Below are 144,179 nucleotides of genomic sequence, written 5' to 3' on the forward strand. Positions count from 1 at the left end.
TCCCAAAGTACGTAAATACAGAACAGAGACACACTGAGTTGAGAGTTGATGGTCTTCAAAGGTCCTGTTCATCAGCCCTGCACACAGATTAAAAAATGTGCAGTAGTGCTGTCCTTAAATAAAGCAATATTAAATTGATCAACCCTCTAATTTAATTTGAGGCAACTACTGCATATTGATCTTGTTGTCAAGCTGATTCCACAGAACAAGCTTTACACAGAATCCATATGAATAACCTTTCTGTTAACTGTAGTTTAAATTAATGGAGTAGCAATTACAGGTGTTTGAATTATGCATTGTTTTTAAATCTGTGTATACAGGCCAATAACTTCTGCTGAAATATTTGTTCACGCTCCTCTTTCTAGCAACACATGGACATTTCTTAAAGGGGCACTGTCAGCAAAAATCACATGCTAATTTTGTTTTGTACAACAGGGCTTTGCAAAACCTAAGATTATTATTTCTTTATTTTTGTGGTAGCACTCAAAGGTCCCAGTCAGGTCAGGGGCCCATCATGCCAGGGGGTAGGCAATTCTCAGTTAGAGTCAGTTCCTGCTCCAAAAACTTAATATAAAATTTTCCACTCATTTCATAATTTTTTGTGTTTGAACTTAAACATTCCCCTGCAATGTTAGCAACCCAAACATTTCACGTTGTCGCAGTGCATAACAGTCAGAAAGTGAAAGGGACAAGTAGGAATGAAATTGTCTGTTTTTCTTGTTCAAAAGTTTAATGAACATTGCAAAACAGACTGTTTACAATTTTCAGCTGTAATCATCTGAAATGGTCTTAAAACATAAGTATTACTTTTTTTAGTGGTTTTGGTGCTAAAAAGTGCTGAAATTGCAAGAGTTGACAGACATATGCAAGCTACTATATTTTACTACGTATTAAAAGACACCTTGAAGCCCAAGTCCTTGACTTTGAATATGGCTGGTTTTGTCCACGGTTGTCTTTCCACTAAAAATTAGTGTCCAAGTTCTGCAATAACTTTAAACAGGTTAGGGTTACCCTAACCCTAACCTGCAACAACTTTAAACCCTAAGCTCTGCTCAGCTTTAAACAGGTGACATTTTGATGAGAGAAACTGGGAATGTGACTTAAGCATATTATATATGTGTGTGTGTGTGTGTGTGTGTGTGTGTATATATATATATATATATATATATATATGGATATACCGGATCAGGACCTAGCTGGGGATATACCAGCAACTTGCTTAAATCACATTCCCTGTGTGTGTGTGTGTGTGTGTGTGTGTGTGTGTGTGTGTGTGTGTGTGTGTGTGTGTGTGTGTGTGTGTGTGTGTGTGTGTGTGTGTGTGTGTGTGTGTGTGTGTGTACATACACACACACACACACTGGGAATAATACCAGGAAAGCTCATTACCTAACCAAGAAAACTGTTAATCTTTAAGATGCTGCAGGACTGCTTGTTTGTGAGCACAATTAGAATTCACCACTCTTTATAATCTCTTGTGAACTTTTCTGTTGACCTGCGTGGGTCAAGAAAAAATTACAGTACTTTTTAGCAAAACAAACCTTCGGACAAGTAGCAGTGTAAAGGTTAACAAAATAATGTATTAGGTGATGCGCTCTTGTGGGACAGACCCACTGCTGCAGAGCTGGAGATGAGATCTTCACTTCTTGATAGATCTGAAGTGGGTCTGTCCCAGGAAAGCTCATCACCTAATAAGTCATTCTCTTAGTCTTTAGCGTGCTGCATGACTGCTGGTTTGTTTTGTTAGAATACAGACTAACCCGGCTACCTCTCGGTTACTCTTCAGTAGTTTTTAGATAGTTCTTAAAACATCACCCTGCTATTTGAAGAGCCATCGGCTTCCAGCACTGAAGGGGAGAGGCGCTCGCCTCGGAAGATTCCTTCGGTGCCGCTTCTAAAGGAGGATTCGCTCCCTGCTCCTTTATTTGTGCCACTTGGAGGCGTTTTGGGCCGAACTGCTCCAGAGAAAGCCACGCTCGGAGCATCTACGGGGGAAGCGTCTGCAGTTCAACCTTGCCTTGGAGCGCTGCGATTGGCAGAGGGCAGGAGAACTGTCCAGGAAACGGCTCGGGTTTCAGCCAGGGGGCGTGGGCAGGGCGGGCGGCAGAGGAGTGCGCAGGGGGAGAGAAAAGGTTGCTGTGGGCTTGACAAAGCTGCAGAGATTCCCCCAGCGATGCTGCATGGAGGGAATGTGCCCGGGGGACTCTGAGAAAGCCCAGCGCTGCCGCCTGGGTGGATGGAAGTGCCTCCCCCCTGGCCCCGCGGCCGGGTCTCCTCTCTCGGCCCCTCGCTGGAGCAGTGGAGGGAAGAAAAAGTTTCCCGAGCCAGGCTCATTTCTCGCCCATCGCTGGCTGTGAGCTCCCCCTCTCTGCCCGGCCCCTGGGGTGAGCCCTGCGCCCGCTCCGCAGCGCGGCCCCCGCGGCGGTGAGCGCCTGGATGTGGAATCACCGAGGGACGATTGTTTGGCTTCGGAGAAGTTTCCCCCCCAAGGGAGCCCGGCTCCGTCCCTTTGATTCATCCTGCGCGCCCGCCTGCTGCCGGGGGGACGCCGCTGGCTCCCGCGGAGCCCTCTCCGCCAAGGTAACCGGCCCGGGCACGGGGAGCCAGAGCCTGCGCGGAGGGACTGTGGGGGGGCCAACAGCCGACACGCGGCACTCGGGGTCCCGTCCCCGTCGCGGCCGGCCCCCTGCGCCTAGCGCCGCGCTGCTGGGCCGGTGCCCAGCTCTGCCCCGGGCTGGCGGAACCTGCCTGGGCTTCCCGAGACGCCCGCTGTCAGCTCTCACCGAGCCCGGCCCGGCGCTTTCGGGGGGTGCCCTTTGTTTGGGATGGAGGGGCCGGATGCCAAGCACCTTAAAAAAACTCCAGTGGGTACCCGCCCCCCGCAGCAGCCTTGGCGCTGGCTGGATTGAGCCCTGGGGTCCAGTGGCCTATGGATGGGAGCATCAGTGGAAATGACCCTCCCTTCTGGGTCATTTCATAGACCCCTACGGCTGGAAGAGACCTCAGGAGACCATCAAGTCCAGCCCCCGGGCTAGTGTTGCTAGTGGTATCTCTACCCCTACACCTAGATTGAAAGGTACGATGAGCTCACTGCACTTTTTGCCTCATTGGCCCTGGACTTGGTCATCTTTGCTGTTAATTACTTTGAAGCCTGACAGACATTAACCCTTCTTTTCCCCCTTGTGCAAGGTCTGTTCCTGGGAATTCAATGCCATCTTACCAGATTTCTTAGGAAACTCACAGAAATTCGCTTATGAAGTGTCTGTGGCTCTAAATTGGCAGGCCTCCCAGTAAACAATGAGCAGCAGCCTGTTGATTGAGCTAAACTTCTGGGCCAAACAAATGTGGAGTACTCACTGCCCAGCCCTTCAGACACTTAGTAAGTTAAAACAAGTGAGTTAAAAGTCTATGGCAGTTTTTAAACCTATAGGGCGGTACAGGGCCACGGTATAAAATCAACACATGGAATCTTTTAGCAGTAGTTGCAACAACTCTGTCAGTGGAGAGAGAGATTTTTACATGGAACTGACTGAAAAGTAAAAGTACCAGACATTCCTTATCTAGCCATGTATTCTTGACACTTTTTTTTTTAAAAAAGGGATACATAATTTTGCCTTCTTAATGAAAAAGATAGTTAAATGTAAAACTGCCCTTTCAAACAGAGACCTATTATGAGTTTGGTGTGAAATGCTATCAACATTTAAAATCTCATTGTCTCTTTTGTACCAAATCCCTGTAAATCTTCCACTAGCCTTTACTCATTTTAATCTGAAAAGCCTGTTTGTGTTGAATAGATAGCAATCAGTAGCCTCTGTAGCACTCTCCCTCTCTGGAATGTCAATTAAAATGCAGATTTTCCCCCCTCCCCACTCCCCCTCCCCTTGGTGGCAAAAGTCTAGAGGAAAAACAGGGTAGTCCAGGGAAGTAAATTAAAGAAGTTCAAACAATGAAGTGCCACTGAAACTGCTGGCCAGTTTGCATTAGTCCTCTAGACTGTTAGTTGTGATACTCAGGTTGAATTGAGATGAGTCTTATTTTTATATAATGTATATGACATTAGCTCAATTATATGGTCACTTTTTAACTGTTATGCAGCTCATTCCCTGAATGGCAGCTGATTTTTAGACTCCTGATTCGGATTTTGGTATCCCCGATTCCTAAGAGTTATGTCGTGTGAGATATATTGATTTGGATAACATGCTCTCTGTAAATTGCAAGCTCTCTGGGGAGTGATAAACATCATATAAACAACAATGGGACTTGATTAAAAAGAGCTCTGAGAATTGAATTTAATTAAAGGCACTGCTGAACAAGTAGGGAGAGTGTGTGTTTAAAGTTGAGCTGCAGCTAGGAGGAATTTGGTTGGGCTCCCAACCCAGGTTGTTTTCCCATGCTTGTCAGTTTGGCAAAGAAGTTTGGGCAGGTATGTGAGGAGGTGAAAATTGACTTGATGAGCCAGTGGCAGGGCGAGCGATCAATCATTGGAGGCTGACAACTCCTCCCCAAAGTGTAGGCTGAGAAGAGAGACGGAGTTCCCTTTCAAGGGGGAAAAATAAACACTACGTGTGGCTTTCACTGAGTCTGAGACTCCAGGAGGGATTATGGTATTGTAGTCAGGAAGCCAGAATTGTGGAGGCCAAAAGCATGCTGGGGCTGTTTTCCAAACATTGAGATAGAGGTACATAATTATCCAGGGTAGGGGGTCTTTCCAAATTCCAAAGAATTGTCCCTCAGCAACAGTGGCAATTAAAAATGAAAAGAATTGGGTTTCATTTTGGGGGGTGGGTGGGAGAACAGCTTGGAGAGAGATGGAGGGTTTGTGAACTGCTTAACATTTTTTGGGTACCTGATGCTGCAGTGCAAATCGCCCAATGCCTGCCGTATGCAAATCTCTGATTTCAGTTTTGCTATTAAAATGCAAGTGAGCTCTGCTGCATCTGAGCCTGCCTTTGCATCATGGATTAAGAGTGTCTGTTCTTTCCTGGCAAGTGTTCAGATGCAGAAACTGTGGTAATACTCAGGTGTGAAGGAGTCTCGACAGCAGCCTAATGTTACTGGACTGAAGAAAGCTTATGATGAGAGCAGGAATACTTTATACACTTTTAAACCCTTTTTAGAGATTTAATGTAGCCTAAAAGTCATTAATGTTTAAAATGTGACCAGAATTAAATTATATTCCAGACTTGTTTTAAATATGTTTAACATTTTAATGTGAAATGTTTTCTGTATTGCAAGGATAGTTTCTTTGTCTGTGATTGTAGTTTACATTTGTGTGCACTTTAAATCAAGTTCAAACAAGGCTTTATAGAAATGTATTATATTAGCTTCACAGCCATCCTCTTAAGTTATTAAATATTACACCCATTTTACATATAGGTAAACTGACCAAGTAGTGAGTCACATGTCAGCATTAGGAAAAGAGCCCAGATATTCAGATTCTTCTGTGCTAATTGCTGTATGGTCAGAGACAAAAGTTACTTAAACTAGTTGCAAATTCATTCCTGCTTAGTCCTCATTTAAACATATTTTCAGACTCTCTTTAAAATCATTCCTTGCAGTGATCTAGTGTTTGTTTCACTGAAGTTTTAATATCAGAGAGGCAGCAGAGTTAGTCTGTATCTTCAAAAACAAGAAGTCCTGTGGCGCCTTATAGACTGACAGATATTTTGGAACGTAAGCTTTTGTGGGCAAAGACCCACTTTGCCCACGAAAGTTTATGCTCCAAAATATCCGTTAGTCTATAAGATGCCACAGGACTTCTTATTGTTTTTGAAGGTTTAATGATGGTGGTTACAGGATACATTCTGAAAGCCCATGCAGTATTTAAATTTAATTTCACAAAATATGGATGCACGTGATATAGAGAAAAAGCTGTGCTTTGAAACATGTACTAATTAGAAAAAAGTATCTTGCAATTAAATTTTTAAAATGTTTACTACATTTAGTACATTTCTGTGTCTCAAATCTGAGTTACCCAGTAAAGGGATAGAAAATATGACATCAATATTTTCCCTCTTTAAGGCAGGATAAGTTGGGTTTATGCACTATATAGCTTCCACAGGATATTTGAAGACAGACAGACTCTGAATAAGCTCCATCATCCTTATTTAAAGGATGAATCTGTGTGTCAAATTGTTAAAATGTGGAGGAATCGTGATGCTGAGTATTTTATGGCTAGATGATCCATTAACAAAAAAGAGAGTTGGAGGGTGGGAATGGGGAGAAGAGCAAGAGGGACAATGAAAAATGAATTTTAGATTTTTTTTTTTTTCTTTTCCTTCACATTTAACACCTCTGAAGTTTCAGTTAGGACTTAATACAACTAGGATTAGTCATTACCCGGGTGAGACAGATCAGAATTAATCATGCAGGTACTTGATTTAATATGTTCCCTGGGGAACAGTGTTTTGTTTTTGTGTGTGAGTGTTCAGAGGCTGGGTATGGATGGGGAAGATGAAAATTTGTGTCTTGTCCAGTTGTTAAGCCACTCTGCATTGGTGCTGGCATTTTGATCCATAGCTGACGTGTCATTGTGGTGGTTATTACCAGGGCCAAGGTGGGGCTGCAGGTTTCGTTGGCAGCATGGTTTTTTTCCAGTACTTTGCTGTTTCATGGGTTGTCTTCACCCTTTTAAGTGTATATATATTTTTTTTTAAAAAAAGGTGAAATAAGCATTTTTTTCAAGCCTGGGTAATGTCTATTGATACACGTCTGTATTCTGTCTCAGGGACACCTCTTTAGATAAGTGTGTGTATGTATGTATAGTCTGTGTAGCTATGTGTTTATACTTTATGTGTAAGCAAATAGAAATGTCAAATCTTGTGTAATCTCTAGCAGAAGTGTAATAATTTTGTGGCAAATGTAATTCAGTTTTTCATTTTCCAAAAAAAAAAAAAAAAAAGTGAAGTTTGCAAGTGCCACTGCAAAAACGGACCATTTTTATTGTCCTAAAAATGCAGATATTTGCACTGACTGTTAAGCTAAAGCAGAGGAATGTAAATATACAGGAGACTTGGAATCCCACATATAAAATAAAATCTCAGGGAAGAGCTATGGTGACATTTAGTATTTTTTAACTTTTTGACCAAGCAGAATATTATTGGCTTATTTTAACATGTAGCTGACCCCAGAGAGCTACCTAAGTGAGGGCCCGAAAAGCCATGTAAACTCAAACATATGTTCAAACAATAGCTAGAACAGAATTGTATAATTGTGGTAATTTTGTAGCATTCAGGGTTACATGTCTGCACATGTGAGTCTTTGTATTTCTGAACAGGCTGTAGATTTTTCTGTGATTAAAATAGTTCTTTAAATATGTGCTGAGAAACAATTTCATGAAATCGAGGAGGGCTTGGTTATGCCTGAGGTGGTGATGGAAACTGTTAACAGAAAATGAAAAATCACTCACTTTTCACATGCTTTCAAAGCTGTAAAACTACTTCGTTCTTCCCTTCATCCCTGGGGTTTTTGGGAGGATTTTCAAGTGACATTCAAGATGATTTCACTGACACTATGAAATTTTTGTCTTCCCACAGCAACAGTTTGAAGTGAGAAGCTTTTTATCAAGGCTGAAGGTACTGCTTCCAGTCCATGCTTGTGTAGAAGCGTGCAGATGGGATTAAAGTCCACATGGATATATTTGAAAGGACCAGAAACTGGTGTTAAAAAAATGGTCAGCTGCAATTCAGTTTGCCTTATATGCCTGGTGATGGTCACCATGGCTGGACTTTCCTTGGCTCGGCCATCGTACAGTTTAGTTGTTCAAGACACCACTTTGGAACCTGAAGGTGAGTTACTCTAGAATATTTCAGCTTCAAAATAAGTTCATTTGAAATGGGCTTGGAATAAATTAAATTAATTTAATTTATTTATAAACATAGAGAAAGCGTCAGGTCGTCAAAAAATAGTTTCATGTCATCTTCCAAATATGGGTTCTGATCTGGCAAATATGCATGTACTTAACTTCATGCAGGTGAGTTGAGTCAATTACTTCACAGGGACTTATACTTGTGTGTAGTGTGAAGCACCTGATACTATTGCACACATGGGTCTGTGGTTTCCTTTGAGCGAATTCATCTCTTAGCTGAATGGAACCACTGTGTTTGTACACAAGTTGCACATGGTGGTTGAAAAATGTATATATTTTAGAAACATATATGTTTTAGCCATGTCTATAAATTGAGATCATTACTGTGGAATTTTTTAAAAGCCCCATTTATTTTTCATAATTTGTGCAGATTATGCAATTTTGTAGTCCACTCTGCTGGGAGAATGAAAAGTGATAAGTCAGTTTTATTTTTGTTTAAGGTCAGTTTCTATTTTCCCAGCACCAGCCATGGAGTGTGTGGTTTGCAAATCCTACAGGCCAGTGCTTAAATTCAAAGTATGTACACAAATCCATGTTTATTAATTCCAGTGAAAAGAAGGAGTAATGGGAACATTGTTATTGAGAGCATGTGTTATACAAACTAGTTCTTATAAAATTTAGTATTTTTAGCCTAAAGTGTCAGATACTTTAGGGACTTCCTTGCACCATAATGCTTTGTTTGTTGAATTTTAATGTTTTTTATTGTAACATGCTTAGTATATTTTAAGAATACTTTTGTTAGGCTGTATAGCACCCTCAGTGCCTCACTAAGCATCTCAGTGCAGATTTGTCTTTGTTAAGAAAGTTAATTTGTAATACAATGTCCTGATAGATATATTTCTAGTAACTGGGCTGTCAAAACAGTCTTCTCAGAATAATTGTGTACAGACCATTTCCTATTCCACAAACATTGTTTATAGAATGTGGCCTCTCTTTGTTATTTTGCATACATACAGCTTTATTTTTCTTCTATGTATTTTAATTCTGAACTTACTTGTTTCAACCCATCGTGCCAAAAAGTAGGCTTTTCCAGTTAGCTAATTTTTAAAATAAATTCCTAGTACATTCTTATTGATGAGTGAGGTTCAGTTATTTAGATATGTTGAGAGCTCTCCCCAGTGAGCGTTCATAAAAATATTACCTAAGTATTATAATATTCAAGTCTGTCATCAATTGAGATTATTGGTAGCAAAGCAATTTTGCTCATGGTAATAGGAAAAAAAGTTAATGGTAATGGTAATATGGAAAAATTCAAAAAAAAAAAAGAAAAAAGAAATAAAAGAAAGACTCTCATCACTGCTTAATGAACCTGCTTGTTGAATAGTCCACACCAGGTGCTTGCTTGACATTTTGGGAGCATGAGAAAATTATGAATGATCCTGATTTACTGTCAGCTATTTATGGCAAGGCCTCATGGTTTTAGGGTTAATGGATCAGGAATGTGATTTCATTGCAGGGCAGTACAGGAAGAAGTTTTAAGTTTATGGTCACCCTCATTTTTCAGTTATTTAGGGAAGAAACAACCGTTATTTTTATTTTAAACTTACAATATTTAAAATCTGCTTCCTGCAAAATGAGTATCCTCTGGATGAAGTTGGGATCTTATCAGAATGTAAATTATTGAAAAACAGTTAAAACTTTTTTTCCCTGGGCAGAATGTCACTCCCATAAAACAATTTCAGATGTGGGAACACTGAATTATTACCAGCAAAGAGAAAACAGGCTTTTGAATTAGTGGCATAATAGCTTTCATGTTGGAATAAAGAAAATTGTGTGGGATTATATTGCAAATTTGGGAAATCTCCTTTTTGCTGATTTCCAGTACCTCTTGGCACTTTGATTAGGAACTCATCTTGTTCTGTTTATATAGCAACTGCCTCAGTGGGGCCTTGATTTGATTGTGGTCTCTAGAAAGTACTGAAATAAATAATAATTACATAGAAGACAATCTCTGTCGAAAGCAAGACATTTTATCTTGTATTGTCATGCATATTCACTAAGCGCCTGATCCTGCCAACAGGGGTGCTAGAACAATTTCTATAGTGAAGGTATAGAGAGCTAATGAACTGAACTATAAACCCTGCATTTGATGGAAATCACTTCAGGATGGGGATATTGCAGCATTCCCAGCACTGGTAATTTCAGCGTCTATCTTGGCCATCCCTTGCTGCTGAATGCAGTGCATCCTACCAGTAGTTCTATTAAGAACTTAGATTAATAGTATTTGCAGCAGCAGAATATTGGGTAGTTCCATTTTCGACTTGCTTGCATGTCTGTAGAATTGTGCCTAGCATCAAATATTATGCCTTTGTCTGCAGGGAGTAGTTCTGAATGGAAGAAGTAATATAGTCTCCACTTTCAAATTATCCTGATGTTTAAAAATAAGAATATTTACCACCTTATGATGGAGTTCTGTCATTGCACACACATGGTGCAGTCTGTTGATTGTAGTGAGCACGTAAAAGGATGGGGACGAGGCAGAGTTGACTGCACACATAGGAACTGAATAATTAGTTTAGACACATATTTGATAAGGGGCAACCTAACCCTTGACCTTCCTTCACTGGAGTTGTCTATTATGAAGCCCGCTGGCTAGCTCATTTAGTCCCCTCTGTGTCGGACTTTGACACTGTGCTCTGTATACCCATACTTATGATGCAGCTTTCCCTTCCAAATTCAGGAACAATTGTTTTTTAATTTAGCTCTCTTTTTAAAGCCCTGCTTTAAACTCCCCTTAAGGCATAGTCTAATTCCAAGCCCTGTGAAAAATTTCGGTAGTTTAAAATTAGTTTTAAATGTGTACTCGAGAGAGTCAAAAGAGTAGCAGGGTCTGCAGTCTCTTTAGATGGGTGTCACTCTGGGTAATGTATGCTTGTGGCAAACACACAAGTGGCTAATAGTTTGTCATTTGATACTCAACTGAGTAACAGGTATTCATTGATAGTAAATGAACGTAAATACCAGCTGGTGCAATTCAATATCCAAAGCAGTTTATTAATAGCTGTAAGTGTGTCATAATCTTCCAGAAAAGAACTGTGCTTAATGTTAATGTCACTTGATTAATACAGTCCAGTTACAATTAAATCAAATAACACAATCCAGTCCAAGAATTCTTTTCAGCATTGCTAACCAGGTTTGGTTTATGTGTGGTGGAGCAGATACATAAAATGAAAAAAAATAGAAAACAAAAATAAAAAAAATTGTGCAAACCCCTGTTATGCAGGTTGTGAAGGGCATCCTACAGAAGAACATATTTTAATATAGTAACAGAGAGGAAGCCGTGCTAGTCTATACACTATCAAAACAAAAAGCAGTCAAGTAGCACTTAAAAGACTAGCAATGTAGTTTATTAGGTGAGCTTTCGTGGGACAGACCCACTTCTTCAGACCATAGCCAGACCAGAACAGACTCAATACTTAAGACACAGAGAACCAAAAACAGTAATCAAGGAGGACAAATCAGAAAAATATAATCAAGGTGAGCAAATCAGAGAGTGGAGGGGTGGGGGGCAAGGTCAAGAATTATATTGAGCCAAGTATGCAGACGAGCCCCTATAGTGACTCAGAAAGTTCCCATCACGATTTAAACCATGTGTTAATGTGCCGAATTTGAGTATAAAAGCCAGCTTGGCTGTTTCCCTTTCCAGAACGGTGCGATAATTCTTCTTCAGTAACACACATACCTTTAGGTCAGTGACAGAATGCCCCATTCCATTAAAATGTTGACTAACTGGTTTGTGGATCTGGAGTGTTTTGATGTCTGTTTTGTGCCCATTGACCCTTTGTCTAAGGGAGTTAGAAGTCTGTCCAATATACAAAGCATCTGGGCATTGTTGGCACATGATGGCATATATGATGTTAGTAGAGGAGCATGAGAATTGGACAGACTTCTAATTCCTAAAGCACTGTATTTTTTCGTTGGTTATGGTTGTGTGGTTCCTGTTCCCAATCTAATGGCATTGTTGGATAGTATGAAGCATCTGAATCCTCCTTCTTACCCCCGCCCATGTCCCGGAAGAGAATGGGGAGATGCTATATGATGCACAGATGTTCCCTGTTTGTGCAGTAGTTAAGTAATAGTCCTGGGGGATTGATTCTTTCATGCCCATGTGCTAGGGATTATGGGATGACCTGTTGTCTTCATTAAAGGTTATCTTATTTCACTGCAAACTTTGGACATTTAAAAAGCCAGATTTTGTTTGTTTTAATCTATGGCTTTGTCTGCACTTTTCGTTGGTGGACCAAACTTGTGGTGTTCAGAGGTGCTTAATATACCCCTCCCCCCAGGACAAAACTTTGGTGTGGCAAGTGCAAGTGTGAACTCTAATTTTTTGGCAGAGGTTTGTGGATGAAATGAAAGCCGGTTGGTGAGGGACTCCAAGCATTTTATCTGCAAAATTCCCAAGAAACAGCATTTGCGTGCGACAGGACTATGTCCGTTCAACCTTGTCACTCAAAGCTGCATAGTATAGACATAGCCTAAATCTCTGAGTTCAAAGAACAGTGGTTAAAATTAATTAAAATAATTAAAATTACACTTCAGCAGGGTTACAAAGATTTTGTATAAACCAGCAAATTTAGATGGATGGTCACTATGTGTTAGGATTTTACAAAATACTTCAATTTGGTCTTTGTGCTTTGTAAAAGGCCGGGCACTAGAGATATATAAATGAAAAAAAAGTTTGACTCAATGAAACTTTGAGTCATTTATGATGAAAGTCGTGGACATCAACGTTGGGCCCACTAAATGGTGAAATTGTAGTTCATTGAAGTTCTTTTTTAGCATGTCTTCTAGAAAATCCAGGGTCTGGAAACTGAGCTCAGAAGAAAATCAAACTGAAGTTAATATGCAAATTTTTTATCTATGGTAATTAACCACGGGAAAAGAATTATCAAGGGATGTGGTAAATTCTCGGAGAGATTCCTGGAATCAGTCTGCTTCAGCTGAACAGCAAGTTTGAACCAAGGATTACTGAGTGAAGTTCTGTGACCTATACTGTGTGAGAGATCACATGAGATGACCATCGACATCCCCTCTGGACTTAAATTTATGAACCGTTAGTAGGGACAAAGCCTAAGTCTACAGGTGTGTGTATTAAACTGCTGTACTGATCAAACACTAGTATGTGTTAAAACTAGCGCATTGGCTATATTTGCTTTTTCCTCTGCCGCAGTATAAGAAACAATTGCACATTGCAGGCAAATTTGCTACCTTTGAAATGCCCTTTTTATTAGTCTTGGTTTTTATTTTTTAAGTTTTGCTTAGCCAAAAATACATTAGAATGGTTGACTTTTTTTTCTTTAACACATGGATAAAAAACAAAATAAAACAATGTATATGTATTAAAATAGTTACTCCTGAGTGGAGAACTTATAAGTAAATTTTAGTCCATAGTAAATGTTTATAGGTAACAGTTTACAATAAAAATGGTGACACAACTGCAACTATGTGAAACTGTAATATACACAAAAGGCTGTTAGACCACTGCCACAAAAAAGGCATAATTCATGATGAATATTTTCTACGTGTAGCTTTCATCTTCAGTAAAAATGGTTGAACTACCTTCCTTTTATACAAATAAATGAAGATGAGTATTTGCTTAAAATGAGTGTTTAATTTGGAAACAGATGGAAATATAAAGAAAATACTTAACTGTACTTATTCTTTATTGTCAATAGAGTAAAATCCCATTTGAGAAGTCACTGATTTTAAATTCTTAGATTTTGAAAGGCCTCATGCTTCATTTTGTAATTGGCAATGGGAAATACTCTTTCTTGGAAGTAGCAAATCTCTTATGCATCGTGAGACCAGATTTCCAAAATTGCTCTTCACCAGCACCTAACTGGGCAATCTAGGCGTTATCTATATTCAGAACTACAACTGGTGTAACTGAGTGTGATGTTAAACTAGCACAAAATATGTATGTGGACACTCAATTCAGTTTAGTGTGTGACACACACACATACACCTCCACACAAATAACATTTATTGCTTTAGTTGAACATGAGTCCTTACTGCTTTTGGGCCTGATCTAAAGCTAATTTAGTTAGCAGAAAGACTTCTATTAAACTCACTGTGCTTTTGATCAGGCCGTAGTTCAGGGGTTGGCAACCAAAATAGCAGGAAAAGCCATTTTTTTCCAATTTGGTAAAAAAAAAAACACCTCAGTAATTCAAGAGCCCCAACACATGTAAATACGAGACAGTCCTTAATAAAGATAATCAAACCATACTGTTTGTAACCGCTATTTTAAGACCAGCACTGACAACAATTTGTAATGTGATACATGTTTACTGCAGGACACTCACAAACTTTTTACATATTCTGTTCCCTCGCAGTTTACATGTGTGTGTTTGTACCACTGTCTTCACTGAACCTTCCCTCTCTCTCTGGAGGACGCTAGGGGGAGTTATCTAATGTTTCAATATCACATATCGTTTGCGGTTTAGATATGAGTTCTTCATTTTTGGGCTTTTAGGTGTTCATCATTTATCGAAAAGAATCAGGAGTTGTTTTTTTTTTTTTTTTTTTTTAAACTTTGTAATTATAGCATCAGCAACCAGAGAGTTCTCCTAAAAGAGATGCATGTGGCTCCAGGGCCACAGGTTACAGGCCCCTGCCCTAGTTACTTGTTTCACATTCGAATTAGTTTCCATGCCAAATTTCATACCACTTTAATTGAACTGGTATTCAGTCTGATGTAAGTTGAACTGATGCAACTTTGAATATGGACCATGCCTAAATAAAGGCCAGATTTTCAAGTGTTCAGCACCCAGCAGCTCCCATTATGACATCTGTGGGCACCTAATAATTCTGAGTTCTATTCAAAACATGGCCCTTAAGATTTCAATCCAAATATATACAGTTCACATGCCTTACTGTCACATGTGTAAGTGCTTGCAGGATGGGGCAGCAGTTTGAAAAGTGAGACTTAGAAAATTAAATACTGCATAACAGTACAAGTTATATGTGCTTTCAGTTTTTCATTCCTAAAATCAGATAAACATTGCAGTTGGATGTAAATAGAAAAAGAAACAACTTTATGGCTTGATCTTTACTGAGATTAGTGGTTACCCTGAGGAGTCATTCACTCACTTTTTTCAAAATCAGGTCTTTCTTTTGTATTGCATTTCATGCTATGACAAATGTATGAAAGAGTATGAGAAAGGAGCATACTGAGAGGAGCACACAATTCAATGTATATTTAACTGAGTGCTGTCCTTTGGCTGTCAAACAAATTTTCTTTTCAATATTTTTTAAAAGTATTATTGCAAAGTATGTAGAAAATCTGTAAGAAGCTCTGAAGACGGAAAGAGTTCTGAAACTCCATCCTTTTGAATTGCCCTCATCGTGTGTGTGAAAATCCCTTGTCATTATTTGTTTTGCTTTCTTCCCTAAACAAATGGTCCATTGCAGATTTTTCTATTAAGAGTTTTCTAGCAGCCCAGCTTAGCGTTTATAAGTGGAACTCTACAATAATCAGGTCTGCTGGTGAAGTGGGGTGTGGAGGGGCAAGAGGCAGCTACCTTAGAGCCAGGCGATTCAAAAGAGCCTGGGGCTCCCACCAGCCACTGCTGTTACTGTGGCAGCTGGTCTCCAGGCCCTTTAAGTCACCATCTGAGTCCCAGGGGTGTGTGGTCTGGGGGCATTGTGGACTAGCTGCCCCCACTTCATCACTTCTATCCATGACTCCTCCCCTTTCAGGAGAGCAGGGTCAGTTCCACCACCTTGCCCAGGGGCCTGGCGAGTCTGTCGACTTTACTGTCAACAATAAATTAGTACGTGCATCTAATAAACACAATATATGTTGGCAATGACACTGATTTGATTTGTAGGGAGTGTTAACAGGGCCGGTGGAAAACAAAGTGTGTATTTGAGGGTAGAGCATGGCTGGGAGAATTACGAAATGTGTGGACGTTTTCGTTAGTGTTGCATGGGAATCTTTTTTTTCTAGAGTCCTTTTGCTACCCCGTATAATGCTCCCCACATGCTTGCTCAAGTGGGCTTGTGTGCATTAAAAAAAAAGTTTTTATTTGACTATGATTGTGAGCTGCCCTGTTAGGTGACATGGTGCTGGCCATTCATATTGACTCACACAAATCCCTAGGGGTTTAATTATGTTTAGTCAGTGCTTTTCTTATGCCAGTAGTGAGTACTGGCACCTCGGCAGCTCCAGGTGTGGGAACCCTGGCCAGGTGGCGGAGAGCCAGCTGGGTTGCGGAGCCCCGCTAGCAGCCCCAGCAGCGGGAACCCTGGCTTGGTGGTGAGGAACCCCCACCAGTCCTGCAGCTGGGAGTCGTCTGGGTTGTGGAGCCCCGCTGGTAGCTCCAGCTGTGGGAAACCCAGCCAGTGGGCAGGAGGGACCCTCAGCAGCTTCGTGGGGGAGTACCGGCTCCTCCTCTTTTCACCAGAAAACCCCACTGTGTTTAGCTGATACAAAGCTTACCACAATTTGTCCTGGTTGACCCTACATGTTCTACGCTGCTGAGACATTGTGCCTTGTAACTTAGTGGTTTATGTGATAAAAGTTAGCAACACAGAGAAGCTGCGATTATTCTAAATCAGATTAGTTATACAGTCTCTTTAAATTGGCAAATTAGATGCATACAGGCATCTCATATGCTCTTGCAAGTAATAGTCAGGCTGCACATTGAAAATGTGAGCTTTTGCTCATATGGGACTTGTTTCACTCATTGGTTCATTATGCACCTTGCAATGTTTTGAGGAAAGTAGTTTGATTTATAGAAGCTAAGATTTGTTGAGGCCAGACTACTCTTGACAACTATGTTTAGACTTTGAGTAGCTCTTGAATACAGTTCCATTCAAAAAAAAAAATCAGTTGGCAAAAATAACCTTTTGTGGGCTGTGGCTTTATTGCATATGCATCTCCTTCTGGTCAGCCTGAGCCTTGCACTATGTCAGCTCAGCCCTTCTGGGCGGTCAGTCAGCCCTTCAGGTTTGACCCTATAGTAGTACATCCTTGGCTTAAGGATGTTAACTTCTATCTCTCTATGCACGGGCCTCCCCTTACATATATATGGTTCTTGTCTTCAAGGGTTTTGGAGGCCACCTTTGATCCTCCCTGTTGAACTGTAATTGAAGAAACCCAGGCCAATCCACTGCACTGTCTGGATTCCAGCCAGTGTTCCCTCTAATTTTTTCCATCTGGGGCAGAATAATTTTTGTTATGTGCACCAAGGCAGGTGCAGATGTGCATCACCAGTAGATACACGTGCTACTGGCTGTGGGTGCTCTGCTAATCATCTGGGTGATACCTAAATCTGTCCTGGGCAGCTGCCCAAGCACTCAGCTTACAGGGAACATAGGTTCCAGCTCAGGTCCCTTAATCAGACAGGCGGAATGAATCCTCAGAAACTCTCCGCTTACCTCTTTTAGTTTTCGAGGCTTCTTCAGCTTGTGGCTGCAGGTGTCTCTTCTCTGGCATGCTGTCGCTCTGGGTAGCTTCTTACCATTTACTGGCAGGGCCTTCTCTCTCTCTGGTCAACTTTGTCTGCTGAAAGCCACCCACCTCTCTGCTTTTTAGTTTCCTATTTTCTCAGCCCTTGTGAGGCCTCAAATCAGCACTGACTGGTAGTTTCTGCATTAACCCCTTGATTGCCATATTGCTTAGGTTACACAGTGTTGTGCCAGGACAAGGAAAGCAACAGCTGTACTCAATACTCTCCATCACATATGGAGTTCAAAATAATATCTGCAAAGACAAAACTGCAGATCTTCAACACAAATGTGAAGAGTGGGCTCTTGTTTGGATGCGAGACCTGGCACACTAAAAAGTCTTCAAATCACAAGCTACAGACATTCATAAGCAGATACCTGAGGTACAGCCATCACATCAAATGGCAAGACTTCATCACAAATTAGGAGCTTTGGAACAGAACAGGACAAGAACCAATTGACATTGAAGTCAAGAGGAGAATGTGGGGATGGCCAGGCCACATTCTCAGATGACCATCATCCAGCATAGTCCGTCAAGCTCTCACATGGAACTCACAAGGAAAACGCAATAGAGGAAGACCTCAGACAATATGGAGAAGGTCTACTGACATTGAAGGACAACAATTGGGGTACTCTTGGAGCCAGCTAGAAGTTTTGTTCCAAGACGGAGTGAAGTGAAGGAGACTTGTAGGTGACCTATGCTCCACGCGGAGTGCAAGGGTTAAGTAGTAGTAGTACACATTGTTGAAGAACTACAAAGACTAGTATTACAGAGGACTTGCCAAAGTACTCAGCCACTTGCATAATAAAATTCAGATTTAACATGCAGGCCTTGACTGTCTGTAGTACATCACTGCTAAGTGGTACATACAGCCTCTTAAAGTTATCAATTTTAGAAAAAATTGACCTACTGGAAAATCTAGCACAAATATTGCCAACTGCCAAGGAGCGAGTGGTCATACCAGGAATCACTTTCATATTTATTTATATTAAAAATTCTCATGCTCTTTTAAGTGATTCTGGGACCATCAAGTTGTGCAGATCTCAAGGCTGTTATACCTGGTCCTCCCCATCCCTGAGTACTGTTTTTTGTTACTGTCCCTGGTTGCATCTTGTTTTAAATGAGGTCCTAATCCTGCCTTGAGAGCTGCAAAGATGGCACTGTATGCTCAGAGCCCTGTGGAAGCCAGTGGGGGCTTTGCACACGTACAAGTGTCTGAACAGCTGCAGTACACTGCAGAGTCAGAACGGTGAACTATAGTTGCTTAGGACCCATGTTTTCCTGTGTGCTAATATGGTTCATAACATATTTCATGGCTGGGACCTTTGAATGGTACAGCAATATGAATAGTTTAAGTCTCTGCAACCTCCACAGCCTAGGGGAGGGCACTAATTCCTGAGGCACAGAGTCAGTCCCTCCGTCTCAATGAATACAGAATTATTTCTATACAGTGGAACAGCTCCAGAGGAGAGAAGGGAGAGACCCACCTCTCAATAGCCTGTGTTGGTTGTAGCACTCACCTGGGGTGCAGGCGTGCTTCCTGATTTGGAGAAGGGACTTGAATTTTCCTGGTCCCTAGGCAAGGGATCCAAAGCTTGTGTGGGCCCCTGGGCAAGGTGTCTGTGTGGCTTCACGCTCCCAGAAAGGTCAGGGCCTTGGATGGAAGGGGCGGGGCTGAGGTTGCCCACACTCTGCACTGCCCAGAGCATGGTGTGCGTCTGCCACCAGCCCTGAGAGCCCCTTGGTGTGTGCAGCATGGCACTCTGGTAACGATTAAAAAGCCTGGAGCTCCAGCCATCAACACTGCCACAGTGGTGGTGGCGGCTAGGAGCCTCAGGCCCCTTTGAATTGCAGTGTCCCAGGGCAACTGCCTTTTACCTTCCCTGTTGATGGGCCTGTCCTTAAGTGATTGTCTAAAAAGCTACAGTTTGGGGTGAGTCTGGTGGTAGTTGGTGTAAGATACTTAATAGTTTCCTCTGGATGCTTAATCAAATAGACCCTTCCTTTCCCCAGGGCTGTATCTCCTATGCATAGCCAGTTAAGCTGACCGCAGCAGGTATGGAAAAGAAAACAGCTCAGCTCCTCAGATGCTGTATCATCATGAAGTAAGCGCTCTGTGCAGGAGCAGCAAAGATCTGATGATACTGTGCTCATTTTGGAGGATGAGGAGAAACTCATCCCTCAAAGTGTGCCTGTTAGCTGTTAAACAAAATGCTGCATGCAAGATGCCAGAGAAGGCTGATGGTTTTTTTTCTTTTTTTACATATTGCATGAAAGACCCCATGGTAATTAGCTGCAATATTAACTTCAGTTTTTTATGAAATTGAATAACTGTGTGAAGGAAATGTGACATTTTGCGATAGCATCTTGTTTGCATAGAGGGTAACAATTTACTACTATATTCAGCTAATGAAGTTATTACTTTAACTCCAGTGAGAGGGGTCTGAACTTTGGAGCTGATGATTGTAGGTTCAAACCCTGCTGATGACAAGTGTTTGGTCATAATAACAGCAGTATAATTAAAGGAAGCTTAACAGTGTAACTGGTGTGGCTGGGTAGGTGAGTTTCTATGGAAACTGCAGCCCTTGTGGGGCAGACATCACAGCGCTGTGTCTCTGCTTCCCCGCTTTGTGCCTAGTTTCATGCAAGAATATTATATACAGGTTGAACCTCTCTAATCTGGAACTTTCTCTAATCCGGCAACATCTGTAATCCTGCGTGATTAAAATCACGGACAACCACTTATTATAGGTGTAGCCAAGTTTCCCACATCCCATAAAGTTTGTTTACAGCCACCACTCCTGGCTCTCAGTTTTCTGTGCTGTTATTTAGCTGTAATTCACCCCTAAATGTCTTCTAAGAGCCCAGTAAGCAGTAGAAGTCTTGGTAATGCGCTAGAAAATATTGACCTCCCATTGTCTGCCAAATTCTCTTGTCCAGCACCAGTCAGGTCCCAAGGGTGCTGGATGAGAGAAGTTCAACCTGTAGTTGTTTTGGGGGCTCTGTCCTATAAAGGAGCTACATTTCTCTGTGGAACAGGGAATGAAGTGAAAGTGAAATAGAACCAGCCCTGTCTCCTGCTGGATAGCTGTGAAGATAGAGGGAGAAACCCCAGGGAGTCCCAGAAGCAGCTGGTGGCCTTCCTGGGCTGACTGATGCTTGCTTTGAGTTTGGCACATTCTGGGACTTCGCTGGCAGTGTCTGCCAAGAGCACACAGTGCACACCTAAGCACAAGACCACGCAAGAGTTGGCACTTCCCATGTGCATTGTGTACTCTCACAGCCATAACTCCAAGTTCATTACTGTGGTGTGTGGTAAGGCTCTTTCTGCTGAAGAAGGGTAGACTGGGGATGCTGCATGAAATTCTCACTCTCTGTGCAAAACCTGAACAAAAAACATTAGTCACAGGGAACAAAGACAGAGTTTCTTGTGAAATGCAACCCTCCCCCTCCCACCTGGAGGCAGGACACATGTCCCTGAGGCAGTCTCTTTGCAATTACCAATACAGTGCCTGAAATAGTTTGTGTCCCACCATGCAGCTCCCTTTCCATGCAGGGTTTGTAGCTAGAGGATCTGTCTAACCTGAGGATCAGCTGATTACTTCCTTGCCTCCCCAAGAACCTGCTGGGACAGCCTGTGCAATGCCCTCCTGGACTGTAATGCCATCGCCTGAAAAGAGCTGTGGAGTTCCCGTGCAGTACATTTCATGTTGTCCTGAGCAGTGGAACACTGTCAATTCTGTCCTGCCCCTTAGTCACATTGGGGGGAAATGTGACTTTCAGGCATGGTTAAGGAGAATCCTTGGTAATCAGTTCTTTTAAAGAAACTGAAGTTATTTTAAATGCTTTATTCTGCCATGCATGATCTACATCCTGGTATTCTCTGCCAGGACTAAATGGGGCTGAAGTAGTTCCCTGCAGGAGTTTGCAGCATTTCTTCTCTCATATTGATAATCAGCCAGTTTCCAGATACTATTACTTGAAATAGAAGTAATCACACAGGGAGTTATTTTAGGGGTTTTTCTGAGGCATCTCTCTTTGTTAATACACTGTTTAAATATTGTAACTCTGTTTTTTCCTCAGCATTGTTTATTTTTTTTTGTTTAAATAGTGATCAGTGCTTAAGAAAACAAGTCAGCACCGGGTAATATTTTCCTCTTACCATGATGATGTTGGGAAACATTTCTAACTGGAGGAGATTCATTTTTTTTCCTCCCTGTATTAGTCTGAGTAGCATGAGAGAGAAGTGATCATGGTCCTTTGTACTTATACTGTTCTCACTGTTGCTGTAAAGCAGTGTTTCTCAACCTTTTTTTTTTTTTTTAACATACCCCTTTAAAAAAATTAACTACCCCATTACCTACAATATTCAGACACACAAAATTAGGTGAATGTAAAATAAGTCTACTTGTTTATTAATAAAAACGTTTGAGAAACACTGAGTTAATGTACCCTCTAGAAGAGCTCTGAGTAACCCCAGGGGTACACATACCTCTGGTTGAGAATCACTGCTGTAAAGCATACACTCTTTGGAGTATGAGGCGTAAAGAATATGGCATAATAACTTGTTTTGCAAGTTTCTTCTTCCAGAGCAGAGTGACTCTCTTTTTTTAAAATGGCTTTCTAATGTATATTTTTCATCTCAAAACTACACCTTTTTTTCATCCAATTTCGTTGGCAATGCAGCCAAGCACACCTCAGTGGACTAGCTGAGAAGTCCACTTTCTTTGCCAATCGCATGGTTAAAGGATGCCAGAGAAAAAGTCTATCACCTTATTTGGGAATCTTCCTCTTAACATTTTTTGTAAATGGGGTTGATTTGAAATACAGTAACACAAGTCATTCTGTAGAAGCTTCTTTGAAAGAACCAAACAAGAACTAGCATTCGTTACCATTTTCTCTCTGTAAGGATCAGAATGACCGCCAGTTCCCACTCCTTGATGCTTTTTATTTTACAGAGAGTCTTGCTTCTGATTGTATTGACATTTTTATTTCTTTTTTGAGGGATACCCTGTTTTTGTAGGCCTACACTTGACAGCAGAAGCGTGTGTTGTGAGAATATGTTTTTAGTGGGCTGTTGTGTGTAAAGTATTGCAAAAGAACAGCTGGAGAATTTATAGTTATGACTAGCCTAAGGTTTTTAGGAAAGCTGGGACACGGATGAGAGCTAGCTAGCTGATGCTCCATCCAGATAAAACTGAAGGGATTCTGCTATGTTGTGGAAAGCAAGGGGAAGATATAACAAGGATGACTTCCACACTATTAAATGAGGGGGTGTGCCCATCCTTTGTGAACTGTGCTCTTTGATCCTGTACCTGCTGCTTGTTGGTTGCTGGATAGTGCAAAAGGTTTTGGTTTTGATCGACCGAGCCTCAATGGCTCAGAAATTTCAATGCCGTATTAAAGTCATAGACTCCAAGGCCAGGAAGGATCACCGTGGTAATAGATTGACCTCCACAGAGCCTAGACAGTTCCTAAAACGTGGTTTTTAGAAAGCATCTAGCCTTGGTTTAAAAGTGGCCAGTGATGGCGAATCCACTGGAAAGTTCTCCAGATGCTTGCTTACTTACTCTCACTTTAAACGTGTGCATGTTACCTCCGGTCTGAATTCACCTAGCTTCCAGGTCTGGCCCTTGGCTCATGTTATACCTTTCTCTGTTAGATTAGCCTTATGATAGCCACTCTTCCATCCTATAGTGATGCAGACCTCTTCCATTTAAAAGAGAGGGGGCTGGCAGCAGAATGTTCTTTGTGAGAGGCTGTCAATTTTGCAACCAGCCTTTCTGATTCAGTATAGGCTGTGTCTTTGTGCTGCAGGGGGTGTTTAGTTATTTACTAAGGCTTTTGAAGTGGAAGAGACTTGGCTAGGGCCAGAGCAGATGAGACTTTTGTGACGTTGGAGACTTTTTGAGGAATCTTTGATGGGACTTTTTTCTTTGGTGGGGTTTGCTGGTAGCTGATTGTTCTATTGTTTGACTCTAACTACAGTGTACACATTCTTAGAGTTTTGCTAATATTTAGTGAATTTTTAAAAAAAAAACTAATAAAATACATGAATCTCATGTTTGTAGTGGTCATGCCTTAAATGGAAAAAATCTGTTTGAAATATAATTGAATTTGTAATAATATGAAAATGATCCTTAGGAATTTTCACAGTCCTCTCTTCTGGCCACTTGGCTCTTAAGCAAACAGTATTCACCCCATTTGTTCAGGATGGTTGACTGGCATAAACCATGTGGAGAGACTGGCTGCTTGGGGTAGGAAAAAGATACCCAACCCTGTTTGTCGACCGTTCATCCCAGATATGCTCAGTTTTGCTAGGGAGTATTGTACTGTAACTCCACCTGCACTGTCATGGGTAAGTTCATGCACAGATACTTCTTTTCATGTCTGGCATTAAAATAATGGTGTAACTGTCAGCAGATTTTTGACACTATTCTCATTTTCTTTTACATTTATGAATTGAACTGTATTTTTACACTTTTTTATGTTTGTATTTGAGGGTGGAAGGACAGGAGTTACTTTGCTTAATACACTGCTGGAGGTGCTCAGATACCACAGTGATGGGGGCTGAGTACAGTAAGATACAAATACTGTCTGCCTGCATTTGTTATCCACATCTGATTTATTAAATTGGCAACCTGCCAACTCACCCTCTGGGGCCCAATTGGGCGACCATGCTATGGTGCTGTGTAGCAGAGAGGTGCCAGCTGCTCCAGTTGGGAAGCTCTGCTTGATGGTGAAAAGGCTGTGTCTGAGGCAAACCCCAGGATGCAGGTGTTCTCGAGCCCATACGCCTGCTTGTGCACCCATATGAGGTTGGAGTGCAGGAACAGCCCCAGTTTGGACAGTGAAAAGGGTCAGCATTAAATTAGTTACACAGTGTGTGAGTGGAGAAATTGGCCCTTGCTGTAAAGCTCATCTGAGTATAAGAATATTTATTAAGCAGAATACTCACTGAGGAGGGTAATTTTGTAGAGTGCTGGAGTTGGTGGAAATAGTTAACAGCTGAAACCTTGTTGACCTTTCACTATGAAACTATTGGACAGGGTAGTGCTTCAGTGTCCCACCTGTTCCCTGTTTGCATTTGGGCACCAATTCAACACCCACACTGGAAAAGTTTTATAGGCAAACCTTATAAATAGTGGCGGTCTTAAGTGCTGCTATAAACACAACGCCTTACCTGAGCTCACTCACTTCTTCCAAACATTGGTTGGCTATTTCATGATGATTGGTGCTATGTCTTCTTGCAGATAAGGTTAATATAGAATAATGCACTAGGTCAAGGACTACTAATTTGTACAGCTCAGTATGTCTGTGGCCACACAGCTAAGTTATTTCGAGATAACAGCCGTTATTTCAAAATAACTTTGCAAGTATCTACACACATACTATTTTGAAATAAATTCAAAAGCAAGCTTGGGGTTTACCGGCCCAAACAGAGGTAACCTCAGAGTGTTGTTTTGATTTTTGTAAACCTCATTGCAGGAGGAATAACATGCATTTCAAAATAGCTATTTTGAAATAGGTGCTGCCCGGACATGGAATAATGCTATTTCAGAATAAGCCATAATGTTACCCAATGACACTATTTCGAAATAGGCTCTATGGCCGTGTCTACCCTAGCCCCCCTCCTTTTGGAGGGAATTTGGCAGATGCTAATGAGGTGCCTCCATGAATATGGAGCATCTCATTAGCATAATAGCAATCGCACAAGATTCGAAAGTGCTGCTTTCAAAACACATGCTGTCCTGTAGATGGGGTCCTTTCGAAAGGACCCCCATCTACATGAGTGTTGTGTGTTTCAAAAGTGGCACTTTCCAATTGCCTGCAACTGCCATTATGCTAATGAGATGCAGCATATTCATGGCAGAACCTCATTAGCATCTTCTGAAAATCACTCATTAACATGTCCCCTCCAAAAAGAGGGGGGTAGTGTAGACATGGCCTATGTGTCCGGGCATACTATTTTGAAATAGCAGGCTGCTATTTTGAAATGTATTCCCATGTGTAGCTGTATTATTTTGAAATAAGCTATTTAGGAGAAACTATTCTGTAATGGCTTATTTTGAAATAACACTGCTGTGTAGATGTAGCCTGTATGAGCTGTCCATTCTTTGTTGTATTACTAGTAATTTTTTTTTTAGAGAAGTGGTTAAATATGACTTTTGGCTTGTGCTGAAAAGATTAAATAGGATAGACATTGAAAAAAGAATACATGTAGGGGTGGAGTGTGGATATGGTTTATCTGTCACAGCATGCAGTCACAGTTGGAGTAATCTGTGTGTGGAGACGTTGCAATGGAAACCAGAAAGCCCTGTCTGTTTTCTGGGACTGTTCAACAAAAAGGCCCTTATAACAGAGGGAGAGAAGGCTAAATAATGCTGTCAATACTTATACTGGCTTTTTAAAAATTAAAAAATTTTTTCAAAGATGTCTGTAAATTGTTGGTGCAGAGTAACTCTGCAAAAGATATTTAATGTGAAGGTAGAGCCCACTGTTGAACTACAGAGAAATCTGTCAACTCTTGTACTGTAAAAGTAAACGTGTCATCTTGTTCATTTTGCAATTTCAGGAAACGTAATTTTTTTGTGCTGGGATGTAAGTTATCTAGTTTTCCTGGGTTTAAGCTTCACTGATATGAAATATATGTACAAACCACTTGTTCTCCATCTGGTGATCACTTTTGTAACTGTACTATTGGGTTTTCTATGTTTAGCCTGTAAAATGGATCAATGGAGTTCTTAATATCATATAGAACCATAGAAGATTAGGGATGAAAGAGACCTCAGGAGGTCATCTAGTCCAACCCCAACTAAATTTCCCAATAAGACTAAGGTGGGTGAGGTAAAATGAATTTGTAAAAAGTGTGAAGCTGTATAATGGCTCTTAGGAGATGTCTGCTAAAGAATGTTGCTCCCAGAAGTAAGAGTTGATGTCACCTATTTTAAGATGTTGCTTGGATATGTATATTTAATTTATACAATGACACATAGGCATACTGCACACTTGGTGTGTGCATGCTGAAGGATATTTGGGCATTGTTAGGAGTGGAGAGCAGCTGCACCACATGACATGCTGCTCTCAGTACCCATGATGCTTTCCTTCTTTGCTTTCTCTTGCGCTCTGGAAAAAAGGAAGAGTACATGTAAGGGGTGGGGTGGGATGGGGGAGAGGTACCTGGCTACATAACTGCTGCTTGGAGGAACTCATGAGTATAGAGGGACCAACTTCCTATGCACATTCCTCCATACAATGAAGCCTGGGGCTTTGTCAGTTTCTAGCTCTCACCCTCCATGTTGCACAAGGACAGGAATGTGTCGCACTTGCGGGAGAAATACTGAGGTAACTGTGAAGTGAATTTCCGTGTTCTTTTGGGTTATATCGTGGGGGAGGATGATTGGGCTCATCATAAATACAGAAAAACTTAATTTGCCTATCAAATTTCTTTGAAAAAACAACTACTGAAGTTCTTGTGAATTTCCTGGTGCAATAAAGGGGTAGACGGGTGAACTGTCTCATCTTGGGTCTGAAAGCTTGACTCACATGCCACTAGGTGTTGACATTCTACTCAGGAGAGACCATAAAATAAGAAGTGGAGAGAACCAATTTAATGGAAAAAATGACTGCAAGCTGGAGCAGAGAGTTGGCAGTACAGAAAACAAATATAGAAAAGTTGAAAAAGGAGCAGAAAGGTGCCCGAGAGAGGGAATAAATTAGTCATATAGACTGTGTATAAGCAACGGATTATGCCAGTTTAGATTTTGTTCATGTATTTATTTATCCCTATTTGGAAACTTTCAGGTAGATTTTTTTTTCTAAAATGAATTTCTGTTGGTGTGTGTGTGTCTTTGTGTGTAGAAATATGCATTTATTTTAGTACAGAGGTAAAGTAAATGTTCTCAACTTTGAATTAGTTTTATGAATCATCTTTCCCCCTCATCCCCAAAATTGCCTTGAGATCCTCAGAATCTCGGACTCAGTGACATTCACCTGTATCATAATTAGAATATTTTTAGGGCTTCTTTGAGTTAAAAAGCTGTTACTTATGAGGTACCTCTTAGTAAACACATGTAAAGCGACCCCAATGACGAGAGGATGGACCACAGCTGCTTTGGCAGGGACTTTCTGTGTAAACTCTGCTCTATAACTGCATATATACTTTTAAATTTTATTAAACAAATTGTTGTGAGAATCTGATAAGGAAACTGTTTTTTTAAACATAATTTAATTTCTCAGGATAAAGGCAGCCATCACTGACTTTTGTTGGCAATTCTCTCCTTTCCCTTTTTCTTTTTCCTCCTTCCTTCCACTTTTGCAGAGCCACCCACCAAATACCAAATCTCTCAGCCGGATGTATATTCAGCTCTTCCAGGAGATCCACTTGAGTTGCGCTGTCTGCTGAAAGATGCCATCATGATCAGTTGGACTAAAGATGGGGTCCAATTGGGACCCAATAATAGAACAGTGATTATTGGGGAATATTTACAAATTAAAGATGCTACACCGAGAGATTCAGGCCTCTATGCTTGCACTGCTGTTAGGACTACAGAAAGTGATACACTATACTTCATTGTAAATGTTACAGGTAAGTGACCTTCTCACAGGTCTTGCATGCAGTAGCAATCTTCACTATTAAAAGTGCTGTATAAAACTACATTCTGTTCTAATTTGAAGAAGTCCAGTCACACGTAAAATAGGATACACAAAATAGCCTTTCATATAGCAAAGTTTCTAATATTTTTCCTTTGAGCTGGATCCTGACCAGGTGTAACTGGCATAACACTTTTACTTCAGTTGACCTATGCCAGTTTACACCATCTGAAGATGTGACCCTTTGCTCTTTGTCTAAATTACTGGATTAGATTTATACAGAGTGAGATTACAAAGATAAAAAGGTCTGTATGATATATTTAAATGATCACATTTTCACATGAGAAGTCGAAGTATATCCTAGAACCAACCATACCGTTCTGCATGTTGCTGTGTTACCTGTGTCTTACAGTCTGTCAAGTGACATAATTCCTGAGACAATTAGAGATTTTAAGAAAAAAAGAATCCTAACGGAAAAGAAATAGATTTTTTTTTGTAATTAAGAGCCTTATTATTAGTTCTTTACATCAATTTCAGGATTATTACCCCGTTTTAGCTGGTTTTGTAAGAAGTAATGCACATTTTATGGTTGGAGTTGTGCTCACGAACTTCAGTATATTTAAAAAAAATCTAATTGAGATGCACCTTGTTTAGGTGTGCTAAAGTGTAGGAAATCTTGTGTGCTACAAAATGCATTGTATGAAAAAAGATCTGATTATCTTTAATATGCAGATGCTCTTTCATCTGGAGATGATGAAGAGGACAATGATGGCTCGGAGGATTTTGTGAATGACAGCAACCACATGAGTAAGTAACAGCCAACTGCCGGAGGTGACTGGCGGGATCTGTTGGAAAGTGTGTGATTTCTAACCTTTTGCACTGTTAACAACTTGGTTTCTTTACTGTTAAATGCATGTGATCTCAAATAGCAATAACTTTTTTCCTAACTGTTTTCTTGTGTAATTTATTTCATGACTTTGTAACATGAAAATAAACTAACACTGTTGTATACCCAGTTTGATTTACTGGTTTGTTCTTTCTGTTGTAGTTTATCATTAACTTTTTAGTCATTTTCCTTCTTCCTAAATTAAATTAAAGTTAACCTTTGCCATTTTATGGAGTCCCATTTTATAAACTATTGTTCCTTTTCATTTTCTGCTCTTGTGTCTGATTTGAAATCGAACTAAAGATAAATAATCTGTATTGAGAATGAGTTAGTTAAAAGATGGTTTGGGAATATTTTTAACTCAACTCTACTCAGCCATAAATTCTACTGGAGACAATTGATGGATTTAAAGACAGTGGGATTTATTCTTGGAGTGAAGACTGCAGGATTTGATCACAGGAAAATTTTTTCTCTAATAGCCCAGCTAAACATGAACTGCTGTGACACTCACTTAATGTGAAAGTGGGTTATATGTGGATATTAAACTTTCTTCTCCTTTGGTTATTTAGATAATTATTAATATGTACTCAATAGAGCAATCACTATGAAGAAAAATGTAGTCATATCAATTTCCTATGTGGCATCATGGATTTATTATTCAATCTCTGTGGATTACTGGTAGTGTGCCATTGTGCACACTTTGTAGTGTCACTGACTTAAAGAGCATAGGCTGCTACATTTGATATTTAACTTACTGAGAGATCATACAGTAAGGATGTCATATTGTTACACTTTGTAGCACTCAAGTACAGTAAACTCTTTCATATCCAGCAGCCCTGGAGGTTGCCAGGCACTCAAATATTCTGGATAATAGAGTGGTATACCTAGCAATGCATAAACATCAAAGAAAAACAAGATTAGACATTAAGAAACAAAAATTTATGTAGAGCACTTAATTTACCACCAACAGTAGTGTTGTACACTGTAGCCTTATGTACTTGGTGTATTTATATTCACTATACTGTACTTATGGAAAATGTAACTAAAACATACTTATGATTAAAATGCTGGTTATTTGAGAGTTCTGGATGACAAAATGCTAGATATAAAAGAGTTCATTGCAGTATATTCATTCTTTAGGCTGTTTTGCAATTAGCTGCTGTGTGGCATATATGGAGCTAAAACATACGTTCAAATTAAGTACCATTGTTGGTCAACTGTATTAGAGATATGGAGCGTCACAGAGAAAGCTAGTGAAATATAGCAAACTCACATGAGAATGTAATTTCCTCACGTGTTTTAGGGAACATCTATATTTAAATTATCACTCCAAGTTTGTTTTACACTCGCTGAAAGAAAATTGTGTCGTTTTCTGACAGTGGAGCTTCTGAACCACATGAATAACTGTGGGAGAGATGCTGTAATGGAACAAATTTTGTGAATGACTAAAGTGAGCCAAGAGGAATTGCTGCCTCACAAAAGTTCTTTGTTTGCTTATATAACAAGTTTAATATATAATATTTTTACTTATTTATATTTCCTCCAGTGTATTTTGCCACAGTAGTAATATAAGTCTTTGTCGTAGGGCACTGCTACATCTTAGCTGAGAAGAGGGTGAAAAGACTGAAGAATTTAGCATTTGCAGATTAGCAATGTTCATCTGAATTCTTGCTGCTCAAAATGGCATCGATGATATAATCTTAGATTTTGCTTATGAACTCTTTTTATGTAGCAGAATAAAAGCTCACTCAATTTTTAGGTATAAATGCAAGCAAACAGAATCTATGATAAGGCAGACAATCCACTGGTAAGAATTCTCTTCAATAAGGTTTTCATGAATTGCTCTGCCTGCCTGCAGATGAAAGCCCTGCAGAGACATATTTCCTAGTTCTTCTTCCTGGTTCTTGCAAAAGGTGGGGAAGCATATGGCTAAATTGCCTTCCATGGGAAACCAAGTCCTGGCATTCTGAATCCTGGAAGCTTAAAAATAAAACAAACATTTTTGGTCGTTTCATTTACTACTCTTTTAAAATACTATTTCTGCATTTCTTTGGGTACAAATATACTTTGTATGGCCAGAGTTTCCAAGGGAAGGCCTGTAATTTTGTCAACAAAGACAGCTTTATTTCCAAAGGTGCCAAGAACACAGCCATCCAGTTGGAGCTCATGGGAGCTGCAAGTGCTCAGCAGCTTTGAAACCATGTAGCTTTTATTTAGGGGACTAAATGTGGAATTTGGGGCCTAAATGTAAACAATTAAGTTTGACCCTTTTGGCCTATGTGCATTTTTTATATGAGGGCGTCAAGTTCAACATATATCATTCTTTGCATATTGACAGATACTTGAACTGTCAGACAAGGAAGGTAGATTTGTCTCCAGCACTAGCCTCAGTGTTTTTTTTATTACTTCCAGGTTTTGTTTAAGTGAGTAGTGGTGCTGCGCTAACTGTACTAGCAAGTAAAATCCTTTCTCCATGGAATAACTGATGGCAGTTCAAATTTCCCCATCACTAACCTGACAGTCTGCCTCACTCTTTGTTTTGAGGGGACCTCTAGTGTCTACAAGGTTATTGGTCCCAAATGCTGTTTCAGGGCCCAATCTTGTTGAGCACCATTTAGCTTTTCTTAGCCTTAGTGGGAGAATGCACTGCCATTTCGTGCTTTGTTGCATCACAATTAATACACCATGGACATCAGTGGGAGTTGAGTTGAGCAGTCAGCAAATTGAAGGATTGTCTTAGCTCTTTGTTCTCATTGCTGAGAATGCTGACATGAGTATCAGTTGTGATAAGTGTCATATGGACACTTGTCTATGAAGAAATGGACAGAGGTCACCATATGTCTTTTCACATGGGCCACTGACCGCCTATCCAGGAGGTCCCTTCTAACTTGGACTGAATTCTAGTACATGAAAGGCAACATATCCCAACTCAGTCCTGTGAGCATACAGTTCCTTGGTCTCCATCTCATTTTATATCACTTCCTTTCAGCTTAATAATAGTATATTGGCATTATGAGGATTTGGTTTGAAAAACCTGTTTTTAAACCTTGAGTCTTCCTTTTGAAATGTAAAGAATATCCAAAAAGATAAGCTATATATTTAGACCTATAGATGTCTGCCTTTTAAAAAATGTACAAATGAATCAAACTTCAGAGAGCAGAAACCTTCTGAAGGGAGCATCAAAATTTGGATGTTTAGTAAGAGTGGTCTTTAATTAAAGGTCCAATTCAATTGTACTGGAAACTTCAGGGATACTTTGACGTGGTTGCTTAAAGTAGGGTGACGTCTGCTGGGGGTGATTCTTAGTCAAGCTTCAGTGTAGTTGACATCTTTTATGTTTGTCTTTGTTGGACACTTTTTGTGGAACTCCATAGATCCTGAAGCATTTGTCTACATGTGCAGGATTTGCCTGACTAGCTTTAACATGTATGTAATCAATGCTGATCGAGTCAGCAGAACATTTTCTTAGCTAACAAGACTTCTAAAAGTAATCCGTAATACACACCAGTTCATCTAGTATGTATACTGTTACTTTACTGTGAACTTTAAACTTTATGTACTGTAACTATCAGTATACAGTAAACTCTTTCATATCCAGAAGTCTATTATCCAGAACTCTCAAATAACTGACATTTTTACCATAAGTAAATTTTGTTATGTTTTCAATATGTACAGTATAGTGAAAGTAAATGCAAATAAATACAGTATAAGTTTATCATTGGTAAGTAAAGTACTCTGCATAAATTCTGTTGTTTCTTAATATCTAATCTTGTTTTTTCTTTAGTGTTATGCGTTTGCTAGGTAGAATTCTGTTATCCATAATATTTGAATATCTGTCAATCTCCTGATCCTGGAGCTGCTGGATATGAAAGAGTTTACTGTACATTCAAGTGTCTGGTCAGTCAACAAAGAGAGCATGTATTTAATATTGCTCATAAAAAGCTCCTGTAGATGATTTAACTTATATTGATTCTTGGATTTAGTAGATCTGGTAAAAATTATTTTTTCCAAAGTCAGTTAAAAGCACTTTTGGTCAAAAGTTAATATAGAACAAAAGGGAAACTACCTTGCTTTTCTTTGATTTCTTCTCCTTAAGAAACCAAAACAAAATCTCAGTGGCTATTACATGTCTGTAAAGGCTGGTGTGTCTTTGTTTTATTTCTGTTTTTTTTTTAATGGTACGTTGCTAAATAGCTCTCAATGATTGTCTAAGGAAATACCACAAAGCACTTTGAAGGATTGATTATTAACATGAAATAATCTGTTTTAGTTCAGTAGAAGTATATTAATTAACTAGTAATCTCATTGCACAAACAGGCATTGTTTTGGGGGTCATCCTTCCAACTAAGGTCTTGATCTTGATTGCCTTGGTTCCATTATGCTGGGAGGAATATTCTGCAAAGAAGGTTCCCGGGAGGACTCAGTCCAGCCCTGTAAATTGTGGTGCAGGGCACCCCTGCAGTTTCCTTCCTGACAGTGTGGAAGAGGGGAGGTTCTGCAATTCTGGGGTAGCTGCAAACTTAGTGAATACACATGCACTCTCCCACGTTCAGAGCTTGAGTCAGTGTATGAAGGGGACATGACTACAACCCCTGTGTTATCATTGGGCCTGGCAGAATTTGAATTTGATTTTTGGTATTTTGGATTGGTCCTATCAGTGTTTATTTTGAAGCTTTTTCCTTTTTATATATTTTTAAATTTTCGCCATTGCAGAAAATTATGGAGGGTCAGACGTGAATTATTTAATGACAATAGATGCTGCGGTTCAAACACTGAAAGCTTTATACCTGTTAAAGCACAAAGATCAGGTCTGCACTATCCCTCCCTTTCGGAAGGGGTATGTAAATACAGCAGTTCAAAAAAGCTAATGAGGCTCTGGTATAAATATTCAGTGCTTCATTTGCATAATGATGGTCACCCAGAGCATCCAACAGTGCTGCTTTCCTGTTGCAAACTAGCTGTATAACTGGGGTTCCTTCGAAATGAAACCCATTTTCGAAAGCACCCTTCTTTCCAAGTTTTTTTTGGGAAGAAGGGTGCTTTCCAAATCGGGGGGTTCCCATCTACTTGACTAGTTTGCAATTCGAAAGCAACACTTGCAATACTCCCGGTGGCTACCATTATGCAGATGAGGCACAGAATATTCGTATCAGTGCCTCATTAGCATTTTCAAAGTTCTGCATTTACATACCCCTTCTGAAAGGGAGGGGTAGTGTAGACATGGCCAAACTGTGAACATCTCGTGTCAAAAAATACAAAATAAATATCTTTGAAACAAGCTATAATAAACTCTCAAGCCACATTTTTAAAACTTTGGCTATTTTTAAAAGTTGGCTATTTTCAATCGAAATACATTGGATTTTGTGTGTGAAATCAATCTTTTCTGACATTTACTAATAAAGTTGAATCCTTCCAAGTTGAGGTACAGTGTTGGCTGTGAATCTGCTGGGAAGGTGCTACAATCATAGGAAGGCTTGCATGCACTGAGCTCTTTATTGGTTCTCAGCTATCACTGCAAGGAGCCTGGAATAAATAAATGGCCAGGTAGGTATGTAGACTGTGCAAATCAAGTTTAATCTGACTTCAGAAATCTTGGATTTGGCCCAGTGAGCATATCTGTTTGATCACATTGTACTACCTAGTTGAATAGGTGTAATGGTGCAGAGAAAATATTCTTTTTATGTATTAGTACTTTAATGCAGTTCTCCCTTTGCTTGATGCAGTTTTAATGTAATTCACTTTTTGCAAACTGAAGTAAATTCCTTTGGTCTTACCTCTTCAATTTGTTGAAGGGGTCTTTGGTGTGCTCGGGTAATACTGTTTTTAGCCAGTAACATTAATGCTGCTTTCCTCTGCATCCTTATTCGCTTTGCCTCATTTAGCAATTTCTTTTTTCTGCAGTTTAATTCCAAATGCTTAAAAGTTACCCAATTTTATGTTTCAACTGCAGGTGCAAATTTGCTTTGCTTTTCTAGTACATTAATTTTAACACTAATTGGTTCTTCAGGCTAAACCTCCCCCCGCCCCATCCTATCTAGCATCATTTTAAGACTTGCTTTTGGAATGTTTTTCTTTATAGAGGAGAGGCTGTTAAAGATTTTATTCTTGTATTTCTGTCCAGCTGTATTTTTGTTTTGAGGGGGGTCACAGGATTTCTGTGTTTTTCCCAATCGTAAGAAGTGCCATAAATATTTGAAGAACGGAAGAGTTTATTTATAGTGGAGTTACTAGCCTGCTAATGAAGGAAATGAAACAGAGCTGAGCAAAGTGTGGTTATTTTTTTAGACCCCCTTTGTCCTAAAAATTCCATGCTAATCTGATTGATTTCCGGAAGAAGACATTATAAAATATATTAAAGTTTCCTACTTTAAACAGATTGTGATTTTTTTTGAAATAGGTACCATGGCTTAATGAAAACTGTGTCATGAAACCACCATACAGTTTAGCCCAAGTCATATACACTCCATTTGAGAGAATTCGATCCAATATTGCAGAGATGTTAGAGTAGTTCAAAACTGGGTTGAATTGACAAACTGTGTGTGGAAACCGGTACTGTGCATGCTTATATAGCTGGTGCTAATTGGTGCTCATGAGTCATGGAAATCAGCTATTTATTTATCTGTGTATGCTTTTATGTGTTTTCTTTTTTCCCACAAACTCATCATTAACTTGGTAAAAACAAGCCGATTGTCTTCATTTTTTTTAATGACATTTATGATTTTGGTACCTGACATATTAGAAGTCCAGTTTTTAGACATCAAAAGTGTTCTTGCGTGCGCGCACATGCACGTGTATACACACACACACACAGAGTTACGTTCTGATGAGAGAGCATGAAATACAGTTGTGTCAGCTTGAGTCTGGCTGTCCTCCAAATCCATGTTGAGACCACCATTCTGCAAAGCCTCTAGAGGTGAGCTTGTGCAAAGAGCATCCTTGGGCAGCGTTTGCCTCTTTGTGTTGGTAAACTTGACTTGTTCAGCCACCTGCATCTTTTCAAATATTTCATGTTCCCAACATAGGAAGTACTGTTAACTGAGCTGTGGACATTCAAAATACATAGAAAAAAATGAACTGAGTCCAGATTTGCCCCCGATATGTAATATCACCCACATTTTGGATCTTTGTAACTTTTAAAACTTGGTGAAGTAAATTAAAGGTGAAGGTCTCTTAATTCTAGTGAGTCAGTAGCAGAACTGTGCTTAGAACTCAGAAGCATGTGAGCCCTACTTATGTGCTAACTCTAAACCACATTGTATCCCCCAGACATTTCATGCAAAACCAAGCTGAAAACCTTCTGGCAGTGGGAAGAGAGCTCAGAACAGTTTGTAGAGCTCAGAACAGTTTGTAGATTATTTATTTATTTATTTATTTATTTATTTATTTATGGAAACAGGACCACCCTACTGGACACATACTGACAAAATGGAGAAAAGATTACACGCGGTCCCAGCAGCTAACACTGTCAAATTTCGTTGTCCGGCTATGGGAAACCCAATGCCGACTATGCGATGGTTGAAGAATGGAAAAGAATTTAAACAGGAGCATCGCATTGGTGGATACAAGGTAAGATTGCCTTTTGTTACTTTGCCATTTCTCATTTCAAATAAGCGTCTGATCCAAGGTTTGCAACTTTGTTTTTGTACCATCAATTTTTAAGTGTATCTATGAAAGTGTATAGAAAGGTTGTCAAAGGACTTTGGAGCAGGCTTAGAATCACAATAAGCCCTCTGAAGAAAATTAGTTCATCCTGCCTTTCTTCTGTTATTTAGTTCGTGACCTGAGTTTTTGATGTGTATATTTTTACAAACTCAATCTGAGAGAATATAAACATATTTGAAGATACTTTTTGTGGGCTTATTTGGAAAACTAAGAGAAAAATAACTTTCCAAAACATGCCTTTTTATAGATGAGATCTTAGCAGCCCAAGCTTTCAGCTCTAGTGTTCTGGACTAGAGTGCATTCGACTGCATTGTTAAATAGAACAATCTGCACTGCTGATTACAAAGGTTTTAATGAATGAAGGATTGGAAATCAAAAGTCGTTTTTTTCCTGAGGAGTTTACGGTCTGTGAAACTGAAATGGGAAGCAAAGTTTGAGGGAAAGTAACAGCAATTACTGACTTACTTACAAGGCTTTGTTTGAATTTTAAATAGTTGAAGATTAGAAGTTTCTGTCCTGACCAGTAGTTACTGATTAAAAGGAAGGTTTAGGTGGGGCAGCTAGTGCACTGGCATAGTGTGTAGCCTTTAACCTCTGGAGCAGGTCAGGTCTGAAGTCAGAATTTGGCCTTGTCAAACATGAATTTGTTCATATGCTGGATTGAACATGTTTGAGGAGAAGTATTTGCACAAGAATCATAATTTCCCCATTGAGCACAGTTCTTTGTCTGCAGATGAGAACATAGGGGAAGCCTTCGTTAAGGGTGTATTTGCAGGTAGACTTCTGTTTTAAAAAAAAAAAAATCACTCATCCATGGCAGTTTGCGTGCACTTCATGTCAGCACCTCTAGGAAAGCTCCTGAATATTGCTTTGATAAGGAAATGTCTTCTTGCATGCAAAGACTTTTTTGAGCATCTAATTAGACTGCTTCATATTTCTCGGATTGAGAAGTGAATATATTGGCTTTGAGCCATAAAACTTCTGCATTCAGTATGATTTATGCAATTTCATGTAAATTAGCATACCGTATAATAATATCACGGAATGGGGCAGATACTTCCTCACATGTTTTTCTCCTTTTTCCTCTGGATTCATCATTTAAGGGTTTTCTTTTTACTGTGTGAGAGAGATTAGACTAGCCGTCTGTCCTGGCATTTCATTCGTCTCATACTGAGACTGTAGCACTTTTTATTTGAGAATCCCAAAGCACTTTCACACGCTTGAAATAACTGAGAGAAATTAAGTCACTTACTCCAGGTAACACACTGAGTTAGAGGCAGAGCCAAGACTAGAACACAAGAACCAAGGTGCTTGCTCTAAGGTGGGAGCTGGACTTCTTCCCTCCTCAGATTGATGAAATCTGATATATGTATTTTTGAACATGTGTGTAAAAAGATGTGTAAAAAATGCAAATATACCTGACAGCCACCTGGCCCCGTGCAATATTGCAAACACACATTCCTGAAACTGATGTAAGAACAAATGAATTGTATTCCTATAAGCCTAAATCATAAAATGTCCAACGCACTTTTAAGATTAAGAGATTAAAAAGTGTGGTATCATGATTTCTTAAAGCAAGGATATATCAAATAAATGGCCCCAGGTCATTTCATATTCATCATTTGTCTTCCAATGAGTGATCTTCCTACTTGCGACAGTTATCTTCAGCCAAGATCTCTAACGCTTTTAAGCACAAAATCACTTCTTTGAATTTAACTGCAATCCAGGATTTAACCTCAAACCTTGCCCCGCCTCCTTCCTCACCTCTTCTTTAATGCCCACCCTTGCCCCTCTTTCTCCAAGACCCTGCCATGCTCATCCCCTGCTCCTTCCCTTCCCCATCTTCACTTGCTTTCACCATGTTGAACTGCAGGAGGGTGCGAGTGCTGGTCTTGCTGCCGACAGATTTAGAATGTGGGAGGGGCTTTGGGCTGAGTCTGGGGCAGGGGTTAGGGTGCAAGTTTTGGGATGGAGTTTGGGTTCAGGAGGGGGCTCAGATCTGGGACAGGGTTTCAGGATGGAGGCTCCAGTTGGTCACCATTTACTCAGGTGGCACTTGGGTGGTGGTGGACTGGGGCTGAGGCAGGCTCACCCCCCTCCCTGGCATCCCAAAAGTGTCCAGCATGTCCAACAACAGCTCCAGGTGGGGATGGACAGGGGATTCCATTCAGTGTCTCCTGTTCACAGTCACCACTCTCACATTTGCTTTTGGTCATGGATCTTCATTCCCGGCCGATGGGAACTGCAAAGGGTTGGGGGGTGGGGGGGCGGTGAGGAGGCTGTGCTGGCAGGCAAGGGCATTGTATGGAGACCACGTACCACAGAGACATGCCAGCTTCTTCCAGGAGAATGACGAATTCACATTGCCCTTTAAGTATGCTCAATGCATTTAAAAGTAGGAGCATCTGCCAGCATGCTCCCTCCATCCCAAGTCCTGTTTTGTCTTCCCCGCCGCCCCCACCTTCCATGGAAGTGAGGCACAGGATTGGCAACACTCTGACCTCAGAACCCCTTTCTCCTGCCTCCCCCACCCCGCACAGCAAGTGGGAGGGTCCTGGTGGGGCAGCTCCAAGGTAGAGGTTAGGAGGAGCACTGTAATAAGGGAGGGGCAGCTGACGTCCTGACACTTGATAGCCAAGCCAGTCAGGATTACTTGTCAGAGGCTCTAGGATCTACCAGTTAGGTGGTGACCACTGGCCTGGATTATGACAGTGGTCCTAGTAACTGGAGTAAGTTGTACTCAGTATTACAGACTGATGCTCCAGAAGATTTTTGGGAGGTGTTTTCCATTTATTTAAAATAATTCCTGGAGTCTGAAAAAGTTTTCATCCTGCCATCAACTAAGGGTTAGTATGCTTTTTGCTACCTCAGCATTTTTTTTTAAAATATTGCTGGCTCTCCAACCAGGCACGACAGCATCGTGTGCTGACTTTTTAAATTGCATTGTATGTGAAGCCTTTCTGGGGCTAAAATATGTAAAATCTGCCTGCTGTAGAATTTTATATTCAAGGTATCCAGGAAAGAATAAACTGATCTAGAATGGTTAGAAGACAACTTCTACATCTTGCATTGCTACTTGACATAATAGTCTGCACTTTTTTATTCTGGCAAAGCCAATTATCTGTGGAGATAAAAGAACAAACAAACAGAAGGAAAATGTGAAATTGTTTACTGATCCTCCATTCCTCCCCGCATAGATATATTCCCTCTTGAATTAAGGCTAGGTCTACACTACCGGAGAAAGCTGACCTAAGTTAATGACAATAGCGTAGGGCTGGAGTCAGCGTGCTTTAGGTCACACTTCTGTAGCACCCCTGCTGTGGGAGGTTGATGGGAGAAACTCTCCGGTCAACTTCCTTTACTCCTCATGACCCAATGGAGTGCAAGGTTTAACGGGGCGCCGTCAGCAGTCAGTTTAGTGGGTCCTTACTAGACCAAAATTGAACCATTGGAGATCATTCTACTGAGCCTCAGTTTTTGGGTGAGTGAAGACAGGCCCTAAGGAATCTATTATTTTTTCCTCTTATCACCATCAGATGGCGTAACCCAGTACTTTTTCCCTTTGAGGTGTTTTCAGAGTCAGTTTTCCCACAAGCATGGTAGTAGAATGGGTATTTGTGTGCAGGGAGGCAGGCTCCAGAAGGGAATGCCTCCACAGTGAGTAACTCTGCTTTTCAACACCTGGGAAGGTAACCTTTTATAGTGTTCATGATATACTCAGAGTTCATATGATAGTAATAAGGTCCCCGTCTTGCTTTTCTAAGCCTTTTTGAGCCTCCTCTGCAATGACTATGGCATTCTCTAGGTCCTCTGAAGAGATTTTGTAATTTCTCATTGGGTACTTTGAGAAAATATACGCTTTGTGAGATCACAAGACCCTTTTCTGTATACCACCCAGAAAGCAAATTTACTTCCATCAGTTGTTACTGTTTAACAAGTGTTTGTTGCCACATCCATGTCCAAACTGGACAGTCTCTATGTAAAAGAATAAATGCACACAAATCAGACATCAGAAATGGCAATATACAAAAACCCATAGGAGAGCACTTCAATCTCCCAGGACACACAGTAGCAGATTTAAAAGTAGCTATCCTGCAGCAAAGAAATTTCAAGAACAGACTCCAAAGAGAAATTGCTGAGCTACAATTCATCTGCAAATTCAATACCCTCAGCTCAGGATTAAACAAAGACTGTGAATGGCTGGCTAAATACAAAAGCAGCTTCCCCTCTCTTGGAGTTCACACCTCCAGATCTACTGATGACAATATAACTCAGCCTGCCTGCCTGAGCTAACCTCGTTATCCCCAGCCTTGCTCTGGCCTATTTATACCTGGCCTTGCAGATTTCCAGGACCAGCATCTGAAGAAGTGAGTTAACTCACGAAAGCTCATGCTCTAAACTTTTCTGTTAGTCTATAAGGTGCCACAGGACCTTTCGTTGCTGCTACAGATCCAGACTAACACGGCTACCCCTCTGATCCATGGTTTGATAAACTACATCTCTACAGCCCTTTTCACACATTTAAGTTAAGCTTGGGTAAATACAGGATAATCAAATACTTTTGAATTTGTAAGAACATTAAAAGTAAATGGCTTTTCTGTGTAACTTTTGCCCTAGTTCTGTGGAACTGAATATCCATGGTATGGAAATGGTAAAATATTTTGATTCTGTACTACTTGATACATGACTAAGGCTGGGTCTAGACTTGCTGCGGAAGATCGAAAGCTTAGGTTTGGTCTTTTGGGGTCACGTTTCGTGCATGTGTGAAATAGTGTATTCCGGGGTCAGTGTCGACCCTGGAACTCCTTGCGAGCTGGCAAGTTTAAGGAATGCTGACAGAATGAGTGCTCCCATCATTCTGTAGTGAGGACAGGGACGAATGTCGACAGCTGCAAAATTGATTTTTGGTACACAGTTGGTGTGCGTAAAATTGCATAGCAGCTGTCGATATTCAAGGTAAGCGTAGACCCAGCCTAATTGGTCTGTTTCTGATACGGAGCCATGGGTTTCAGGGGTTTGGTTCAGACTCCCTTTTAGTATTTACATTGTATTTTGCTTTGCATCCCGTGTATCTGAAAACCTCATAAATTTTGGAAGGGTTTAGAATCCCAGTTCAAAATCTAATTTGCTGACTAGACATCATCTTGTAATTGGGGCCAACAGAATCCGCAGATCTGAACAGTGGGAGGGGTAGAGTGCTTTGACATCTGGATCTGAATTTTGGGGTACTAGTCTGAATTCACATCCTGTATGTGGAAATAAGGAAACACAATGTTTCAGCAATTTAGATGACATATCTTAAGCTCACAGCCTATGTCTACACTAGCCCCAGAACTTTGAAAGGGGCATGATAGTGAACCTAATCAAAAGACGCTCATGAGGCACTACCATGAATATGCAGCACCTCGTTAGCATAATGGCAGCCATGGCACTTCAGAAGCGTCACTTTCAATCACGTGCGGCTCATCTATATGGGTTCCTTTTCGAAAGGACCCTGCACACTTCAAAAATCACTTATTCCTATTAAGCATTTGAAAAGGGGATTTGAAAAGGACCCCGTGTATACGAGCCATGCGCGATCAAAAGCAGCACTTTCAAAGTGCCACAGCCACCATTAGGCTAATGAGATGCTGTATATTCATGGCAGTGCCTCATGAGCATCTTTTGATTAGGTTCATTATCATGCCCCTTTTGAAATTCTGGGGCTAATGTAGACATAGCCATACAGGGGCTAAAAATTTTTGTGCTAATGAGTCATCTCAGTTAGGTATCAGCTGGAGCCGTGGAAGGGGTAGTTATTAATGCTTGGTGGCCAAACCTATGTAGTGAACAAATTTTCACTTAAATTAAAACAGAACATTTGCCTGCTTTCTCTGTCTGGCAGGCATAGTGCAAGTGTAATGTCACTGAAGAATATAAGTTTGTCTCTGTGAACAATTTAATTGTGTATTCACCACTATTATCTTTTCTTTCCTCTCTTTAGTTTTTCTCCCCCAATATTTTCAGAGGAAGATAAACAATATGACATTGCCATTGTTTGAGGGCTCTCAATGCTTGTTTTTCTACCCATCTGTTTCACTCTGGCACACAGCAGTCTATTCTCATTGTCGCCAGGTTTCAGCACACATCTTCTTTAATGTTAGGGCTTGTCAAACATTTTCTCTCAGTTCTGTTTTTCATTAGATTGTTGGATTTTTTGACTAACCATTTTTTAAATAACTGATTTCTGCAGAAGATTTTGACTTTTGTTCAAAAACTAAACACCCTCAAAGTAAAAGTCTTTTAATTCTGAAAAGCTGCTGCAGTGCCTCATGGGAGCTGTAGTTCAGTTGGCTCACACCTCCTATTCTGTGTCATGGGTTAGGTTTATTAATCAGACTACATCACTGATAATGCTCTATAACAGTGACCTCTGATGAGGCATCTTAGAAGCATTGCTGTGTAGAAATGATTGATTTTTTCAGTCAAAAGTTTTTTTATTTTAACAATTTTTTCCCTATGTTTCTGAATAATCAATATTTTCTCTGTGTGGGTGAGGTCAGAGGGGTAAGGGAATCCCATTTTCTGACCAGCACTACTAAATGTTATGTTTTGGTTTTATCCACATTGAAGCAGTTTCGGTTACCTATTCGTGTAAAGGTGAATTTGTACAGTTTTGATAGGGTGCCTTGTAAGATTTTATTTTTAAAAATTGAATTAGCTGCAGTAGTGTTACTAGGTCATGAGTCAAAAACCTTCTGACAGACTAAGCAAAAATAGCACTTCACTGATCTGTAGAAGTGTTCATTGAGGGTCATGCAAGGGTCAGTGTTAAATCCTATTTTCATTAATGGTATGGCAGAGACAGTAGAAAAAATTGCAGCTGATGTTACGGTAAGGGTTAGCATAGCAAGAAAATGAATGCAACCTGGAAAAATGCAAGGTGGCATATGGTGGGGAGGGAAGGAAAATTCCAAAGCTTGACTATAAAATGAATAGAAGGTGCTTGGACAGCAAAAATACCAAGATAAAACTAACCTGAGTGCTGGATTATAAATTATACATGTCAGCTCACAATAGGGTATAGCTGTGAAACATTATAGAGCAGGATGTGATAATCCTCTATATGCAGCTGCAATTCAAGCAGGTTTAGAGTATTGCAGCCCCCTTGGGGTGCCCTGATTCAAGAAGAGGCCATGACAAAGTGGATAAAGTGCAGGACAGTAAAGCTGGTTAATCTTGGTGTGAAGAGGGTGTATGTGAAATAACTTGAAGGGACTCAACCTTAAAGAGAGCATTAGGGAGATATCTCTAGAAATAGTAGGGTTAAAATGGGCAAGAAAATGTTGAAGGTGGATGGTATGACAGGTTTCCTAGCTAAAGATTAATAAAGGAATGGAATGTTCTTCCAAAGAGTTACTGAATCTTTGTCACTGGAGTTACTCAGATTCATTGATACAGTTCACCCCCATGAAGGCTAACACCAGACTTATATACTACATAGACCCACACAGGCCTGATTTTGACCTTTTAAACGGCAATTAAGGTCTGTTTAGATCTTGACCTGGCCTTCTGCACGGGGGCCAGTTTCACTCCCAGGCCCTCGTAGCTCACAGATTAAGATAGGTTACCTTAGAACATTGTTTCCCAATTTTATTTGGCCACAGATACTTTTTAAACTTGAAAGAATTTTGTGGAACCCCTAATAACAGTCATATATGGCTTAAACCCTTGCAGCCCCAACCTGCCCCCCATCCCCAGGATTAACTTACTTCAGCCCCAAACTGGTCCCTGGGGACTAACCCATCCACCCAAAGAGGCCCCCAGCCTAAACCCAAACGAGTTAGCTCCACTCGTTATCTCACCCCACATAGTGGATGAACCTACCTTAGCCACCACTGCTTCTCCGACTCTAGTCCCAAGGGCCTGATTTCATTGGCCACCCTATGGAAATGCAAGAGGCCAGTCACAGCAAATGAAAGGCCAGGATGACACAGGAAACACAGGGCCCATCTGGCCCCCATTGTGCACGCACCAGTGCGGGGCCGTCTGCAGCTCCCTGCCCTGCTGCCGCTGATATAATGGAACTAAATTCAGTTTGTTTACTGTCGGGATCACTCCTGCTGGCCTGCCAGCCATTAAACCAATTAAATTTAGTTGTGTAGTTTCAGTGGCGGAAGGGCAGGGAGCTGCAGAGGAGTCAGTGGTGGCAACGTCCAGGGCCGCAAATGACTCCTGAGAGCTGCGTGCAGCTGCAGAGCCATAGGTTGATGATCCTCGATCATTTTCTCACAGAACCCTTATTTTTTCTGAGAAACTCAATTTAGGAGACATTGCCTTAGAATGTTCTGGCTGACCTGCTAGAGTACAGGGATGATTATAATTAACCAGGCAGTAATCTTCATTAGGAGAATTTCCATTGGTGTAGGAAAATAGCTTTCACCATTCCTTTTTTAATGTGGAGGCAATGAGCCAACAAGGTAAATCAAGTCAACAGCCAAAAATCTTGTTCTGGGACACGTCACAAATGCTTTGGGCATCTATAGCAGCTGATTAGTTTATCTTCAAAAGGCTTAAATTGTGTGTCTAATCAGGAGATACACTATTTCTCTCCTCTTGGGTAAAAGATTATATGTTTGCTTTTTCAGACTGAGCTCCATTACATTTGCATATTAGCTATAAGCCATAGTTTCCTATCCAAAATTACACAATTGATTGTATTTTCTTCCCAAATTAAACACTTGAATAGCTGTTTGTTTTGTGGGGCTACAATCTGTCCTGTTTGGAGACTGTGAGCTGAAAGTTTTTGCTGTGTTCAGGGAAGTAATCTGACTATATAATCTGACAAGGCAAAAAGCAGAGAGAACTTTGCATGTTTCTTTCTCCCAGTAGAGGCCAGGAATCAGAAGAGCATCCAAAGTACGTGGGTAAAGCTACCACTATTGATTGGCAATATAACAACAGCATTCTTCCGACCCCAAACTCTAAATGTGAAAAACTGCTTTGCAACGTAAAACATCTAATAGTTATCATATTATTATACTATGTTATATTGTGAACAGTTAGGAGAATGATATTCATGCAGAAAAAATTAACAACTTTTCACAGAGCCCACTCAGACACTCTAAGCCACTTATCACACAGTAAATGGTGCATAGGTGTAGCTGTGTGTCTGCAAAGGTTTGAATTTCACCCTTAGGGACAAATTCTGAACAGGCCTCATTGCCAGGGTAGAAAGCTCGAAGTACTTTTCCACTGCAGTGGCAGATTAAGCCATCGGAGAACCAGTGTGTGGTACTCCATGTTCCCTGAAGACCTGTGGAGCAGAGCTCTAAGGTAATTATGTGCAAAGCGTAGGTGTAGGGGGAAATCTCACCAGGCCCAACACATTATCATTATGTCTATTCTTATTATGAATCCAAAGATCCCAACTCCCTCCCATTTGGCAGCTGCAACGGCTGTCCAGATGAATGAAAGGGCTGAAGATGCTGGTCATGTACTCTGTGGAGATTTTGAGTGGTTTGATCAGTGTTTAGGCCATTCACATAGGCTTGGAGTTTCTTTCTGGATTTGGCCTTATTAAACCACACAGCCCAAGTGGCTATTTCCTGGCGGGTAATAACTAGCTGTGGCGGCACCAGGCAAGGCCAAGAGGCTTGGACAGAGCTGATAGTTCACTCATATAAAATGGCTGAACACTGGAGGGGGCAACAGGATATGTAGAAAAATGTAAAGAAAACAAAATATCTGTTTAGGTGCTTAAAAGAGCAAAGCTCTTTATGAGAGTATAGCACCATAGGTGCAGTATTGACAACCACTAGTCTCTTCCTGACAGATAAAGACCAGTATAATAATTAAAAGAAACGTAGTATTTCATACCTACATATTTTCACCACTAAGCTTCTTTTTGATGTGTAGTAGCTGACACTCTAACCCCTAAACATTGTTCTAGAAGACAAAATTATGAATCGGAGAATTCTTTTTTTTTTTCATTTTTATGATGAAAATGATTCAGAGTCATGTCTACAGCACTTCACTATGGTAAGCATGGCAGTTCATTGATGAGGCAGGGGTAGGGCAAGGCAGATCTTGGGTGTAATCTTTAGGATACATTTATCGTTTATGGAATTGAACAGAAATTTCTTCACTGGATATAAAAGTTGGAAGGTTTGTTTTCATATTATATGTTAAATTTCATAATACCACTGATTTTTTAAAAATTCCAACATACATTTATTTTTAATCTCCCAAAGGCTGTCATTGCAACATTCAGGTGGCCTTATATTTTATGCCCGATACGAATTTTTTAGAACAGTTTTGTTCAAAAGATTCTCTGGTGATACAAAGTAGAATTCTAAAATAATGGAACAACTATGTGATTATTAATGCACTTCTTTTCGAGTTTTGCTCCATATCAACTCTATATATGTAATGGGATAGTTAGTGAGATACAAAGCCATTGAAATCGTTGGAAAAATCCAGCCTGGGTTGCTAGAGGAATATGGCCAATACCATCAGATGTAGGCTGGAGGCAGATGTAAAACATCTTGGTAAGCTAAATTCAGTTTCTCCTGGAATGTTGTCTACAGTATAAAATCATAATTACAAATGGGAATAATTGTGGCATCAGTTAAAACAGAAAGGCTAAGACTGAATGTGCAGTGAAGATTATTTTTTCATCGTGAGGATGAAGTACCTTGGTGAAGGAGGATGTGCCAGCATTCACTGCTGCTGTCTATGCTGTAGCTGCTCTATATGCATATATAAAAGGATTTTGGAACTAGATAAAAGGATCCAGAACTGTCAATCCAGCACTGCAGTGGCTTTTAAAACATTGGTGTAATGAGAAAAAAAGCCTTCCTTTTATGTGGGAAAGATAAGTACAAAATTGTGCTATCAACTTTTTAAAATACTCTTATTGAAATCCTATCAGGTACGAAACCAGCACTGGAGTCTCATTATGGAGAGTGTAGTCCCATCTGACAAGGGAAATTATACTTGTATAGTAGAAAATGAATATGGATCCATCAATCACACATACCATCTAGACGTTGTCGGTGAGTAAACTTCTGTCAGCTACAAGAAGTTTTTTAAATTAATGGCTTAATTTTATTTTTCTGTAAAATTCAATGTAACAGATTTTTTTTTATTAATTTTAAGGATGATATCAAGGTTTCATAGAAGAATAACTTCTATTTTTTGAGATTACTTCTACTGTATTCCATCACCCCATTGAATTCCCCACCTTATTCCTAAATTCTCTTTCTCTCATGTCCTCTCATACTGACACACCAATTTCCTTGCATCTCAGCAATAGATGTGATACCCAAACATGTGAGTTCTCATATTATGAATTCATTATCTTTATAAATTATGCTACTGTACACTTACAAGTTCATTTTGAAGTGTAAATAATTCAAATCTCATTACAGTTGTCAGAATTGTTGCATGGTTCTCTGAATTACTATAATTATAGCTCAAAAAATCTTCCCATGAAAGGGTCAGATCCTAACTGTAACTCTGGAGTTTGCCCTGAAGGCAGTACAATTAATCTGGTTTTATAGTGATGTAACTGAGATCAGAATTTGGCCTCTGAAGTGCTGATGCCTTTTACTGAAACCTGAAGGATAAAAGTTGTGAAATCATCTTGCTAGTGGAGAATCTTTTTTTGAAAATTGTCATCAGTACCAAGGCCTTGATTCAGCAGAGCATTTAAGCACATTCTTTACTTTAATCACGTGTAGGGTTTATAGACTTCAGTAAGATCCAGTAGGATCCATACACTTAAGTGCTTTGCTGCATAAGGACTTAGAATCTGAGGATCTGATTCCACCAAGCAAAGGCATTCCAAGGAGTACGTACTTGAGTAGAGGTATTCAGCATGACTAAGCTGATAGAACTGGGTTCCAACATGTGATAGAACCTAGGTTCCAACATATGCCAGTGTAGCCCTTGCGCATACTAGATGATTAAAAAGGATATGGGCACCTGAAGCTTAGTGAATCAAACCATTGACCATTCAGCACTGCAAAAGTAACTTGAGCAATTTCAAGCCAGTTCTGACTAGAGACGTGGTCCATTCCATCTCCTGGTAAGTCAGTAGGAGTCTTAGCATTGACTTTGACTGGACAGGGATGAGACCAACAGTGACCAATTTTGTTATTTCTGTATTTGTTCATTATATTTATACAAATAATGGTGCATCCACAAAATTGTACCTGGATACCCATAAGGGAAATAATATAAGCAATGCTCTGCTTAGATCACAATTGTCCAAATCTGCAAAAGATTCAACCCCACATTCAGCTGTGAAGACAAATGCTTCCCAAGAAAACTCTGAGGGTGAGATTTTCTAATGCACCCGTGGGGTTTAGGAGCTTGGCCAATAGACTTAGGGACTTCTGAACATGTCACCCTGAGACAGGGTGGACAATAACTTTTAATGGGCAGGTTCACTCCAAGAATTTGATGTGTGGTCAAGGGCTGCACTCTTCCATGATATTAGTGAAGGAGGTCTGGGGTCTGGGATGGAGGATGGGTGCAGAAAGAAGCTCAGGGTAAGGGACTGGGGTGCAGGTGGGGGTGTGGGATCTGGGAAGGGAATTTGGGTGAGGGAGTGATCATGACTAGATGGAGGGGGTTGTGATGAGGAGGAGCGGTGTAGGAAGGAGTTCATGATCAAGGAGGGAGAGGGAGGGGCGGGGGTGTCAGAGAAAGGGTCCTGGACAACAGCCCATTTGGTTCCTGAGCCAGGTGCCTGCCTTCCGTACCCCTGCACTGGCTGCAGGAGCCATGTGTGGCTGACTCTGAACTCTTTGAGCCTGGTTTCTGGCCAATGGAAGCAGCAGAATTTTTTGCTGGGGATAGGAACAGAGCGCTGAAGCCTCTCTCCCTGCCCCATCACCTCAGACTTAGCAGTGTTCATTAAAACTGCTTTGAGTACAGAGTGTGGGAGGGGCAGGCAGGGAGCCTGACAGAGGTACTGCAGGCTGGATCTGTCCCGTGGGCCGTATTTTGCCTGCCCTGTCCCTGAGAAAATAGAGGCACTTCCTAACTCTTCAACAAACTTGGCCCTATCTAAGCAGTAAAAAAAGAGAGTGCCCTCCCATGAAGCTGTCCTTCCCCAACCATTTAAATCTGAAAAAAGTCATCTGAACTGTTAGCAGAGTGCTGCTGGAGCTAAGGTTCACAAAGCGAGGTGTCAGGCAAAAACCCAGACAAGGGTAGGAACTTTGAGAGCACTAGTACGCTTCATAGTCTGCACAGAGAGCATATTCATGCAGCAGAGGTGAACTAACTTAGAGACAAAGCCATTTTTGTTTGAACACTTGTTTAAACAAAGTTTATTGAGGGTGCAGCACCAACGGCTGCCAGGAATTGTAGTAAATAGTATTACACATGGCTCTGTCCTGTGCAGACCAGCTGGTGGACGGGTACAGTTGAACCACATTACCTCACCAGGGAATTCTAGCAAATTTAGAACAGAGTGGTACTGAGTTCCATAGTGATTTTGTTTTTCCTTCAGGTCCTGGCTTTGTTCCACTTCGCTAGAGGTTACAAAGGGTTTGTAGCAGGTTAAGGGGTGGAAAAAGATTCTTTTAAAATTCCTGGAATTTTCCTTGCTGAAGTGAAATTGATTAAAAGCATCAAAATTGGCTAGTTTCTTTGACTGTGAACCCTTTCACCCAGTTCTCTAGAAAATGTGTTCACCCTGGATAACACTGTCACTTAAGTAAATATTTGCCAGAAACCCCTTACCTCCTCTCCCCCTTGAAGCTCTTTCTGAATGTCATGTATTCAGGGATATTATGCAGGAGTTTATTTTTCCTGGCAGTAAATTACAGTGGCTTGCATGAATGAATGGAATGGTAATAAGGATTATGTCATTTATATAAATGTCTGTTCCTTTCCTATAGACAGGCAGAAAAGTAAATAATGAAGCCAAGGTTTCAAAAAGTGACTAGTGATTTTTGGTGCCGCACTGTTGAGCTATTCACTTGAGACACCTCATTTCAAATGGTGGAGGAAGTGGGCGAGGGGCTCAGTGCTTTCTGAACATCAGGCGCCTTTCATGCCACTGAAATTGGGCATCCAAAATCACGAGGCCATTTGGAAAGTTGGTGTTCATGATTTCCAGGTGCTAGCTGTTGTACAATTTAAAGTGTACACAACCACACTAGTCCCTAACAATCCTGTTTGTTTTAAGGGATGTGTTTAGCTCTGTCATTTCTAATTTGACTTGGAGTCCTATACGTGCCCGTTCAGACAGGTGTTCGATTCCATGTGTGCTGAAGTCAGCGTCAGTCTGTTTTAATTCATTGGGCATTGGATTAAGCCCCTATCTTGAATGCTTGTGGGTGGAATTGTTGGAAGGGGCTCAAGCAAATCGCTGTGGCTGCTGAAGTAGTGAATGCCACTACTGAGTGTGGTGGCTGGGCATGAGACAGAGTGGAGGACTGAACTAAGCCAGGCACGAAGGAGACTTCTGTCAGCCCTTCTCCAGACAGTGTGTTTTGCAGGAGTTTGATTTCAGTTCTGTGCTGCTGAGGCACTCCGACCGCAAGGGGCGAAGGAGGCCATTGCCACAGTGCATGGAAATACAAAAGGGCCTGGGGCTTCTGACTGCTGCACCCACTACTGTGGCAGAGGCAGTAAGCAGAGCCCCTGGACCTTTACACTGTTGCTGGAGTAACATGCTCTGGGCAGCGCTAAGGGCTGGCTGGGGGAGAGAGACTGTAGTACAGCACATCCTGGATGGTGCTGAGGTCTGTCTGCCCCAATCCTAGCCCCTCCCCTTCTGCCTGAGGACCCGCCCCTTCCAGGATCCTGGAACCAGCCCCACACCTACCTTGCCCAGGGGCCTGGCAAGGCAGTTGTCTCCCTCCCATCTCTGATGCTCCCGATTCTGCTGTATATATTTGCAACTCCCATCTGGATAAGGAGGGTTGTATTGTATGTTGAGAGTCAGTCATACTTGGCACGTTCAGCCACTGGAGATCATCTCTTACAAACTACAGCCCATAATTTGAGGCAGAGGTGTACACTGAGAATTTTTGAAAACGGCCAGCTGAACAACTTTGAAATTGGTTTTCCTAAACAGTTAACTGGTTCCAGTGTTGATTTAGAATAAGTTATATGGGATAGTATTAAACATTGTAATCTATTACAATAACCCACACAGCTGACTCTGTGGTGTAATGTAGAGAAACCTCTGATTATGTCACAGTTTTGGGAGTTATCCCAGCAAAATTCATGCCAGATAATGACACAATCCTAATAGGGAATATCCATTATTACTCGACTCAAATAACTTTCCAAACCCGAACCCTTTGACACGTGAAGCCCAGAGCCAGCAGAATATAAGACGTTTTCAATCAAAATGTAGGTGTGAAGTACAGTCACTTTTACCTTGTAATTACTTGGAAGGACCCTATAAAATAAAGACTTAGTTGGCTCAAACAGTTTCATTCAAATTTACAATCCTGACACATAGTCATATTGAATTTCTTACAGTAAGTGGGAATAGAAATAGAAGTAGCACTTAGCCATCCTTATGTATATCACAATAATCTTGTCCATATTTACAGTGATAACTGCTAGTTGTACACTAGAACTCGTCAAGAATCTTTGATGGACAGTGCGATTCTTGAAATGTTTTGTGATGCTCCCTCTCCATTTTTGTTTTACCAGCTCTAATGAAACTGAGTTGTGAAATTTACATCACTGCAGAGGGTTGAGCAAATGGACTTTCACAATGGGATGAAAGTAGCTTTGGGGTGGTCTCCCCTCCAGGGGAAATTTCACCCTGATGCAATTAATTTGCAGATGATGAGGCTATGTTACAATGCTGATACATTTAAAAAAGAATCCTAGCACAGGTTTAAACTCTCTCACCTGGCACCCTCAGGACCTGACTGCCGCCAGACAAGAGAATTTGAAGACCATGGGAGGTGAATATTGTTTAGCAGCATTGCCAACGTTTCCACTGCTTGCTGGGCTCTTAGAAGACATTCAGGGCTAAATTAGAACTAAGTAACAGCACAGAAGACTGAGAGCCAGGACTGTGGCTGTAAACAAATTTTATGGGACCATAGGAAACTTGGCCACATCCATAAGTGGTCATCTGGCTAACTAAAATCGTGCTGGATTATGGATGTTGCCGTATGAGAAAGTGCTGCATTAGAGAGTTTCAACCTCAGTTGTTTCATACACACTCATTTTCAACCATCCTTCTCACCATGTAAACCAGGAAGTGTGTTGTCTGCCTAGCTAGAAATCAATACTCTCTCATTTCTCCATCTCTCATTCTGTTCTCTTCACCAGAGCACCAGGAAAACATTAGTGAAAGAGTGAGTTTCATTGTTAAAGGACTGTCCTCTTTTGTAGATTCAGAGGGGTAGCCGTGTTAGTCTGTAACTTCACAACTGACAAGCAGTCCTGTAGCACCTTAAAGATGAACACATATATTTATTAGGTAATGAGTTTTCCTGGGGAGGACTGGGTCTTACTCATGAAAGTTCACTACCTTATAAATAAATTTGTTAGTCTTTATAGTGCTACAGGACTGCTTATTTGTCATCTTTTATGATCTTCAAGCATTAAGTTATCATGCCACCACCCCAATTCTTAAGCTTCTGATGAAGGTAGGTAAAAGGCATTAACATCATGCAATATGTGACTGTGCTTATCTTATAATAGTGATTGTACTTAGTCACATCATGTAATAAGTGATTGTGCTTAGTTTTGAGGATGGTAACAAAAAGGTGAGTCTTGAGGTTCAATGCTGGACGCAGAGCTGTATCTCTGGGACTTCATGGCCTGTGGGAAGGACTCCCTGCCCCTAGAGTTCTTGCAAGAAGACGTCCCTGTATAAATTACTTTGTTTGAGCTTGGTCTTGAGGAGAGTAATAATGGTTATTATTTGTTATGGTAGTGTCTAGAGCCCCAAACAGTGTCAAAGACTCCCTGCTGTAGGCATTATACATACAAATAGTAAGAATTGACTATCAAAGGATGGAAGAAAGGAAGTCTCTTTTAGAGATGAAGAATTGAGGCACATGGAGAAAAATTAACTGATTGTAGGTCACAAAGGAAGTCTGTGGAGAGCCATGAATTGAATCCAGTTCTGAGTCTCCTTGTCCAGACCCTTTGATTATAAAACCATTGTTCCTCACGTAAATATTACCTCATCAGCTGTTACTAGAGTACCTTGTTGTTCTACTGTATTTAAATGCAGGTATAAATGTACTGTTGTCATGTACTAGTTGTATGTAGCACGTTCAGACTGTAGAAAGCAGCATGTGAGCCCAACTGCTTGGCCTTTTATATAATTAGATTGCCATTATCACCAGAGTGCATCTTGGGTAGCCGTCACTCTCTTCAGCTTAGAAATAATTTTACAACTAATTTAATTTGTATTTGAACAGCAAATAAGAGTTATTCACTGAACATTCAGGCTTAGGTTGCAATTTATTCTATTTAATGCAATCATTTGGGGAAACAAAAGATTGGGAAGGTTTCAATGCTTCACACTACCTTGTCTGCAGGGTGTTATAAGCAGCTAACAATCATTCAGCATCCTCAAAGAAGTGTGTAGAAAGACTATGCCATTTACTATAAAATTAATACAATTTGTCAGAAACACCTTTGTCTTTTGTAAAGGTACTATTGCAACCTGTTTAGTGGTTATTAATCAGTTTCTAAACTGTCCGATAGATTCATACATGTGGTTCACAGTTTGTTTAATAGCATATAAATATAAATGCACCTGAGTACCTTTAGGTTTACTCTATTATTGTGGTTACTATTTTCAGATGAAAATGGTGGCAGAATAACTTCTCAGTGAGGAGTCTTTTAAAGTGGTCTGTTAAACACTTTTCTGTTTAAAACCCTTTGCCTGGATCCTGCAAAAACATGCATGTGAATAGACTCACTGGCTGATGTTTGTACAGTATCATACTGAAGTCTTTGCACAATTAGACCTCTTATTTTTAAGGCAATTTTTCTTAACAATGTTACATTATTAGACCATCAAAATTCTAAACAGTTAATTTAGTTTTCACTGTTGATGATTGTATTCTTTTTTGTGTTTCTCCCTGGGAAGCAGAATGAACTTCACTTTTGTTTCTAGTCAGTTTCCCGTTCCGGTGCTAATGTGTTGTAGTGTTGGCAAAAGTACTGCAAGATTTTTTGTTTTGTTTTGTTTTGTGAGGCATGTTTCCTTTTTTTGCTTTAAATTCAAGGAAATGATCCATTGATCTTAGATTTTGTAAGCCCTTTTCAAAATGTAAAGTTTGCCCTGTCTCTCTTCATTTTCTAAAAAAAAAAAAAAATTGTATTCTATTTGTAAGTAGAAGCAATAGTGACTTACAGTGCAGGTATTACAACCAAGCCCAAACTTGCATTTCTGGTAGATGTGAATGGAAGTTGTTGATTAGATCTTTACATGGATATGCTTTAGTCTGACTTATTCACCTGAGTGCATGCAGTCTGTGACATGATGGGACAGAGACAGAAAGCATGAAGGAATACATACTGCCTTCAGGTATTTTGTTAAACTGAGAAAGGAAGAAGGTTTTATTCAAAGTCCTATTAAACCTGACTGTGGACTTTATACCCAGCATTGGGCTTTTGGCAACACATGTACAATTCTGAGAAGAAATTACACAGATTGTTTAGTGCTTGAGGCTCTGTCCTTCACTAGGGCGGGCATATCTCCCTGGCCCAAAACAAAAAAGCAGTCAAGTAGCCCTTTAAAGACTAACAAAATAATTTATTAGATTACCTTTCGTGGGACAGACCCACTTCTTCAGACCAAAGCTCCTTCTCTGATACTATTCAACATCCCTGACCCAAATACAGGACAGGGAGGTATGTGGGGGGAGGGGTGGCTCCTCCTGGCTCCACCGAGCCTCCGGGAGCTGGGAAGTGGGCAGCAGCCACCACTGCTCGCTCAGCTTCCCCAAGCCTCTGGGAGGCGGGAAGGGAGCAGCAGCCACCGGTACTCCCTCGGCTTCCCCAAGCCTTGGTGAGCTGTGAAGGAGGTGGCAGTCACCGGTGCTTCCCAAAGGCACAGGCAGCCAGGAAGTGGAGCATCAACCTACCCTATCTTTGGAGGGCACCCTGCTGGCTCCCTCTTTCTGTGGCCAGGGAGCACATAAGCTTTCCACGTGCTTTCCGGCTGGCAGCTGCACCTGCACATGCTGCTGAGGGAAAAGTTCAGCTGGTGGGGGGCCAAATACAGGGCAGTTAGCCCCTTTTAAAGAATGTGGGGGTGCCTTTCTGGTGTCTGAAATACAGGGCTGTCCTGCCCAATACAGGACGGATGATCACCCTATCCTTCTCTTTTGAGAATAAAGACTTTATTCATCAAAGGGAAAGTGAATTAATTTCTCTCCCTCCCCCCTCAGCTCCATTAATGAAGTCAAAATATTCCAAAACTTCAGTTTTATAGCTTTGAAGCTTCTGATTTCATTGTCATAGTCTGGCTAAATTATATTGTGTGAACATGAACTAGCGTCATTACTTCATCTGGTGGGTGAATGCTGAATTTGTCATGTTTGGAATGCTTCCTGCTGAAGGGTTTGTGAGAGGACTGGCCTCTCTCTCCCACTTCTAGTCTGTCTTACAATCTCCAGACAGGCACATCTTTTTTTGTTTTAGAAATGATGAACAGGATATCAGGGCAGATGTTGTGCAGAATTATTATTTTAATTGTTTAATTCATCCAGCTTCGCACTCCTGGAACTTCAAGCAGAAGTTTGCAAGAGTTGTCCGAAAATACCATTGAACATGTTGGATGTGTGTTTGGCCCTTGCTGAAGTCCTGGTACAAGTGCTTCAACTCAAATCACAGGGTGCTCAACCTTTTAGCTCTGAAGGTCCCTGGGTTCTTCAGCAATTGATTGAATGAGGACATTGTTATATTGAAGTTTTCCCATGTCTTAATAATTTAGGCTGTTAGGAAAAGAGTTGGTGCTTCATCTTTCTAAGGTGGATAAATACTGTGCAGTTTAATGGGCCAAGGTCTCATGGATGAGACTGTAAAATGTGGAATTCTGCAGGCACTGCAGAGACACGGAAGAGGTGTTCCATGGCACTCTTCATGCAAATATCCTCTCTGCTCCCTGCTATGTGCCCTTTACTCCACAGATGGCTGCATTTCACAGGTGTTGAGGATTTTAAGTTATTAGACCATGATTGGATTGCTACCATTCCCAAGGTGCTCCACTAGCTGTTGCTGCATTTTTAACATGGAAGAGCCGTTAAAGCTTAGTTAATTAAACTTTAAAATCCCTATTTTAATAGCTCTGTTAAAAACCATAGTTTGTGAAGAATTATGGGATATTTTAGGAGGATAAATACTCCAAATAAAATTAATTTTTTTGGTCAGTTTACTTTTTTAGGGTTGACTATATTTGAAATACTCAATCTGTTTGTAAAAAACAAAACAAAACAAAACAAAAAAACAAAACAAAACCCTGAGTGTTAGAAGTAGACCTGAATGGAAGACTAATGATGACTAACTACTTTTATCTTTCTCTTTTTCAAAATGTTGGCGAGTATGATTTGAAGTTCTGGTGCTGGATGAGAGAATTTGCTGAACCATGGAAGGTCAATATTTTCTAGCAGCATTACCAACATTTACTCCTTACTAGGCTTTTAGAAGACATTTAAGGGTGAATTCCAGCTGAATATCAGCACAGAACACTGAGAGCCAGGACTGGTGGCTGTAAAATAATTTTACAGGAAACTTGCCCACACCTATGATAAGTGGTCATCCAGCTAACTAAAATTATGCCCGATTACAGATGTTGCCAGACAAGAGAGTTCCAGATTAGAGAGATTCAACCTGTAGTTATTGGAAATTATTTATCCGCTTCACAATTCTATTGTAACAATAGCTCATAAATGGCTTGCTATAAATAGTCTTAATGTAAATTTTAAAACTCACACTGTTGGTTAGTGCTGTGAGTTAGCTGGTATTGTTTCTCTTCTTTGGTTAGATGAGAGACATAAGTAACCAACAAAACTTGCACTTCAAATATTGGTTTCAAGTATAAATTGGCTTTCAGTGACTACTGGAGCATTCTATCTTAACCTTTTTGGTGGGTATTTATGCTAATACAACTACTAGGGTTTGACTATTTGCAGAAAGTTCCCATGTCCAAGTGAGCATTCACTTTCAATGTAAAAGAAAAACTTCTTTGCTCCTCACACAAGTCTACTGAGATGGCATTTCTTTCAGCTATATGTGGCCAGAAGGATAGTGGTGACACCGAACCTCAAGGGAGGAACGTGCAAATCTGTCAATTCACGTGTACCTTTTGCAGGAGGAATGTAGTTTGTTGGACTTTTTACTTAACACATAAACAGCTGGTAGATGTTCAGATGACTGGAAATGGCTCTTGTTTTTTCATGCATCCAGTTACATGTGAAAGTTGTGCTGTCCTGCCCGTTACAATGCTTATGTGAAAAGTCAGACAAACCTAGACACAGAAAAGAGATTAGTAGCTGAAGAAAATTACATGAGGGAACGTTCTAGCTTTGTCTTTGGCACGTTTGCATGTTTGTGCCCAGGTGTGGCCAGCTTAAATGTTTTCTGTTATAACTGCTTCAGCTTTGTTTGTTGGAGCAGCGGAGTTAAGTTAAGTAAAGGTGATGAACAAATATACAAGTGCAGTTGCCCCATCCAGGAGCTGCTGTGCCCTCTCTGATAAGCTACTAGGAACCAGGACATTTGACACTTTTCTGGAGCTGTACGACTTCTTTTCGGGATCTGATCCAATATTTAGAACAGACTATAGAGTCTAGGCTGCAGCACAGTAAAAAGAGGTAGAAATAGTATTTTCCCATCTACTTTGAAAGAAGACATATTTCAGGGAAGGGAGGGGGTAGACACAGAAAATATGTGGTGGAGCCACAATCATAATAACGAATACTTCACATGTTATAGCATTTATCTAACGAATTAAATCTCACAGTGCTTGTGTGAGTCAGGAAAATACTGTCCATCATTTTAACTGATGAGGAAACTTACTCACAAGGTGCCAGATTTCTACAGCAAAACTTTGGCAGAGCCAGATATAGAACCCAGCCCTGCCCTTTTTCGATCAGATATTCTCTTTATCATCCCTATCATCACTGTTACTAAGGGGTTGTGTGCTGACAGGATGCTTGCTGCTACACACAACAAAGAATACACAATTCCTTCCCCCAAAGGAACTTAATGGTACATGTGGAAATGGCCTGGACAGTAACATTTCCCCCACTTTCCAGCCTTGTTTGTGAAAAGTCACATGCTGCTTTTTCACATTCTCTTGAAGCTTGAGAAGAAACAAATCAGAAGTAAATTTGGTGGAAAGCTTTCATTGTTCTGCTTTCCATGTTTTCTCAGACCAAACCGAGGTAATTCTCCTTTGCTCAGATGTGCCTAAAGCTGTTGCTTACATGGAGCATATGAGGGATACCACAAGTGAAATCCTAGGCTTACATGGGCAGACATTCGACTTGTTTCAGCTAAGACATTTTTTCACTCTGGCGCGGCTGATAAAATGCATATTGTGGCAGACTAACAATAGGGGTTTGCTCTAAGAATAGGCTAGTATTATGGATTACCTCATGTTGACAGTTTAGCATTTTAAAACAAGAATGTTCATGTTGCATGCCTCAATTCTTGACTCTGTCTTGACCTGTTTTTTAAAATCCTCTAATACACTCGTGCTTTTAAAGAAGAGATTTTATTTCATTTTGATATGAATTTTATAAGGCCCTGATCCAAAGCCTGTTGAAATCAGTGAGAATCTTTCCACTGACTTCACTGAGGTTCGGACCTGCCCCTTTCAAAACCAGCATTTTTCCTTGTAGTGTCACATTCCACTTTTGCTTTGCTACAGCTCTCTTATCCCCACCCTGCAGGGAACAAGTGAGGTTTTAGACCTTAATCCTGAAAAAGTTGATGCACGTGGTTAATTTTATGCACCTGAGCAGTCCTTGAGGAGTCAAAGGGAATACTCATGTGCAGACAGTGAAGCATGTGCATAAGGGTTTGACAGACCCAGGCCTTACTCTTAATTCCCCCTCATGCCCTTACATGTCAGGGCTCCCTCCTGGAATAAATCTTGAGAGTTGCAAGCAGTGACCAGACTCTTACGTTCAAAAATAAATAAATAAATAAATAAAATGCTTCACCACTGCTTAAAAAACCCACCAAGTGCTGGAAGGTTTCTGATAGCTTATTGATATTTACACTGAACAACCACAGTTAAATTGCATTCAGTTGATCTAAGTATTATTAAAGACTCAGACTATTCAGTTGAGCTAAAAGAATTATATCTATTCAGGCAGGAAGGGGGAGTTTGTCCACATAGGGTAGAGGGATGAATAATTCAAATCTGAGGTGAAAAGTAAAAGGAAGAACGAAGGAGTTGAATGCAAGAATAATTTTTGTAAAGGGTAGAAAGGTATTGCCCTTTTCTGAACTGTCCTGGATGTGAATACATTCAAACCATGAAGGCAATTTTCAGATGGCACAAAGAAAAAAAAGTGATAAATGCTTTCACTGCAAACAGTATATCAACTGCTCCAAGTTTTTATAACCATGTTTTACCTCAGAAGTCTTACTCAATAATAAACTTTAGGGAAACAATATTATTCCTAACTCTCCAGTGTACCAGTCTTATGCCAGTGTTTAGCTGGTGTCAAGCTGCAATGTTGCAGTGGACAGGCAGGCCCTGTAATCAGCAATGTCAGCAGTGTGAAATAGCTGCGGAAAAAAATAACCCAGTCTTATAAAATTGGAGCCCCTAAACTTTTGTTAGGTCAGCGGGACAAGGAAGATGGTGAAGCAAATGTAGATAAAAATTTTAGCCCATGTCTACCTACCTGGGCATACTTCTGTGCCTACATGCCCTGTTGACTTCAGTAGGGCTTCTAAAAGCACAGGGTCCACCCACTGAAATCAGTTACTGGACAGGGTTCTTATGTGTTACCTCTTCAAGGAGCCCTAATCTGATAAGAAATCTTGCATACAGAGATAATACAATAATATGATCAAAAGAAGGGAGACACTTGTTTCCCTAAAACCTTAGCAAAACAATAATTATATAATAAATCCTCTAACAAGTCCATACTAATCATACTGATGAGAAAACTGGCTGAGCAATAAAGCTGCTTGAATAATGAGTAAAAACCTATAAAGAAGGAAATATTTTATCAAAGATGCCAACAGTGGTAACATATTTTTTGATCAGCTCAAATGAGCAAATTGTCTAAATGGTAATCCGTTCTGCAAAATCCATAGTTCATTCTGCTTACATATAAGTAAACAGATCTATAGCAGGGTATTGTTTCCAGTATTTTCTCAAAGGAAAGGAATATTTTCACTAATGTACCACGTGGCTATCTCCAGTTTAAATTACAGAGTGAACTCTTCTTTTATATTTAAAAATAGAACATTGCAGTTCACCAGAACTTCTCAGTTGGGAATAAATAGAAAACAGCACTTTGCATCATGCACAGGAGAAACAAAAGTGATGAAGAGCTGGTCAAAACTACTCAATCTGTGACTCAGGGTACATCTACACTCACCCAGAAGGTCGGTGGCTGATATGCAATTTTAGGTATGCCAGTTGCATACCTAAAACTGATTTTCCAGCCGTTGACTTTTGTCCCTCTCTTCACATACATGTGCAGACGTGTGGCCTGTGGGGATCTTCCAGAAGGAAACCCTCCCTGAGGAAGAGGGGGCTTCTGGAAGGAGGGTTTCCTTCCAGAAGATCCACGTCTGCATGTGTATTTTGGAGTCTGGAAGTGCTTCATCCGGACTCCAAATCTTGTGGCCGTATGCTAATGGGGTGTGGAAAATTTACATCCATGCCTTATTAGCATCTTTCGGGCTGCTCATTACCATGTAATTTCTGGAAGAAACGGCTTGTGTAGACTCAGCCTGAGTGAATTGTAGTTATGTCTTTTAGGGGCTCTTTAAAAGAAGCTTTCTTATGACAATTTGAATTCAGAAAGTAGGCATCTAGCTTCTGAAAATGAACTGTTAATCAGAATTAATATTATATACTGTGGTAATAGGAATTAAAATGATCAGAGGAAACAAGTGTCTTCTATGAAATTTGGGGAAAATTTTAAATTGAGATTTGGGTGAAATAAATGACTCAAGTTTGGTGCATAACATTAACTCCTTCTTTTACTGGTTCACGTTTAGCCTGGACTGGTAAAGACCATAAGCAGTTTTCCTTTCTTTGCCCAGTTCCGTGACATGTGCTCGTGATCTCAGCTTTCCACATCACAAAACCTCCAACTAAGTTGGCAATAAAGAACGTGTTTGTTTACAATTTAAAAAGAGATGCCAAAAGCTGAAAGAACATAAGAGACTCAGCTACATTCTGAGTCATAGAGGTGGTCTCTTAAGGTTCTGATTGAGACTCCATTGGTGGTATTGCATGGCTGTCTTGGACTACCACTGGCTGGTTCACGTCTGCTTATAACCACATATTTCAGATTCCATGACAGTCAGTTCAGAACCAGTGAGGCTGGGAAATGAAATAAAACTAACTAATGCAAGACAAAATGTGAGTTTAGGGAGATCTTTGAAAAGGAAGTGGACTAATTCTCTTTTGCATCTTGTAATTGGTAAGACATATTTAGCAGGTGATCTTATTGAAAATAAAAGTGCGTGCAGGTTAGTGCTGATAGTGGCAGAAGCTTTGAGTGTAAAGCCATCTCAAAAGCAGCTGCCGAGAAATTTGATTGTGTTGTCCAGGAAAGGAAGGGAGTCCAACACAGTCATCTGAAATGGCAGCTATCTGCCAGACAGCTCCTATGTCCCTTCCTCTGTGAAATTTGTCCTCCCACCCTATGCCCAAAGCCTCAGGTTGAAAGATAGAGATATGCTTATCTCACAGACCTGCAAGGGACCTTGAGAGGTCTTTGAGTCCAGTCCCCTCACTCATAGCAGGAGCTGTCACTGTCCCTGACAGATTCTTTTTTTAAAATCTAACCTGCCCCAGAACCTTGAAAGGCCCCCCACTCAAAGGATGGAGCTCACAACTCTGGGTTTATAAGGCCAGTGCTCTAACCACTGACCTATCCCTCCCCCATGTAGGAGCTGGGAGTTCTCATTTCCCAGCCAACTGCCTTTTAAAATGATGCTCTGCAGGAAACTCCATGAGGTCAATCTTGTGGAATTTTCTGGCCTTCCTGGCTCCCTTCTGTAGATTTCTTTGCTGGAGAAAGGCAGTCTGGTCTGATGTTTTAATTTTAATAGGCTCAGTAATGCATCTGTTAAAATATGACCATTTCTTATAAACTGGTCAGGATTGTTGTTTGTTTGCAATATGTTTACAGCCACCCTCATTTCAGATGCTGATTCTATTCACTTCCATCAAGGCAACCCCAAAACTGGGCAGGCGGAAACAAATCTTGAACATGTAATTTAGATAGCTTTAAAATATGGCATTACTCACTCTGATAATCATTATGCTTTTGTCTTTTGTAAAGGGAGTGATTCAGTTCTAGTGAATGGTTAACTCTTTAGATGTTGCCCAGAAACCTGCTTCTGTGGAAGGGGAATAGTCTGGGCTTTTTAGTTTTGTTTTGTTTTGTTTTGTTTTTTGCTTTGTGTTACTTATCCCCATATTCTCTATGGTTACTGAGAATAAACCATGCTTTCTTTTATAACATATTACGATGTTTGAATTCAAGAGGAAAGTAAAATTTAACTTGCTCTTGCTCAAATTTATATTTTATAGCCTTGCCCTTAACTAGTTCCAGATCGGTTTAGAGAAAAATGTATTTTATTATTTCAAAGACATGTAATGTGAGTTACTAAAAAAAAAAAAAAAGTTAAGAAGGCAGAAGTGATCTTTGAAATACCTTGTTGACCTAAATTTTGTCCAGTAATTAGATATCTGAGGGTTTGAGTCAATGTGTTGGAATAAAACAAGTGCCTTTTATGGTGTCAGACATTCAGTGTTTAGTATGCCTGAAAACATTAGGATATCTTTCTACTCTCTAGGGCTTTCCCCCGTATTATAACACATGATGTTGATCTGTTTTTTTTGCAAACATGTTATGTTAGCAGTGGGAATGGAACACTATAAAATTTAAATGGTCAATTAGCAAAGATTTATTTCCCAAGGGCCTGATTCACTTCTCTCTCTCATGCTGGTGTAAAGGGAGTAACTATACTTAAATCAGTGGAATTACAGCAGTGTAAATCTAGTACAACTGAGAGGACAATTGGGACCAAGTTGTTTTTATCAAAATATTTAGTATTTAGAGTGAAATTGTCAAAAAAATACATAATCTCCGCAATTCAGTTGATCGACAATGCTTCGTTACAATTGTTAGATTTTACAAGGTAAATCTGCATTCCCCAATATCCATCTGACAAATGCTTTGTTTCAGAATTCGTGTCTGTTAACTATGAGAGAGATTTTTTTAAGAGAGAACTTCAACCCTTTTGTCTGTCTTTATTGAGCAAATTTAGTAGCTTCAAGATATTAAAGCAGCCAACTGTCAACATGGGGCTAGCTGCGTACTAGTGTAAGGCATATGTTTAAAATACACATATTGACCTGGAATTCACACACAAGATCTGAGAGGGCATATAAAGATGCACAGTCTGTCTAAATAGTTTTTGCATGTTGCATAGGAACAGCATCTGACATTTTAGCACTGTGATGGAACTGTTCCACAGAAATATAGTCAGCAACATAGTCACAATTTTTTAATTTTGCCAGTTTTTCCATGTTTTTTTCTTTTCCCTACTTTAATGAATATTGTGCTTCATGTGAAGTAATTACCTACTACCCTAAGCTGATATCTCTTAATTAATGTACAGGACTCCGAGATTTACACAGCTCTCCAGTGACTTCAGTTAGACTTCAGCGAGGTTCAGTGCATAGTGTGAAACAAGTTTCAGGAGCAGGATTTAAGGGTTTAAACTGTAAAAGGTCTGAAACATAAAGTCTGAAACATCAGTTCTAAATCTGTGTAGCCTGCCTGTCCAGGGGAAGTGGATGAATAGGAGTTTAACAAACACAGACCAGCGGTTCAGTTGCCAGTGTGCAAACTTTAATTTGTTTCTAATGCATTTAACCTAAATACATTTAAGGACACAGCAAGAGGAAATGTCACAAATGCCTATCCATGTTTGACCTGGCTTTCTTAGGACTTTAGGAGCAAGAATGTAAACATTGCTTTTACTTCTTTACTTGGCTAGTTTTTTGGGGGAAGGGAGGTTGCCAGTCATCAATAAAAAAATTAAATTGTTGATGGCTATCGAGATAAACCAAACATGTTTTGTGTGTTGATGCTGGTGTAGTAGGAACTTTTCCAAGATGTTTCAGGCCATATTCTCTGGTTTGTGTAAGGGCAGAGTATAAGGTCACAAAGGAAATCAAACCCTGATGTGGAGAAATGAAACATGAGGCCTATTGACTTTTAAAAAACATTTTAAATAACATTCTCTGAGGTTTCATTTTATACTGAAGGCAGCTGTAATAAGTTTTGGAAGATGGTGTAAGGTTTCTATTAAGGGAGATCATGCTTGCTGTTTCTGTACCCAGAAGGAGGAGCAGGGGAACATGGAATTAGACCTTATTTAGTATAAGGTGAGAAACTTTATAAGTTATTTCCAGGACTATAAAATAGTAATTTATACATTCTACTGTAACTTACAAATTAAAAATATTAAACTGTTTCTAGGGCTTAGAAAATAACACAGATAGCTATGGAATAATTTAATAACTACAGCACAAATGCACTTTTTCCAAAAGTAAAACAAGACTCCTGCTTTGTAGTATGCTGCCAGTGTTGCGTCAGTGAGTAAATTCCCAGTAGATGCTTGCAGCATGCCAAATATATTAGACTGTATGAAAGATCCCATTGTTCATTGGGCATCATTATTTACTATTACACTCACGTTTGCTTGTGAAACAATTTATTAGAAATTAGTATGTCTAAGAATGAACACTTGATTAGAAATTCAGTTGATTTGGCTTTTAACTCTTAAGCTGTAATAATACATTGCCTTTGTAAATGTTTAGGTCCAATATTCTTTTCTTGTCTTTTAAATAAAATATTTTGAAGGTGGTCTGAATGGCCCAGGAGATTTGCGGTGTGACTTACACTTCTAATTCACGAGTTTAAATTTGATCTAGGTCAGCATTAAGTGTAAATATTTACCATCCAACAGCCATTTAGTAACATACATGAAGTGAGTGGTGACAAGAAATGTCCCTCACAGTACCACTTAGAACTGCTGTTTGTTTCAGAAGAAGAGGTAAGAGATGGATAGATATGGAGAGTATACTGCGTTCACTTCTAGACCCCTCAAAGTTAAGGAAATTTAATGATGTACTGAGGAAATTTTCATTATTCCTGTCTGTTATGATATGTGGATAATTAGATTTCAATTTGCAGTGCTGTGGTTTTGATAACTTTCACATACACTATTGTGAGGTGGAATGAGTTTAAAGGTTCCCAGAGTTCCTTGTCCCCCCAAAACAGTGTAGCTAATGAAAACTTGCTGATCTGATGCCAGTGAGAACTTTGCCATTGACTCCAGTCGGTATAAATCAGGCTCCCCCCTCATGAGAATTCAGAAGCAGGCTCCCGCAATGAAACCCTGCTTTTATGATGCTCATCAGTAAAACACCCTCTGACATTGGTGGAACCAGTATTTCATCCAAAATTTTAACATACTTTGAAAGCAATTTTCTCCTAGTGACAGTTGCATGTTGGCTCCTCTGATAAAATCAAAGACTCTGGAAGTAATAGTTAACTGATGGCAAATCCATCATGGTATTGAACATAATTCCACATTCCCCTAAGCCATACTTAGAATAGGAACCAACTTTGGTATTTCTGATTCTGTAGTTGATAAAAGTTGACTTTCGTTCACTGTGTTTCAAAGTCAACTTAATTTTTGTTTGTGTTTTAACAAGAATCAAACTCATAAAATATCTGTTTTAGTGATGCTTATAATTTCATTTTAGGGCAATTATTATTTAATATTATAAAGTGTTAAAACTTAGTTTTTTTCTGTCTTAGATTAAATAAAATAAATAAAAACTCAAATCACTTGTTATGCTAAACCATATGCTGAATTGTAAAACTAAATGCATTTTTCTTTTTATAGTTGGCACAAGATTGGAAAAAAAAATGTAAATTTTGTTATGCTGCCTCTTCCCCCACCCTTCAAAATGGCTGTTCTTTGTACTACAAGTCTAGTACTCAACTAATCTCCTTTCAAGTGTAGTTTTTGTTATACGTTTTGGCTGCAGAGTTATTTCAGAGGAGTCAGCCAGCAAGCTTACAGGCCTTTTTGGCTTGAGTTCACTAACAATGTTCTTGGCAGCACTGCTTATTTATTTATTTATGCATCTTTATTATTTTTCTCTCACTCCCACTCCGCAACAGAGCGATCACCACACAGGCCTATTCTCCAAGCTGGCCTTCCAGCAAATGCTTCCACGGTGGTTGGGGGTGACGTGGAGTTTGTCTGCAAAGTGTACAGTGATGCTCAGCCTCATATTCAGTGGATAAAACATGTAGAGAAGAATGGCAGTAAATATGGGCCAGATGGATTACCATATCTTCAAGTTTTAAAGGTGAGGCTTTCTGCCGTTTAAAGTGGTTATTTGGAGCATGGAATATAGGTTGTGTGAATCCAAGAATTTTGAAATTGGGACTTCTGTTTTCCAACTGATTAGCTTTAAAAGAAAAGCACATATCTTTCAAATGCAGTGCTGTGTTGAAATTTTCTAGTTTAAATGATAATTGTGTTAGCTTATGAAAAGTCTATTGTTTTTCCATGGTTTATTAGATACAACATTTATCTCTAAAAGAGTATGCATGTCTTATTCAAAGACGCGAAAAACCACTAAAAGAACATCACTGATATTTATTTGAAGAGAGCATCCAAAGCAAACCCAAGAAAATCAATTCCGTTGCTTATAATTCTTGAGCCTCTTCATTTCCAAAGGCCCCTTCGTAATGGTGAGATCTTCTGCCAAAGGCTTGTTGGCAGTGCTTGGTTCTGTGGATGCAGAGCCTGCAGGGATGTCCATTTTTCACCAGCTGGCTGTGGCATATTAGTGGCACAAGGCTATTCTTCTTGGCAGGCATTCTATGGAAGTTTGTTTAAGGGAAAAATCTCGATTATGTTTTCCAAACTAGTTGGCAGTGCCGAGACTCCAACCAGTTGGCATCCAGACTGGCCAGCTGTATACTGTGTTATTCCAATGAGCTAGTAGGCCAGCTCTGGTTGCTCTGCCTCTTCCTCCTCCCTTATTCTGTTAACCATTCCTCTTAGTTACTTCTCATTTAGGGGGAAAAAAAAACAGAAAAGAAAAGAAAGAGAGAAAACAAAGACAATGTTTTGACACTGGTGTTTGCACTCAATGGAAGATCTGTTCTCGTGAAGTATTGGTGGTGGGACCATAAACAGAGTAATGTCCATATTGGGCAGCCGTTACATTGTTCTCCTATGTTATTGGTCTATTCTAGCATTCGGGGATAAATAGTTCCAATGCTGAAGTGCTGACGCTGTACAATGTGACAGAGGCGGACGCTGGAGAATATATTTGTAAGGTCTCCAATTATATAGGGGAGGCCAACCAGTCTGCCTGGCTCACTGTTACAAAAGGTAACAATGTTTTTTAAAGAAAGCTGGATATAGAAGCTGAAAAAAATGGTGCTTTGGGAGACTGCAGGCAGCTTTTAGGATAACTCTCTGGCCTTGGTGTATTTGTAATCCTTCTTGGGTGATGCAACTGGTATTACACCAGCAGCCATGGAAAAATTCTCACAATAGTCTCTGTCTGTGCTCTGTGTTTTCTGAAGTTGATCTGTCTTAACCAGTTTTATTCTCTCTTGCATTTGATGTCTGTCTCTGAGTTCAGGTTTGTTGTCCATACAGCATATTTCATCATAAAAATACAGGATGGTATTACATAATATTATGGTCTAATTTTTGCTGCTGCAAATTTATAACATTTATATATATGCTTATCAAGATATTATTGCAATACATATTCACTGGTGATTTTCAACATTACATGTCTATAAATGGCATGTAATTGATTTTTTTTGTTGAAAAATAACTACAAGATTTTGCTTATTCCCTCATTCATTTTCTACAGCTTAGTTTCTATGTTTGTTTTAAAATTGTGTTCTTTATATGTCTGACCTACCTCCTCCTAGAAGTCGGTGCAGTGCTATGCCCTTTGTTGAACGTGTAGTAGAATCAAGGGCTAAAAGTCTTCCTTTCTGAATTAATTCTTTTTGCTGAAGTTTGGAGAATAGATTACACAAAAGATGACCAGTGATGTGATAGGCCTTATCAACATGAAACCTTCCAGAATCATAATTCAGTCAAAAAATCATGAGATTTGTTTACATATTCTGAGATTTTTTATATTTTTATGTGTATATATGTATATGGGTTCTTTTACATGGCTTGCCACCTGATTTTTTTTAAAACTTTTAGGGCTTTCTAGCTTTTTTCCATAATCATGGGTTAGTAACGTTACATAAGGGAGAAAATAAAAAAAGCAGTAGAAGCAGCTTGTGAGTCTTACATAATAGTGTGATTCTAGGAGATTGGACCTGAGGGAAAGCACATCATAAGGCTAGATCATCAAAAATTATAAGACTTGGCAGCATTGCACAATTTACCATATTTAAATACATTGTGATGGATAAGGAACTCTTAGGGTCATATTTTGCTCAAGATGGGCTACGTCTACACGTGCCTTTTCGAAAGGAGCTCATGGGAATAAGGGGACTTCGAAGTAGGCAGCATCCTTTTGAAAAGGAGCCCCGTCTGGACGCGCCGCGCGGCGGCAAGGAGCGTCAATTTCGAAGCGCGGCTGCCGCCCGCATGCTAATGAAACGCTGAATATGCATTTCAGCGCTTCATTAGTAAACTTCGAAATGGCCATTTGCATGGCCATTTCGAAGTTTGGGGCACGTGTAGACACAGCCATGGTGAGCAACTTGTGTGTGTATCTGAGGACACATTTTTCCTCTTAGGTTTCATCTCTTCAATGTATATTTTTGTATGGTGTTTTTCTCTCTGGTAGCTGAGTGGTACCAGATACTTTCCCACTTCATTTTCTCTGTGTTTTTCTTTCAATGTACTTTTATTCTTCAAAAAAGAGGAAAGAAAACTAAGTGTTGTGGGTTAATTTTTCCATGCCATTTGATTGCATGCATGTTTAGGTGGTGAGTTTAGGTCTGGTGAAGGGTGTTTATTTCTCTCTGAGGTGAGCTGGGACCTGTTGGTTAACGCCTTTTGGATGAGGGATTTGTGGATGGGGAAGGAACTTTGGATCTGCACACCACCAACTTTACAAAGTGCAAAGCCCTGTGGTTCCACAGCCCTGTCCACAAGAATTCCCACAATGTCTAGCTTTTCTTTTGCTTCCCTTTTTTTTTTAGGCCGCCGGTGTTAACACCACGGACAAAGAGATTGAGGTTCTCTATATTCGGAATGTAACTTTTGAGGATGCTGGGGAGTATACATGCTTGGCGGGTAATTCTATTGGGATATCCTTTCACACTGCATGGTTGACAGTTCTGCCAGGTATACAGTTCTGCTCTCTTTCAGTGGTTTTTCCTCTTTATTTTCTTTGTTGATTGCTGCAGAATTTGCACAGCTTCTGTCTCAGAATTGGAGCTTTTGTGATCCTCAAAATGCCTAATTATTATTATTTTTAAAGAGAGTTGCCTTCCTATATTTTACAAAACTTCACTTAATCTGCAGCTATAAAAATATAAAGGACAAATTGGACCACTGTCTGGCTTAATTTAAACATCTTTGCATTCATAAAACATTCATCAGAAATTTGAAGGAAATATGTCTCTTTCTGAGTATCTCATTAAGAGCTAATCACCATATTAATCCTCACAGACTTCTCCCACAAGAGGAAATTCAAAATTACCTTGGCAATTCTGAAACTAATTTGGCCATTGTGATGTATGTTTCATCAAATGTACGAGCCACTTAATATGTTTTGGTTCACTTTTACCTATAGCCTACATGTCTTGTGAGAATCAGTGGATTTAATTTTAAAGCCAATAGAATGTATACAGAAGCAGTGCGTTATATACCTTGGGAATCGGTTCTGTGCATCTTTCAATATTGCATGTTTTAAGAGAATGAATAGTTAATTTGCTTTAACTGCAGAGCATGTTGTGGAATGCTGGGATTGATGTTTTTTCTTAGGAGAAACTAACATCAATTTGCTGTATTGCCTGAAAATTGTTAGCTGTCAGAAAATATAACTGTTTCATTTATTTCTGTGGTTGTGACACTTTCTTATATATAACCATTAGCTATAATCCAACTGCCTCGATGTCATTTTTGTGATAACTTTAACTATCTGAGGTTTGCTAGGCCACTATGTACGTTAGCATTAATTAGTTCTTAATCCTAAGAAAAAGGTGCAGCTACCTGCATGTGTGTCTTGCATAACTGTATAGTTGAGCTTTGTCTTACGTGAGTGAAATGTTCTTAATATCTATGGGCCATTTCGCCTTTATTGTTCAAATGCACTGGACAAAACAGTTCCATTATATCTCACTCTGCTCTTACCCAGTGAACTGGTGTCTGCATGGTTCGTTATCACTAAGCAGTCAGACAGTGCTTATGCTGAGCTTGCTTCTGCTCGCAGTGTTTGCATTTTTGCAAGTGACTGATTAGCATCTTTTAACCAATTTGCTTGAATGAAATATGACGTTAACTGAAGACAAGGTACAAGAAAATGAAAATGTGGATGTGTACTGCTTGCAGAGTGACCACAGATTGCTATCATATGCTGCCTTTTCGGAGGCATATTCCAGATAATGGCTTTGGTAAAGATGAACTTAAGAGTACTTGCATATGTAATTGTCCTGAGGATAACTTCAAATGTTTTCAAAAAAAGTAAGATCTACACACACACATGCCCCCAGTCGGATTGACTTGTAACCATTGATGAGGTTTAAGAAAGAATATTGTATTCATATTAAAACTATTGTGTAGGGCTGACTGAAGAAGAACCATTAAAGTGTATTGAAAACAATTCCATTATCATATTTCTTTTTAGTGGGAGGCTGGGCTCTTCAAAAGAGTCTAAGGGAGTTAGGCACCCAACTAAAATGGAATTAAACAGGAGTTGAGCAGGTAATTCCCTTCAACTCATTTAAGAATCCCAGCCTGAGTTAGGAAGCATGCTTACCATAAGGGGCTAATGGAAGCTGTGTTTCTTGTGGACTTATTTACTAGTGGATACCTTAGCTATACAGACAATGCAGACTCACGCCCTAGTATGTTTTGTTTAGGAGTCTGTAAGTTTTTCTTTCTAGCCCAGCTAAATGAATATGTGTTTTGTCCATCAAAGTGCATTCAACTGCTTAGCAAAGTTAAACACAATGGCCACGTCTACACGAGCTCCCTCCTTTCAGAGGGGGCATGGCAATGAGGGATTTTGGCAGATGCTACTGAGACGCTGCCATGAATATGCAGTGCCTCATTAGCATAATGGCAGCCGCATGCAAGTCAATAGTTCTGCTTTTGAAATGCACGCTACCTGTGTAGACAGCAGCTTTTTGAAAGGATCCCCTGATTTTGAAAGCCCCTTCTTCCCAAAACCAAATGGGAGGAAGAGCTCTTGAAATTAGGGGGTCCTTTTGAAAGCCCCCAGCTACGCGGGTGGTGTGTGTTTAGAAAGCGGCACTTTCAAATTGTGTGCGGCTGCCATTATGCTATTGAGGCGCTGCATATTCATGGCAGTGCCTCTAAATTAGCATCTGCCAAAATCCTTCATTACCAGGCCTCCTCTGAAAGGAGGAAGCTAGTGTAGACATGGCCAATGTTCTTATGAATTGTTTTGACTTAAATCTGTGATTTGTAGCTGTCAAAATTTTTTCTTAACTGTTTACTAATCTGAAGTGGACTATGTACCGATTTTCTCCTCCTTGAGAGCTTGGCTTTAAAATGAGAACTGGAAAATCAACCTAGGTGTAGTTTTAATTTTTTGCACTGAATTCATTATGAAACAACATTTGTTTTACACACAAAATCTGAAACAGTGTGCTGGTTATGAGATGGTTTAAACAAATTATTTGGAGAACTACAGTATTTTGTATTCCATGAAATTACTGCATGAAGTCCCCATGTAATCCGATGTTGTTCCAGTGACTGTACTGATACATGTTTTGCTTTGTGCTAACTCTGTGGCATGCTTGTTCCTCCTCCAAACTTGCAACCTAGCTCCTGAAGAAAAAAAAGAGTATCCACCATCCCCAGACTACCTGGAGATAGCCATTTACTGCATAGGGGTCTTCTTAATTGCCTGCATGGTGCTGACAGTCATCCTGTGTCGCATGAAGAATACTACTAAGAAGCCGGACTTCAGCAGCCAGCCTGCTGTGCACAAGCTGACTAAACGCATTCCTCTGCGCAGACAGGTAACAGAAAGTAGATAAAGAGTTTAAAAAACTTTTACTACCCCTCCCCCCCCCCCAAAAAAAAAAAAAAAAAGAAAGTATATATACAAGAGAGTGAGAGAACCGTAAAATCAATTATAACACCAAGGTTCTGATATAGATTCCAATCAGTTGTAAACAAAATTGCCATGTAAGAGTTAGTGTCAGTGCCTAAAACCCCAAGAAGCCAGAATATGGAGAGTCACAGTGTAGTGTAGATTTTATGCATCAAAGGAAAAAGAAAGCAGGGTGGATGATGGGAAAAGGCACATTCAAAATTAAGCATGTTCTATATAAGCAATCCACTGGGGAGCTGACGGTCTCCATGGGCCCCTGGGCTCTGTGTGTGTGTGTGTGTGTGTGTGTGTGTGTGTGTGTAAGGGGGCTGCAGGCTGTGTTCTTCAGAAAGGGGCGGGATCAAGGACAAAAGGGGTGGAGTTGAGGGCAGTCAGCCCACAGTACTGCCCAGAGCGCAGCTGCCCCTCCCTGACAAGCCCTTAGCGCTGCTCAGAGTGCATGTCCCAGCACTCTGGCAGCGGTTGAAAGGGTCCAAGCCCCAGGACAATTTGCTCCTTTGCCTCCCGCCCTCCCCAGTTGATGGGCTTGGCAATGTAAGAGGAAAACACTCTTGATGCAGTTGCAGCCTGATCCGGTGCTTCTAGAAGTCAGTGAAAAATTTCCCCCCAATGTCAAAAATGGTTGTCGCAACAGATCCTTATTTAATTCTATTTATAATTTTGTTGGTTTGGTACCTGTCATTGTAATAACTAGCTACCAGACAGAGGACATTTTTAGGAAGCATTTTCAGAGAGTGAGCAGGAAGGAATGTCAGTACATTGTAACGCTAACCATACACCCAGAACCAGCTTCGGAAATACATAGGCGCATAATCAAATAGAAGTAGGGAAGAAATTAAATAGTTTCCAGGGCCAATCTGATTAAGTTGCGGATGCATTTGGAAACTGTAGGGGAAAAACTAATATCAAATTTGAAACACACATCGCAAAGAAAGTTACATGAAACATTCATCAAGTCTATTAAAGCAAACTTTGACTCATCCCTCGTAATAAAAGTCTCTGGAGAGGGTAGTACCAGGAACTACAAACCAGTTGAGCAAGTAATAGGCTTTTTGGCTTTGTTCTAGACCCATCATTTACCAAACCAGCAAGATTCCTACATGCTATCGTCTTTTAAAATACTTGTTTCTTTTGTGGTTGTAGTTTTAATATGTTTTGATTTTCATGCTATAAGTCTTCAGAATACATAGGTCAAATCCACGGAAATTCACTCTCAGACTTCCAGTCACTCAAGGTTCAGAAGGTCTGTATTTGGGGTTTGCTTTATTATAGGAAATACAGGGGGCCATCAGCAATATTAAGATTTGGGTTCTGGTTTCTAATGTTCAAAGGTGTTTGGATCTGGCCTATCTTTAGTTCAAGACCATCTATAAGATTAGTAGTTTGTACAAAATCCCCATTGTTTTAGCAGCCTGATCAGAATATTCTATCATTTGTAATAATATGTGTGTCCCTCAGGGTGTTTTTCAGTGTGGATAAGCATATTAGAAGTTTATTGCTTATTGTCGGAATGCATCTCAATTTCATAAGCTATGCTTCTCTGTGTGTGTTGCTGGGTTTCTAGTTTTTCTGGCTTGGAAGCACCGTGAAAGGAACCTTTTACTGTAATTTTTTTGCCCTCTTATCCTGAATACAGGAAGTGCAAAGCTTTGTAGAGTTTAAATACGGTGGGAAAATGTCCAAACTTTTTCAAAACTTAAATGTATTTGGTTTGCATTATGGTTGAAGATTTGTGTTAGTTCTTATTTTATTTGAATATGGTTGCTCATCATTAATCGTAGTCATTCTTTTTTCTAAACTCTCTTACATTTGCATTTGATTTCAAGTTAGGAGAAAGTTTGGTGTGACTCGAGAGCCCTGCCAGTTAAGCCAGTGGAGCTTGATTGGTTTATCAGAAGTATCCATGATATGTCTCTGTTCCACCACATAGATACATATTAAAAATTCTGTCAATTGTTCTTCGCAAAGAAGGGCTTTTAAACGTAGCCTCCTTATCCAGAGAAGGTGATGTGTATCAGTTCCTGTGATAAAAGACACTTATTGGACTGTGGCCTAAATGACAAGAATTGTATTGAAATGAAGAAATGTTGACGACAGAGAAAATGCCATAGAAAATCCTCTGCATGTCTTCACTGTCACCAGCCGTACTTAGGGCTCATTTTGAACTCAGCTTCTCCTCACTGCAGATACTTTTAGACTGGTGGTGGTTTATTAGGTGCCCTTTCAGTATGTGCCTGACATCCTGTGCCAGTCGTTGCCCTCAGTTTAATCATTCTCATAAAGTTATTCAATGTAGAATGCTTCCAAAACCATTGTGGATTTTTTAAAGAAAGATTTATGATGAGTTTTCACGTTAGTTTTTATGTATTCATTTCTGTTTGCTAAATTTACTGAGCAGAGCAGCAGTTTGCTTTTTAAAAAAATGGGAATATTTATTTTGAAAACAAAATATGTGAGAAAGGGATAATCCAGTCATGACCCAATAATGTCAATTCTAATACACTCATATTTCAAATATTCATGTAACAAAATTCTTATTCCAGCACTTTCTGCTGCTGTTGTCTTTTGATACACTGTGAGGCTCTGTCTGCACTGTGGACTAGGTGCGTGATTCCCAGCTCGTGTACATACCCTTGTGCTAACTCAAGTCACGCTTGAATGGGCATAAATTAGCAGTGTAATTTCAGTAGTATGGACAGCAGTTGCAGTGATGTGGCTTATCTGTGCTGAGTTCTTACTTGCTGGTTTCAGTCTAAGTCCAGCTGCTGCTGCCCGTGCTACCATGAGTACACAGCTATTGATGCGTGTGTGCTAGCTCAGTGAGAGCTCATGCAAGCGTTTGTACATGAGATGGGAATCACACCCCCAAGTCATAATGTAACCATAATCTTGGTGGTATTTTAATGGAATCTATATTCACGGGTGACTTGTGGTAGCACTCGCCCCTGCCAAAATTTTAATTGATGAATGGGGTGCCTCCATATGCCCTCCCTGTGCCTTTGAGTGGCCCTCCCTGCATCCCTTCTTTTTCTGGAAAGACACTAGAAAAAGCGTTTTAGAGGACAGATTTAGAATGCAAAACAAACTTGACAAACTTGGGGAATTTGGTCTGAAATCAACAAGCTGAAATTCTGTGAAGGCAAGTGAAAAGTAGTGCACTTAGGGAGGAAGGATCAGAGGTACAGCTACAAAATGGAGAATACTGTGTGAGGTGTGGGGGGTACTACTGAAAATGGAATTCTAGAAGTTCAAAAATTGAATGAGAGTCAGAAATCTGATGCAGTTGAAAAAAGGCTGACATTATTCTGTGGCATATTAACAGGAGTATCCTATGTAAGGCACCAAGATAAGAGTCCCACACTGCTTGTCACTGGTGAATCCCCATCCTTGGGGATTTTAACAACATGAGGGCAAACATCTGTCAGAGATAGTGTAAGTTAAGTTGGTCTAAGCCTCAGCACAGGGAGCTGGACTTGACCTCTTGAAGACTCTTTTAGACCTACACCTCTATGATTATCAAATATTTCATATAGTATTGATCTATAAGATTGGTCCTGATCACACAAATACTCACTCAAACAGTTCTGGATAGGATATGACTCCAAATGTTTGTTTTATTACATACTTTTATATAATTGTCACTCTACAAAGAAAACTGTCTTACCCAGTAGCACTATTCAAGTGGTTCTTCGTCATTTCATTGAGCAGCATCTCATTTTCAAAATTCACTGTTCAAGTATGTTAAAGATGCTGTAACGTCATTGACCTTCACCTACATGAAATAGTCTTCACAGTTTATGGTGCTAAAACAAAGACACTTGATGTCGATTTTATAGGCTTGTATTTGCTAATACAGAAGCAGGAAAGAGCCATTTTAAAATCACTGACTAACTTCAGTCGGCCTCCCCTGACCAAGGGCCAACTCAGGCTGTCTTCCCCTTTTCTGAGACAGGACTTTTATAGCCCTTCAGCTCCTGTAACGTCCTGCACTGCTCCAATTAATCAATCAAAATTTATATTCCCTGTGAACATGGTCTATTCCTTTCATAATAGCTAATACTGGGGAATCCCTCTGGATTTCACTCATCAGTTGTACCGAGGCTAATGCACTTTTATTGCCTGTAGGAGTTAGTCAATTATAGAATTACTCCGTGAAGTAAACAGGTTCAGTTATATTGAAATGGAAATTGGCAAGAAATTTCAGCCGTCTGTGTTCTAAATGCATTATAGTTCCTTCCAAGTTTAAATTTAAACATGGTTTCTTAACCCAGTAAAACTGCTGACTACAATCCCCCTTTAAGCTAAAGACAAGCAAATTATTAAAGATAAAAAAACAGTTATTTGTACAAATGACATCCTATCCATGGGAGAGGAAAGGGGTGAGGGGGGGAGAGCTCTGAAAACCTATTCAAATAATTCTTCGGTGTGCATGAGGTATTAGCTCACTAATGTTTCTTTTTAGTCACACTTTCATGGCACAGTGCCTATTGAAAGCAACAGTGGCTATCATGAATAAGAAAACTGTCATGAACAAGTAAACCATCTTTCAGATCAGCATAACCAGTGGTGACTGATGATGTGGATTCTGGGGGAGACAGGCTACGTGAACCCTCCACACCTCCCTCTTACTGTTCCCCCCTTTCTCTGCCCCACTTGCCTCTTTCTCTGGAAGCAACATACCGCTTCCAGGGAGCATGGAGGTGGGAGGAAGATGCTGGGGGTTGGGGAGCGAATGCGACTGCCTATTCACCCCCACCCATCAACCCATTATAACTTTTACTCAGAGGTCTGCAAACTGGCATTTTTAATGTGAATTGTTTTGGAATCATAGAACAATATAGCTGGAAGAGACCTAAAAAGCCATCAAGTCCAGCCCCTGCCCAAGGCAGGACCAAACCCATCAGATCAGCCCAGCCAGGGCTTTGTCGAGGCGAGACTTAAATACCTCCAGGGATGGAGACCCCGCTACTTCCCTGGGTAGACCATTCCAATGCTTCACCACCCTCCTCGTGAAAAAGTTTTTGCTAATGTTCAAGGACCTTCCCAACCGCAACTTGAGACCATTGTTCCGTGTTTTGCCATCTATGACCACTGTGAATAGCCTCTTTGCAACCTCCTTTCAGTAAGCTGAAGGCTGTTATCAAGTCCCCTCTCAGTCTTCTCTTCTGCAGACTAAACAGACCCAATTCCCTCAACCTTTCTTCATAGGTCATATGCTCCAGCCCCCTAATTATTTTGGTCGCCCTCTGCTGGACCTTGTCCAGTGTGTCCACATCCTTCTTATAATTGGGGGCCCAGAACTGGACACAGTACTCCAGATGCGGCCTCACCAAAGCCGAATAGAGAGGAATAATCACTTCTCTGGATCTACTGGCAACGTTCCTTTTGATGCAGCCTAATATGCCATTGGCCTTCTTGGCCACAATGGCACACTGTTGACTCATGTCCAGCTTCTCGTCCATTATAACTCCCAGGTCCTTTTCTGTAGAACCACTACTAAGCAAGTCGGACCCCAGCCTGTAACAATGCTTGGGATTCTTCTGGCCCAAGTGCGGGACTCTGCACTTGTCCTTATTGAACCGCATCAGATTTCTTGTGGCCCAGTCTTCCAATTTGTCTAAGTCACTCTGGACCCTATCCCTACCCTCCAGCATATCTACCTCCCGCCCTAGCTTAGTGCCATCTACAAACTTGTTGAGGGTGCAATCCAACCCCTCATCCAGGTCATTGATAAATATGTTGAACAGAACAGGACCCAGAACCGAACCTTGGGGCACTCTACTAGAAACCGACTGCCATCCTGAAATCGAGCCGTTGATCACTACCTGCTGGTCCCGACCCTCTAGCCAGCTTTCTGTCCATCTTACCATCAATTTATCCAATCCACATTCCTTTAACTTGCGGACAAGAATATTGTGGGAGACCGTATCAAAAGCTTTGCTAAAGTCAAGATAAATCACATCCATTGATTTTCCCCTATCCACAGAGCCAGTTATCTCATAGTAGAAACTAATCAGATTGGTCAGGCATGACTTGCCCTTCATGAATCCATGCTGACTATTCCTGATCACTTTCCCTTCCTCCAAGTGCCTCAGAGTGACTTCCTTGAGGAGCCCCTCCATGATTTTTCCAGGGACTGATGTAAGACTGATCGGCCTATAGTTCCCTGGATCATCCTTCTTCCCTTTTTTAAAGATGGGCACTACATTTGCCTTTTCCAATAATCTGGCATCTGTCCTGATCTCCATGACTTTTCAAAGATAATGGCCAAGGGCTCGTCAATGATATATGCCAACTCCCTCAAAACCCTCAGATGAATTAGGTCCAGGCCCCTGGATTTATATAGGTTTAGCTTTTTTAGATAGATCCTAACCTGTTCTTTCCCCACCAAAGACTGTCCACCTTCATCCCACAGTGCATCACTTATCACATTAGTCTGGGAGCTGTCCTCATCCATGAAGACAGAGGCAAAGAAAGCATTAAGTACTTCAGCTTTCCCTATACCACCTGTCACTGGGTTACCTCCCACATCCAGTAGGTACCCCATGCCCTCTCTGATCATCTTTTTCTTGCTGACATGTCTATATAAACTTTTCTTGTTATCCTTCACATTCCTCGTGAGTTGCAATTCCAGGTGCGCTTTCGCCTTCCTGATAAGTGCCCTACATTCTTGAGCTATACGTTTATATCCCTCCCTAGACATCTGTCCAAGTTTCCACTTTTTGTAAGCTCCCTTTTTGTGCCTAAGTTTTCCAAGGATTTCCCCAGTAAGCCAGTCTGATCTCCTATCATATTTACTTCTCTTGCTGCGCATCAGGATGGTTTCTTTCTGTGCCTTCAATAGGGCTTCCTTAAAATATTGCCAGTTTTCCTGGACTCCTTTTCCCGTAATGGTAGCATCCCAGGGGATTCTGCTCATCAGGTTCCTGAAGGAGTCAAAGTCTGCTTTTCTGAAGTCCAAGGTGTGTAATTTACTGCTCTCTTTCCTTCCTTTGGTCGGGATCCTGAAGTCTACCATCTCATGATCACTGCTTCCTAGGTTGTCACCCACCTCTACCTTCCCTATTAGTTTCTCCCTGTTTGTAAGCAGCAAGTTGAGCTGCGTACGACCTCTGGGCCAGTTCTTCAGCCCTTGTACCAAGTTTTAGATTGTTAAGTTGCTGCAAAAGGTGAGCATGATCATCACCTATGAATAATTCTACCTGCCAAGCATCCAGAGAGCCTCTTGCAGCATTCATTAAAACCCTGGGAACTTAATGGTGCCCAAACAAATTTGAGTGGAACAGTCCAAATTCCATTTATGCTTTTAAACTACTTCTCTCAGGAACTGCTTGCTAACAAGAGTTCTGCTTTCTTGTAGTTGTGAAAAATACACTGTATTTTCTACTTCCCTGGACATACCAGATTTTGTGATTGTACTCTGCTCACTTACATGCCATTTTGTTGCTTTCTATCAGTTCAGACCTTCTCATTTAATATAGAAGGGCAAACATTTGTAAACAGCAAATGATATAATTAGGGGATAGACTTAGAGGGTGAAATCCTGATACTATTAAAATCAGGGTAAGTGTTGTCAGAGACTTCTGTGGGACAAGGATAACACCCAAGGCATCTACTCCTTGTGGAAATATAGAAAAAAATAATTTATGTTGTACTGATAGAGTGCTAGCCCTTGACAGACCAATAAAAAGACAGAATAACTGCCCTGAAGATCTTTCAATCTAAAATAATCAATGTATTTAAAAAAAGGGGAAGGGCTAAAGGAAGTAACAAACTGCAGTGTGACTGAATGATGAAGTGGGACTAGCATCTTGTTAGTTTCACCATTTTTGCTTCTTCTAGTTTATGGGCTTGTCCATACTCACCAGAAGATTGTTGTACTGGTGGTTGATCTTCCAGAGTTCTATTTTGTGCATCTGGTGAAGATGCGGCAAAATCAACCTCTCTGGGCTTAGCCATTGACCCCTGTACTGACATCAATGTGAGACTAGAGAGGCTTGGTCTTTACGAGGGAAATAAGTCCATTCCGGTACGTCAGTTCTAGCTATGCAAATGCCATAGCTAGAATAGCATAACTGAAATTGATTTACTTCCCTTGTATAGGCTTACCCTATGTTTGGAGTTTATCATTTGTTAGCATGGTGGCCTGACATTTTGGTCATGACAAGGGATTGAACTGGAGACTTCTCAAGTTCAAGGCATCAGCCTCTGCAACTAAATGTCTAGTTCTCAAATCTGCAAGTTGTATGAAGATTTGAATCCTCTGTGCATCAGACATATTGGCATTTCTGATTAAAGGACTAAGGTTTATAAGCCGAAAAGAAAAAGTGTATTTGAAGAGGGAAAGGCGTAGAGGATGTCAGATTGGATCAAGGAGACATTTTTATGCATAAAAGACTTCATGGAAGGAGGTCTAGAAGCCAGAATGAAGGAAATTAAAGGGCTAAGTGAGAGGAATGAATGGTAGGCAGGAGCTACATCATGCAGATCACTGAAGTTGAGCACAAGTTTGAGTTCAATGGGGAAGATAGTGGAAAGCCTGTAAAAGCAATTTAAAGAGGGTCTGTGTGGGGCCAGAGTGGCAGGCAAGATAGATGCTTGGAGAGAGAGCATTTTGGGCAGATTGAAGAAGCCTGAGCTGAATGTATGGAAGGCACAAGAGCGAGAGATGAAGTGAAAAGTGGCAATGGCCTGGGCAAGAGTCTTGGCCGTGCAGATATACAGAAGTGGGTGGATTCTGGAGCTACGTAGGAAATACTGACAGAATCTAGTAATAGCATTATTGTGAGAAGAGATGGACAAGGGGAATGAAGGATAAAACAGGTTGTGAGCCACTATGGGATAGTGGAGTTGCCATTCTGCTCAAATTGTTCTGAATATTTCAAGTTGCGACCTCAGTTCATTTTGTGAAGTATTATTTTAAAGGGCACTTGTGAGAGGAAGCACTGTAGAAGAGGAAACATGGAACTCAAATTCTAATCCTGGGTTTTATACTGGCTTGCTGTGTGGCTCTGGGCAAGTTCTTTAACCTCAGTGTGCTTGTTTCCATCTGCCAAATGGGAAAGTTTATTCTTAAACTCACTGCAGTGTCATGGGGACTGTTTTTGCTTAAAGTGCAGTCACGGCTTGCTGGGGCTGGTAACCTTGGTCTATTCATGTTCCCAATGGGGAAGGTATATAGATAGCATTCTCCAGTCCACAGAGTCATATGTGTCATGTATTTGTATCTTCTGTAAATGGATAGTGACTTTAATGATGTTGAGGAGAAGATACTCATTCACGTTTTAAAAGAAGACTTTTATTTGAGTTGTCATAGTCACTTGTACCCCATACACACCACAGATGCAGAAGTTGGAGCTGATCAGTGCCAACCCAGATTTCTTTTGAAGGCAAGGTTGCCAAACAGCTGTAAAATGGAATGGTTCACTAAAATGTCCATTTGCTAAAAGCAGCCCAGAACAGAACACCTTTCTCTCCATAATAATCTATTTCTAGATAGGCAGTCTCCAGGGAGATGAATCAAGAGGCCAATTCCTGTTGATGTCACATTACAGTCTTGGTGATCTTCCCCTGAAAAAGACATTGAAAACAAGGCCCAAAGTCACAATTAGAAATAAATTTCTGAGTTTTGTTTCCAATATACCACATGAGAGCATCATTCCCCACCCTATCCTCCTTCCCCCTTAGAAGTGCATTCCTGGGTACAAAGCAATTTAGTGAGCAATGACATTGTAACTGTAGTGGGGTTTAAAATAGGTGGGAACCAAAGCAGTAGACAAACGTCACAGAGGCAGCAGGGGATGTGCAGTGCGGTGCACTCTGGATGAATCATGATGTTGCTGGGAGCGGCTTTATTTATAATTTTTTTTCATGTAATTTCATTTATGTGAATATCTGGAACAAATGTGAAATATATGGCCTGCTAATACTGCACACCAACCGTTCAGCTGTGTGAGAGCCATGGGCTCAGGCTTGACTTCAAGACTCCTACTGCATGGGTTCAGGTGTGTTAGTCATACTGGTGTGTTCAATCTCTGGCCTGGGATGGGAGTGAATTTGGCACCCTTCAAGGACCTCCTTCCAGCTGATTGTGAGGATTGGTATTGATGGCAGCATTGCAAGAGAGCCTCCACCCAACACTGCCAACAAGATACCAGGTTTCCAGAAAGACTGCAGATACCTGGGGCAGGGAAAACATGGACTCAAAACAAACAACAGAGAGGCAATGATACTGGATGGATCTGAGATGTGAGAATATGTAGGGGAGGAAAAAAGCTTTTTTGTTTTTGAATCATCTTGGAACAGCGAGATTAAATAGCAGTGTGTTGCCTGCAAGAGAAATGCCATATGTAAGGTAGCATCTTCTGTTTATTTTTTGCATGCAGCCTGAGGCAGCCTTATGAGGGATGTATTGTAAATATAATTATTACTTGAATCAGTTGTGGGTATGGCTCTGAATCTGTCCTCACAACAGGATTTCTCTGCATCCTGTTGAGCTCCCAAACTAGTCTTGCTTAGTGATCCATGTTGAACATGAAGTAAATAGAAATTTTAAAAAAGAATGTATTCAGTTGTCCATAGTTGAAAACCAATAATGAATGTTTCAGTCATTCATCATTTGGGGAATGGAAGAGGGAAGAATGATCACACCATCATTAATTCAGTAGTGAATATGTTTAATCATTTAGCACACTCCCTATTATTTTTCTGCTTATATAACTGACTTACCCTTATTGGCATATGAAGAAGAGTCTGTGCCTTATTTAGAAGGAAGATAAACATGTCCGAATATATACTGGGATTTTCAGGTGATATTTACGATTTCATCCACTCTTAATTTTCTTGAATGTCAGCTGGTTTGGTTACCATGTGTTGCTGTTATCAAGTCATTGGGCCAATATTACATCTCTTTTTGCATCTTGCATTCCAACAGGTGTCTGCAGATTCTAGCTCCTCCATGAACTCCAACACACCTCTGGTGAGGATAACAACACGTCTCTCATCCAATGCCGATGCCCCAATGTTGGCAGGTGTCTCTGAATATGAACTGCCAGAAGATCCAAAGTGGGAATTCCCCAGAGATAAGTAAGCAGACTATTTTCATGAACACTACTTATTGAAGTCTGAAAATCACAATGTGGTACTTTGAAGAGGTTTTCTTTCCAAAGCTCAGGGATTACCTTAATTGCTTGCATTTTCCCTAATGCAATTAAATGAAAATTCAAAATATGGGAACCCTTTTTAAATGTCAGATTCAGTTCTGTTTTATGAATGTAATATTTATAATTCTGAGTTATTCTAAAGTTTTCAGCTGTCCCTCAGAAACATTTAGATAATAGTAGTCCACCTGTAGAAGACTTTTTAGTAAATTTAGTAGCAAAGAAATAAACCTTTATTGTGATTTAGCAGTGAGCCAAGAGTATATACAATCTGAGTCAACAATAGGTAGTATCTCATTACCAAGAGTTAAAGTTAATGGTTAATCAGACTGATAGGATTCCTTTCTATTAAATCTTTTCTGTTAATCAATTGGGGTAGTTAATAAATAGAACGTGTAGTACAATGCTGATGGAGATAATGATCGTTTTTGGCCCTTTCAGTAACGTTTTATTTTCTGAATAAAGCTAAACAAATAAAATAAATAAAGTTAATAAAATCTGTTCTTAGGAGCGTAATAAGGCTGAATATCTGCAAGATGGTCTGGAGTATAATCTTTACCATAAATATAACAGAGTTTAATCTGCATGTATGAGAGCTATGAAATATTAACACAGGCAAAACCACAAACGTAGAGTGAAGTTAGTGTTCATTAAAAGAAAATCATTACATAGGTTTAAGAAAACGGCTTGTTTTTGCCATGAACAGTTTGTCTTTGTAAGATCACTCTTATAACTGTTGCACAGAGATGTAATCACGTCTGTTTTGAGAACAGTTATGGAAATTATTTGAATCATGTAGCCAAAAACTGGTGCAATGTACTGTAACTGCCACCTGCAATGTTCTGGTCAACAGTGGAGGTCTATGTGCATAATTCTGTCAGCCTTTCCCCTCCCTGGGGGGATGCACTAAATGTGGAACATTTTAGAGTGCTAAACATTTAGAAACAATCTACAGCACAAAAGTAGGTGGAGCTGATTTGCAAAGAAAGGAGGCTATTTACAGACATTTTATTAGGTTGGGGGGCAGCAGGCACACAATGCCAGGATTGTTCAACTGGTGCTAGCAGTGCAATAACACAGACATTAACCATTTTCTAAGGCAAATCTTTGTTCTCTGCCAAGACCTTAAATTTAGTTTGAGTCCTGGATGCAGAATGACCTCAGCATAGCATACGTTGCCCTTCAGTCTTTGCACCTTTTCAGGCTATTGTGCACACTGAAAACAGATCCAAACCACGTTGCTTAAATTTTCACTAGTACTGTGGTTCCACTAAAAAGCAATATTTAAAGAAAGTCTGTCGAATTGCCCTTATAGGAAATATTTTTCTATTGGTTTCCCTGTTATAGTCAATGCCATAAGCACATATGAATGGCCATACTGGGTCAGACTTAAGGTCCATCTGTCCCCGTATCCTGTCTTCTGATAGTGCCCCAGAGTGAAGGAACAGAACAGGTAACCCTCAGGTGATCCAGCTCCTGTTGTCCATTCCCAGTTACTGTCAAACAGAGACAAGGCAGAGAAATAGATGTGATTTTTAGATCATTTAGCACTGGTCTAATCTGGAAAAGCCCCTTTTACTTTAGCAGTAACAGATAGAAGCCAATGCTTGGCCCATTCTTTTGAACATGCTGTCCTATCTAGTCATATGAAGGGGATGTTATTTTCAAAGGGGATGCACGCAGCTCTAATGTTTTCTTTTTGGGTTATCTGTATATGGAGGGCAGGGTGGCCGACAGACCTTGCTGGGTCCTAAACAAGGTATGGCGGGGGGGGGGGGCGGGGGGGGGCATCTCCAGGCCCCTGGAAGGTGTGGGATTGGAAACTAGCTACCCCAAGTCAGCCCTTCATCTCCACTTGATACGTGCCATCCAGGACTCCAGTGGCAATTTAAAGGGCCTGAGTCTTTGGCCACTTCTGTTTCTACCGTAGCATTGGCTCGGAGCCCTGGGTTCTTTCAAATCATTGGACCCTGTGGCAGCTGCCCATTTCCCACCTGCCTATTGTCTGGCCTGACTGAGGGCCATATTTTGGTCTGAATAACAGCAGCAAACTCCACAATTCCATCAATGAGATGCTAATTGGGTTACTTGTGGAATAAAATATTGCTCCATGTGAGTAAAGGCAGCAGAACATGGCCCTGAATGATGGATATATATATTTTTTTCAGTTCTGTAGCGTTGGGTAAACACTGATCTGGGCACCGAACTCTCTCAAATCCCCTAGTTTTATGATTTTTGCTTTTGTCTGTTTATTCCCCACTATGAGAATGAAGTTTCTCTGTGTTAGAGTTTAGTGGGTACTGCCTCTTGGGAGTCCTACCTAGACTGCATTTTACATGTGGTAGTGACTTTGGTGCCGAAAGTTCTCTATATCATCTTCTATGGTAAAAGTGTTATGATCAAATTTTATTTTCTCCAGCCTGTGTCCCCACTTGCTGGCTGGTGACAGGGGCTGGAAGACTCTCTTATTTAACATGTGACAGGAGAGAGCATGCGGCGTGGAAATTGTCACCACAGAGACCCTCATACTACAGCCAGTTGTTGAAAGCGCTTTATATTTTGCACTGGAATTTCACAGCCTGCGTCCCTTCCCCAGGTGCTGTGTGTTTATTCTCTGTTTACACCTCTAGGCTGACCCTGGGTAAACCACTTGGGGAAGGTTGCTTTGGGCAAGTCGTCATGGCAGAAGCGGTGGGAATCGACAAAGACAGACCAAAAGAGGCAGTTACTGTGGCAGTGAAGATGCTGAAAGGTAAAGGGAGAAGGGGAGGTGAAGTGGTCATTTTTATCAAAAAAGTTTCTTTTGTAGCATCTGATCTCTATCGTTATAGGGGGTAAGAGTTCACATAGTTGGCCTCAGCCTTCAGCATCTTTGAGTATAAATCAGTGCCTCTGACAGACTATTTATCTTCAGCAGTTTGTATTTACTAGCAAATCAAGTCTTGGTAGATGGGATCAGTTTTCTTGTCCATTGATTTCATTCACAGGAGAGACTGTATATATTTAGCCATACTTCTGATTTTCCATTTTTAGGTGGACATATTTATTCTAACCTTAACTATAAGAGTAACACTGAAACTGTTTCTTGCTTGAGAGTTCAGCACAGGTTTTGCAGTTTCCCCACATTGCTTGCTTTTTCCTGTAAACATAGAATGCTATTGAATGGGAGTCGAGATAGATCAGCCTGTTTCAAGAGGCTGAGACCACAGCTTATCAGCTCATATGACATGAATCCTAGATGCTCACATTCATTCCTAAACCTGTGTCCTTCTGATGATATCACATGAGCTGATAAATGGCAAACAGTCCTAGTTAAGCTGGTTTCACCATTGACAGGCAGAACCAGGCCTGGGACCTCTGGAGCTTAGTGCGTGAGCCTCTGTAGTTTGAGCTAAAAGCCAGCAGTCTCTCAGCTAAAGCTGTAGAGGAGACTTGTTCTCTCTCTGTGTAAGTGGTCTAAGTTCCACTACATGGAATAGTGAACCACACCCAGGAGGTGTGTGGGTTGCATTGGCACTCCAGAAAACATGAGATGAACTTTCTTTCTCATGTGCAGATGATGCTACAGAAAAAGACTTATCTGACCTAGTATCAGAGATGGAGATGATGAAAATGATTGGGAAGCATAAAAATATCATCAATCTTCTTGGAGCCTGTACACAGGATGGTGAGTAAAAAGCAGAAGGCTAGTCAGTGCTTTCATTCAAACAGGCCTCGAAGTGTCTCATTTATCATCACTTTTCAGGAGTTTTTAAGGAAACAGTCATGCTGTGATGGGATTTACAGATATTGCTTTAGCTTAGCACAGTATTTTAACTTCCATATCTGATTATAAATAGGCTTTGCAGCTGTAATGTTAAGAAGGATACAGTATAGCGTGAAACCTCTGTAATATATCTCTGCTATAGGGAAAAGTGTTTTTTACAGCAGTTTTACACACTTTATTCCTACATTGTCAGTCTGGTTTAGTGAAACTTTTAATGTGCGATTTGGAAGGGATCACTTTACTCTGTAAATGTTTTACCAGTTTGTTATTACAAGCTAATTATGAGGTATAAGGGAGTCCCAAACCATATAAAGGTGAGAGGAAAACTAACTTTTTTTCTTCTTTTTTAAAAAGAAGCAGTGTTATTTTTGGGAGTTTCATTCAGTTTTTGTTTTGCAAATGTTCAAAGAGCAGGAGACAGTCTGGCCTGAAAGGAATAGACTCAAGGTTAGGATTTAGGAACTCTGTACTACTAATAGTGGCTCTGCCAGTGACTTGTAGTGTGGCCATAGGCAAATCATTTAACAATGGTTCTGTCTCTTCTTCCCTATTTTTAATATGGTACTTGCCAATTTCCCAGGGCTGTTGTGAAGCTGAATTAGAGAAGATATGTGTGTACAGTGTTTCAAAGATGGGAAGCATTGTATAGTAAAGTCTTTCATATCTGGAACCCCTGGGACTGGGGAGTTGCAGGATACTCATGTATTCTGGATAATAGAGAATTAGACCTAGCAATGCATAATACTAAAGAAAAAAGATTAGATATTAAGATATAAAGATCAAGATATTATGAAACAAACAAAAATATATGCAGACTGCTCTGTTTAACAACACCAGCTGTATTGTACACTGTAAACTTATACTGTATTGGTGCATTTATTTATGTTTACTTTCACTATACTATACTTACAGAAAACAACTAAAATTGACTTATGGTTAAAATACCAGTTCTGGATGATAGAAGGCCAGATATGAAAGAGTTTACTGTGTAAGATTGTGTTTAAAATCATTTTACCTTTTGCCCCTGTTTCACCTCTCTTTTCTGTTCTGTTTACCTAAAGGACCGTTGTATGTGATTGTTGAATACGCTTCTAAAGGGAATCTACGGGAGTACCTGCGAGCACGGCGACCCCCTGGAATGGAATATACATTTGATATCAACAGGGTACCAGAAGAGCAGATGACATTCAAAGACTTAGTATCATGCACATACCAACTGGCGAGGGGCATGGAGTACTTGGCTTCACAGAAAGTAGGTAGAAATTGGCAAATGCTGCACAAAACTTTCTGGGAATACTTGTCTGACACTTTAAACTAATTCACTTCAGTGTTAGTCTGATCTCTTTTGTGTTAACTAAAGAATGTATTTACCAGCGGAAATGTGAATGAAGGTCTTGTTCCAGCAGGTGCATGACTCTATGCCCAAGGTATGTGACACTCGTGTGAATGGTACTCTGCTTGTGCTTAAAGTTATGCTTGTGTTTAAGTACCTGGTTAAATCAGGGTTGGGAACTTTTCATTTTAAGTAAATGTTGGAGAATATTTCCCAAAAATGAACTTTTGAATTCGTGAATGCAGGCATTCACCTGGTTTGTAATGTTCCTCAGTCTGGGAACAGAAACATGATGTGTCACTTATTTTGCCAATCAAATCTGTTAATGCAGGTCAAATATGCAAAAGAAACTGGTTATTTCCAAAACTATTTGGAGAATAAGCCATCCTGAGAAAATCTTAAACTGCACATAGGTATTTGTAAACAGAAGAGGAGGCAAAAAGAAAAGAAAAAACCCCAGCTAAAAAAACACAAGCATGAATAAATTATTCACTGCAAATTATGCCTCAACTTTGCTCTAAACCAATATTTGTCAACAGAGCAAACTCAGTGAAAGAGCATATATACCTATCCTTAGACACATACTTCTGATGAAAACCTTCTCAACCTATAACTTGGACTAAACTATAATTAGAAAACTCTTTAAGTAGTTACTGCATAACCAGTCCAGTAAACATACCACATTGCTATGGCAATACAGGGAACTAGGAATAAGATGGGTTTTGTTTGTGAGCTAGTGCCACATTTTCTAAGGCCAGGTCTACACTAGGGGACTAAGTCAATTTCAGATATGCAATTCTAGCTACGGCAATTGCATAGCTAGAATCCATCTATCTGAAATCAACTTGCCTGACTGTCTTCACTGAGGGAGATTGACAGGGCCACGTCTCCCATCAACCTCTCTTACTCCTCATGATAGCAAGGAGTACGGGCTCAACTACTGACCCCAGACCGATCAATTTCACATGTTTCTACCAGATGCATGAAATTGAAGTCCAGAAGATTGGCTGACTGCGTTGATCTTCCACGTAGTATAGACAAGCCCTGAGACCAAGATGATGATGTAGTTAGTAGGTGTTACACTAAGGTACTTGCATATCCGTCCAAAGTTTATGGCTGTTCGTAAGAAAAGACCACTAGAGTATAAGCCTCTAGTCCTGCTACACAGGGAGACACTGACTTTATCACATTTCTGTGTGTGCACATGTACAGATCTGGTTTCAGGATCAAGGTCTTAATTTATGTTATCTGTACATTATGAGAAACTAAATGTCAGAGTACGATCTGGGAGACTTGGAATGCACGCAAGTATAAAATTTGCTAATGGAACACTTCTGAAGGTAGGACAGGCAAATCACCGTAGGTGTTGAATCTGTTGTAAATTACTAGTGAAGCAACTGACTGGCTGTGACCCATACATTGCCTTTTGGTGTAGTGCATCCACTGGAGAAAGCAGGCAACCAGCAGGAAAGTTAAAAATGAACCTGTTGACTGACACATCTTGTGCTAATGGTTATTTTCCAGGAGAAAGGACACCAGAATGCTGTTGTAGGACACTGCTAGGAAAGCCACCTTACCCTCTCCCCTCCTTCCCCATCATCCCACCCTTGAGCTAGTCCCTGCTCTGGAAACACTTGGTCAGTGTAAAACTTGACAAAAGGCAAAGCATTGCACAAGGGCAAGAGCAGAGAGAGAAAACAAAGGACATCTATAGTGAGATTATGTAATTCCGATGCTTCAAAGGTCTCACTGTTTGTGTTTGTATTTCATTAGCTCTTTTTCCTTCAAGGAGATGCTGTGAAAAGAGGGCTGATCTTCTAATGGTGTTTTCACCATACATGAACTGAGACACTGTGAGATTGCCAGATTCGTTGTTATTTCAGACCAAAAATGGCTCCCCAAGGCATTAATAAATCTCATAAATTCAACTTTTAATAAACCCCTGTAAGCTATAATATTTTTATAGACATTTTTCAAAAGCACCTAACAGATTGGGAGCTCAGGATGGATGTCATGTGTCTATATCCCATTAACCTTTACTGAGACTAAGGTTCCTGATGAGTGGAACTAAGGTACTTCTTAAAATTTTACCCTAAATCCCTTGACACCTATTTTCTCAACCTTCCAGCCATGCAGTATATGGTTCTCAAAATGTGTTGTCTCCTGGATGATAGTTTGAGAATTGCTGGGTATACACTCAGTTTCGGGCCAGATCAAAGGGACATGAGGGAAATCATGATAGCAAGGCAGTCAGTAATCAAATATGGCTATTTATAAATGGTACCATTTTGTTGATGGGAGGCCAGCTAGAAGCAATGAGGGTATGTTAGAAAATGAATAGCAAAAGGTGCAAGAAAATGTATTGGCAGGTGTTGGGGTGACTGACACCTAATGTCCCATATCAGGTGTCTCTAGGCTGTGGAGGAGACCTGTGCAGGAGGAGGTTATCCCAGCTTTTTCCTGCTTCTGAGGCCTCCTTGGAGCAGATCATTTGGAAACTCTTCCTCTAGTAACTCTGTTTTGATGGCTGTGTATGCGTGGGCATGGTGGGCACCTTAGCTCCACTGACAGACTTTCTTCGGGAAGAATAGAAGATGGGCAGGCCAGGACAGATGGAGAGAGAGAGAGTTAAAGGGGAACTACAGCATATGAGAGCCACCTATTGCTAATATATATCCACTCCCATCTCAAAAACCATGATCTGATGTATGGTAAAACATAACTAATGGGTTGACTGAGGATATATCCATGTAAGGAGAGATGCTCAAAGCTAGAATAAAGAGATCATCCAAAAACAACCCAACACAGTAAAAGAGGAGGGATTGAACTCAAGAAGAAATAGAATATCCTGAAGAGAAACCCAAATGAAATGTTTCTCAACATGTCTTTGCTGTTCTTTTGTTCCCTATGAAAGAGCTACTTGAACATTGCAGTGGCATCCTTCTGCATTAAAGACTTCCGTTCAGGGTGGGAAAGGTCATTTGTAAATTTTCAGGAGGGATCTTACCTGAAGACAAAAGTTACAAGGTAGTAACTTTTCATCTTCAACATGTAGGCCTTCTGAAAACAAAATGTCCTCCCCCAGCTGTATTTTACAAAATAAAACTGTTTTAATCCAGTGGATAAAGAAAATGCACACATCCCAAGCACATAAACACACACAGCATTGGACAGCCTCAGGTTTTTTTATATTGCGTAGTATTTTATTTTAATTTGTTGTTGTTGTTGTTGTTATTTTAACAACTTTTATATCAAAATAGTTTCACTTACTGATTAAAAGGTGTTCAGCCAACTGGTTGACTACACTTGTGGGTTGTTTTAAAAAATGCTCAAGGGACCAAATAACCGAACTTGGCTAAATCTACACTCCTTCTGGGAAGCAATTCTTAGCTCTCATCATGTTCACTTGCCCAGAAGGTGGTTCTTCAAAGGTACACTTTTCAGCCAGTAGTATTTACAGTATGATTTTACAGATTACAGACTTCTTTACACATTGTTAAAATTCAACCAACTGGGTTGTAACAGTCCTTTAACTTGTTTTCTTATGGACTTTTCTTATTTCTGAACCAACTGGGCAGAGAGCTACATCCCACCATATGCTAGGTCATACCATTTAGTCTTGTCTTTGATAGGCTTCCTATTTTCTAATACCAAAGTTGACATCAGCCTTGCCCAGTGTTGTGGGAGAGCTCAGATGGGTGAATAGAATTATGAGGAGAGCATAATATATTCAGTTAATGTACCTTCCCAACACTTATATGTAATATATGTCCTTTTAGTGCCATGGATATCATACCCATTAATATGCTGTACACCATGCCTGACAGATATGCATAGTCTAACACACTCATCCAGTGTATCAGGTTGAAGTGTTGTCAATCCAATGTAATTTGAAAGAGCCAAAATAATTAAATGCTGATTAGCAGAATTTATAAGGTACTGTAACTGGCTCTCATATAATGTGATGGGTGAATCACAGGTTTGGTTCAGTTTGGGTAAGCATCTGAGCCTTTAGATACTGCAAAACTGAGGTGAGAATCCTACAAAAACTGGCTTTTCTAAGAGACTTCTGGAGCAGTTCTTCAAACTGGATACACTGAAAAAAATTGGTGTTAAAATTATACCCCAGGTCCTTTTTGATTCTAGTCTGGCAACTATCCTATGCTGAATACACCTTCTGCTGCAAGACTCTCATATAATGTAATGCGTGAATCACAGAAGGTTTGGTTCAGTTTGGGTAAGCATCTGAGCCTTTGGATACTGCAAAACTGAGCTGAGAATCTTACAAAAACTGGCTTTTCCAAAAGACTTCTGGAGCAGTTCTTCAAAGTGGATACACTAAAAAAATAGGTGTTAAAATTATACCTCAGGTCCTTTTTGATTATAGTCTGGCAACTATCATATGCTGAATACACCTTCTGTTTCAAGAAAATCTTGAGAAAATTAAGTTACATAATAGAAATAATTTTAATATGTCTCACACATTCAGCAATTATTTTTCTTCTTTCTTTTTCAGTGCATTCATCGAGATTTAGCAGCAAGAAATGTTTTGGTAACTGAAAATAATGTGATGAAAATAGCAGACTTTGGTTTGGCCAGAGACATCAACAACATAGATTATTATAAGAAGACTACTAATGTAAGTGGATTGCAATCTTATCTCTGCAACCCCAGTATTTTTTTGTGGGCCATTAAAGTATTGTGATTATAATCCTAATGGACTTCTTGTACACTAGCCTAACTTTTAATCACAGAAAATAAAATAGTAATCAAGGGCATAAGCATCTCTAACCACTTTTAGAGAGCAATGAATGTTATCTGTTTACACAACCTGAGAGAATATATATTACATGATTAATTATGAATGATAAAAGTCAGCATTGTTTTTCATACGGCCTGATCTGAATGATCATTCTGTGGAATCAGTGGAAAGATTCCCATTGTCCTCCATAGGCATTAGATCAGGCATAACAGTCTCTGAAAACTTTTAGTAGACAGTAATTTTTTTCCTTTTATGATATATATTGTTGGTTATCCTTGTATTGTCAGGTCTGCTGATGGGAGGTGGGGCAGGGAGGGCAAAGGGGACGGTTGGCTCTGGCCCTGGCATTTCAAAGGGACCTGGAACTCCAGCCACCGACTGTTTCAAAGTGGCAGTGGCTAGAGCCCCAGGCCCCTTTGAAGCGCCATGGCAGCTTTGTTCCAGCTGTGAGCGGCTGTGAGGGGGTGGGGTTAAGCCATATAGTCTGGGCAGTGCTGAGTTAACTGCTCTTGGCTCTGCCAATTCCACTATTGGCACAACCCCTTCCGGGGCACCAAGCCAGGCCCCGCCCCCCGTCCCACTTTGCCCCAGTAGCAGCGGTGGCTGTTGGTGCCACTGTGCATTATATTGCGGTTTATAAACTCTTTACCGTGGTGATAGCAAAGTGGTTCAGGAGTCAGATGAATGGGAGTTTTTGACTACTCTGCTGCAGATCTGCTGTGTGACCCCGAGCAAGGCTGTTCAGCAAAAAAGTCAAAAGTGGTCACTGATTTGGGATAACTAAGTTGAGACCCCCTGTGCCTCATTTCCAGAGGCTCTGAGCAAACAGCAGTCATTGCAGGCTTTGCAAAGTGGATTGAGATCCTCTGAGTCAAGTTGCTCTCTTAGTGCAAAATATTATAATGTATTACATTAAATTAATTCTTAAAAATAAGTTTCTGAGCTACCACCCATTGCACTTTTAAGGCTGAAACTGGGCCTTGTGTGGGAAACTCCAGGCCCTTTCTCACGAAGGGCATCAGGCCTGCTGATGGGTGAGGCAGAGGGAGCAGTTGGCCCAGGGTCTGGCATTTCAGAGGGGCCTGGAGATCTGGTTGCTGCAGCTGAGTAGCAGCAGCAGCAATGTCTGGAGCTCTGGGCCCCTTTGAAATGCTGCAGCAGTGCTGTGCTGCTATGCCACACACAGCTCTGAGGTGCATGGGAGGACAGGGCTGCCTGTTGTAAGTCCTGCTCCTTTTGCTGTTAGCCTCACAGGCTGGGGAGCTGGGCCCCCTCTCCCACCTCGCACCCAGGCCTGCGGTGGCTGTTGGCCCTGCTGGAGGGAATAGAATCTACTGTCAACCCTGGGGCAAGATTCATAACTGGAAATGCCAAGCCTCTAACACTTTGTAGCTCCGTTGTGACCATCATACTTGCGTTTGGGCTACTGGAGCAGGATAAATGTGAATCAAGTAGCCCTAACCTTACCTGTCAACTGGTCCCTCTGTGCTGGCCTGCTGGGTAAAGACTGCAGAAATTCAGGTTTGCAGGGGGCCCCTGGGGCAAGGCTGTCCCCTATATCAGGCTAGTGCCTCTTTCTACCTCTTCCTCACACTGACAGGTAATGTGGGGGTGGTGGGTAAGTGGCATTTAAGGGTCCTCTGTACTTTAGCAAATTTTTTCTGAAAAATCTGCATCTCTGTATTTGAGCCTGGAGGCTGGAGAATGTATGTCTTTTTGTTTTCTCTAAGAACTCTGAGGTAAACAATATCTTCACTGACTGCTTTTTTATATTACAGAATTGAATATTTTAGAAATCCTGTTGCTGAAATCGCCTTGTGACTAACTACAGTTTTATTTCAGTGTTTCTTATTTTCCATCCCCCTCCCCCTCATGTTTCCAGGGCCGTCTCCCAGTAAAGTGGATGGCCCCAGAAGCCCTGTTCGACAGAGTTTACACACATCAAAGTGATGTGTAAGTAACTCCACTTTTTAGCCCTTTTTAAAGTTACAGTTTGGAGAATCTTTATGTATCTTTTCCTGCTTTCCTCAAATCTTAATTGTTTACTTTCTCTGTTTCACAGATTAATAGGAGCAGGCATAGCTCTTAGAAAGTGAGGATTTTATGCTAGACTGCTAACCAATGCTCTGTTACTAATCTGCCTGGCTTCAAAGCACATGAAAGGTGGAGAATGCTAACCTCCTTCTGTCAGTGCGGAAGTTTTCTCCCCTTGAATTTATTTACGGATGTGCAGCTACAAAGATACTATGTAATTTGCCTGGCTTTGGGAATATTCTGAACTTTTTTTTTTTAAAGAATTAATCCTGAAATATTCATTCACCTATTGAAATTTGTGTTAAAATCGCTGTGATTTAGGTAAAACAGATAGTGGGCTCACTTGAAAAGTTCATTCTTGCTTTACAGGTATTTCTACTTCCAGAAGTGTTCCCTGTTTAAAGTATGGGGAACAACTGGAATGAATTATACCGCTAACACTGGAAGAAACTTTTGAAGTGGCTCCACTGTTATCTAGCTGGCATAACCTTTTGAGGTTTCTTCTGCTGTCTGTGAAGGTGTTCCACACGTAGAACAAACTTCTCTACTTGGTTTAATTTAAGTAGAACCCTTTTTTTTGCGATTTGCGTTTCAGAATCACAGCAGAAATTGACACTCTTCATATTTAAAAGTTAGTTTTGTGGCATAGTCTTTTTAAAGAGCTGATGGGACTTGAACATTTCTGTATTTTCGTATGAGAAGTACATGCAAGGGTTATTAACCCACAAAGGCTTGTCACTGCACAGCACAGGCATGAGGAATTGAGCATGTAAGTGCAAAGCTTAAAAAAAGGGGTTGGGGGAAAGAAAAGGAAGGAGTCTGATTCTGCACTAATCAGAACACTTGCACAGTATTAACCTTCTCTTGCACTTACACTTTGTGCACCATATGAGAAACTGAAGGATTAAGGCCAAGAGCCAAGATTTTCAAACAAAGCTGGGGGCTTTCAGGTTCCTTCATTTTTGAGTTGTCTAATCTGAAGAAGGAGCCGAGCACCCACCCTGTGAATACTGGACCCCCTCTAAGGGATGTGAAGCTGAGCCCCAAAAATCACTAGTCAGTTTTGAATACCCTAATCAATGTGTACTCTTAAATATTAATAATGCATGATGTATGCTGTAAGAAAGAAATAGCGACTAGAATAGCAAAAGCAAGAGCGAGTCTGAAGGCAATGGATAAGATGGAAGAGCAAAGCCATTAGCTTAAGAACGAACCTGAGTGTCGTGAAAATGTGTGTCTTGAGCAGTATGTTGTACGGATGTGAGACACGGGGATAACAAAAGATCGGAAGAGAAGAATATTGGCGTTTGAGAAGAGTTGTTATAGAAAGATCCTGAGAATAGGATAGATGCAGAAGATCACCACAGAGGAATTATATAGGAAGATACACCCAAAAGAGAACCTACTGCAGAAGGTTATACGATGGAAATTACAGCTATTCGGGCATATTTGCAGAATGAACAACAAACGAAAAATCAAGACCCTAGTATTCATCATAATGGACAGTTTGAATAGGAAAGAGTCAGACCCCACGGAGAATAGGTAGATGATACAGTAGATTGATGTGGAGCTAGTCTACAGAAACTAAGCCACTCTGCACTGGTCAGGGAAAGATGAAAGGAAATAGTGAGAGAGGCATCGGACATCAGTGGGTGCTGAGTCCTTGTTTGTTGATGATGGTGTATGTTTGCTTTCTCGTGCAGTTTTTTCATTATTTGTAAACAATGCCATTAACACCAATTCATAATAGAATGGAATTTTAACAACTGTTTTGGAGCACACTTCATTGACAAATATATTTTATCTGTTTATATTTTTTATAGTCTACAAGTTTTCCAAGTTTCTCCTAGGAGCTGAGCTCCAAAGCTCCTTGGCGTTTCCTGCCTGGTTTGCTACAAAATAGTGGCCAAAAATGACACACCATCATGGAACATTTTATTGTTTAGTGAGGTAGCATTTTCTGAAAGAGAAATGTTCTGTCATAATATTCCCAACCTCTCTTTGATAAATAATTATACTATAAGATACCATTTTGATTTTATTTACAATAGCCCTGAAAACTAGCAACTTGGGAGTTTGGAGGCCTGAATTCAAGAAGACATTTAAGAATGTCCTCACAACAGTCCCTATTCAGCAAAGGACTTACACACACACATACTTAACTCTAAACATGTGCTTATATCCCATTCAAGTCAGCAGATGCACAGAGGTACAAAAGCATCATGTTAATTTCATGCTGAGCTATTTTTCTGAATACTGATGGACTGTTGTATTGTGGCCAAATTTAGGAACAGATTCTGCTACTTTTTCACACATTGAGTAGTCCTTTATTTTATGAACCATCTCCATGACATCCAGGGATGTATTTGAGGAGTCAGGTTCTACTCAGTAAGGCTGGTAGAATGTGGCACTTAAACATAGAACTACTTTGGAAAGTTAGAAGTAACAACTGTTCTTTCTCTTTCAGGACTATGCCTATGCTTGTGTAGTAAGGTGAACTTAATTGTGCATTGTTACCTTTTATTACATAGTTGGTCGTTTGGTGTGTTAATGTGGGAGATCTTCACTTTGGGAGGTTCACCCTATCCAGGAATTCCAGTGGAGGAACTTTTTAAGCTGCTTAAAGAAGGTCACAGAATGGATAAGCCTGCCAACTGCACCAATGAACTGTAAGGACATTATCTGATGAAGTAATACAACACTAGCATGGATACACAGTTCAGACTGATCTGAGTCCCAAGCAGAATCCAACCGTTTCTAAGCTGATTGACTTTATAAATGGGATTATTGCGTATAAAAGAGAAATAGTTTAAATATGTCTCCAGGAAATGTCAGATACAGAATAAATACTTTCCCACTCCACTTTGGTACCGGTGAAAAACAAAAAACCTCAACAAGTCAATCTTTGGTATCTTTGTTGTTACACTCAGTTGTAGTGTATTACAATCTGTTGGCAAACCATTATCTTCATTCAGGGATAAAGGTTCTCTTTTCTACGTTTGTGTAAGACCCTCAGCTATCTTTGATACACATTTCCCTCTGTTTTTTTCTCTCCATCCTCAAGGCCTTTGTAGAATTCATCATTCCCTTAGCTAAAGAGAGGTAAGAACTAGAGTGTGTTTGCATCACTTATTAATCACCTGGCAGGATAGAATGCTACAAGCCACTTTGCTATTGCCAGGAGCTCCGTGGGTTGCTAGGAGGTATACCAGTATACCCTTCCTTCTCCCTAGGACACCAGAGGCTTGTGATAGTTCACAGCACAGACAATAGGTCTTCACATTGTCCCTCAAAATAGTTTTATTCAGATGAAAAATATTGTCATGAAGAGGTAATGGAACATAGGTGCACCATAGCATTTTCACGACCTGGCTATAGGCAAAGCAAAGCATATAATGAACTAGTTCTGGTTGTGTTTGTGTGTCTTTGCAGTATGCTGTACCAAAGCCCTATATCTGTCTTGGTGCAGTACAAAGCACAGAGCCGTTTGTAAAGTATATAGTTCTATAATAATTTAACATGATTGGTTCAGTGTGCATATGAAACAGAACCTGATTTTCCGATGTGCTGAACCCCTGGAATAGTATTGGCTTCAACTAGCAATGTGAGTGTTCCCTGCCTGTGAAAGTGGGGCCGATATGTCAAATGAATTGTGATGCTTATGACCAAAATCTAGACAAGTCTTGCCAAATGTCATACTCTGCTTGCATATTGTTTTGTTGAAGCCAGTAGATCAGCCCTCCAAGCCATGCTCCATGTAATGTCCATGGGTAGGTTATGAGAGGCATTAAAATAGAGGTCCCCAAAATATGGAGTATGACCCTTAGGGGGAAATGGAGGAAAGTTCAGTATTGCTAGCACCTACAGCACCACCCAGCTCTGCTCCTTGTACTGGCTGCTGACCCAGGCTCCTCCTTTTGGCCCCAAACATGGTGCCATACTTGCTGGCCTCAGGTGCTGGGCCTGCACCTTGAGCCCCACCCTCAACCCTGCCCACAGCTGAGGCCCACAGTGATAAAGGGGGAGTGGGGTGAGAGTGACATAAAAAGTTTGGGACCACTGCATTAAATTGTACTTCTAGTGGAGAGAGACTAAAGTCCCTAATTCAGCATGGTACTCAACTATGCGCTCAACTTGAAGCACAGTTTAGTTCCATTGAATCTTGTGGAACTTAAGTGCTTCCTTGAACTGGGGCCTGAATGCTGTGATCTAGAGGCTGGTTTCTGGAAGTTATTTTTAGTAGCATAAAACTAGAAATGCAAACTCATTGTTAAACCCTAATTTAACAGAAGTGAAATATTGTACAATAATGACTGCATTGGGGTCCATGACCAGAGCTCTGCAGTAATACAAGTAATAATGATTATGAATTAAATGGACAGGCAATAAGACTATATAAGGTTAATTAACCCAGTGCGATGTGTGTTTATACAGCTATATGATGATGAGGGATTGCTGGCATGCAGTGCCTTCACAGAGACCAACTTTTAAGCAGTTGGTAGAAGACTTGGATCGAATTCTCACTCTTACAGCTAATGAGGTAAGTCAGTTATTCAGTTCTTAATCAGCAGATCAGAACAGGAAGTTCAATCAGTACATGTGATTTATTAAAATACGAAACTCTGCTCTATTTCTATTGTTATTGTATCTATCAGTTTTCTTTTGGGGGTCACAGAAAGCAGAGGCGACCGGTGTGAGGATTCCAGAGAGGGCACTGGCCATGTGCCCCTGCCCCGCTCCCTCCCCACCCTGATCCACCCAAGCCTGTCAGCCCTCCTGCCCTTTCCTCACCTGTGCCCATGCCCCTCCTATACCACCCAATCCCCACCTCTTTCCTGCCCATGCCCATCCCCCTCCTGCTCCACCCATGCCCCACCTCTTCTGCCAAGTTGCCAGTGAGCTAGGAAGCTCATGCTGCTCTCGAGCCATGCTGCTGTGTGGGAGGGGTGGGAAAGAGGTCCCTCACACTAATCTGAAGCAATGCAGTGCTGTTGGTGAGAGTGCAGAAGCGACTAATGCTGGCCGGGGTTGCATGTGGTCCCCTGTGCACCAGCATGCGTTGCTTATGGCACACAGTTAAACTATGTGGCTTAGTGAAATCATGGCTTTCCTTCTAGAGGTAAAACACACATATACATATGCTTTCCCTTGTCTCTCTGCATATCTCATGATATTTTTTGCATATCAACATCTAGGGAAAATGTATGTATATATGTGTGGGGAAATATAATATATTTCAACATTACATTTCCATGGGGGGCAGGGGGCTGGAGACCTACAGTTGAAACTATTCTGGATTTATCAACTTAGTTGTTTCTAAGTTATTGTAATCGGGTCAGAAAAAAAAAAAGCAGCCACAGTAATGACCTAATTTCAAATGATCTGTCAAGGATTTAATTTGGATCACTAGTTCTCCTGGGGGCAACAAGAATCCAGAGGGAAATATGGAGAAACCATCCAACTTGTATCTTATATAAGAGGCTGTTTTATTCTAAAATCTTATTTTCAGAGGTCTGAAAATCTATCAGTTGTAGCAAGCCATGCATTTAGAAATGTAGATAGGGATCATTTCAATTCTCTTACCACTATATTGCAGCTACCAAAAAGTTGGGTGATTTCATTTGGCTAAATCGTAAGAGGAGGAGTAGGGGCTTAAAGCCATCTTTGTATCCTCCTGAGATTATGTCTATGCTAGGCAAAGTAAGTCGACTGCAAATACGCATTCTAGCCATGGCATTTGCATAACTAAAATCAATATATCTGCACTTGGCTTACTTGGCCGTCGCTACTGAAGAAGGTCAACTGCGACCCCTCAGAAGTCAATTTCACGTGTTCCTACCAGATGCACAAAATCAAACCCTGGAAGATCTGCATTGACTGGGTCAATCTTCTGGGCTAGGATAGAGGTAGTCTAAAACTGTGCTGCTCTAGGTCTCATGGAGCCTGCAGGAGACCAATTTGCTACTGTACACTGCTTAGCTAACCTATGGGCAACTCATAATCTTCCTCTTATCCACACAACCGCACCACTACCTGCACTGAGGCTTTTAAGGGTCTTTGGAGCTATCTTATCACTGTTTTCCAATAGGCCAGGCCCAGGCTTTTAGACCACTTTCCACCAGTTTGGTTCTTCTATGTAGTGTAAAAGGGCTGGAGTTGGGGAGGTGAAGATCTCAGCTCAGGTGCCAAAATGAATTATGGGAGCTCTTATGTCTGTGAAACTGGGCTAGAAATCTCATGAGCATTCTCTCTTTTTCCACACATGCACACATGGTCTTGTGCTTCCTGCTTCCATTTGTGTCAGAAATTCCAGACCCTTCTGGTGCTCTAGAACAGGTTCCCTGACATATATGTGTGTACTGGCTTTAGACAGTCAAAAGAATTGCTTGCGAAATGAGTTACGTTAGATCAAAACGTCAGGAACCATTTTGTTGCCTGCTATGTGTGTGTGTGTTTTCTTTAAAGCCTCAATTGTTGTCCTTGTTTTGAAGCTGCAGCTATAAATTCCTGCCACTTTAAGGTACTATTTTGAAAAAAATAATTCTAATCACAAAATTAAATGAAAGTAGCCACTGCAGTATAAACACAAGTACTGGCTGATAAGATTTCTCTCATCTGCATGATCATAACTTGTGGTTTAGCAAATGAAGAGATAGCACTAAATGAATACAGCTGCCCTTCAGAAGTTAAAAGAGAAGGAACATTTCAAGGGAAAAATAACTTTATTCTCCTGCCAAAATTGCTGTTTCTAGGAAAAGTTTCTTAACCCAAACCTTGGATTAAACTGAAATTATTTTCTTTCTGTTATAATGGTCATGGATGGCTATTCTAGGATAGTGGTTCTCAGCTTTACCGCTATGTAGTTTATCTCTTCAAGGACTCTGATTTGTCTTGTATGCCCCAAGTATCACCTCAGTTAAAAATTACTTGCTTACAAAATTAGATATAAAAATTCAGAAGTGTTCCAGCACACTGCTACTGAGAAATTGCTTGCTTTCTTATTTTCTCCATATGAAATTGTAGTTTATACTGACTTCATTAATGCCTTTTACATAGCCTGTTGAAAAACTAGGCAAATATCTAGATGAATTGATGCAGCTGGGCCGATAGCCAGCACAGGCCCGGGACAAGCTGGAATGGGGGCCTGGCTCCATACCCTGAAAGGAGCAGAGCCGGGCAAAAGAGGTGGGGCCTAGGGCAGTTAGTGCTTAGTGCTGCACAACCCATGTTGCTGAGATCCCTCCTGGTTACAGCTGTACAGAGTGATGGAGCCATGCTGCTTTGGCATTTCAAAGGGGCCTATGCCACTGCATCTCCCCCTGTCACCTCCCATCCACGCCATCAGCAGACCTGAATTGAGGTACACCTGGAAGACATTTACTTACACCTCTGAATGGTATGCAGAATCGCTGCTCTTAGAGATGATGAAAAGAAAAAAGAAAAGAAAAGAGTCAGACTATTTAGTGCAAAGTACCAAAATCCAGTGACTGTGAATTTGTTATTTTTCATTTTATTTCTCTTAAGTATGCCCATGAAGTACGTTTGAATCTAATTTCAAAACCAGATAGTCAAACTGACCAAAGGAATATGAGAAGGGAAGTATCTTTTTCTCCAAATCACTGCCATATGTTCGAGAAAAATGGTTCTATTTAGGATAGAGATATCATTTTTATCATCAGAAGTGAAAAGTCCTCTTTGGATTTGGTGAGCGTGTTTATTTCCACTGATGCGGTTAGTGCTTATGTGGTAAATGACATGTCTGCCTTAGACTGACTGACTTTCTCTCTCTCTTTCAGATGTATAAGCAATAGTCAATTTTGAAAGTAACTGATCTTTCTTAGCATAGAATTGCCTGAACATTTTTTGTCTGTGAACATATATGCTTCATGACAAAGCAAATCAGGTGGCAGTGTGCTCTTGTCAGGTATGTCATTAGTATTATTTCTCTCTTCCATTACAGGAATATCTGGACCTCAGTGGACCTCTTGAACAGTATTCGCCCAGTTATCCTGATACTAGGAGTTCATGTTCTTCAGGTGATGACTCTGTTTTTTCTCCTGATCCAATGCCTTATGAACCCTGTCTTCCAAAGTACCAACACATAAATGGTAGCATTAAAACATGAAAGGAGAGCATTCGTATTCCTCAGGGGAATAAAAAACAAGAATGCCAACCAACCGACCATAAATAAGAGCTCTTTTCTCCAGGATCCTAATGTTTCTGTTTGTACATATGAAATATAAGAAGAAGAAAAAATATCTTGGAGGAGAATGTCAGATCATGTGCAAAGAGTTATATAGTTTGGAACACTTAGGCAACTCCAGCAGAATGAGAAAGTTTATGGGCCATGTATGGACGGACCCCACCTTGTTAATCTTCTGGCTGCAGTGGACTTTGTACAATGGACCAGTTGGACTTAAGGCAAACTCTGAGTCTGCCTTTCTTGTTTATTTTGTAATATTTGGAGAAAATATATGTTGGCACACTCTTATGGAGCACAAATGCAGTATATAGGTGCTGGATGTATGTAAATATATTCAAAATATGTATAAATATATATTATATATTTACAGTGAATTATTTTTTGTATTGATTTAAAAAATGGATTTTCCAATCCACCTAGCAAATTAGTCCTTTTTAAAACAGCTATTTGCTAAATGATGTTCTTACACAGAATTTCTTAATTTTCACCATTCAAAGGTGGAGAATACTTTGCTTTCAGGGAAGATGGTATATTGTTAATTTATTAACTAATTGGTAATGTACAAAACACTTAATCATTTATAGGGTTTGTTTTTTGTAATTTAAATGGCATTTCTAAGCAGGCAGCACAGAGATCTACTAGTTATATTGCTCAGACATTAGTAGTTGTCAGATCTTTAAAAACTACAGTATACAAATAATTTGGGGAGAATTATGCTTTTGATTTATTTGTTTTTTGAAATTTCACTTTCAGATGATTGTTCTTACCAATATCAAAGTGTCCATATTTTCGAAAAATCCTTTAATAAGAAGGTATTCGGTTTTCTGTATCTCTGATTCTGTAGCTATCACTGAAGCGTATGTGACACTTGAACAACATTTTTTAATGTTTTTAAGGCCAAAATAGCACAATCATTCTATGGGGGGACAAAAGGAGAGTCTTTAATGAGTTTCTGAAATAAAGACATTAACTTGCCTATAACCATTGCAGAATAGTCTGCCTTAAAAGAGCAGAGCTTCCATTCTGCATAGCTCATGCATCAAATTGACTAGTATTGTCTTCATTGACTTGATAATGGGTTCCAGATCTTCGGGCCTGATAGTAGCGTTTCAGGCTATTCCTATATATAAATTAAAGAGAGAGAGGTTTTTATAATTTGCCACAGGAATACTACCATCTTTTTAAGGGATTAGTTCATGCTGGCTCCAGTATATTTTTCCAAACCGTTCCTTAATATGAGGCATAGCACTGGTGTCAGAAAAAATATTACTGCATTTCTTCCATTTGCTTTTTAAAAAAAGTATTGTGTTTTTAAACACCCACACACATTGATCTAGCTATGTAATAAAAATGCAAGTTACACTGATTTGCTTATCAAATTTGGGGAAAAGGTATTAACATCTGTTAACTTTTGTACTGACAATAAAATGTTTCTACGGATATTAATGTTAACATTACAAAATAAATGTCATGCAGCTTTTTTTTTTTAATCTGGTGTGTCTTACAAAATGTTTTCCTGTGCTTAAAATGATGGGGTATATCAAGTATTTTTCCTATTGGCTTTATAGTACTAGTACATACTAGCAAAACATTCTTTTAGTATGGAGTAAGTACACAATCTTTCATCCACGTAAGTATGAATTGTTTTACTCATCTTCATAAAGATCTTTCTCTCTGTCTGTATTTTGGTGATTGCAGAATATTCACTTGAGCTGAAAATGTTTGTGTGATTTTCCCAAGTAACAATGTGATACCTGGAAAAATATGGTTTCTGAAAATATCTCTCTCCGTTAGGCTGTGTCTAGATTGCAGCCTTCTGTCGATAGAAGTTTTGTCGACAGAGCGCAGGTCCAGACTGCAAATCTCTCGGAAAAGATCTGCCAGTCGGAAGCATTCTGTCAGCATCTCTGCATTCTGTGTTCCACAAGGAAGAAGGGATATCTCGACAGAGGGGTTTTCCAAGTTCTGGCCCTTTGTGGATGGGCCAAATGTCAGAAAAGTCTCTTCCAACAAAACTTGGCAAAAGATACTCAAATGCATTGCACAAGTTGCATCTCTTCTGTCAACGGTTCTCAGCAATTGAGACATAGCCTTAGTTCCAGACAGCTTGTATGCATTGCCAGGAATTATTTACATAGTAAACACCCGTGTTACGTGAGGGTTGCACTCCTGCACATCCTCACACAAACTTTTGTGCAAGTTGGGAGGTAGCCTGGTTCCCGGCTCCCCTGGGTTTATGGGAGCTGGGAAACTGACCAGCACAGCAGCGCTGGTCAGTTTCCTGGCTCCCTGCCACACTGGGAGCCAGGCACTGCTTCTCCCTGGCCTCTCCCAGCTGGGAGAAGCTGCAGCGGTGCAGCTGTCTGTCTGCCCAGCTTCCCCCAGCTGGGGGAGCCAGGCTGGCAGGCAGCCGTGGCAGATCAGCTTCTTCCTGGCTTTCCCCAGGCTGGAGAAGCCAGGGGCTGGGGGGCTGCACTCCTGCCAGCCTCTGGGAGCCCCAGGATTTTGCCTTGCGCTTAATTCATGTTAATGCAAGTTAAGCACAAGTCGAAATTGCACATATCAGGGGTTCACTGTATTAACATCTGAAGGGTACTATCCTTTGAGTCAAAGGTTGTTGAGAAAGGAAAGGAAACTGCCTTAAACCTTTCATTTTTACCCAACATTCCTGTTTTGCTACTTAATGTAAAATTTTAGGAATAACCAGAGTGTCTTTTAACAAAGGTAGAATGTGGAAGGAGGGTCTGTCCAAATTACAGTTTTGAATGATTTCCATGGCAAATTATTTCCCCCTCTTTATTAGTTAGATTTGTAAATGTTATCTATCAACACCAGCACCTAACACAAAGCATAAGAACTGAAGTAATTTTGAAGCTTCAATTTAATAAGAAAGGGTTTTTTTTGTGCACTAAGATGGGGACTTTGGCATAGATTTCTCCAACAGAGGCTTTTTTTTTCATGATCCCATAAACTTTAATTTCCTCTCTCTCTCTCTCTCTCTCTCTCTCTCTCTCTCTCTCTGTGTGTGTGTGTGTGTGTGTGTGTGTGTGTGTGTGTGTGTGTGCGCGCGCGCGCGCTAGATACTCTACAAACTGACACTCAGTGCTCTAAGGAGCTATTTAGGTCCAGGAAGTATCCACTGCCAGCCATAGTAATGCTTGCTCCACACTCAAAGAATTCATAAAATGTCCTGTAAATATCCAGTTACGGCAACTCAGTTCAGTTCTTTTTTGTTTTAGAAAGACTCTTCTTAGGAGCTATGAGAAGAAGCTATTTTTAAACAGCTTTCCTGCACTTCCAGGGCATCTTTGAAAGTAAACCATTCGTAGACTTAAGGAAATTGAATGGATAGGATCTATTATGTTGTTTAAATGAGTGCCTGTAAGTATAGGAATGTTTCCTATGGCATATTTGCTGCTGCTCTGGTCATTCTTGCCTTCAATGTACAGAATACTTTCCCCGTTCCCTAATTTCATGCCATGACTTCTATTTATATTCCTCTGTGTTATCCTCTTTCTTCTCCATCCCTTGGAGGTCATTACTCCCTTGGAGGCAGACATTTCTGAAGCAGAATGCAGCTGCAAACTAAGAATACACAACTCCTACAGAAGAGGTGAAGAATAGTATATTTAGTGGCCTGCCATTATGCGGAAAGATAATAATACTGTGATTTTTCAGCTTGGTAAAGCGATGACTACAGAGGGATAAGGAAGAGGTCTATAAAATTACAACTGTTGTGGAGAAAGTGAATTAATAAGAGTTATTTGTTCCTTCCCAAAATACAAGAATTAGTGGTTACCCCATGAAAATAATATATAGCTGGTTTCAAACAACAAAAAAGGAAGTACTACTTCTTCACACAATGCCCAGGTCAACCTGTGGAACTCCTTGCCAGAAGATGTTGTGAAGGCCAAGACTTTAATAGGGGTCAAGAAAGAACTGGATAAATTCATGGAGGATAGGCACATTAATGGCTATTAGTCATATTGGACACAGGTAGTGTCCCTAGCCTTTGTTTGCCAGAAATAGTGAATAGGGAATGGGACGGATCACTTGATGAATACCTGTTCTTTTCATTCCCTATGGGGCACCTGGCCATGGCCACCATCAGATGACAAGTAACAGGCTAGAGGCCCTTTGGTTTGTCTCAGTATGGCAGTTCTTCTGTTTAATTGCAGGGGCAGTCTACTCAGGCAGAATATAAATACTCAGGTTAGAATTTGGCCAGGGCACAAGGCCAAGCACCTTTTAATCTGGGGAAAAAAATGCCCTGGGGTTTTTCATGAGTAGGTCAGAAATTTTAGTTCATATATCACCTGAAACATGGGATGACCACCACTTCAATGTCCCCTCACGGTAGACTAGAGTGTGACTCAAGATAATGACTTTGATGGAAAAGTTTCATGTATTAAATGTCCATCACCACTTCCTGTAGTACCTAATTGTTCCTAAATTGACTCCCAGCCAAATACTGATGTAGCTCAATCCCATTTTAAAATGTAAGAAGGCAGGATCGTGGCACAAAATCATATAGCCACAGTCTGTAAAGAGGTTTCCTTCATGTTTTATCATTTTTTACCCCTTGTCTTTGTTTTTTAACTCATATCCTTTCTTAGCATGTTATGTTTCGTACTGGTCAAAACCTAATTTATGACACTGTGTACTCAAAATTATGAATGAAGGTCAAAGAGGGGAAAATTAGTTTCTTATTCTTTAAAATAATATCATCAATTGTTCTGGAGATTTTGTGGGTTCTAACATCCAAAGTTAGAAAGAAATGTAAAATAAATAAGGAAATAGTTCAGAAAAGTCATAGGAATGATTAACGTATTGGAGAACATGCTCTGTAGTGGAACACCACTTTCTTGGTGTTTTTGGGTTTTGTATGTTTTTTTGCTTTGATCAAGGGTATATGGCAACAGAAAAAGAACTAGATACAAATGTAAAACTGGTTTGGTTACTAGCATCAGGAGAAAAATAGTAATGAGCATTTTTAGTATAAAGAAACTTCTTATAAAATTAAAGATTTATAGCTCTAATGATCTGATTGCTATAAATAATTATTTTTATATCGAAAATGTAGTGCCTTCTGAAATGTTTGTTCTCCTAAAAATATCACAGTGTTTTAGCTAACAGTTCACATTCAAGAAGCATGGTTAACCCTACTTTGTCTATAAATATGGATAGAGAATATTGATTATGAGTTTTCATAATAGTCATATCTGGAAGTTAGTTAAGGAGTCTTTGTGGAGGAAGTGAGCTTTCTTTCCTCTTTTTACGGTTGCAAAACCCTTGATCCTGTGTTTTCCATAGAACTTCTAGCATGGTTCTAGCATAATATGACCTCAGTTTTGGAAAGGAGGTCTGGAAAGCTACTCTTTTCCATGTTGTATTCATTAGGATGTTCTACACATTACAGTTTAAGCACTAGGTTTAACAAAAAGGTCTGATCACAGATATGAATAACTGAAAATTAATTTCTTCCTACTGTTACTAGTAAAGAATCAGAAAAAGTAAAACACTGAATGTTAAAACATTAAAAGAAATGTAAATATTGAAATCACCCAGAATAGGTTTTTGTTGCTGTTGGTAAAACAGGTGGTTGATGGGTCCAGACTAGAATTAATACATTATGTAAAGTTAGGAGTTCAGGTTGAATCAGATTTTTGAATTTGATAACATGTTGTAAAATGTTCTCAGGGTATTTTGGATGCATCTGAACCTGAGCCGGAAATAGGCCACTATACCTGACCTAGAATGTAAAGGAGTTGGTTGAAAGTGGGGGCATTTGAATCTGATTCTCTCTCACCACGACTTTTTCCCAGGCCCCTAAATATCAAAGGAGTTGAGGTTCAAGATTCAGGTTTGGCTTAAATTCTGATGCTTAGACATGGCTGGGAATTTTCTGACAGCACTTTCTACTTGAAAAAACAGTTCAGTTAATATTGCAACTATGAGATTGTCTTTATCATAATTGAATGTTTTTAACAGCTTCTCATTTCAAACTTCATTTTATAATTTATTGTATGTAGTATTTTTAAATGAACAAAACCATCTTTTGAATTTATAGACACCGAATATTTTCATCCAATAAGTGTGGCAGGGTTTTTTGTTAAACTTCATTGTCTGGGAAAATTTTAAAAATTCATTTTCCAATTGGGAATTAAAACAGATTTTAAAACTGTTGGAAATTCGTGCAGAATAGAAATTCCAAGCTTTGATCCCAGGTCTACCAATTTTTATATTTCACTGAACTCTTAAGAGAAAAATCATTGTTTATGTGTGACATCTGTGGTAATGCACTGGTCCTTGAGGAGAAGAACAATTGCTTGAAGGTATGTGTGTCAAGGGAAGGTGTAAATAGAATTCCTCCATTCATTTCCAGGGATAGACACCTCAGACATGGGTCAGTAGGGAGCAGGCAGGGCACTGTTGCCTATTCATCAACCAGTGCAATGTGCTGGAAGATTATGCTTCAAAGGGTTTTTTATTGAACAGCTCTCCAGTTCTCTAAGGACATCTGGGATGAGGTTTAATGCTTTCTTTGGACCGGAGACTCTGTGCTGTCTCTTGAAGTGGTGCAATGCCTTAAAACTCTTCTGAAGCAATAGAGGATGGAATGGATGAAGAAGTAGGAAGGGAAACCAAAGTCTCCAAAGCCCCTGCTATTTGGAGACATCCATGGCATATTATATCTGAGCAAGAGAAAATGAAAATTTATGGGAAAAACTAGCATGCCAAAGACCGTTTTAAAGACATTTGAAAGAAGAAGATAGCCAAGATGCACCGTTTTGTCTAGACATGTTTCCCTGGCATGGCTTTTTAGGTCTATTCAGCAACATGCCTACTTTCTCTTCCAAAATTATGTTGCCACAGAGAAGTGCAAACAAAACTACATAATGCTCACTGCTGATCTGAAGACAGTGAGGGATATGAGATCTTAATCATTGTTTGGCACTTCACAGTACCAGGCTAAATGCAGTTCTGGAATAAGCAGGAGCAACGCCATTGAAAAGAACAAAGTTGTACCTTCTCACACCACAGCTGAATTTGGCACGTTGTCTTAAAACCATGAAGACATCCATAATATTTGAGGACAGTCTTGCCACTGGAAAAGTGTGTTAGTGCCAATGGTTCTGAAGAAAGCTCTAGCCATTTATGCTTGAGGTTTCCGTGTGATGATTTTACTGGGAAAAAAATCAAATTGCAAAGGAAGAAGGATTCCTTTCTTTGCTGTTCTAGCCAGCAGGATTATAAATTGTCTCCTCACTTTCTGTGATATTAGGTGAGCCTTGGCATCACGGAAGTCAATAGAAGTCTGGCAAATGACTTCAACAAAGTCAAGATTTTTGTCATGAACTGTATTTGAAAGTTTCTGGTGACAGTAATGCTGAAGGTAAAAGGAAAAGTAGTAAATTGGGAATACTCTCTCACCCATTCTATCAATTATAAGACAACACTTGTACTTTGTCACAAATGTCACACTCGGTGGTCTGTATAAAGTCTATATAGATGGGTTGTATGAATCCTAATAATATGAACTCATCCCTTGTGATGAGTCAAAACTCTGGTGCTGTGACCTAATCTATGACGTTCTGACAGACATGGATTTGTTCTGAACACTTTACACTAGATACATCCACGAAGAACATAATACAGATTGCTCCTTCTCCCACCAAAGATAAAAAAAGTTTTGCCATTGAGCTCAATGGCAATAGGATCAAATCCATAGCACATTGTTCTTAGCTCTGTAAATCTCATTCAGAAATGGAAAGCATTCCCGGTGCAATCTATTTTGGTCAACACAGCCTCAATGATCACACTGCCTGTGTTATTCTCGACACATTCCGGAACATGGCACAAAGAAAAGAGAGTTTTAGGGAACAAAATGACAAATTCCTCCACTAGAAGATAAATCATCCCTGCTATTAGCCTGGTCTCTAAAATCTGTAAGAAGAAACTGAGAAATATAAAAGTGTGGAAGAAGATCCATATTATTTGGGTTTTCTGCAAGAATGGGGACCCAGATATCATTTAAATAAGTTTTGACTACAAAATGGACATCTTTAGAAGAAAACCTACACAACAGTGTTAGCTCTGATTTATTTCCTGTGAAGATGTTCATATTAATGTCTGGATTGTCTAATATGAAAGTGATGCTAAATACAAAAATTGCCTACAAGCAACTTTTCCAAGAATGTTTCTTGTCCATGCCAGCTTTCTTATCTATATTATTTAAAAAAAAAGCAACTACTGGAAATAATTAATTTGTTTCAATTTAAAATACAGATGTGGAAGGAAAAACAAATCTATGTTTTCTAATTAGCAAAATGTAGCTTGACTATTTGTAGAAACTGTTTATTTCTAGTGAAATTTTTCAGGTGCTTATTTTATGGCATTTGTTAAACACTGGGGTATCACCTCAGCTGGTGGAAATCAGCATAGTTTCATTGATTTGAATGAAGTTATACTGCTGTATACTAGTTCTGGATCTTTCCCATAAAGCTGGTTCTTATTTTTATGTGCATAACCAGTGTATTCCGAGTAGTATTCAGAAGGAAAGCAAAATTACTATTGACTTCTTTCCCTTCTGCCGATTGCTTTCCATGAGACTAAATACTCAGTAGAAATACAATAGACATAAAGTTTAACTACTCAATAGACAGTTTAACTACTCAATAGACATAATGAAGTGTTCTTGAACACTCCAAATATATTTAAATGGAGAAAAAAGAAGTAAAAATTGCTTTCATCTGTGAATTAAAAGGGTTTTTACCTTTGGTCATATTTTGGCGGTGGTTGTTTTCTGAGTCTGTGCCTCAGTGTTCTGGATACTGTTCATGGATCTTTGGCTGATTTAAAGATCAAGAAGCAGCATTTATAGCCTAGGCTATTCCTAATAAGTCTTAAATTGCCCCAGAATATTATATCTAACCTCCTTTTGCTTTAAATGTGGAGGATGTCACTTAGATACAAACCAAACGCTGGTAAAATCATCCAATGTCTGGGCCTTCTAAAAGTCAATGAACTTTATTTGACATATAATGAGTATGTGTGAAGTCAAATTGTAAATATGTACTGAGGAGCCTTACTTTTAAATATTGCAGTGTACATAAAGGCAAGATCTACTGTGGTTTCCTTTGTGCTTGGGTTGGCTTGTTGCAGAAAGACAAAGGGTGAAGAGGCAATGCGGTTAGTTTCTTTTTTGATTGTACTCTATATGTTGTCTTTCTGTCTCAGGCCCTTCTCCTCCTACCGCTCCCCAAATCCCCCCAGCCCCTCCCCGATCTGCCACCAGAGCACAGAACACACCAGTAGTTCAGAAACATGCACCATTCAAGACCTTCATATTTTGAGATCTCTTTGTAAGGCTAATGACATACGGCTGCTGCTCCATTAATCACCTTGTTCTGTTTGACAATTGGTAGATTTACGATACTGCGTTTATGAAACGCAGAATGCAATTAAACACAATCAATCTACTCAGCTGAAGTTTCCAGATACTGCTGCTCACTGAGTTAGTTTCAAACGTCACTATGGTTTGGTTAGTAGAGTGTGGCTTTGAGAAAGAGCGAGGAAAACAAAAGACTTTAACTTTAAATGCTGTTTTCAATCACTCAGGAAGAGATCTTTTAAAAAAAAGTCAGGAGAAGGGCAAGAATTTCTTTGTTTCAAGTATATGACTTTGTTTCATCTCATAGAGGCTAGGGAGGGCTAAAATTAACAAAGAAATAAATCCCCAGGGCTTTAGTAATTTGTGTGGGCATAGGAGCTGCCCCTTCTTTTTTGAATAGGACTGCCATCACAAGCAGTAGGTTACTTTGAGGAAAAGTATCAATTACATGTGCAAGTGTGTATCCATGTTTCAACTTCATGAACACTAGTGGGATATTACTTGTGTTGCTGTGACTTACCTGTTCCTGTTATAATGTAATAGCAAACATTCACATTTTCCATAACCCTGTAACTAAATCATTCTCAAAGGCAGCTTGTGGAATGCTAATGAAGAATTAAGGACTTTAACAGAAAAAAATTTCAGAGCAAGTGGCCAATATGTATGGTGGTCAGAAGACAAAAGAATAAGTGCATTCCTCCCTCATTGCCATCAAAGGAAAATACAACGTGGGTAGTGACACTGTCAGCTTGTTTTCTTTGTGGAGAAACTATATACATGGAATCAAAGAAAGATCTTTTTTCTCTGAACTGTTTTGGACTCTTGCAGGGGAGTGTACACGGAGCAAAGCAGAGATCCCAGAGACAATCTGGGTACCCCGAAAAGCTTTTCGGAAACGGGCAGTTTATGACATCCCTACCACCGTATGGAATTGCACGCTGTGACTCACCTGTCTGTATATTGGTACCCGATTTTCAGTAACTCCCATTTCTTTTTCTTGGCTAACAAACCTATAGTTAGTATACTTTCCTATAGAATTGGCTGCCTGCATTGTCTTTGGTGTGGAATCTGGGGTACCAGCTGATCTGGCAAAAGTGGTGGGTCCCTTGGGATTGGGAACAGACTGATGTGGTGTGAATTTGGTGTAAATACCCTTTTATCACAAAGTTCAGTTTGTCTTGAAAATGTTGTCTGCCTCTCAAAGGGAAAAACAATAGAAAACATAGGATATGTTTACTCAGCAAAGTTATTTTGAAATTACAGCCCTTATTTCAAAATAACTTTGCTAGCCTCTACACAACACAATGGCTGTGGCCACACTAGCCCCTCCTTTCGGAGGCGTTATGGTAATGTGTCACTTCAGAAGGTGGTAACGAGGAGCTGCTATGAATATGCAGCACCTCATTAGCACAATGGCAACCGTGTGCCCGTCGAAACTGCCGGTTTCAAAACACACACTGCCCGTGTAGTCAGGGTCCTTTCAAAACTGGCACTTTCGAAGCACATGTGGCTGGTATTATGCTAATGAGGTGCTGCATATTCATAGCAGCGCCTCATTGGCATCTTCTGAAGTGCCACATTACCATACCCCCTCCGAAAGGAGGGTCTAGTGTGGCCCCAGCCATTGTATTGTGTAGATACCAGCAAAGTTATTCTGAAGTAAGACCTGTAATTTCGCTATAACTTTGCTGTGCAACCATGTCCTATTGTTTTCTATTGTTTTTTCCCTTTGAAAGGCAAACATTTTCAAGATGGAATGTCATGGTTTTTGTAAATGTATTTTAAACGTGCATAATGTACACCAGTAATGTTACATATAAAGCCTTCTGTGAACGTGTAACACTGAAAGTTTCTATACTGTGTACATTCTAACACACACAATTAGCTCCACAAGTTAGAATGCAAGCTTTCCTCCTGAACATATTTAAAAAATACAATGCTAAAATCATTAATTTGCTGGCACTTTATTATCACATATTTACCTCTCATGTATTAGATCACATGGATATATAAACTAGTTTTGGCTGAATTTCAGACAAAAGCCATATGTTGAATCTTAATTATCCACCCACTCATGATGATAAAGGTAATCGCTATATGATAGGTAGATATTTTCCACCTGTGCCTGGTACACAAGGAATTGGGGACAATAAAGAGTGAAACCTTGTGGTAATTTGTATTACTTTCAGTACTCACAGTAGACTTTGATTCATATCTGTTTGGGATCCTTGGAGCAACTGATACAGCATGTTAAGTGTTCACATATGATGTAACAATGCTAGAGTCAAAGGAAGCTTATTAACAAATGATTATTCATTCCAGTACACTTGAACCTCCTTAATCTGGGTGTCCATAATCTGAGAACGCTGAAGTTTCAGAGCCCTGCATAACTGGAGTGACAAAATGATGATAAAAACAAAAATAAATATAAATACAGTGCAACAAAACAAAGTATATGTGCATATACACTGTATTGTACAAGTAGTGGCTTTCTTCCTAATTATTTACATGTGATAAAAAAACAAAATAACCATTTAAATGAAGTGCAATAAGGATTTATCTTATGACAGGGTATATATGTATAGTACTCTACAATGGTTTGTACATACAAAAAGTTTAGTAATAGACTTTATTCACCATTATGGCAAACATCCATGGTCTGGAAAATTCTGTAATGTGGCATGGCCTATTTCCCACGATTTCCAGATTAAAGAGATTCAAGTATACCTGGTTTCTAGCAGTGGGCAACACCTGGCTTCAGAAGAAGGCCTTTAAACCCCTCAGTGTACACCTGCCCAAGAGTGCAGTGCTGCATCTTGAATTGTGGGGAGGGTTTCTTCTTGACCAGTGACAACAATTTTACCCCCAAACATGAGATTTTAATATTTTTTTCTCAGAATGCACAACTCCAAATGCTACTATCACCATCATGAAATTATCCAGCTTTTTTTCCAAAGTTCAGCTACAGTATATGACTTTCTGAACTCCTCGCACAGTGAATTCCATCTGCTGTGAAAGAATTGTTTTCTTTGATTTGTTCACATTTACTAACCATTAATTTTGTTAGGTGGTCTTTATGTTGCTTATTAAGGTAAACTGCACAAAGGAGGAAGAGATTAGTTCCCGCAATAGCTTTTATTGCCTCAAGTTCATACTAAAATGTACTTTCCATATTAAATTATACTAGGGAGGTTTTTTTTGTAATCTTTTTATGTATATGTCTCAATATCTTTTTCAACAGTAACACGAACCCTGGAAGCCTTGTTGGATTGCACCAAATCTTGGTTAAGTCACTTAACAGTCACTGTATAAAAAATGACATTATTTTCTAAAAAAATATTTGGAACAAAGAAATACATCCCTGAGGCAAGTGTTGAGTTGTCTCCCGTCATGGGGCAAGCCCTCCATGATGGCACATCTGCCCACACCTCCAGCTCCACTGGCAACCAGAGTTCCAGCACCAGCACCATCCTGTCTGGTGCTCATGCAGGCACCCTCAGGACTGGTACCACCTTGGTCTTCAGCCTCGGAGGCCTCTGAGTGGGATTCCAACCTCTACTTCTCCACAAGAGCCAGGGGCTGTTCATTTGCCCTCCGTCATGGGCTCTGTTGTTGGCATTAGGACTGTGAGGTCCTCTGGTACCGCATCCAGCACCGTCAGCATCACTGGGAGCCCCTGTGCACAAAAGTTCATCAGAACAGTTGTATCCCATGGAAACATCCTTGTCAGCACCATCAGTCACCTTAGCACCAAGGTTTCAACCCCTTTGGTGGTGTCTGCCATGGTGCTGACCATGCCACCACCTGTGGGGCCTGGTGGGTTCCTGTTGGCATCCTCAGAGATGGCTCCTCCTCTTGTGTTGTGGAGCTTGGCATCATCCTCTGGTGGGCTTGGTGTCACTGAGGCAGGCTTTGGAGTGGTTCCCCTTGCGTCAGAGGGTAGATGCACTAGACCTTACAGGAGGCGTGTATGTGAGCAGCCCAGTGCAGGTGGGTGCATCGTCCTTGTCTTTCCCAGATGAAGTAGTAGTGGGGTCTTCTCCCTCCTTGCCCCTGGAGGACGATAGGGCCCTCTAGCAGCTGCTCCACCAGGTGGCCCACAGCTTACAATGCAGGCAGAGGAGGTGAAGGATGAAGCCAACTCAATGACAGATACTTTGTTCTCATTGGGATCCACTAGGGTAGCACTGCCTCTCATTAAGACGATCATGGAGATGGCCAAGACAGAGTGGCAGACCCCAGCGTCATCCCAGCTTGTGGTGAAGACAAATGAGAGGAGAGACTTTGTTCCCTGTACACGGTATGAACACTTCTTTTTACCCTCTCCCCACCTGACTCCCTGGTTGTGGACATGGCCAATCATAGGGAGAAGCAGGGGTTTCGGTGATCCTCTTGCCCAAAAACAGAGAGGCAAAATACTTGGACCTGTATGTTAGGAAAGGTTATTCAACCGGGGGACTATAATTGTGCATATCTAATCAACAAGCCCTCATGTGTAGATACTCTTATAACATGGCTTCCTCCCTCTCCAAGTTCATGGAGCTGATTCCCTGAGATGCCAAGCCTGAATTTACAGCTTTGGTGGGAGAGAACAAGTTTATTTCACATGTGGCTTTGCAGGTTGCCCTGGACCCTGCTAACATGGTGACAAGGGTCATAGCATCAGGTGTGGCTATAAAAAGAGGTGCATGGCTTCAGGATTCTGGTGTCCCTTACAAAGTACAGCAGACCATTCAGAGGCCAGCTCTTTTCTCATTATCCCATTGGTGGATCGGGGGAACTGGTTTGCTGCTCCTGACTTACAGGACACATAATGATCTATCCTCCCCACATGAGGTTCCTATGGTTTGTGGTGAACAGGGAACACTATCAATTCACAGTCCTTCCATTTGGCCTGTCAACAGCTCCCACGATTTTCACCAAGTGCATGGTGGTGGTTGCAGCCTTCCTCTGCAGGGACGTTGTCCAATTATTCCCATACCTGGACAACTGGTTAGTCAAAGGGAGCTCACAGGGTGCAGGTTCATCAACACATAAGGTTCATTTGCCAAACCTTTGACAGTCTCAGTTTCCTGGTAAATGAGGCAGAGTCGACACTTGTCCCCACTCAAAGAATAGAGTTTATAGGGACTCTCCTGGACTTGGTGCTCATCAGGGTCTCTGTCAGAGATCAGGTTTCAGGCTACGGCCAGAATCATAAACAACATGATCAAGTTCCTCACCACAATGGCTAGGTGTTGCATGAAGCTCTGGGGACATACAGCAGCTTGTACATTTGTGGTGCAACATGCCAGATTCGTACTACATCCCCTTCATTTATGGCTCACTTCAGTGTACCACCCCATGAGGGACGATATAGACAAATGAGTGATGTTGCCCTAGCAGGTGTGACAGACCCTTCATTGGTGGCTGGATGCTTGGACAGTGTGTGCAGGGGTACCTTTCAGGCCTCCCCAATGTTCCCTACAATGGAATGCGCATGAACGATCCCTCAAAGAAGAAAAGACAGTTACTTACCTCCGTAACCGGTGTTCTTTGAGATGTTATTCATGTTCATTCCAAACCCTCTCCCTTTTCCCCACTGTTGGAGTAACTGTCAAGAAGAAACTGAGTGGAGAGCAGGGCAAGCAGTGCCTATATGGGGTGCTACATGGGTGCCACTCCTGGGCGTGCTGCTTTGACCCTACAGCTACTAGCTAGGGGAAATGTTTTCCAGCAACCGAGCATGTGCGTGTGCACACACCTACATTGGAATTGATGTGAACAACACATCTTGAAGAACACCAGTTACAGAGGTAAGTAACTGCCTTTTCCTCTTCTCTGTGCTCAGATCCAAGGTCCATATAGGTCATTAGGGGAGTTAGGGAATTTAGTCCCTTAACGGAAGTAATAATCTAGTCTTAAAATGATTATTGTTATTGACAATGCTGGAAGGTTTCCAGGTTTCTTTATTTCAGCCAACAAAGTAGGCATACGAAGGACCCATAGGATGTTAGCTTTCGTCTGACCTATTCACATGCTGATGCTATATTTCTCAGATTTGCTAACCTCCAAAGTTTGTCTCAATACTTCTGTTAAAAGTCTTATCAATAGCTCTAATGGACCATAATTTACTGCATAAATTGTTCCATTCTTCTTCTCTGAACAAAAGATCCAGTTCAAAAGAGACTGTATAATCACTCTCACTTTCGTCACACTTTTTACAGAACTGTCTCATGGAACAGAATGTGTTGAGTTGCTCTACTGATCACAAGAAGTTGCACTTGCTCAACCTTCACTTGGGTGAATCTGACCCTTGTAGTGAGGTGTTGCGGTCTTCCCCTGTCTCGGAAGCACAGGAAACCTTCCAGAGGACTTGGTGGGTGGAGATTGACGTGCAAGGCAGGAAGTCACAGAGGTGGGGCATGGAGCTCATTAAACGGACAGCTTCTGAGTCAAACAGAGGGCTCTGACCAGAGCCCTGAAAGCAGGTGCCAAATAGCCCATGCCAGTCACCATCACCTGACCTCAGAGGTCCCCAATCTACCGGGGCCTGCTATTTGCCTGCTACCCAGAGGTCCCTGATCTACCTGGACCCTTGACCCTCTGTGGGCTTGCTGCCTGGGAGGCCTGACCTGCCTGAGCCTAGGGACCATCTGGTCTCCAGAGGATGTGGATCTGAGTCTTCTGGACCTGCTGTCTGCCACCTACTCAGAGAATGTGGACTTGCCTGAGTTACTGGACCTGCCACCTCCCACATACCTAGTAGACGTGGATCTGCCTGACCTTCCAAACAACCCTGAGTGGGACCCCACACTGATGGAGATGGAGGTAGGAAGTGGCCCAGAGGACATCCTGCCTGAGCCAACATTGATGTCTTGCAGCCTGGATCCCTACAGACTGGCAGCTGGTGTCAGTGGCTCTTAGGGTCTCAGGCTGGGGCACAGTGGACTGCGTATGCCTGCATCCCCCTCCACCTCTGCATGGAGCGTTGGCCTTTTGCTTCTCCAGACCTGCATTCACTTGTTCTGTTTGCCTGCTGCTCTGCCCTGCTCCACGGCGAGCTCTTTACATCCTGTTTGCTCAGCCCCATCCCAGAGTGAGGTGCCTACTTGCTCTTTGCTCACTCAGCCTCACTGTAAGGAGCTGAGCCTTATACTAACTGCTGTTCCACCCTGCCACAGGGCAAGGGGCTTGCATGCTTTTTGTTTGCTCAGCCTAGCTGCTAGGAGCAGAGCATTATACTATCTGCGGCCCCACCCCGCCCCCAGTGAGGTACTTTCATACTCTGCCTGCTCAGCCCAGTTAAAAGGTAACTGATTCCTGTAGTGACTGCTGCTTTGGCTGGAACTGATGGCTTCTAGATGGTTGTGAGGTGTTGTGGCCTTCTTTGCGAACCCCTAACACACTCCTCTACAACCCCTCATCTGTATTCCAAGCCAGGGATCAAAATAAATAATAATAATAATAATACAATAATCAATCTACTAACCTAATGGAAAGTTTATTTTTACAGTAAACCCTCAATTTAATGGACCCTGATATAACAGACTTCAGAAATAACAGACACTGTCTCCTAGCCCCCAATCCCCCAAATAAATGTTGGAGAGTCACCAGAGCCACCACCAGAATGGCTGGGGCTGCCGAGGCTGGAGGGGTCACAGCAGCGGGGGCCATCGGGGCCAGAGAAGCCGGGGCAGGGCGGCTGCAGTGGGGCTCAGGAGCTCTCCTCCCCCAGCCCCATGTGCGTGGAACATGTTGGTGCCTGGCCGCCACTGCCTGCAATGGGGCTGAGCAGCAGCCTGGTGTCAGAGGCTGCTGCCCACTGGCAGCCTGGGGGTGGCCACGTGCCACCTTCTTGTGGGTGGCTCAGAGCCGGGGGCTGGAGGAGCCGTAGTACTGAGAGCTACAGGAGGGGGAAGGAGCCAGGCTGGTATTCAGCTCCTCTCCTGGTGATTGGGAGAGGGAGATGGAGGAGTTAGGGGAAGAATGCGGCAGGAGAGGGAAAGGGAAGATGGGAGCAGAGGACAGGAGTGAATGATGGGCTGGGAAGGTCAGTGCATCATCACACAGTATAACCATTCAGATATAACAGACTTGCAGCATTAATGGACACCCCTTCGCCCATTAGTCTGTTAATTGAGGGTTTATGTATTTAGATTTAGTTGGAAGTATTAAAGCTGTTTGGATGGTTTGAGAGATTGGGCAAGAGGCATGTGGATACTTTCACTTACATGTCACAAGTATGGCACTTGTGATGATAATTCATTGCCTATCTGATAACGTTCTCAGTCAAGTTCCCACTAGAGGAATGCCAGCATCACAATATCCCTCATCACAATAGGAATTAATCGGTGTCCTTAATGGCAGTCTCCACAGAGAGAGCAGAGATGAAATCTGTATGGAGAAGATACTATCCTCTCATTCTAGAAGTAGTCACTCTAAGCCAGGGTGTGCCAGAGTGACATTCTTACAACAGATGAAACATGGAAAAATGAAGTTTTGGTCAATGGTTCATGAATTTGACATGAATATTTTCAGCCATTCACAAAGGAAATAACAGTGGTGGTGCTGCTAATGCTCCACAGCCCTGACCCTCTAATAACGATTTGCCCAGTGACTGGGGGGCTCATCTGAGATGTAAGAGAGACCCAGTTTCTAATCCCTGCTCGGGAACAGACTCAAAATGGACTTTGACTTGCTGAAAATCCCACACAATTTCTGGTGTGTTTTGACCAAAACTGATTTTTAATCTCGTGTTTTCAGAACTGCCACCAAACAATAAATCCATTAATTGCCCAGTTCTCATAGCTGGCACTGTGCACAGCAACTTCCTGTGCGCTATCCAAAATAAACTGGGCTTCAGTCTTGAGCATGGTCAACCAGGCACCTTTTGTGTTAAATGAAAGGAAAGTCTTAACTTGTAAAAAGACATTAATTTCTAGAGTAGGCTCAGGTGAAGCTATAACGAAGAGATTAATGGAATTCAGATGGTGTTGTAGCAGGAGATGAATGACACCATTGGACTGAATTATTGATATGGTCAAAAACTATGAGGATGTCTGTGTCATGAATTTGAAGTCTGCACTGCAGAAATTTTAGTACCAAAACTGGAATCAAGATGCAACGGAAATATCACCGTTAGTCCCTGCGTGGGTCTAAAAGATATGAGCATGTTGGTTCAAGCTGAAGAGTCATATACCATCTTGTCAAGTATCGGAGAGGTAGCCGTGTTAGTCTGGATCTGTAACAGCAATGAAGGGTCCTGTGGCACCTTATAGACTAACAGAAAAGTTTTGAGCATGAGCTTTCGTGAGCACAGACTCACTTCATCATATGCTGGTCTTGGAAATCTGCAGGGCCAGGTATAAATAAGCCAGAGAGAAAAATGACCATCTTGGTCTATCTGTGCCAGCATACTTGGTAATAGCATCAGTTAAAGTTATAACAGCTTTGGTTTACTACAATGCATTCATACCATTAACAAGAATTTTTTTTTCTGTGAGAAGAATATCACTAATTATGTTGGCAACTGTGCAATAACTCGAGCGGAATCTTTGAAATTTAAAAGGCAACCAAAGTCATTTATTTATGACTCCAGTCCATTAAAAATGTTGGCCTTTTTTTTAAATGCTTCAAAGAACGAAATTAAAATCTGAGAGCATTAACAATTAGCATAAATGAGAGATTCATTTCAGTTGACTAAAGAAGCATAAAGTGAAGTTTTGAGGGAACAAATCAGGTTCAAATGTCTTTCAGTTTAAAGGAGTTTGTTTTAATTACTCAAGTATAACCAGCTGATAATCACAAGATCTCTCTTATGGGGATGATGGAATAGGAGGCAGAGCCAATATTAATGCACAAGGGAGAAGACTGTCTTGTGGTAATTCCCCACACATTGGCCATACCCGTAAAGTGTCAGTGAGTGCAGCAAACACCACATATGCTTTTTGTTGCTCTTTATTATTAGGCAGCGACATTGCTCTGGTTATAAGCAGTATTTTCAGCGATTCTAATTAAATGAGCTGCTTTCTAAGACAATCTCAGCCATTTGCTCTGTAGACCCCTCAGAGTGCATAGATGCTATGAACATGCCTACGGTAGAGACTTCTGGAATCCTGTTAGGTCAGAATCTTAGCTTTCATTTTTTAAAAAAATATTTCTGAGCCTCACAGTTTCCCAGAAAACTTCAGAAATGTGACCCAAACAGTGTCTAAGTCTGCACACGGCCAGAAATAATGGATTGGTGAGGTGTAAACTGTCACCTTCAGCTTACTGCATTAACTCTGAAACCCACTCCTTGAAGGACACCTCTGAAACTACCTCTCCAGAGGATTCTGGCCCTGATTCAGGAAATCACTTGAACATATGCTTTCAACACACACATACCTAACTACTATTGAAGTCCCACTGAATTTAAAGCACATGCTTAATGGCTTCGTAAATTGGACCATCTGCATGTGGAGAACCCTTTTTGATGCCTGTACTGCTGTTGTGTCAAATAAAGTGGAAAGCATGGACATGGGCCACTGTGCAGGGGTTCCTGCATGGGACTCCCATAAATGGGGAGTGCTAAAAATCATGTCTTGCTTTAATCAGCTCTTGCCCTTATGTTGTTAAAATGCTGCTGACACTCGCATTCGTCCAATGAAGACTATTCCAGAGTAAATATCACATTTGTTAGTTCAGAGGCATAGCTGTATGGAACACTTCCCCCTTGGCAGCCTTGTAATGGTCCAGAATGCTTTAACTGCATATTGAACCACATCCCAAATTATGTATCATAGCTATGACATTGTGTACAGCCTTGGACAGAGCTGGAATGTCTCACCAGTTTTTCAAGGAGAGATGGTCACAGGTTAGAAATAAATAAATACAAAAGAGTTTGTTTTTATTTGAATTTTGAAATTAATTTGCTGTAGATATGTGCAGCTGCCTTCAGGCAGACTCAAACCTGGGATCTCTACAGCTTTGTGCAGATGTAACCTTGGGTGGCCTAGACTCACTGCCTTTCTCAGGTGACTAACCTGCCCCCCACCCAGCCATACAGTACTGGAGACCCAGAATTCAGTCTGTAAGGAATTTCAGCAAGGGCTGCCCAGTGTCAGCCTCCCTAGAGTCAAATTTCAACAGAATCTAAAGTAATGGAATAATTTTATAATTAAATAACTATAATTAAATAACTTCATAAAATCTTATGAAGAAGCAAACAATCTAATTCTTAAAACAGAATGCAGCTATTTTCTAAGCCAGAGATAATGTCCATAGTTACAGTAAACATAAGCAAAAAGACAACTAAAAGTCAAATTTGAACAGTTCCGCCCACAGGACCACAGAAAGAAAGACTGAGAGGTTCCAAAAGCTTAGATATAGTTCACCAACGCCTCGGTTTGTGCTTCTGACCATCAGCTCTGCATCATATGCTGAGTCTGAACCATCTCTCCACTTGCGTGTAGGGAATCCTCAGCTGAAGTCCAGACAGCCTCTTCTTCTGCTGTAGAGCACTGCTAGACAGCCAGCTCAGTGATTATACTGCTCAGTTAACTCACAAGTGAACAGACTTAAAGAAACCCTATTGCAAGAAAATAGCAAAAAACAACTCTGAGAATAACAAAGGAGAAAGGATTCTTCCCTGTTACTATATTTACAGAGAAGCTGAAGAATCATATTGAGACTAGTAAGTAAAACAGTCTGGCTAAAGTAAAAAGAGACAATCAACACAGAAGAAGGTATTTTCCCTCCCGGGTTCTCCTTGCTCCTAAGTAGCATTGCCCATGATCCCTGATAGACGGTTAACAACCTGCTGCAAAGTGCTGCAGAGCAAGGAAGGACCGTCTGCTCTCTGCTGTGGCTCATCTTCTCCCAGCTCACACAGGCCTTAGAGAAGCATCTGCCCTGCCTGCTTGCTCAGGAAATCTGACACCAAACTACAGGACCCAACTCCAGAAACTCCTGGGTGGAGTGGTGAATCTGCGCAGCAACAGTAACACTCCTACCCCCGCCCCCCACCACAACAGAGGTCTCTTAAAGACATAGCTCCCTTTTAGGTGCGTGCATTATAGAGGTGCCTCTACAGTCTGAGCTAAAAGCCCGCTGGCTCTCGGCTTAGGCTTTAGAGGAACACTTATGCTTTCTCTGTGACCTGGTCATGGGACAGTGAACCACATACAGGTGTGAGGGTTATATATGCACCAACCACTTTTAAGTTTACTCTCTAAGTACATTTAAGTGACCAAGTTTCACTGGCACTTGTGGATGAGGAAGCTGAATTGAAGTACCATGCCACAGTATTTGCAGAAACTACATTTAATATTACCGTTTGCAAGTGCTCTCATCTTAAGTGCTCGTTTGCCTCTAAGGGAAGGGAATAGAAATTGAACCATGTGACAGATCTGACTGATCACAACTACAGCTCAAACAGCAACAACAAATACTTGCAAAGATGTAAGCAAATCAATGTCACAAATCAAATCAAATCATAGACTGATTTCAAATAAAGAATATGTTCAAGCAGACTGCAATCTGTTTATAGATGGTTCAAGGCCAGTAAGAAGGCTAATTTAATTTATAATTCACTCAACTCAACTACAGAGACAAAGACATCAATTGACCAGGTCTTCCTTTCTAGCAAGAGACCAGTTTATTACATTTCTAATTAAGCATATGAACTAATTGATAAATCATTATATTGGAGAAACGGTTGTTCTTCTCAAAGGTGAGACCACAATCATTGCCTCTGGAATCTTGTTTTCTGTGCTTTTTTAGTAAAGCTAGCATCCTAAACCACAGACCCCACTAAGCTGAGCTTTTTAGTTCAATTTTAGCTTCTATGTCTAACGGGTAATGATGTAACCCTTACAAGCAGTATTTACAATGTTGAGGTAAAACTAGAACTGCTTTAGGTATTGATTTAAAGAGACAAGCAGGGCTGTTAACAACCATTTTGGAGGTGGTCAGATGGCTGCAAATTGCTCTCTGAAATTGTGCATGGGACATTTTTGAAACTAAAATTTTGAATAATAAAAATGGGCCAAATTCTTTGGTAGTGTAAATCAATATAGCTCCAAGTAAATATCATACCAGCAGAGGACCTGATTCATAATCCCTCTTCTTTAGACATGTAAGCTAGGGACATTCAAGTGTTGTAAAGGACCAGGATTAGGCTATTATTTTGGCTGTTATTTATGGCAACTTGATTAAAGTTAAGGACATTCTGGAAGGGTTGTTTCCTAATACAAAATGGGCTACTCAATTTAAGATTTCCTTGCGAGGGAAAGGTTTTATAATACTATTATCTAGGGATGGACAAATATGGTTTGTGTAATACTACACCAGCTGAGTGTTGCTGGGTTTTAAATATCATTTATTGAGTTCACGTGCTGCTAAAGAAATATTTCCTATCAGGAAGGTTTATTAGACTGTTACCACCAAGGAAGTAGTGCGGTCACCATTGCTCAAATCGTTTTATCAGGATCATCAGCAAAACTTTGAAAAGCGTTGACTTCGGGGAGTAGTCTTAGCTTGGTAAGGAAGAGACTATTTAATAATTCTCTTTGCATTTAGGATTCTGTGAGCAGTATAAAGTCCTGAGATGCTCTTGTTGGAACTGGCTCATTGGAAGAAACTGTCAGCATATTGATGTCTTTCAGGTGAGGCATGGAGAGCTCTCCAGACCATATGTCACTATGGGACTGATGATCTCAGAAGAAAACTATAGATGGAGGAGTTGAAGTTACCATGTTGTGCTGTTTAATAATGTTCCCCATATGGGTATTACAACACTGTTACTCGTAACTTTGTGAACTCCTTGACACACCCTTTTATTTCCCCTCATTATTAGATTTTTTCCCCATTTGGACATCTTTTCCTCGCAAAAGCTATTGTTACCTTAATTACTCTTGTAGCAAATGAGAAACACCTGCACTGCATGCTGCTCCATAAAGAAATGCAAATCCCAAAAGTGCTTGCTGAAAGCAGGAGCCTGTTGCTTTGAATTTCAGGAGTATGGTGTGCGAGATGGGGGGAGCAAGCGGAGGTGCGGGAGAGGGAAGGAAGATGGCTATTAGCACTTCTTATTGAGCTAGGAATGAACATTGGCCTTTTACATTCTTAATCTTGAGATCAGGGACCGAATGGAAGGCGGAGGTTTTATTTTGCACTTCCTGATAGCTCCATGCTCTGTGCACTCGGGTCATGCTTAAGCAGGAATCACTCATGCCAGATACTAACACAGCAACATTAGTGATTCAATGGTGGGGGTAGGGGTGGGGTTGAGACTTTTTAGTCTTTCAATCTCTCCAAAACTAAAGGATCCATGTAAGCCGGGACAGATTCTCCATTACATATGGCCTCTTTATGCCGTTCTGGTCAGCAGATCTGGCCAATGAGGAATCGCCATGGTGAGGAATAGCGCTTGAATGCCATAGAGCGGGATGTTCTACCTTACCTGACAGGTTCTGGCATAGGCCTATGTAGGGACATGCCTTATGAGAAGGGAGTGTAGCCAAAATACTGTTGCACACTAGCTATTCTAAGCTTAGGGAGCAACCCCATGCAGGTCCCTTTTAAGCATATTTTTATGTGGTTTCATTATGCTCCAGGTTTTATTTCTCACTATGCCCTCCACAGTTTGATGATCTCAACCCTAGATACGATGTCAGGGACTTCTGATCAAACTTTTTTAGGAGTGCTGCTGATACCATTTTCAATCTCAGTCCTTGCCAACTGCATATTCAAATCTATTCCTTTTCCAAGGGTTTATTCTACAGAACTTTCACATGTATTTTTTGTAATTCGCCTTATATTGGATAATCAAATATAGGATCTTCCATGTAATGTTAAAATAGATAAAGAGGCTGGTAATTAAGTGACTAATAACTTTTCTAGCTTTGTGTCCTAAAATAAGGTAGTCAGAGCTCATGCCTCTGAATGTAATCTGATGGCAACAAGTAAACAGAATTGCAAAAATGACTAGGTACATTGGGTGAGGGACTTCGCTACCATGTTGCATAAAGTCTAGTCACTTTGAAGAGGTTGGATATTGAAACATAAGTATGTAAAAATCTTTCTGAAAATATCTGCTAGCCATAGCTATTTGTATCTCACCAATTAAATATCAAACAAACAAACAACCAAAAAAGCAAAAAAAAAAAAAAAAGGGTAGAACCTTAGACTCTTTCTTCTTGAACATCAACAAAATTGTTTACTCAGTTTGTCAATTTGTACTGATACAAACCTACTGATGGCAAATGAAAAAAAAAATGTAACTCGGTAGCCAGCTGCAGTTACTAGCTGAGGCTTCTGTAGTTTTGTAACCAAGCAATATAAACCCTTCAGCAAACATAGCTGCACTTTGGTCCTAGAATAAGTAATATTAGCAAAGAATACATGGCCAACAACTAGTATTTCAGAGTAGTTTATTTGTTCCATTTGTAAGGAACCAGGCTATAAATGTTAGGGTTTTCCAAGTATGGATTTAATTTAGATTTCATTAAAATAGCTATTAAAAGTTGAATAAACACCAATTTATTATTAAACAGAATTCACTTGGATGCCCTGCTTTGTTGTCTCAAATTTAAACCATCTTTTCTTTTCATTACGCCTGGAGGTTTTTATAAGTTTATGCCTGACACTGTGCCCTGATTTCTGGGCAAGAAAGGTCACTGTTCACTTTTGGTGGCTCAAAATGGCCAAAGATATAAATCATACTGTGGTTTGTAGCCAAAGTCTTTTTTAAAACAATAAACCCCACCTCAAGCTATGCGTGTCTGCTTCTACCACCATTGGCTGAACTTTTATGGAATGCCCAGTGATGTCACCTTCCTGCTGGATTCTGTAGTCTTCCTGGCTCAGCATGGTGCTAATTGAGCCAGAGGGGTAATTCTGGATAGATAAGAAATCTAACTCCCCCCCCCGCCCACCCCAATTAACAAAAGGAGCAAAGTGAAATAGTGCAGTGGCCAGTGTAAAGTGAGGCAGAGCCGAGAGAACTGAGCTTTATGAGAAAACATAGCAGCTAAAGGAAAAGTAGCCAAACAGGCATTCGTTGGCAAGAGACTTGTATCCTGAAGTGCTGTCACCAGAACAATTTGGTATAGACCGTGTATCTGTACTGCCCATAAGGAAGGCCTGGCCTGTATGACCCTTTTGGCTCCCTCAGGACAGAGGGTGGGCTACTTTCACCTAAACCTTGGCAGAGTCTCCTTAATGAGGATGTGGGTGTGAGGTGTCCTAGCTCAGATAAGATTATTTTCACCCATCATTGGTTGCCACCCCCTATTTTTCCTGTGCCTGGCCTTCCTTATACTGTCTGTCCCTCCTACTCATTGTGCTTTGACAGTTTTTTGTGTGATTGGCCAACTTTTATTATTATACCTCTCCCTCCTGCTTGAGGTCTCTGCAGATTGAAATGGTAATTGAATTAGTCAGTGAGTACTCCCAAGCTGAGGGAATTCAAATGAACTCTCATTCCTTCCATGCCATATGCAGTGCCTTACTCTGCTCCTTCAGAAAAGTGACTGCATAGTCATTAAAATTAAAGCTTTTCACAAACCTACCTTGGGGTCCAACTTAGGCAACAACAGAGACATTTGCCCATATGTTATAGTGCTCAAAGCAGTTACTTCTACCACTTTATGGGGGGTAATACTATCTAATGAATAAGAGGCCCAAATGAGCTCCTGACATTCTGAAGATACTGTCATGAATTGGGTTAAACATAGTTATGGACTGAGTCAGTATCTCACTGAGACTGATGTGTGAATTTACCCTTCACTTGAGATTGCTGTGAAAGACTGTTAGTCTCTCTCCAGGAACTAACACCAGGTAGGTAGAAGTGCCCCTGAGTATTCTTCTGCACAGAGGAAAAAGAGATAGACAAGCTTGGGTAGTGGGGTTTGAGAGGGAGAACAAGACCTGAAAGACACTCAAAGACAGTAATGAAGCCAAGCAGCAGCTTTGTGATCAAGGTATGACCTTTAGAGAAGCCTAAAAATAGTTTCTGGGTTGGCATTGGTGGCTCAGAGCAGCTTGGGCCTGTAAATTAAGAAACTAATTTTAGTTTGTGAAAGCATGACTTGCAACCAATGCAAGAAAATACCAGACTCCATTTACCATTTTAAGTGCCAGATGGAACATTCCCATGACCCCAGAGTTTGACACGATACTTAAAACAAAAAAGTGTGTGTGTGTGTGTGGGTGGGGGGGTAACTATTTTCAAAACCGGCATTTCCCAAGAAGTCAAAAAGAGATGAAAGCGCAGGTTTAGCAAATAACGTTTGTGATGATGGGAGCCATCTAAGAATCTAACCAGGACAGACAAGAATAGAGAAAGTGCAGCCGATGGAATTTAACACTTTTGAGAGCTTTGCTGAGAATGGCCCCCTCCATTAAAAACATCAGAGGGGAAACCGGCCAGCAGAAAGCTCATGAGTGGTCATTAAACTCTTTCTCACCTATCATCATATTTGTATGTGAACTATAATTAGGGTTGACTATCACCGAACCTGTTGAAGTGAAGATTAAGGGCAAACAAACCCTACGTCTGACTGTGATTGCCAAGATTCCAACTGAAGTGAAGCCAAAATGTGTCTTTAATAGTATAACTTATTATGCAAAAAGGTTTTTGAGTACCCCAGCCATCCTCTCCAAATGTTCCATTGAGCTGCAGCTGACTGCAAGGGCTGTCCTCGTTACAAACTCACATTTAGCTCTGTCCCAAATCTGGTTTTGATCCTGCACTTTGTTACTCAAATCTAAACTGCTTCATTATGAAATGCAGGCTAGGAACATTAAAGAGGTTCGTAACTTGTAACATCTTTTTTTTTCAAGTGAGTCTTTGCCACAAATTGTATTTACTTTGCAATTTCTAATGGACTGTAGAGATCATGAAACTGGACTAACAACACTGATTTACTGCAGCCGGTCTAATGTATATGAATGATAACCTGGAGAATTCCTTCTGATTCAACTCTGACCATCTTCAGGATTCTAGCTCTGCTGATTGATGTGCTGGGTAGTCACCAAGGGGGAATCAAGATGGAATTGACACGTTTATTTTCACTGTAGTTTTATAAGCAAAAACATCACTGTGGATTGCAGTGGGAGGGGCACATTCATGAACTCACGGTACTATCAAGATTCCATCCCATGTTTCAACAACATGTGTTCTAAACAGAGGCCCTGGCCAAGACTCTCAGTGTCTCTAAAGTCTCATCTTCAGTTTCAGCAAACCTACCAGTTTGGTGAAAGGTGCAATTGACCACTATAAACCTATCCTAGAAGTAAGTTCTTTTCACCGTGTAATTGGCTAATTACGCTAAAGTATGTAATTGGGGATGTGGTAAAGAGCATGTGTGTGACCTTCTGACCTCACATCTGCATTCAGAGAATTGTATCCTTCAATTATTTCTGTTGTACAAATCTGCATTTGGTTAATTTTTTGTTTGCAGCATGAGACTCAGTTACACTGAATGTTCAAAATGAATGATGGCACTCAAGAAACTGGAGGAGTGAAGACACCTTAGCCGCGTCTACACGTGCTGGCTACTTCGAAGTAGCCGCGCCAACTTTGAAATAGTGCCCGCCACGTCTACACGTGGCGAGCGCTATTTCGAAGTTGACATCGACGTAAGGCGGCGAGATGTTGAAGTCACTATCCCCATCAGGGGATGGGAATAGCGCCCTACTTCGACGTTGAACGTCGAAGTAGGGCGCGTGTCGCCAATCCACGTCCCACAACATCGAAAGAGTGGGGTCCGCCATGGCGGCCATCAGCTGAGGGGTTGAGAGATGCTCTCTCCAGCCCCTGAGCTCTATGGTCGCTGCGTGCAGCGGCCCCTTAAAGCTCCCCGCCCCCTGCCTTCCTGTGCAGGAATCTGAGAGCACGTGCAGGCAGCAGCAGCAGTAACACGTGGCCAGCCTGCATGCCTCCCTGCAGCCCCAAGACACCCCCCGGCTGCGATGGCTGCCCGCCAGCCCCCCAAGCGCCCCCAGGGCACCCCCCCCAAGGGGAGCCAGGGCTCCCAGCCAGCCAGCCAGCCCGGGAAGAGGCAGCGGGGCACCTCCTGGACGGAGGCTGAGATCCGGGACCTGCTGGGGCTCTGGAGTGAGGAGGAGGTGCTCCAGGTAATGGGGAGCAAGAGGCAGAACCCAGATGTGTTCGCTCGGCTGGCTGAGGGCCTGGCCGCCCGGGGTCACCCTGCCCTCACTCCTGACCACGTCAGGAGTAAGGTTAAGGAGCTGTGGCAGGGTTACGCCCAGGCCTGGGATGCGGCCAGCCGATCTGGGGCTGCCCCTGCCACTTGCCCCTTTTACAGGGAGCTCAGGGAAATCCTGGGCCCCCGGTACACCTCCTCCCCGCTGGCCACTCTTGACACCTCGGCTGACGAGCCCCAGCAGGCCCCAGAGGTGGAGTCCGCCCCAGAGGCAAGCCCCGCACCCCAGGAGCCCCCCCCAGGAGCCCACCCCTGGGACGCTGGAGGAGGAGGAGGGGGAAACCTCCTCCAGCGAATGAGGGGGCTCCACATTGCGCTGCCGTCCCGAAGCTCCAGCAGGGCATCCACCCAGAGGGTGTCCCCCGACCGTGGGAGCGGGCCATCAGATATGTGCCCCCCCGGTGCACACCCCCGGGGTTGGGGGTGGGGACAAGAGACATGACCAGGGCCCTCCACATGCCCAGATGACCGTGGCCCCAAGGACAGCAGTGGCATGTCCCTCAGAAGAGTGCATCAGCCCCTGCCCCCCCAGCAGGACAGTGCCATGCCCCAGCCCTGGGGATGGGGTGGAGTGGAACCTAGGGTCCCCGGGGGGGGGTGGGACACCCATCAGCAGCAGCAGCATCTCCCGGGGATGGGGAAACAGCAGCAGAGGGGTGGGGGGACAAGGGCCACGGCTCGGGGGCCACACTAACGGCTGTCTCCACTCTTCTTCCCCCCCGTGTTCTGCAGCTGCACCATCAGAGGGCCCGGAGAGTGCCGGTGAGGTGTCAGTGGTCCTGGACAGCCCACCGGGGCCATCGCTGCAGGCCAGCTCCTCAGCGGAGCACTGACCAGCCCCAGGGCGGGGCTGACGGTGGACCCAGCACCACCAGAGGACGGCGACGGACCCCCAGCTGCTCGCGACCCTCTGGCGGCAGCTAGAAGTGTCGGAGTGGCGCCTGCGGGTGGATGAGCGGCGGCTGCAATTGCAGGAGCGGGCACTGGCCTGGCGCCAGGAAGCATGGGGGGCCTTTATGCACATGTTTGAGCACATAGCGGACTACCTGGCCCCTCATGCCGCACCGCCCGCTGCTCCGACCACCGTCCGCCACCCCGGGGCCTTCCGCCGAGGGGGACCTGGGGCCTGCTGACACCTGCCGGCCATATCGGCCGGTTCGCCTGGCCCCCAGCCAGCCTCGGCCAGGGCTGAGGCCGAGGCGAGGGTCGCGCCCGCCAACCCCAGGAGCTGGACAGCAGGGGGTGCGGGGCCCAGGATGTTGTCCCCCCCACCTTTGTACATATCCCCATTATATTTGTATATAGTTTGTGTTAGACCCCTGTTCTTTTATGATACCTGCCCCCCATGTAAATAGTTTCCCCCCTTTTGTTCCACTATTTTATATATATATATATATATATATATATATATATATTGTATTAATAAGAGAATTCGCTGTTTTGTGGTTTCAAAAACAACAGGTCTATTTTTATTTGCAAGAAAAGTGGTGGGGGAGTGTGCTCTTGGGTGCTCTGTGGTGTGGGCGTGGGGGCAGGGAGTGTTGTGGAGGATGGGGGTGGTGCAGTGGGGATCCTGCCAGTGTTCACCCTGCAGCCTGGTTGAATTGGGCCCACAGGGCTTCCCGGACCCAGATCCCCTTGGGGTCCACCTGGTGACTGGGGGCAGCGGGTGGCTGCACGTCAGCCCTGCCAGCCTCCACAGCCCAGCCCTGAAAGAATGCCTCCCCCTTGCTCTCGACCAGGTTGTGGAGTGCGCTGCATGCACCTGCAATCTGGGGGATGTTGGTGGGGCCTGCATCCAGGCGGGTGAGGAAACACCTCCAGCGCCCTTTGAGGCGGCCAAAAGTGCGCTCAACCACCTGGCTCGCGTGGTTCAGGCGCGTGTTGAAGTGCTCCTGGCTGGCTGAGAGATGGCCCGTGTACGGGTGCATGAGCCAGGGCCGGAGGGGGTATGCTGCATCTGCGACGATGCAGAGGGGCATGGTGGTGTCCCCCACAGGGATCTCCCGCTGGGGGATGTAGGTCCCTTCCTCCAGCCGGCGGCACAGGCCCAAATTCCTGAACACCTGGGCGTCGTGGGTGCTGCTAGGCCATCCAACATAAATGTCCAGGAAGCGGCCCTGGCTGTCCACCAAGGCCTGGAGGACCACCGAATGGTAGCCCTTCCTGTTCAGGAAGCGTCCTCCGCTGTGCTCTGGAGCTTGGATGGGGATATGGGTCCCATCCAGAGCCCCGAAGCAATTTGGGAAGTCCAGGCTGGCAAACCCTGCGATGGCAGCATCCGGGTCCCCAAGCTGCACGAGTCTGTGGAGGAGCAGGGCATTGATGGTGCAGACGACCTGCAGGGCAAGGACATGGGAGAGCACCATTGAGGGGTGTGCAGGCTGTGTCTGGCCCTCCCCGCCCCCAGGGCTGCCACCCCCCCCCCCAGGGCTGCCTCCCCCTCCCCATGGGTCCTCTTACCTCCATGAGGACAGCCCCGACGGTGGCCTTGCCAACGCCAAACTGCTGCCCCACGGATCGGTAGCTGTCTGGAGTGGCCAGCTTCCAGACAGCGATGCCGACCCGTTTCTCGACGCTGAGGGCACGCTACATGAAGGTGTCCTGGTGCCTCAGTGCGGGGGTGAGCCACTGGCAGAGCTCCAGGAATGTCTGACGGCTCATGCGAAAGTTCTGGAGCCAGCGGTCGTTGTCCCACTCGCCGAGCACCAGCTGCTCCCACCAGTCGGTGCTCGTGGGGTAGCTCCATAGCCGGTGGCGTGTGCGGCGGGGGACGGGGGGGGTGGCGGAGGATAGCAGGGTCTGGGGCTGCTTCCTCCTCCCCTGGGGGCAGCTCCTCTTCTTCTGTGACTAAAAGGTGATCAACTGCCTCCTGCATGGCATTGAGCAGGGCGAGCACTGCTCCTGCAGGGGCGGCTGTGTGGACCTCTGGCGGCTGCTGCTGCTGCTGCTGCTGCTGCTGGGGGTCCATACTGCTTTGATGAGGTATGCGTGCCAATGGCTCTGCAGACCACGTGCTGTGCAGGCTGAGTGTGTCTGGGAGGGGCCCTTTAAGGAGCGGCTTGCTGTTGCCCTGGAAGTCTAGTCTGCCCTGTGACCCTGTCTGCAGCTGTTCCTGGACCCTTATTTCGATGTGGGCCACTTTGGCGTGTAGACGGTCCCCTGCAGAGCCTACTTTGATGTGGTGCTGCCCACTGTCGATGTTGAACGTCGACGGCACCAGCCCTGGAGGACGTGTAGATGCTATTCATCGAAATAGCTTATTTTGATGTCGCTACATCGAAGTAAACTATTTCATTGTAGCATTCACTTGTAGACGTAGCTCTTATCTCAGAGAAAAAACATTTTTTTCCGTTAAAACATGAATATTGTTTATGGAAACCCTGTGGCCTGATGCCTTAGATAGTAAGGAACTCTGAGTGGTCACCTGTTGGTGAAATGGGAGAATTTGTGTCCTGGGATAAAAAGAATTTAAAAACAGATTACAGTGAGAAAGTTGTGAATTGCAATTCATATTCAAATTCGACACGTTAACACTTGGTATGAACAGAGACGTCAATTACCTCTCGCATTACAAGGACTGATTCCCTTCCTTGGATACTTGCAATTATCTCAGGCAGGACACTTAACATCCCCCATCCCTCTGCAACCTACTTCAGTCCTATGTACTTGATTTACCAATTTTTATTGCAGGTTTTTTTTTTTTTGGTCCTCTGTACTTATAAACGTCAGTCTGTATTTGAAATGAGTTTGATCTGATGAAGTGGGTCTGTCCCATGACAGCTCCTCACCAAATACATCATTTTATTAGTCTTTAAAGTGCTACATTTCTGTGGTTTTGTTTTCCACAGGGAAGGTGCTGTGTGCCAACATCCATTCGAGAAGGAGGATCATTTAAGGCATGTATACACTACAAATTTATTCCACAATAGCTTATTCTGGAGTTATTATTCCAAAATAAGCTATTCCAGAATAATGCTTCCACACTACAGGGATGTTCCAAAATAATCCAAACTTATTTTGAACTAGTGTGTCCTCTCACAATAGAGTCTATGTCAGATTAGAGCCCCTGGAAGCACATAAAAAGATAGGTACCTGCAACCACTGTTCTACATCTACACTGCAGCGTTATTTCCAAATAAACTATTCCAGAATAGCTTATTTCAAAATAACACCAATTCCCTGTCTACATAGCCCCTATTTTGCAATATCTATAGGTGCTGTTCTTCACAGAATGAGGTTTACAGAATTCGAAAAAGCCATCTGCTATTTCAAAATTATTTCAAAATAGCAATTTGCTCTGTATCTGCTTGAAAAGTTATTTCAGAATAGCAGCTTTTATTCTGAAATAATTTTTCTGTGTGGAAGCACCCTGACCAAATGGGTCAGGCCTTATTTGCATTTCAGGTATGTGGCAATTTGGGGTATTTGTGTTAAAATATTGTTACATTTTGTACTCGGGGCACTAAAGTACTATTGACACTGTTGGGAAATGCAAGGATGCAACACCAACATGAAAAGGGATTGTGGTCCTGGTGACTGAGATTTCTGCCTGGCACAGCTGGTTAAGGCAGCTAGAGAAGGAAGAGCGAGGGGAAAGAGATTTCCACCATTTTCTGTGTTACTGCTGCTAAAGGCTACGTCTACACGTGAAGCCAACATCGAAATAGCTTATTTCGATGTAGCAACATCGAAATAGGCTATTTCGATGAATAACGTCTACACGTCCTCCAGGGCTGGCAACGTCGATGTTCAACTTCGACGTTGCACGGCACCACATCGAAATAGGCGCTGCGAGGGTACGTCTACACTCCAAAGTAGCACACATCGAAATAGGGATGCCAGGCACAGCTGCAGACAGGGTCACAGGGCGGACTCAACAGCAAGCCGCTCCCTTAAAGGGCCCCTCCCAGACACAGTTGCACTAAACAACACAAGATACACAGAGCCGACAGCTGGTTGCAGACCCTGTGCATGCAGCATGGATCCCCAGCTGCCGCAGCAGCAGCCAGAAGCCCTGGGCTAAGGGCTGCTGCCCACGGTGACCATAGAGCCCCGCAGGGGCTAGAGAGAGAGCATCTCTCAACCCCTCAGCTGATGGCCACCATGGAGGACCCGGCAATTTCGACGTTGTGGGACGCGGATCATCTACACGGTCCCTACTTCGACGATGAACGTCGAAGTAGGGCGCTATTCCGATCCCCTCATGAGGTTAGCGACTTTGACGTCTCGCCGCCTAACGTTGAAGTTAACTTCGAAATAGCGCCCGATGCGTGTAGCCGCGACGGGCGCTATTTCGAAGTTAGTGCCACTACTTCGAAGTAGCGTGCACGTGTAGACACAGCTAAAGAGTCTGTTAAATGCCCTAAATGTTACTGATCCCTCCCTAAAAGCTGAGCTGAGGTTGCTGGAGAGCAGAAGATGGTACAGTGGGGCAGATGATTCATGGTAGCACTTGGGAGGGGGTACACTGACCCTCTATGTCCATGCCAAAATGTTAATCATTAAAAGGAGTAAACCCACATAGCCTCATAAGCCTCTGCAAGGCCTTTGTGGCACCCATCCACGAATAGAAGGATGGCACAGAGCATTGGTGGCCAAACAGTACTCAGGCAGCTTGGGTTGAAGCCGCAGAGAAAGCAGCAGCATGTTTAAGGGACTCCCGTGAAGGCTTCTGTACTCTGCAATCAAAATTGCTCCAGTTGGGTCATATGTTAGAGCAGTCCAGGAGGCAGTACTGACCTTCTGAGATGTTTGGATTTCTTCCAACCCAGGATGACTAACAAAATGGGGCACTGGGGAGGAGGGGAAATGAGAATATACCATCTACTCACAATTGCTAGAAGGACTGAGGTTGAGTCAGTGGTTAAAGACCACTGTGGCTAGGGGACTTACCTCTTAGAATTTGTTGGTTTATTATTTGTTTGTCTTCCCATTTTATTCTGTTGAGGCTCTTCTGCCACATAAAGTTGTCCTTGGTTTAAGCCCATGGATTTATTGCTTGCAAGTGAAAGTTGCCTATTGAAGTGTCCAGGGTGGTAAATACAATTTTTTAGGCATTGGGGTGCCGGATCTTCCTGCTGTAAACTAAATCTTTAGTGAAACCCTATGAAAATTGAATCTGGCCTTTTATGGTGCCCTCAACACCAGACAGAACAATTACATTTATGACAATAAAGCCTCTCATCACTGTAAATAAGTAAATGAAATATTTTAAGTATCATTATTATCACTTCCATAACCATGTTGGTTGCTGGGGCACCATCACTGATCAGTAATCAACCAATTGTCTCCACCCTTATGGCTGCGTACCAGTGCTTGTCTCTGCAAAGGTCATTCCTGTCCATTCTATGTTGTTAAACCATTTCTTCTGTCCACCTCTTCCTCTCCTCCTACCTTGTTCTGTCCTTGGAGGATGATCTTGGATAGGCCAGATGATCTGGTTACAATGCTACTTCACAGTTAACAGGCGGTCTACATATAATCTAGCGCAATGGATGATGATATTGTGGACCTCTTCATTACAGACATGGTCAAAGTAGGAGATGTCCAGGCTTTTATGGAAGGATAACATCTCTATTACTTGCATTTTCCATTCAAGTTCTGCCTGAAGTGTCCATGTCTCACATGCATACAGAAAAATGGAGATGACCTGTGCATGCAACAGTTGCAGTTTGAATTTCAGGGAGATGTTCTTGTTGTTCCAAATTGGCTTTAGCTTTGCCACTGCTGCAGTTCAATGTCTTGTTATTGTGTGGTTAATACACAATTATGTTGTGAATGGGAGGTTCAAAGGAATATAAGGGAATTAGGCAGCCAAGTGCCATTACATTTCATTGGGATAATGTGGTCACCATATTCCATGGTGACCCCTTTGAAAGCTCCAGCCTACAACGATAGCAGGTTAGACTCTGATATCATTAATCCTGATGTAAATCCTGAATATTTCTGGTTTTCAAGGTATTGCTTTAAATCCACCAAATTGAACGTGATTCTAATACAAAATAAGGAAGTAAATGGAAGCCTGTATTTTTTTTTCCAATTGATGGTACAATATGCCCTAAAAGGAGGCAGGAGATAGAAATACGCACTAATACTTTAGTGATAGAACACTCTCCTGCATTCACACCCTACATGCTATTGTTGAGAATCTTTGTGAAATGTACACTTTGTTAGAAGATGTCATCTTAATACTCATCATTTGCAGGTCAGTATTCATCTGGTAAAATAGGTGTGGCAACATTATATGTGAAGTTTTAAGATTTCCATAGATGGTGTTAACATATGGTTTAACCTCTAAAGTTTTGCCTAAACAGAAGTTGTCAAATAGGTCTATCCTAAACAAACAACTATGTGCTCAGATTAATTTGCGTATAAGCAGTAAGCAGAGTCATTAATCTGTGAGGGAGACATAGAAAGCTCATACAGGTGAGAAAAAGCCATCAGAGGACATCCTTCCACATAGACTCTTTGTCTCCTTGTACCCAGCTGGAAATATTTTTCAAGCAGGGATAAGAAATTTTAAAAAGGAGGGGCAAAAGCCCTTTGGGGCCCCCTCTCCCTCCCTGCCTATCACATTCACTACACCTGAAGAGACAAATAAAGTCATTGTTGCACTCTAGGGGAAAAGTCCTGACCACAAAGTTTTGTCAGTAAGACTTCTGAAAGCATGTGGTAAGAAACATTGTTAGAATCTGACATAATCTGTTAAACTGAGAATTAGTAAGCATTTTATCTTTATTTTTCTTGTAACTGTTTCAGACTTTTATGTCTATTTGCACTCACTTAAGATCTATTTCTGTGTAGTTCGTACATTTGTTTTACTGTTTGAAATGGAAGTGTCTGAATAACTGTTTGAGATAATGAGATGGCAATTAATTCCCTTAAAAGAGTAGTAGTAGTAGGCATCCTTCAGTCTGCATAGACTATGGATCGTGCCCTTTAAAGTTTCAATTGAGGACTTCATTTACAACGTCTGTTGTGACTATAAAAACCCACACGAGAGTGACAGTCCTTGCTGCATCTCTTGCAGATGTAGTGGGTGTCTGGCAAGTCCTTATTGTGCTTTCTGTGTGCTCGCTTCTCCTCTGTTAGCTGATCTTCAACTCGCCCTTCTGAAGGCCCTTGTGTAACCCCTGCCTCCATCTGCTGCGGTCGTCTGCTAGATCTTCCCAGTTGTCCAGCTCGATGTCTACCTCTCTGAGGTCTCTCTTGCAGACATCTTTGTAACGCAACTGGGGGCGTCCGGGAGGTCTTTTGCCAGAGGCTAGCTCATCATACAGGATGTCTTTTGGAATCCTTCCATCGTTCATCCTGTGGACGTGGCCAAGCCAGCGAAGTCGACGCTACCTGAGGAGGGTGTGCATGGTTGGGATTCCAGCTTGCTCGAGGACGGCAGTGTTGGTCACTCTGTCCTTCCGTGATATTCCAAGGATGCGCCTGAGGCAGCGCAAGTGGAAGATGTTCAGCCTGTTTTCCTGGCGGGCATACAGGGTCCAAGTCTCGCTGCCATAAAGGAGGGTGCTGAGGATGCAGGCTCTGTAGACTTGCATTTTGGTGTGAGTGTACAGCTTGTTGTTATTCCACACTCTCTTGCTGAGTCTGGACAGAGTTGTGGCCGCTTTTCTGATGCTCCTATTTAGCTCAGTGTCCAACGACAGGGTGTCAGTGATGGTGGACCCTAGGTAAACGAACTCGTGGACAACCTCTAACGTATAGTTGTCAATGCTGATTGATGGGGATTCAGCAACATCCTGACTGAGTACGTTCGTCTTCTTTAGGCTGATGGTAAGCCCAAAGTCCTTGCACGCTTTGGAGAACCGATCCAGCAGTTTTTGAAGCTGGTCTTCTGTGTGAGACACTACAGCAGCATCGTCTGCGAACAGCATGTCTCTGATGAGGACTTCTCGCACCTTAGACTTAGCTTTCAGCCTTGCAAGGTTAAACAGTTTCCGATCGGATCTTGTGTGCAGCAAGATGCCCTCTGTTGAAGATCCAAAGGCATGCTTCAGAAGGAGTGTGAAGAAGATCCCGAACAATGTCGGAGCAAGCACGCATCCTTGTTTGACGCCGCTCCTGATTCTGAAAGCATCCGATAATGTGCCGTCATATTGGATGGTTCCTCTCATGTTTTCATGGAACGACTGGATCATCTTCAGTAACCGTGGAGGACAGCCTATCTTGTGGAGCAGTTTGAACAGACCATCCCTGTTGACCAAGTCAAAAGCCTTGGTCAAGTCGATGAAGGCTATGTAGAGTGGCTTTCTCTGCTCCCTGCACTTCTCCTGCAGCTGCCTTAGAGAGAAGACCATATCAACGGTAGACCTCTCTGCGCGGAATCCGCACTGCGAATCAGGGTACACCCTCTCAGCAATCTTCTGGAGTCTGCCAAGGATGATGTGAGCGAACAGTTTACCAGTGACGCTTAGGAGGGAGATAAAAGAATAATGGAGATAAATATTTGTACTGTCTAGGAAAGGACGTGACAGTACAGGATGCGTGTTTCTTGGGGGAAAAAGGGAGGTATGGTCTGGGGGTCTGTTCGGATCACATGGTAGTATAACTGGTGCTGGTGAGAGCCAGAGTGTAGCCCAGCATGGCTGGCAGTTAGCAGTTATGCACAGATACTGAGGGAATGGTTTGCATGCTGGCAGGCTGTTTGCGAGTGGCCCAAATGGGAGTGACTTTGGCAAGTCATGGTAAGGCACTCAAGGTAGCAGTGCAGGGGTGACACAGCCCACTGGTCTTGACTGTACCCTGGAAGTCACAAATTTCCCACAGATTCCTTTTTCTTGACTTGCTACAACTCTGTTCAATACCTAAAGCCAGGATCTGCAATTAATTCGACATGGCCAGCCAGGGCCTTGCTCCTGCGGAAAACTCCACTGAAGTCATTGCTCACACAGAACTCACTGCAGCATGGGGCTTAAATCATCCTCTTTTACACCTTCTCAGCTGTGCATTGAGACACCTTAGCAACTCTTACGTAGCTGAAGCGTAAGCTTCTCCAACTGTCAAATCCCATTCACAGGCATATAAAAGTAATTTCTCTTCTTTCGTGTTGTCAAATACTTGACTTGTTGCTTCACACATTGCCTAGTAAAATGAGACAGTTCAAATCATGTGGGTGCAAAAATTGACATTACCCAATCGACAAATCATGTAAAGAATTCAGCAATCTATGTATTTAATCTAAATTTGTCAACACTGGCGAGATAAAGATGATTTTGACTCCGTGCCTATTCCTGAAACTGGGACGCTGTTCAGAAATTCTGAGTTTCTGTGTCTGGATGTGTATACGTGCCCTCTTATCTAACACTTTAATTGCTAATAAAATAGTCTGTGGCAGCATATGTGCTATGTCAATATTTAAGCAGGAGTTTTACTTTGTGAGGCAAATTTATTCATCTTGTGAGAGTTTTTTTTACCTCAGTTGGATTCAAGGGTAAGGTAAAAAGCAAAGCTTCATCATCTTCTTGTGTGAGTTTCTTTGCAGAATTAAAGATAGGACAATCACAGAAAATATCTAGGTTCTCAAATGTTCTTAGTTCCCACCAGACTGAGTTTTCTTACAAATTCTTCTTGCTCTTCTTTTTTTTTTGGGGGGGGGGAGGGCAGAAAGGGAGAGGAATAGGGGAGGGTTTGCACAGGCATTGTAAGCTTGAGCTTCTATAAATTAAGACAACAACAACAACCAACATGACCAACAGCATGTGTAGTGTGTAATAATGTAGAATGCTTGAGCTGTGCTACAAATATACAGCTTTAAACTAGAGCCACAATAGAAAGCATTTTGTGCCATTTTTATAGCCTTTGTGGTTTTAACAACTGTGATTTTCCATCTGGTGTTTGTGTGCAGTATAGGAAATGTGGTGAACTATGAAGCACAAACAGAAAATGAGTTCTGATCATCTTGACTAGACACGATGTTTGAATTAAGATTCTTTTTACATGAAGGGTGGTCTCTTGTCCTATTCTTTAAGAACAACTTTAATTTTCATTTCTAATGTTCATTAGGCCATGAAAATAATAACAAACAAGACAATTATTAAGTTGCATACTTTGATCATTGATCCTTTCAACTCCCAAATTATTTCCTGGTTTTCCAAATGGTGCTCTGATGTCAGTGTTCTTCATAGTCATGCTGTACTGTGAAATTCATTCTTTATAGATCATGTCTCTTCTGGGTAGCAGAATGTTCCACAGACCAGAACCTTTAGATCAGGGCCCCCCAACTCTGTGGTCTAGGAATATAGGTACATACTGTGTCCCGCATGGAAACAGGACAAGGTTGTAAACTATGTAGCATATCGTATGGGGGTGT

At 41.3% G+C, this 144,179-nt stretch overlaps 1 protein-coding gene across 7 annotated transcripts; it reads left to right on the forward strand.

Annotated features, from left to right (window-relative positions):
* Positions 1 to 2,134: 2,134 nt before the first annotated feature.
* Positions 2,135 to 105,587, forward strand: FGFR2 (fibroblast growth factor receptor 2). Of its 7 annotated transcripts, none has more exons than XM_075000523.1 (18): positions 2,135 to 2,580; positions 7,536 to 7,787; positions 27,646 to 27,912; positions 28,650 to 28,724; positions 36,200 to 36,369; positions 47,378 to 47,501; positions 66,882 to 67,072; positions 67,971 to 68,109; positions 72,721 to 72,923; positions 83,946 to 84,097; positions 86,802 to 86,923; positions 87,728 to 87,838; positions 88,999 to 89,189; positions 93,787 to 93,909; positions 95,915 to 95,985; positions 98,598 to 98,735; positions 100,501 to 100,606; positions 104,027 to 105,587. In XM_075000523.1, the coding sequence occupies exons 2-18, from the start codon at positions 7,613 to 7,615 to the stop codon at positions 104,189 to 104,191; spliced, it is 2,523 nt and encodes an 840-aa protein (XP_074856624.1). In that variant the 5' UTR covers positions 2,135 to 2,580; positions 7,536 to 7,612; the 3' UTR covers positions 104,192 to 105,587. The 7 variants fall into 7 exon arrangements, with proteins under 7 accessions (XP_074856624.1, XP_074856625.1, XP_074856622.1 ...); XM_075000524.1 differs by having other exon boundaries at positions 72,721 to 72,917; XM_075000521.1 differs by lacking the exon at positions 67,971 to 68,109 and adding an exon at positions 69,906 to 70,050.
* The last annotated feature ends 38,592 nt before the right edge of the window (positions 105,588 to 144,179 follow it).

Source organism: Carettochelys insculpta, chromosome 7 (genome assembly GCF_033958435.1).
Source record: "Carettochelys insculpta isolate YL-2023 chromosome 7, ASM3395843v1, whole genome shotgun sequence".
In the NCBI taxonomy this organism is placed as follows: Eukaryota; Metazoa; Chordata; order Testudines; family Carettochelyidae; genus Carettochelys; species Carettochelys insculpta.

Excerpts from the sequence above, each read along its gene's own strand:
- FGFR2 (XM_075000521.1), top strand. The coding sequence starts at position 7,613 with ATGGGATTAAAGTCCACATGGATATATTTGAAAGGACCAGAAACTGGT. Across the intron at positions 47,502-66,881 it reads ATACCATCTAGACGTTGTCG|AGCGATCACCACACAGGCCT; the intron begins GTGAGTAAACTT and ends ACTCCGCAACAG. Across the intron at positions 84,098-86,801 it reads TGGGAATTCCCCAGAGATAA|GCTGACCCTGGGTAAACCAC; the intron begins GTAAGCAGACTA and ends TTACACCTCTAG.